Below are 121,896 nucleotides of genomic sequence, written 5' to 3' on the forward strand. Positions count from 1 at the left end.
GCACAAGTAGAACATTGTTTCCTACCAAAACAATTTGAACGCGAAGTGCGCATGCGTCAGAGCTGGCTGGAAATCATTCATACAGGCGGTCTCGTCTGCAAGTGCTCAAAACAGCTCTGACGCATGCGCACTTCTCGCATTCGTATTGTTTTGGCGGGAAAAGAAGTTCTACTTGTTCTACGCACGTCGCGCTGCACTTTTTGGTTGGAAAAAATGTCCACTTTACCTAATTCGACCCTCAAGAATCGATTGGTGTGCTCAGAAACTTCGTCAATGACGGTCTTTGAACCAAGCAAACTTCCTAAAATTTTACTAATTTTTGTGAGTGTCAGAGACGTTTGATTAAAATCTTAACCGGCTATTTATGGGGTCAAAGAGGTTTTTTTATATTTGTGAATCAGATCCAGTTGAATTGTTGCGAGGTGAAATTATGCCAAAGAGAATATCATCAGTCATGTAGAGATTTGGTATGGAAGATATTCTCTCTCTCACACACTCATACACATGACTGCGAACCCTGAAATTAAGTAAGACATCAAGTGTACTGAAGATGAAAGTCGGCATCTGCTTAAAATCCCAATTGCCCCATAATAACTTACACGAGAGACTGTTTTTGAATAAATAGTAATTAATGTTATCTGGAAGTTAGATTGTAAATAACATCATTATGCGCTCGCATGGTCTTAAGCAGCGTTCTCGTCTCGTCAGAGAGGAAAAAATAAATTTATTGCCTCCCTAAATAAACAGCATTAAGGCCGCGCGTCTTTTTGTTTGCAGTCAAGAGGATTTTCGGGCCGGCAAAGAGACGCTTATATCTTCTTCCTTTCCTGCTTACACGTGTTCGGCGTGTATGCTGCGCGAGACAAAGAGCCTTTTCCTCAGACGGGAACTCCTGTTTCCTTCCGGGTTTTGTTTTCCAGCTAATCACACCGCCAGTTCTGCGCCATTAATCAACAACCCTGACTATGATTGCAACAAAGTTTCTCTCGACACAATAATTAGTTCTCTTTCTGTATCGCAATTACTTTAATTATTTGAGCAAATTCAAAGATTGCGTTATATGAAAAAAGGATTAGTGGTGCGCACAACCCTATTGGGAGTTTTGCCAACGAAACATTTTTCTTTCATAAATTTAAAACATAAACAAATTTTCAAATATATATGTTTATAATAATATTTTTAATGCAGGCATCTTATTGTGTTGATAGAGATTTAAAATAAATAATTTTCGCTCTCAATGAAAAATCCTTAACAAAAGGTGAAAAATAATATTTCGCAACCTCTTAATTATAATATTGATACTAGAAAATTCTGGAAAATACTTGTTTCCAATGCATAAACCAATCCATTCGGAATCGTTTAGAGGAAAAATTGACCTAATTAGTAGCGTAAATATTTTAGAAATTTAGCTGCAAAGTTAACATGCTTTTCAAATGGTGAGGAATGTCTCGTTATACTATCCATTTTATTTCACAACAAAGAAATGAATGAATGAATGGTTTAATACGTTGTTGGACAGATCTCGACGAGAGGAATCGAAATCTGCCAAAAAATGTGGTCAAAAGCGCTGGAAATTTAGAGAAAATTTGAATCTTTAGTGTGGCAAGATCCATTTTTGACTTTTGAATTGGAACAAATTGTTTATTGCATCCAAGAAGTCAAAATAATTTATTTTCAGGTCAGACTATGTTTTATCGGCATATTATGCCCTTTCAGCAGTAGAGCTAGATTTTTAATTAATCTTCAGTTGACAGTCCAATTTTCTGTTACGTTCATATTGATTTAAAAATTTCACATCAAAAATGTATCTATTTATTGTAAATTTAGCACATTAAAAAAAATCAAGAGGTTTAAATCAAGAGTATTTACAACCTGTAGTCGAGTGTCTTAAAAAAGAGGGATTAGTTGATTGCCGAATGAGCCAGTTCACATTTGACGAACAACAAGCTGTCGTGTTCGCAGAAATAATCCCGAGCGCACATTGTACGCGATATCTTTCTGCTAAGTATAAGTGCGTAATTACAAAGCGCATTATGGTGCGCACAATAGAGATTATTCCGCGCAGCTGTGCCGTAATTGAATTGTTTATGGGCAATCACGATAAAGGGGTAACAGCGAATATGGTCTCTCTCACAGGAGTGCACAAACAGAAATAAGAAGAAAACCACAGCAGTGAGAGAGCGAGAGCAGAAAAGAGTTGGTTGGTCGCCATACTCACGAGGGAAATAAAAAGCGAGCTAGGAGGAATGAGGCAGATCGAATATCACACGATGCACGCGGGGCCGATTTCCACAATCATTTTGCCGCGAGTTAAATTTATTGTATAATTGGATGATGTTATACAATATGAAATATAATACACGGCTCACAAAGCACACCTTTGCCATATTACTAGCTAAGGGCCGAGACCTTGAATGTGACAAATATTATTCTCTACGCTGGACCACTCCGAGTCGGCAAGGCGGCTGGAGAGCCAGGTAAGCCCGCGCGCCAACCGACTGCTGATTTTCGCCTTTTTCACCCGGAAAATGATTTAAAATTCGGGCGAAGAACGAATTTGGCGAGAGTCGCGGTTGAATATTGAATGTGAAGGCGATGCGCGGTGCCGCTGGCGGTTTTTCTCGCCTGCGCGATCTTTTCGCGCCGTGGAATTCGCGTTATGAATATGACGGCTTGAAAGTCGGGCTAAAAGGCGAGCTTGTCCAGGCGTCGGGAGAGTACGTTTCGTATTTGAATTATACGCTCTTGCACACTCGCGCGCGGGCTAAACCTACGACATTATTGCGTCCTGGCCGGCGCTATATGTTTTATGTCTAGGATACATTTGCGTCTTTTATCTCCTCGCTCGCCTAATGCTGCGGCGAATGTTCGTGCACGAAACAGGAACAACATGAATGAAATTTAGTTATTCAATAGCATCTCTGTCGTAAATTTATACCATGTTAACTTTTAACTTGCATAAACGTATACTTTTTCCTTGATAAAAAAGTGAAGGTATTTTTCTTCTTAATTTCTGTATCGGTTTACTACCATTTTAAATAGAATTTTTCAAAATTAAATTAGATTGACTTAATGTTGATAATTTATTATTAAATATAAATTTGCAAACTTTAAACTAAAACTCATATAACGTCGTTGTAAATGATATAATTCTTTTAAAACTAGCTGATTAAATAACAATTATGATAATATGTCAATGCTAGAATTCACTAATCGTGTGAGAGCCTATAGTGTTCGAAGCCGCCAATAGATGGCACCAGTAGTTTCTTTCGATTTTAATGAACTTGCGCTATGATTTAAGACTAAATCCTGCTACTGTGCATTCTGCTTTTAGAATTATTTCTTTAGACGTGCTGAAAACAAAAATCAGTCCAGCCATTCGCCGTAGAAAAGTTGGGAAATTTTTTTATTTAAAATAATAGTAGTTTTCCCGATTCTACGGCGATTGGCTTAACCAGCACGCCAAATTAAAACATATTTAGTAAAGAATGCACAGTGGCAGATTTCAATGTGAAGTCGCAGCGGAATTGCCTTAAAATTAAATTGATTACGAAATTATACGGTGGTGCCATCTGTTGGCGACTTTGAACACTAACTGGTGTTTGGAACAATAAAATTTTCAATGCTTTGTAAGAAAATCGTAATCCGCAAGAGACCCCAGTATAAAATCCTTTCAAATGTTCCACTTCTACCTTTTCTCCTGGTGGAAACAAATTACAGGTCTTGTTCGTAATAAATTGTTGCACGTTTCAGACAAGACTTTGGTTCAATAATATGTAAGCCGGGGCCGCGCAGATCATTTACCATCCTTTGTCAGTCAGAATGTTCAGGACAGAGGCGAGTTTGCCTCTATTTAGCAGCATCAAAGGCCGCTATTTATAATTCGTGTCGTGGTACTCGAATTTGCATCCGCGCGAGTGAGAGAGAAGGGAGCGCGTGTTTCGCTGTCGGCCTTACTGGGAAAAGATTTGCCACAGCGATACACAAAGTAATCGTGCGCGATCATTGGCCAGATTAAATAAATTTCGTTTTGATCAATCAAACGGCATTTGTATGTTTAATCGCATTTGACAGAATGATCCTGCATTTTGTGACGGCTGTCTGCTTTTTGAAGGTCCGCGCGACTCTCTTTCTCTCTCTTAATATACATACGCGTATAGACAAGCGGACAAACGGACATTCCAGCAGCGGCTTGTTACTCGCGGTCGCCCTGCAGACTTTTTGCCACGTCCTCCTGAAAAGGTGTGTTCTGCAGAATTTATTTATTTCGAGTTTTTTGGTCGCTTACTCGTGAGCTGATGAGGAAAATCGGAGCGGAAACTTAGAGAATTGTCAAACATGCCGAGGTATCTGGCGAATTCATCATCTGTTCGCTGCTTGTGGGTTTCGAATCTTCTAAAACGCCTAATGAATTTTGAGGTGGCGTGACAAGCGAAAAAACCGAGCTCAAAATTCAAACGAGACTGCCGCATATTTTCAATTGCTAATGACATTAGCAAAGGGAAGTGACAAAAGGAGAGAGACACTATTTTATTCTGAAATGAATCACATTTAAAGCTTGTGGATTACGGCTTTATTTCGTAATTATTGATTAAATAATGACATTGTTCATTTGGTATTTCCTTTTGCGGTTATTTTGTGTCACTCCATGTTTTTCCCCGTAAATCCAATTCCGTTCCCTTGGGAACTGAGTTTTTAATTTATTGCCTTGTTGATGCACTTGTCTCTGCCTAACACAAGAGAACAAAAATCAATTTTCCACTGCCCAAGCAAGCATGACTATATAGTATCAGTAGTACATAACAGAAAAGAAGGCCAGAAAGGCAGCAGCGACGAAAGATAATGAAGATAAAAATTAAGGCAGCGGCGTGGAGAGTCCCAAGGGGCTGTCATCGGGCAGCGTTCGTCACTTTGTCATCATCAAGATCACCAGTTTCCCTTTTGTCTTTGCCCCTGCTCGAAGAAACACGCGCGCCCTATCTAATTCAGATCGCGGCCAACTCTTTTTTGAAATTAAGTCGACCAAATGATTAATATCAATGTCGGGCTGACTTTGTCATTTGTGGCTACTGACGGAGCAGCTCATCGTCGCGCTCACTCGGCTTTCCATATTTTTCTGCAGCGCTGATTGAGACTGAAAATTATAGCTCAGGGCTCAGGTGGCTGGCAAAATGAATCAAAACAGAAATAGTAATAGCTCATGATATGAATCTCTAATAGCAGAGGTATCAGTGTAAATTACTTTGTTTTTTAATTATAAACAGCAGTCATAAAATGCAAAATACATTCTTGATAAATAATGCCAATGAAGGCAGAAGCACGCAAGGCTGTCATACACCTCTCAGAAGCGAGTTGTTTTTTCCATATTTCTGCAAGACCTTTCTGTAGAAATATGGAAAAATAAACAGCTCGCTATACACACCAAGAAGAAGCTGCATTTAATTCTTCTGACAATGTTAAAGACCGTCTTTGACGAAGTTTCTGAGCACACCAATCGATTCTTGAGAGTTGAATTAGGTAAAGTGGATATTTTTTCCTACCAAAAAGTCCGGCGCGACGTGCATAGCTCAAATAGAACCTTTTTCCCCGCCAAAACAATTTGAATGCGGGAACTGCGCATGCGTCAGAGCTGGTTTGAGCACTTAAAGAGAGACCACCTATACGAATGACTTCTTTGTCAGATCCAGCTAGCTCTAACGCATGCGCAATTCTCGCATTCATATTGTTTTGGCGGGAAAAAAGTTCGCACCTCGCGCTGGACGTTCTATGGTCGGAAAAAATTTCCGCTTTAACTAATTCGACTCTCAAGAATCGGTTGGTGACCTCAGAAACGGTCTTTAATTGAATGGAAAGTTCAATTCAAATTGCAGTGTTAATTTTAACATTTTATGTCAATAATATTCAACTGGGGATTATTTGTGCGTGTTTCAGATGCGAGTTACAAATGACGTTTAGCCTTGTTGTTTCCCAGCCGCGTCCCACGAGCATTGGAAACAATGCTTCCTCGATCACAATGGTATGGCCGGCAATAAATAATCGGATTCTGACCAATTCACTGCTCTTTCTCTCTCTCTCTCTCTCTCTCTCTCTCTCGAGAGCGCGCCTCTGCGTTAATACGCCCTATATTTTTCTCCTTTTTCGTTCTAACGCCGCTCGCAGCGCTTTTTCTTTTTCGAGAATATCACAAAGTAATTTGAGGAAGGATGTGTGCAACGAGGGCCTCACGGGGGGAGCGGCATTGTCTTAATGCCCGCAATAAATCATTCATCATCGTAATTAAAACGCAGCCGGCTCATGAGATCACTTTTTGCTGCGAATCTATGACAGAGCACTTCATGCGTCTTAAATCAGATGCAAATCAATTTTGAGAAATTTCCCGCCTCGGAGTGTTTCACATTTCATGAAATGTTTATTACGCTGAACGCGGCGGCAAATAAAAATAATAATAATAAGGTTGTCACGAGTGCGCAGCACAATTAATTGCACCGAAGATCTGACAACAGAAATGCATTTTCTCGAGCTGTCGGAGAAGCTGAGACGAAGTGAGAGACACGTTAACGGACTCTTTCAGTTGCCAAGCATCACTCATGGGAAAAATGTGCCCGACGCGCCGGCCGCCGCCGCACTACCAACAAGTTGCATTCGACGAGTGAACCAGTTTGCCAAGAGCTCTATTTGCTTTTTCCCCTCGAGATGTGGGTGTCTGATAAATTGATAGCGCCGCCGCTGCACGGAAAGCCTACGTGGAAATATGAGGCCACAATAAACTCATTTGATTGATAGAAAAATTCCTTGCACTGGGTGTTTGCATTCAAAACATCATATGATTCAATCTGCAATGGATATTTCTCAGCCAGACAATAATTCATTTTATATTTTACTTGTAGAAGGAATTTTTTGAAATGAGCAAACAGTTCACAACTTCTCAAGCAGGAAAAAATATTAATTGTAAAATGCGGCTATAATCTACTTTTTATTTTTCTAGGCTCACCGCATCTTTGATAATACACTTCCTTCTGACATAACAATGCGGAATAACTGTATCAGGAGAGCTCTCAACAAATTACAAACATGGAAAATTAATTTTTTGGAGTCAAGAAGGAAAGTTTTAACTTTAAAAGATTAAATTCTACTTAATTTTTCATTTTGATTTGAGGAACTTCACCTTTCGAAGGCTTCAATAAGAATCAAACCCAATTGTAAATCCTTTTGGTTCGATTAGTGTGCTCAGAAACTTCATCAAAAACGGTCTTTAAAGTATTAATCGAAACTTTTACAACTTGATGAAATTAAAAAAAAATAACAAATTGAAAGGAGCTGAACCTCAATGGACAGATTTTCCCAAATTGATATGCCTACTCATTTACCTAAAGTTAAAATCCTAATTCACGAGCTCTTTATTTCCCGTCTGAAGCTGACAATGAATGCTGATAAAATTATTCAAATGAATAATGCAGTAACTATTAATAAATTTAAAGAGGCTTCGATTGTTGGCAGACAGCAATGTATACGCAAACTTAAAAGTTCATCTTTCAAGTATGCAGCGCATTTCTTATTGTTAGGACAATACACCGACGCGGCCCTTTTGCGGCGGCAAAGAGAGATACTTGTTGCATATTGCGGAGACGCGCGCGCACGGCACATTGATAAATAATGTTGAAAAGCCTCTTTATGCACCGCGGGTAACAATGCTGGATTTATGGGCGTGCATTGTTAGCCCGGCTGTCGTCATCAGAAATATGATTGCTGCTGATGCAGTGCGTGCGCGTCTGTTAAACGGCGGCGTAATTGCGATCTCGGCCTTTTATTTGAGCGCAAGCAAAAGTATTTATAAATACGAGACGCCCACGACCACTTTATGACACTTCCTTACATATTGTTCGAGCACGCCTCTATTTTATTGTGGATTTTCCGCCGACCCAATGATTTATGCGCAACAAATAATTTATATTTAATATTTAGGGAGTGTTTCTTTCGTTCTCTCTCAGTCTGCATCCTTTTAAATTGGATTTTTACTTAGAAAAACGAGGAAATCACTGATCAGGTTCGTTAAGAGAACGACTCGTCTGCAAGGTGACTGAACAAACAGTAAATCAATTGTCTCTGGTGATGATTTTTTGTTATAAAATGCTAAAAATGAAAGCATTGTCTAAAATTTTTATTGAAAATTATGAAATGAAATGACGACGAGTAATATTTGTTGGGTTAACTTATAATTGTTTCCAGAACGCATCTGTTCAAACTTAAACGACGTCTTAGATTAAACATAATTTTTATAGAAAAGCATAACTAATCTGTGCTGTATAGTGGAATTGATTGTTTCACGATAAAAAAATCAAGATCTCTCTACTTTGATTATTGTTATTGTATTAAAGTGGTTTACTCTTATTGTTAGAAACATTAAAGGATATTTGTGCAACAAGTATGCTGATGATGAGATGAACCTTGTCATTCAGGGTTTTTCGAATTTCCCTCCAAACAAGCTGAAATTGTCTCGGTAGGTCAGGAAAAAAAAGAACGGATGGTCGCAGCGGAACTCATTCATTGATTTTAAGTTGACGTCAACAACTATCCGGCCGGAATAGAGCAAATTGTTAAGTTTCAAATAATTTCATAAATGAAAATATAATCACCAGTCGAAGAAGAAGCAACTGTTCCTTCCTCATTCACCTCGATCACTGCCTTTTGAATCACTTTGCTAACAAACAAGTTTTCAGATGCAGAAATGCCTGACAAATCTGGCTTTTCAAAAATATCGGCAAGACCCATCTGCAATAAGAATTATTAATTATAAAATAAAAAAATTAAACTGTACTCCAACCTCACGAAGGTGGGGTTCAAGCTCGATGGTTGATTCGATTTTGAACTTTGGTAAAAACACATCTAGCACACTAGTGGTCATTTTCGACATTATCGACTTCAGATCATCCACCTGGTCGATTTTATCGGTTAGGCTATACAAACCATGTGGTTTGTTGGGCAAAATCACAAGCAAATTCACATCGTCTCCCTGAAAATTGAGTCCTGAATCATGATTGGACTAATCGCGCAGCTTATTTATTTACCTCGTAAGGTATGGCGATGGCCTGGGCGTCGAGATCAGGAAGAAGAGCGTGCCGATATTTGCCCACTTTGTTCATCATGGGCACTTCCATATAGATATCGAAGTTTCCCCAATAATATTGAGTCATTTTCGTATTCTCTGGCTTGAATTGCGATTTCCACTGGCCTTTGAAATACATGGCGTTCAGCAGAACCAACCGGGTGGTAATTTCCAGAGGCTCTGTGCAAATTCAATTCATTAAAATTGTCGAGCGCATTTAAAACTGTGAAACATACCATCAAGCAACTTCTCGATCATTCCTTTGGTCTCGGCATTGACCCAATCGTTAATTTTCGCCGTGGCCACCTCTGGACGTTTGAAATCCGCGTTTTCCGCGGAAGCCAAAAATGACTTTGAAATGAGCGTAATGTAATCAAGTGGAATATTGATGTCCTCTGCCGCAAATGCCTTGTTGGCAATCGAAAATTCGACCCCATTAAATCCCTATATTAATTTAGGAAATTAAAAAAGCTGAAATCCTGGATAAAAACCTTTTTCACCTGTGTTAGGGCAAGTGAAACAGCTTCAAACTTGGCTGCGGTTTCGGTCAAATCCTCGGGAAGCTGCAGTGCTTTGGCCATGATCTTCCGGGTTTGATTATTAGAACCAGCATACAGCATTCCCAATGCGTAAATGCAGCTGACGGGCGATGAAACAACATTCCCTTTAATTTTTCCCACAGCCTAAAGAACTCAAAATTTATCAAAATGTTTATGAACTCTTCATTAACTCTCACCTGGTAAAAGTTTTTGCTAGCAGCGAAGACAGTCGTGTCGAGATCGGCCGCGGACGACATTTTCGCACTACTCTACAAGCTGCTGGAAAGTTCGTTTAAGTAGTTGAGACTGGTTGTACCCCGACCGCAAGGAATTTTATCAACTTTGTTTACTCTTATTTCGGTTTCAAACCAAGGCCATTTCGAGTTAAATTTAATTACCCTTAGGGAAATTTATTTTGTCAGTTTGAAGGATGTGAGGAAACGGAAATTTGGACTGAGGTTAAAAGCGAATTACAAAGAGTTCCGTTTTTTTTATTTTTAACAAAATAAGTAGTGTGTGCTATATATTATGGGAGGAGCAAAATGCATTCCGCGCCGCGCGCCAAATCTATTGCGTCCCAGGATTTTGATCCGAGCGGGTCGAATTTGGTCTTAACACGTTCCCTGATAATTTGCGCATCGATTGAGGTGGCCCCTTTTTTGAATTTTTACCAAGGAGAAAATGGGAAAATTCCCGCGCAAAAAATAATTACTATCCCTACCGCGTTTTTCAACTTTAAAACTTCGAGATCTCGGCTCCTATAGGACGCACACTCAAAAACTGGTGTTGGCCCAACTTCTACGTGTTATAGGCGTTTTTTAACCCCCGACCGCCCCCCGCCACCAACCCCAACCCCCGAAAAAAGCACGCACAAAGGCCAAATTTTGATTTTTTTAAATTTTCCTTTGGGCGGGATCGGGTTCTTCACCACTCGGTACTCCCCCCGCCACCCCCCCCCCCCCATGTCGACCATCCGGGTATGAGCAGAATCCATGCGATTTTGACGATTTTTTTACCTAGAATGATAGGGAAGATAGGGAAAACCCTTGGCACCCTCCCCAACCCCCGTCCCTTGCGGGCTCAAAAGTGTGAACCGATCCTGAATTCTATATGTTGGAGTCATGTTGGATTTTGTTCTATATATACCGTTACAGTTTTACAGTCTGCATAACGCCTCTTGGATTAAATTAAATAAATTTATCACTGAAAGTCAATTACAGTCAGATTAAAAATATCATTAAAAACAAGAACGAAAGACAAATATGACAAGAAAAGAAATTTAACCGACGATGTTGTGTGCCGAATGAATTATTTACATCACACAAAAAATTGCGCTACAAGAACTGCTCGAATAGGGAGAATTTCTAAAACGATAAAACGCTCTATCTAGAATAAAAATTAAAGCATTTTTATTTTATGCTCCTCGCTGATTTTATCTTCAAGTCTAATTAAAAAAGTCTGCTTCTGAGAAAAGTAAAAAAATGGCTGTGAGAGCGAGGATCCGAAGAGAAGGGGGCCATTTTGGCTGCATATCATATGTATATCGCAAACAAACAAAACGTTTTTAAACTTTCGTCGCGTTTGCTGCAATTAGAAGATTCCGTGTTAATTGCCGCAGCGACGCAGCTTGGGAGCGGATAGCAGAGCAATGCGGAGCAGTGGCACCGCGATTACGATCTGGTCCGCCTAAATTGCGCGAGTAATTTGACAAGAGGCTGCTGGGAAGAAATACCGAGAAAAGCGCAGCACGTCAAATATTTCATAAAATTTCCCGTGCGCGCGGCGCGGCCGCCATGTTTCAGTAGCGCTCTTCTCTCTCCTCATTAAATATTTTAGCACAACATAAAAACGGCGCAGGCAGCGAGCGGCGCGGCGAAATATTTCATTTTATTCATTTTCCAGGGAATTTCGTGAAAGAATGACATCTTTGTTGCCCGGGGAAGTTTTTATAGGCACACAGATGTCGGGGGCCCACCATAATGCCTGCCTCTTGCCTCCTGACTTTTAATTAAGTGAACTTGGCCGTTTAAGGTGCGCATTTGGAATCGTTAATATCGCCAGACACTCAAGTGTGTGTACACCTCAAGTACGGCGGCCATTATGACTGAATTTGGTTGCTTAATTTCTGACGCCGACCACTCTCGAATTGCCCTTTTGGAATTTCTCGCATTCCACACTTTGCGCTTCCGCATCGATATGCATGGCATTCTGCATGCGATGTCTGCATGACTGACTGAGGGTAATTATCAGTTTGGTCAGCAGGAGAAAGAGTGAAACTTCTTTAAATATGCTAATTGTCATTACTAGACTGCTTGTTTGCAGACAACATACTAAAAAATCTCGCGGTTGCAAGAGACTTTACCAGTTTAACTTAAAATTATTTTATTACGGAAGAAAAGGGCTTTAAAATCGTTTATTCCAGAATTTTTTTTTAAATAGAATTCACCAGTTGCGTAAGCCTTCTCGAGTTGGGACCAATTCATTATCTGCTAATTTCAACAGAAAATATGTGGCGAGAAATTCAAACTGTTTCTTCATTGCACAAGAAGACCCATTTGAAAATTTCTAGCTGAGAGCTATTAATTAAACTAATTTCGTTTGTCGGTCCTTGAATTCCGGCAGAGTGACATACTATTTACGGCGCAGAGTTACCATCCACATAATTGCTATTGCTATCTCAAAAAATGACGCACTATCTCATTCCTAGAACGTATTTACGCGACATAGACGAAATTGAGTAATTCCAGTCAGTTTTACAGAAAAATCTGCCCGTCTAATTACCTCTGAGAAAAAAACCCAGTTTGGCGAGCCTGGAAATTTCTTGTAACAATTAAAATCCTCTCTTTGCGGTGCTTACGCCAAATAGTAATTTCCGCAAGCCGCGGGTCAGCATCCATCAGGAGTGCCGTGTGTGTAATTCTCGCGCATCCGGCAGCGGGCAATAATTCACGAGAGAATCACACACGCAGCAAAGGTATCTTATTAATCCGCGTCGTGTGGGGTTCGGCGGGACACTTTCGCCGGCGCGATTGGAATTAGAGGACGCGCGGCAATGTGTCAGGCTAACAACATTGGCAATAAGTGAAGGAAAGCAGCAGCGGCAGTGAGAGAAAAGTTTCTTTATATATGCGCATACGTGCAACACGCGAGGACGAATGTGTTTGCATTAACGCGGAGTGCCATAAGTGCGCTTTTTATGGGGCTGAACAAAGGGATTTCGCTGCAGAGCAGCGTGTCTGTCACAGGCCATAAATTATCGAGCCAAACGACAAAACGGCAAACAAGAATTATACACGCCGCGCGCTTTTATTATAATAAGCTCGAGGAATTTGTAAATATAAATATAAAAAAATGGCGTGCAGCATATTACATGACACGGCCAAGCGAGCTGCCTGCCTTTTTACTTTTTCAGTTCCTATGCGACTCTCGGTGTGCGAGTGGAATACACACTCACTGCAATATTTTACATATTCTCTTGCTCGCTCGCGAGATGAGGAAAGTTACAAGGGGGTTCTATGTTATCTGATTTCCCATTTTTCTTCGGTGCCGCCGCCGCTGCCTTGGAATGTCCTTTCGCGATGCATTATCAAAGAAAAAGAGAGAAACGACGTACTTTTAAAGACTCAATTTTGCGCGCTTCGGGCTGCTTTTCTTTTCTTCTTCTTCTCGCGAACGAGCCTTTTATGCAAATTACATCCACGACCGGGCCACTGTGACATTATTTTTCATTTGGATTTATTGCGCTCGTGATTGTGACAAATTCGATTCGACGCTTTGAAACAAAATTGTTATAGAAAGCTAACGCGGCGCACAGAGCGAGCAGCTTCTACAATTCAAATGAGCCACACAATGACTAATGCGCTCATGAATATTATAAAAGCCGGTTGTCTCGAGTTACAAACTCAATTATTGTTGCCTCGAGAATTGAAAATAATAGCGTAAATAAAACGCTTCGGTGCAGCTTAAAATTTTCGCCGTGCAGCCTGCCAGAGCAGCTTGTTGGAGGGGGATTTAAATTCAAAGTGACTTAAACCCGATCTGCAGCAAGCAGGCCAGCAGGAATAAATGGTGTGTGTGCTTTTGCGAGATCAGTGCCTGATGTTGTAAATCATTTGCATGGAAACAATACGCGGAGAAGCAAATGTACACGTATATATCCGTGCGTATACGCCGGGGCTACATAAAGGCATGCAAACACACACGCCACTCGGCATCCGATCCAACATCTTCATTATTTGTCATGAAGGCGAAAACAAATCGCACAATTTTGCATAGAGAGATAACAACAGCATGATGTAAAGCATGTCCAGACTGCGGACTTATTTAAGGCAATCTTAAACGCTCTGATTTCAATTTTTTAATACAAATGTAAATAGAGGTGTCGCATTGGATCGTGTTTAATCTCTGGGAGGGCGATGGAATCCTGGTTTTAGACGTGCAAAATTGGATAAATAGGAATCAACAAAGTAAATGCAACTGGTGAGAATCGAGCAAAGCGAGTTATCATTTCCATTACTCTTTTGCATTTCACTATCTGCCATCTACGAGCACATTTGCAACTCGGCCTCATGCTTATTTTATTCACTTTTATTTATCTCTTCTGTAGTACACCTGTAGTTTTAAATGAAATATTCATTCATTTATCTCTCACTAACTATATCATTGTTCATTCATATTCTACAGGTCATAAAAACGATCCACGTCACATGAAAAATAAATTATCCTATAAGAATTCGAATTTGCCGTTCTTCTCAGCATAATTGCGGGCACAGTTTGAAGCCCAGTTTTATTCATGTTTATTTTTAATTCAAACTTTAGCTTAATTTTTATTAAATCGTGACGTCATCACGGTCATCACTGCTATTGTTACCATGATTAAACGTTGGATTCCTTTGCTGACCCAAACCGTAAGGCGAGGACCAGCAGTCAAAATGCAGCAGAAATTGTTTGTCCCAAGTCTTTAGTACCATCCCGAACACTGCGGTGACATCTCAGTTCCAACGTCCATATGTCAGGACTTTTGTAATTCCTAAAAAGATGTATTTGATGTGAAGACCACATTTTCTTGCCAGATTTCGATTCCTCTCATCGAGATCTGTCCAACAGCGTATTAAACCTTTTAGGGAAACTCTTTGTTGTGAAATAAAATAAGATTTCAAGTATAGAAACATCCCTCACCATTTGCAGTCATTTTTTTCAAAATTTAGGCCAATTTTGGCCTCAACTGAATCCTAAGGGATGAGTTCATGTACTGTCAATAAGCATTTTCCAGGATTTTTCCTCTTTAAATTTTCAAAGACCAGTTACATTAGACATTTCGAAGAAAGGTCTACCCAAGATTTAAAAGAAAAGCCGTTAATTTTTTGACCCTGAAAACCTGCTTCCTGCGTATATAAGAGCAATGCTGTCATTGAAAATCAGAGTCACTTTAAATCAGACTCGCCCTCTTGAGAACATTCTGCGTGGACCAAGAGCAAACATTTTCGAAGGTCGTCTGCCCGCCCGCGAAATGACTCGGGGTGATTTTCTGGAGAACAAGGAGTTGCGCAGAAATTGGCGAGAGAGAGAGAGAGAGAAAGAGCACTTTGAAATATTATAATAATGAGGGTGATGCTTATCCTAAATAAATCTTCTTTATCCACTGCCATTAAAGTGCCTTTTATTGTTAGTTCAGACGTACGTATAATATTTGCAGTGCATGTGTACAACTTGAGAGCGAGTACAATAAAAATCATGGCCCCGAGCACGGCCAGGGCAATCGTTTCGCATTAAAAAGAGCGGCTTCGGGTTCGGGATCGCGCCATAGAAGTGTTCGTCCGATTTGGTCAACTAACTTTATGTACAACCGTAAATAACTTTACTTTAACAATATAATGTGACACGTTGGAAGATTTTATTTTTTTTAAATTCATTGACAGTTAAAAATTATTTTAATAAAATAATAAATTTGTCACAATCTTGAAATTACGAAAAAATCCAATTTTATCATCAATTAACATAGATAGTTAGCCAACAATTTTCGTGTAGTAAATAATGAGCTTTATCTAATAAAGAGATGTGAAATTACAAGGAAGGAAATTCAGGCGACTGTCGACTGTGTAAGCCCTTAGTGTTCGAAGCTGCCAACAGATGGCGCCACCGTATACTTAAGTAATAAATTAAATTATAAGGCATTTCCGCTGCGATTTCAGACTCAATCCTGCCACTGTGCATTCTTCACTTAAAATGTTTTCTTTTGACGTGCTGAAAACCAAAATCGGTTAAGCAAATTGCCGTAGAATCGTGAAAACCACTATTTTTCAACAAAAATATTTTCTGACGTTTCTACGGTGAATGGCTGGACTGATTTTGGTTTTGAACACGTCTAAAGAAATAATTACAGAAGCAGAATGCACAGCAGCAGGATTGAGACTTAAATAATTAAAATTGAAAGAAACCACTGGCGCTATCTATTGGCGGCTTTGAACACTAGGGGATTACACATTTGGTGAAATGATGACGAACCCTGTAATTTTGTCTTGTTGATTAAAAACTAAAAAACATTCCAAGCAAAAAAATCCCCTGGTGCTAGAAATGTTCTCAAAATCAATAATTTTTAAGTATTTATTTTTTTTAAAAAAAAGAAAGGATTTTTCATAACAGGAAATACAGCCTTTTTTGACTTTAGGGTTAAAATTAACGGTATGTGACAGATGATTTCCTTATAAACTGCAATTTAATCGTATTTAAACAAAAAATAACCGGAGAATAAGTTGATCGTTTTGTAATATCGCAGCCGTAAACATAGCTTTGTGTAAGGTAGCAGAAGACGAGATCGGCTTTCAGTCCATGAAGATATTCACTTACCTCGCTTGCACTTTGCGAATATTATATAATATTATGTATAAAACGGATGGCTCCGCGATGCGTCAAGCGAGATCGACAAAAATGAAGCCGAGCTGACTGAATTAAGGCCAGATAGGAATTTTCCCATTAAAAAGAGCTGGTGGCGATTTCTCTCTCTCGAGAGAGAGAGACCTGCATGTCTGTGTAATTTGAAGATTTTATCAGCAATCACTGCATTGCGCTGCTTACAGCAACAGCCAGCCAGCCAGCCAGCCAGCGAGACAGACTCTCGGACAGAGAGTGCAAAGCAGTGAATTACAATTTACAAACTGCACTCGTGTATAAGTACTGGACGCGTCCACGGCGGTGCAGCCAGTTTGAAAATGTGGCGTGTTTTGTCTCAAAAGAACGAAAAGTCTCTCTCGCTCGCCGCTCAAATAACATCTCTATAAATAATAATTTTCATTAATGCGCGCGGCGCTTGCACTTTTATTACTGAATTCTACAGCGGCTGTTGTTCTCTTGCGAAAGCCGCCTCGCTTAATGTATGCGTTTGGGCACATCTCGTGATTTTTATTGCGTGCATCAGCTGCAGCGCGTATGGTGCGATGAGCAACATTAATATGAACACATGCAACGCCAGCTTTTTCATTTTTACAAGCCGAATGTGCATGTCATTATCATTAATTGCACTGCATTAAATCTCTTTATGAGAATTGTTTAGGTGCACGCTAAACAAATAAAATCAAATTTATTTTAGAAGAAAATTTCAAACGTTAAATTAAATTGGTTTGGAAAATTCATCATTAAAATGTGCTTTGAGACTTGATGACCAACTTTAGGCGATTTGGAGAAAACTAAAAATGACATAATTTTAATTTTTACAACAAAAAATAATTTGGTGGTTTTTTACAATGGCTTTTGAGAAATCCGTCGAAGAAACCAAACCCTCTAGAAATGTGTGAAGTTTTCTTTAATTTTATTCTTTGTTTTCTATATCTTAAAAGCTTAGTTTTGTAAGAGATAAAACTCGTCTGACTATGGGTTGAATGAAATGAATGAACGCACATGAAGAACACGAATAAAAACTTTTTCATGTCGTGATTTATTGGCCAGTTGATCAATTGATTTAATACCACCAAAACATTGTAGTTGCCTAATTCGTGACATGACTTGAGCTAAATTGTCCCAACCGCGATTATTTTTAATAAAAAAGGTCTATATTTTAAAAATTTCCAACAACAGGCATTTATGTTCCTCCGATTGATTCCAGCCGTACCTGCACGATTTCAGTGAACCTTGGAAGGTTGAGCAGTGGTGTTTGTCGTCCCGTGCAAAAGTGAAGATGAAGAATGGACGGAGAGAAAGAGTTGAAGAGCGCTCGTCGATCTTTCTTTCTCTCTCTCTCGTTGGTTCGTTCACTTGCTCTCGGGAGCTCGCGAAACCACCAGGTCGTCACTGCTGATCTCGCTTTAATTAATGTCTCAGCGAATGAATTGTGTTCTACGCCGCTCGCGGTGATCAATCAAACTAATTATGGCAACCCATGGGAGTGCTCTCCTCTTATTTAACCTGCCTGGCTCGCTCCGTTTCGGGCACAAAGGCTTATTCAATCATCGCGCAAATCTCTCTCTTCAACGAGCTACAATCTCTCTTTCTCCATTGTTCTCGGTCTACGCGCTGGCATAATTATTTAAGCTCGCGTACAGGGGTTCGAACAAATAAATTACGACGGATGATTCGTCGAGAAAAGTCTTGAATATGTATTCCTCGCCACTCATCACCGCGTTTGCTCTTAATTTTGGCGCAAGCACTTGCTCAAATCCGACGGACAAGACCACACATTTGCGCCTTTACCACGAAGTGTGCGATGACCTCGCAAAGCAATCTGGCCAAATTTGAGCCATAGGGTGGCTGCGATATCCTTAAATACAAACCCGTCGCAGAACGTGAATTATGTCCACGGCCATTAATGGGAATCGCCAAAAGCTGCTAATTGGCACGCGAAACTTTTGCAATCGCAAGAGTTAATTTCCTTTTTTAACAGAACTACGTGGAACATTAACAGAGAAGAAATCAGTTTACGTTATTTCCTTCTTCATACACACACAGGATTGATTTCATATTTTTTCTAATTGTCCCCACGCTTCCCACGCAGTTTTAGATTCAATCCGTGACATTATTATGATAGGTTTTATTTTTATCTTTTCATTACTCTTCCCTTATTTCCATTAAAATTAAATGTGATTGCAAGAATACTGTTTTGCGTGCCATATAAAAATTAAATCTTTCATAAAAAGAACAAATCAGGAAGTAACTAACCAAGATTTTCTGTCATCTGTTTATATAAACTAAAGGAAGTCAAGAAATAACTGAAAAAAATGTGAAAGAAGGGTAAATGGAGGATGTTTTGGCAGAGGCATTGGTTAGCTTTTCCGTCTGAGAGCTCAGTCAGATCTGTCGATGACGTGTCTTGAACTGGCCGTAATGTTAACTAAAAACAGAGTTTTATCAGATACTGCTATTATTTATAAAAATACATTTAAATATTTGAAAAAAAACAGACAAGTATATTCTGTAATGAACATTAGAACAACCTGCATTTTCCGGAAAAACTCTGTGCAATGCAAAAACACTGTTTTTTTCGGGATTTTCTACAATTTTGCGCATTTTTCCGAAACACTGACTAAAACTCTCATGGTAGATGACCAAAAATAGGGATTTATAAAAAACCGCGGGTGTCATCAAAAGACCGACAGTTTTAACAATTCGCCAGTTGCATAAGTCCATAGTGTTTGAAGCCGCTACCAGAGGGCACCAACATATACTTTAGTAATTAATTTAATTTTAAGGCACTTCCGCTGCGATTTCAGACTCAATCCTGCCACTGTGAGTTCTTCACTTAATATGCCTTCTTCTTCTGACGTGCAAAATCAGTCCAGCCATTCGCCGTAGAAACGTTGGAAAAGATTTTACATGTCAAAAGATAGTTTTTAACGATTCTACACGGCGATTGGCTTAACCGATTTTGGTTTTCAGCACTTCAAAAGAAAGCATATTAGTGAAGAATGCACAGTAGCCGAATTGAGCCTGAAATCGCAGCGAAAGTGCCTTAAAATTAAATTTATTACCAAAGTATACGGTGGCGCTATCTTTTGGAAGCTTCAAACACAAAGGGGGGCTATACAACTGGTTTATTCATCGTAATTTTCCAAAATTTCTGACCTTTTTTGGCGCGAAATATGACCTTTTCGGAGTTAAGTTGAGAAAAATGCGGAATAATCAGCTGTTTTATTGCGCAATTAACCAGTGGTTCATTCCCCTCCCTCCTATTGTTTCTTTGAATTTTTTTTAAACAACTATCATTTCAAAAACGATGAAGTATAAATTCTAGTGTCGAAATCAACTAATTGCCATAAAATGTCCTGCGTTCGCAATTAATTGCCTTATGGGTGGGTGAACGGTCGGCTGGATCGCGAGTGAATTTCAAATTGAGTCATACATCTCGGTTTAATCGTCGCCCATATAAGAGCTCGTAAGTGTCAGACCTTTCTTGTACATAAAATGCAGCTGCACTTGAGAATTATATGTCTTTTTTATTCAGCCGTGATGTCCGTCGCAATTAAACATGCGCGAGCACGGCGATGCGAATATATAAAGGTTTGTTTGCTTTGCTTTGCGAGACGACAGAAGCACCAAAGGGTCTTCTCTGTGCGCGCTATGACGTATTGCCGACTATTAAGAGTAATTATGCGAAAGGACAAATTACAAAAAGCAGCCTTCGCTAGATTTCGAGCCCCGATAAAACGAACGGCGCATGCGATTATTTATATTTGCCGCGGAAAATGTAGTGTCCACACACACTCACGGGAGGAGAGTATTGAGCAAGCCGCGCTCCTGCATTAATCGTGCTTTTAATCTGTTTGCTTGATTAGTTGCATAAATCGCGGCTGTGACAAACGCTCGCCGACGAGATTTATTTGTTGCTCCGTTTCCAGCTTTTATTGAGAGTGATATATTCCATTAAACATTGGGAAATGTTGGCACAAAGTCACAAGTGGTGTAGTGCAACACGCTGGCTGGCTGGCATCGAATTGATATTCTGTCATGCATGCGCGACAGCAAAATACACTTGTGAATCATCGCAGATTATTCTATGTCAATAGGATTCATTAAATCGCGGACGAAAACCTGCTTGCAATTTTATTACTATATATAGACGTTGATTTTTCTAAGAAATGATATTATTCATGCACCGTTGGCCTGAACAATTAATTAATTAACAAAGGGGATTTCGTCTCTTGGGCCCTTCGGGCCTCCAGAAGGCGCGTTTCACTGTCAAATCCGCAAAAAAAACAGTCGCTGAAAGGTAAGGGTGAAAAATCATCGCCAAATGTGCTCGAAATTACTGAACACGCATTAAAATCCAGCATTGGAGCGGATCTCAGGTCGTGGTGTACCCTGAAAAAGGTCGTTAAGGTACCGTAGGTAAAGCCCCGTCCAAGACGTGTCCGATGAGGGGTCGTGGTCAAAGATCGGACAAACGGCTGAATTTTAGTAATTGGACCTGCGCATGCGATTGTTTTCAAGTTTTTTTTTTATTAAGAAAATTGCAAATTTTAGATTTTTCATAATTAATAAATAATTTAAAAATTCATAAGTGTTTTTTAATTTTTACTGTATTTTAGAACTTATATAACATCAATTTTATTATTTTAAATTTAATTTTAACTTATATTTTTGTTGTAAATATGATTCAAATGTACCCATTTTATTTATATTAAATAGCACATATTTTTTAAATTTGTATTTAAATATTTTCTCAGATCCGCAGTTCAATGATTGAAAGTTTAAAAACATTTTACCATTGATTGCGTATTGAGGTTCTTAGAATTAGCCTTACAGATACAGATGTTTGAATTAAAATAAAATGAAAGTGTAAATTTTACTAAATTCCAAGGGATAAACCAGTTTATCTACACATTGGCAACAAACAATACCCAATGTCATTTCCCAATCGTCAGCATTTAGTTGAAAGTTGACAATACACTGTATAAGAGAATTAATACTAGAATAGATCAATTAAAAATAGAACTTGAACACGTAACAAAGACAAATAATTAATTTTTGAAATTGCCTGTGATGCTCAATCTTAAATATACAAAAATCTCTAGGTTTTAATAACACCCTTGAATATTGAATTTCATCCTCAAACATTTTAGAGGAGCAGCGAATGTTTGAATGGAGAGATTAATGGAGGAAAGTGCAAAAATCACGTTTTTCAAACGCCAAGATCTATCTAGTCCTAGAATTTTGATCTGTCAAGGCAAATGGGAGATATTTAATTATTATTAATTAATAATTCTTTATTTTATTATTGCAAATGGGAGGCAGTTGAGCCTTTCTGGGACCTTTCACTGGCTGCCCAATGTCAGATATATGGAAAAAGGTGGTAAGTTTAGTAACTTGAAATGCTCAATGGGCTGGTAAGAGGCGCCACTAGCTGGTCTTCGAACCTTTCCGGCGGCTTTAGGGACAAAATATACTGAAACTCGGTTAACTAACGTTTTCGGGAAAACCCGTCAAGGAGTATGAATTATTATTCAATAAGATTTGTCTAAACAAAATTGTAACGTAAACCTTTTTAAAATAATTTTTAACCCCAATCATAAAGGGATTTTTAACAGAATTAAAATATTTGTTTGATTTTCAATTAATTTTATAGCATATGCATGCGTTTTTTAAAGAATCATTCACAAATAATTTTGCAGCGCTGTATGCCCCATCTCAGAATTTGAATTTATAAACTCGAGTGCTTCCACCCAAACAGCATAAACTTGAAATTATTTTAAATAATATTTTTAATCGACTCAAGCAAAATAAAATTGATCTGAACATAGTAACAATATGCCTTAAGTGATTGCGCAATAGAATATTAAAATACCCTCTATCTTCTTTCCAAGCCATTTTTCTAGCCTTTCCGGTCTGTAAACACCAGACTAGTGATCAAGTGAATTAGAACATGATACTTAGCGTGTCTCAAGGTGCAATTTCGTTTTAAAAGGAGACGCGGTCGATTTGGCGCGTCGCCGTCAGACAAGCGCCGCCAATATAAATGCAAATGAATTTTGCTCCCCAACCGGCGCGTAATTAAAAGGTGTTTCCGCCTCTTCGACGGCCGAATCGGCTGAGTTGCGTTTTCAATCAGCCAATAATGGTGGCGTTTCACGCAAAGTTCCCACTCTCTTTCTCTTGGTGCACAAAGAGCTGCCGAATGGCGAGCGAGAGATCGAGCGCTTCCCAGGCATCGCCAATGCATAATTACCGGGGGAGCAGAGTGTAATTGCGCAATAAATTACGGTACCATCAATTACGCGTACACTTCTGCTTGTGTGCGAGGCTACAACTCACTTGTTCTGCTCGCCAGGCCACAAAATAAAATAAAAAACGCGACGTGATGTTGCAAAAGTTCTCCCTGATTGGCTCCGAGTCATCCGCGCGCGGCAACCCGCAATTTTCGAGAAACAACATGGCGCGCGCACTTTGATTTAAGTCGCGACCAAATTGCTCTTGAAAACAAACGCGCGCGCGCGGGGTCGTAAAATTTAAGTGCCGCGCCGCGCTGCGCGCTGGGCCCAATAAGCCACCATGCACTGCCAGAGCAAACAACAATATAATAAAATCGTGTTTGATCGGCCTGAGAACACGTCGATTTTCCACGTGGACACTTTTTCGAGCGCCGAGAGCGGCACGATTTCCCTGACTTATTGGTGATGTCAGGCCGATTCAAGAATTTATATATTTTCTCCGAGCGCAACCGCCACTTATCCGGCGTGCCGTGTGCCTTGTTATAATGTGGCATTTTCAGGCTGCCCACCGGCGCTTTTGTGTGTGTGTAAGCGGATGACTGAAATATTTTGAAAGATTAATAGTGTTCAAATTGTAGGACACGAGCTGCTCCGACCGGCAATTTTATGGCTTTCCGATGAAAAATATTGTTATTGGAAAAGTGCCCCGGCTCTCGTCTCGTGGGCATGTGCTTTGCGAATTTCGGCCCAGCTGCCGTGTGCGCAAAGTTCGCTCCGATCGGCCGCAAATTGCGATAATGGTCCTCTGCATGGCTGCAGGACCAGACACATTTCTTTTGTGATCAACCGCGATTCCTCGTTGATAAGCGATGCCTTTCTTAATCAGTTAAAATTAAGGATCCTCCCCTCTGTAAATAATCCGTTTATTTTTATTTATTTCAACGGGGTTACAGACTTAAGTCACTTCTAATCTCTATCTAATGGTAATTATTGGAATTAAAGTGGATCAATGCAGGGCGATAAACAGTAAAAATTCCAAATTTTCAATTTTTCTCCAAAATTTCCAGCGCTTGACCACATTTTCTTCGCAGATTTCAACTCCTCTCGTCAAGATCTGTCCAAAAACGCATGAAACATTTCAGGGAAGCTCTTTGTTGTGAAATAAAATAGGATTTCAAGTAACGAGACAGTGCTAACTTTGCAGTCACTTTTCTATAAAATTTACAGTGCCACTCAGGTCAATTTTTGCTTCAACTGAATCCTAAGCAGACATTTTCCAGGATTTGCTAGCATCATCGCTCTTTAAGATAGTGCATAATAGTATTTTTCTCCTTCATTAGGGTTTTTTTGGAGAAAATTAGTTTAATTTTAATTTCTAATAATAATTTTACACTAAAAATATTACATTAATAAATTAATGAAAATTTATTAATGTTTATTTATTTATATTTTATTTTTAAATAAAAGATTTTACAATTTTATTTTTTTAAATTATTTAATTAATTTTAACAGATATTTTTGTTTTAATTTAAATGTTTCCATTTTATTTAGAAAGCTCTCTTTATAACTTTTTAATTTGTCTTTAAATATATGCCCAAATGCAAGACAGTGTGACTCATACAATAGTACTTTAAGTGAATCTCTTTTCACTAATTAGGTTTGCATTTATATACTTGAATTAAAGTTGTAGTGAAATTTATAATTTTTAATTACTTTGCCAATTCCATCTGATTAAATGTTTTAAATTTTCCTGTCGCGTCTTATTCGATCAAAATCAGTAACCAGACATAATGACCGGCCATTCGAGATAAATATGTGTGAGTCGGATTGGGTAGGAACAATAGGATCGAAAAGCAGCAGAATGCACGTGTCAAATTTATGCGGCAAGTCAATTTTGGCTTCAACTGAATCCTAAGGGATCATTTCATGCTTTGGCAACAAGCATTTTCCAGGGTTATTACTATCAATCGTCTTAAAGAGGCTGCAAAGTGTTATTATTCACTTAATTCAGGTTTTTATTGCAGAACAGTATTTAAATTACTGTAAAAACACATTTATGAAATAACAAAACTTTAGTAATAATAAAACACATGCATAATTTGAAAATTTATTAGTATTTTAGTTTTTTAGTTTTTTAGAATTTATTTGACAGCAATTTTATTATTTTAAATTTAATTTTATTTTAGCTTTTATTTTTGTTGTATAAATGATTTAAATGTTCCCATTTTATTTATGTAAATCACCACATATCTTTGAAATTTGTCCTTAAATATTTACTCAAATCCATAGTGTTATGGTTATTATGATACCTACCTAAAATCTGTTGTTTAAATTCACTGGATGGCCGTGTTTACATAAAGCCTTAAAGATAAAGAATAAAAGTTAAAAGTGAGACTTCAACTAAATCCTAAGAGATACATTAGTTCATTTACATTTTTGCAACAGGCATTTTTCTAGGATTTTGCCAAAATTGACTATATGAAGAAAATTAATATTAGATCAGTTTACATTATAACTTGTACGCGTAACAAAGATAAATAAATAATTTTTGAAATTACCTGTAATGCTCATTCTAAATTTACGATTTTTTTTTGCAAAATCTATACCCTAGAAAATTTAATTTTATCCTCAAACATTTTTTAGAGGCGAATGTCTGAATGGAGAGATTTCAACGCACGATAGGAACAATAAAATTGAAACCCTTTTCTCTCTGCGTGCCCCTGACGGCACCGCATTTGCTTCTTCAACACACACGAAACGTCTGCTGTGCAGTGCGCGAATTTCAGGCTTGGCAAATTCATAATAGGCGTCCGTTCGCTCGCATTCAAATAAGCTCCGTGCGAAATAAGATTTATACGCGTGACATGACAATTTACTAACTGGAGTTTATCTTACGGACAAAACCGACTTCACATATTGTGTGTGTACGCAGTTCGTGTGTGTGTGTGTGTGTGTGTGTGTGTAACACACATCAAGTTCTGCCCGGTAGGAGGCAAACACCCAAAAAAGTAAATTTATGAAATTTATAAATGGATGTGCGCACTCTAACAAAGTGGACGGCCGGGGCACAGATGCAGATAATAATTTATCCCTGCAAGAGCTCTTTTAATGTGCTGTTCTGCTGAATTATAATTACATTTACACGAGCACTGGGGAAGCTCGTTTCGCGTGTAATGGGATAGCGCGGAACGGTAAAATGATTGTTTGGAAAATTAATTTATTGCATTCTTGCTAAATTTTACATTTACATCGCGCGTACATTGCATTAAAGAAGCAAGTTAGTCGCGAGTGTGCGTGTACGCAAACCAGGGATTAAATAAAACGCATTCCCTGCTCTCTTATTTGGTACGAAATTTCATCTAGAAATAATTCAGATCGAAATTTATGGAGCATCACGTTTCCCTACAGATATAATCTACGGAAATTTCGACGCTTTTATATACACCTGCGCATTATTTTGTGCCGTTCCAGAAACCGGTGCTTAAAAGGAAGCGAAAGAGACTGGGGCCAAAAACACAAAACATTCAATTTAGTCGCATTGAGAGTGGGACCGAACTGACATCATAAATTAGCAGTTACCGGTCGTTTTCGGTGATTTATGTCCCAACATTTTTGTTTGGAAATCTATGAATGGTTCCCATTGTTACGGGGACGACGCATTATCGCCGCGGAAGGGGTCACAAGTCAAGCAGAAAATTAAAGCGTGGGCGTCAACTCTCGTAAGAAGAACAAAAAATTATGCTCAAATTTTATCTAATTCATTCGAGAAATAAATTTCCATCTGTTGAGAGAGAGAGAGGCTTCGTTTCTGAGAGTGACGAGCTGAGGCCATTGAAAGTGAGAAGAGCAAAGGACGCGAATTCAACCTGTGTGGCCAACAACAATCTAACACTCTATCTGGAATCTAGTCCTCTTCAAAGAAGTCGGTTCATTCTTTCGCTTTTTATGCGCCTTTGCTCGGCTGTGCCGCTCGACACACGTCAGGGCGGTACTTGCACGGTTGCATTGCCATGCACGTTTATTCACGGAACTGCACACCACAGCAAAAAACACTATACTTGCACGGAGCTGTGGGAAAAAACGCAAAATTCGATCGTTGATTGAAATCGATTTCTTATCAAGATTGGTTAAGAGTGAAGAAGTAAAGAGAGAGAAAAATTTGGTTTTCTAAAAAATCGTCTTTCAGGGTTTTCCAAGAATTACGGATTTTATGGTGCATAATATGGCCTCAAAGCCTCGAAATTCAATCAGTTCAAAATTATGTTTTTGGATTATCATTGCAAATTTTCGATTCTAAGAAAGGCATTTTTTAATCCTAAATAGCTTTTGGAGTCAGTTGAACTGAAAATATTCTAGCTTATTAACATCTCTCAGGTGCTGTGGAGTTAAAACCAAAAGCGGATACAGTCAGATATATTTTTAAATCCATACAAATTTTAATTTTAAGAAAAAATTTGTGAGAGATAAAAATTAAAACTTTCTACCAAAAAATGGAATATTTTTCACAGTTTTAAGGAAGAAAGATAGCTTGGTTTCAGGTAATTTTAAATGCGAATCACCTGTTGGGTAAGCCCTTAGTGTTTGGAGCCGCCATTAGATGGCGCTAGTGGTTTATTTCGATTTTAATTCACTTCCCGCTGCGTTTAAAGACTCAATCCTGCTGCTGTGCATTCTGCTTCTAGAATTATTTCTTTAGACGTACTGAAAACAAAAATCAGTCCAGCCATTCACCGTAGAAACGTGGAAAAGATTATTTATTTAAAAAATATTGGTTTTCACGATTCTACGGCGATTGGCTAAACCAATTTTGGTATTCAGCACGTCAAAGAAAACATATATTAAGTGAAACAGTGGTAGGATTGTGTCTGAAATAGCATCGAAAAGTGCCTTAAAATCGAAAGTATACGGTGGCTTCTAACACCAACTGATGAATTGTTAATTTCTTTTTAATTGGACATTGCAATAAGTGATGACGCAATCGTTTCCACGGCCGGTGATTAAAAACCTCAGTGTTTCAGGTCAAGTTCTGCTGTTGAAGCCTGAGGAGCTGGAAATGCTGCTTTTAACAAGTACAAAAACCGTGCGAGAATCATAATCTTTTTGTCATCCATCCTACACTCACTGTTTTGTTATTTATAATAATAATTTATTTAATGAATTGAACAGTGAAAAAACGGATCGTTTAGCTAAAATTTCCGCAGCTCACCGTTGGACACTTGTATATAAGCCCGAGATTAATTATTTCTCAATCAAACGCGGCACAATTAAGGCAATCTGGGCGTGTTCGCACACCAGTCAAACGGTAATTAATTCGACGATGATGTATCAGCGGCCGGCGAGAAAAGGCAGCAGCGGCCCCGACGAGTAAAAAACATATCCGCAGAATCCGCGTATTCGATTTGGGCGCGCTAATTTGAAAATGACAGGCTTCGGCGGGCGAAATTAGCATCTCGGCGCGGGCACTCTATTTCTGTTCGCACGCCAAATGATTTAATTAGAAGCAGTAGTAGTTGTGCTACCTGAGCGTCGCGCGGAATCCATCCATCGAGACCCGAGCTTGTATACATATATGTATAAAAAGCGGCGAATTAAGGTATTTTGCCTGCTGATGTTCAACGCAAGCTCGATCAGTCTTTGTCATGCCAGATAAAATGTCAACTGGATATCGTATGAACACGACATTTTTTTTCGTGTGCGCCGAGCGTTTTTATTAATCAGAACACGAGTATATACACACATAAACTCACGCACACGAGTTTATAATAAGAGTATCGCAGAGGACGGATTGGCTGGCTGCTCGGGTGTGTGTACATAAAATATCATATTGATGCATGCTCGGCGGGTTCTCTCCACTCCGACCGACCTCTGATGTGAGCGTCTCGAACGCTAAAAGTAAAAACAAAAAAGCTCACCGTGTACGTAACTTCTTACGTGTGGTTAATGCATGCTGTAATTATGCCGCGAACAAGACCGCCTGCATTTTTATTGCTCCGGTATGTGTGTGTGTGTGTGCCTGGTAAGGTCCCTCGCTCAGCGGCTCGAATGTCGTCTCAATTAATCTCCCTCGATCACCATCAGCTCGTGTGATTAATTAGTCCTCCTTGAGAATTTATTCTGATAATTGGTTACCGACAATGATAAATAACTTTGCATAAATTAAATGGCAATTATTACGGAATTGTGTACTTGACAGCGTAATGTTTGCGCATTGTGTCCTATTTTTACAGTGAATAGGACACTGAATTATGTTACTCATTTATTGCTGTGATATTTTAAATTTCTCGCAGGAAGGTCACTCTTTTTCCATTTAACTACTCTATAAATGATTTAATTAAGAACCGAATTATTTTTTTAATAATTTTAAAATAACTTAAATGGAAAATGGGACAGTAGAATTAAAACAGAAATGAAATCACACTATACACCAAGTTGACTACCGGTTCGTCCGAGGTTCGGTGCGACAGTCTGGCCGCTGAGAAAACACACATAAAAATATTCATAAGGCAATTTGACGTCTTACTCTTTCTCACTGCGCGAAGAACAAATGCGTGAGTGCTCGAGTGAGTGACCAGTGAGCACATGCACTCGTAAATAAACGGCTCGTTTGAATACATTCAAGCCCACATTACCACGCAGTTGATGCTTTACGAGTTGCATTGAAACTCGCGCGTGTTCCACACACACGGCTCGTTTAATGCGTTGGAAATGAGCTCAGTGATGAACGAACATCGCTGGCTTTGCGCTGCGACCGGAGAAATAATTTGTGACTTTTCAACTTCACTCTGCAGGCAAAATGGAGAGAAGGAATTTCCAGCTGCGTTTATTTTGCCTTGAGTCTTTACATCGCGCTGTTTCACTTCAATTTAATTGAGGAAAATACAAAATAAGCGGAGAGTCGTGACAGTGACACATAATAATTTTTTTTTCAAAAATTCTCTTACATTTTGAGGGAAACAAATAATAATAACTTACACCTGTTAGGAAAACTAATTGAATGTAATAAGTATTGAAATTTTTTGGAAATTTGCTTCCCGATAGGTCTAAATTGAAAAAATATAAAATGATAGCTTCTGCCATCATCCTTTATTAGACGCGTAAATTTTAAACTGAATTTCAGTCATATATTGTACTTATTTATTTAGGTATTTTTATATTTTAAAATATAAATTATCCATAGTTTTGAAACAAGTTAAAATGTACCATAACAAACTGCTGCCAGTAAAAAAGTTAATGTTTTAATTTATGTTTAAATTGCTGGATTATTTATAATAATTAAATTTATAATACTAATTATTAATACAAAATTATTTATGAGGGCAAGATAAATGTTTGGGCGGGCGGTGTACGTGTGTATTACAGAGATTTTGGCTGCCTGATAACCGTGGCTCGACAGATAAATAATAATTGTGGGAGTGGCCGGCGTAATTTTGTCACATGAATTAAGAGGTGCTAGCCGCGGCTGGCAGATACAGGTAGGTGGACCCGACCTTCGCGTTACTTTTCGCCGAATCCGCACAAACGCGCGATTTTTATTTTCGGCCGAATGTGAGTGTGCGAATTTATGCGCCGGCGAGACTGTTGGCCAGAACGGAGTGAAAAAAAAACACATCGGAAGGTAAATGAAGCAAAAGTCACGTTTAGACGGCGTTTGCGATGAGTATTTTCGAGCCGTGTCCTGTTTGCTTTGTGACTGTGCACAATTCCGCGCCGAGCTTCTATATTTTTCTACCCGACGTCGGCGCTTGAAACCAAGACAAACAAATGCTAGATTTCTTTGCCACATACTCATTTAAGGCGGTGCAGAACCCATGATGAAAAATGATTTGGCAAGTTAAACGCTTTCGAGTGGTTATCCGCCGCGCGCGCGCATTGAACATTCGATAATCTTGCAGTTTTATTCAAACGATGAAATTTATGAAAATATGTTCTACACTCTGGCTGGTGTCGTTCAAGTCGTGTAGCGCAGGCAAAATTTTGCTTTAGATGTTTATAAAATTTTCAGTTTACGAGCGTATCGACCTACGCAAATTCCTGTTTCTTCGCTCGTAACACTTTTCGAAGAAGCAAGCTCTTGCTAAGCTCTTGAAATATTCTGTTTGACCAGCATAAAAGCTGATATCTAGCGAAATTGATCGCTTGAGACTCTTGACGTTTTCCCAAGCGTAATTTATTTTTTGTATGAAAACCATAAAAATATGTACAGGTATTCCTCATTTTTAAATTATAAATTTTTTTAATTTGTTCAGTCTGCTGTAACAACCTTGCGGAGTTTTAAAAGATTGTTTGAAACTGACAGCAATTGGAGATTGTTTGAACAAGTTTAAAGAGGGTATTTATAAAATGTCCTTTCAATCGCGAAGGATTAAGGATTTGGTTCCGACAATAGGTCCTCAATGTCAGAAGGATTGCTTTTAGGGGAACCACGGATTGTCCGATTCTTATCTCTACAATCCTTTCGTAGAATTTTATTGTGTGCCGAGCGTTGCCATTGAATAAAAGTAGAGCTTTACAGGCCAATAATTAAGAGCACTGCTCACAATAACAAGTACTTTTCTTTGAGTTTGTTTGTGAAATTGATAACAACAGTTTATCTCTAAAATGTACAATAATGATATCAGGACAATGGAACTGTTATTACCAGTTTTTTCCGATTACACTAGTTGTATAAGCCCTTACAATTAGTGTTTCAAGCCGCCAACGTGAAAACCTATTTTGTTTAAATAAACAATATTTTCCGACGTTTTTACGGTGAATGGCCGGACTGATTTTGGTTTCCGGTACGTCTATAGAAAATATATTAAGTGAAGAATGCACAATAGCAGGATTGAGTCTGAAATCGCAGCGGAAAAAGCCTTAAAATTAAATTTTTTACGAAAGTATACGGTTGCGCCATCTGTTGGCGGCTTCGAACACTAAGGGCTTATGCAACTGGTGAATTCCCCGAAAACTCAATGATTATTCGCTTGATTTCGATCCATCCAATGGTATGTGAATTATGAGCTAATTTCCTTTCTGGCGGAATAAATTATGATTTTCCAATAAGGAGACAATTTATGCTCTCCGATTGATTAGCAAACTTTTGAGCCGATGTTTTGACAAATTAAAACAGCATAAACTGGACAATTTTGAGCTTTTTCCTAACTCCATTGAAATTTATCCATATCTATCAAGAGAAACTCCTTAACGAAAAATAGAAATTCGTATAACATTTAAAAAAAAACTCAAAAATGACAATACATTTTTTAAAGTCTCAAGTCAGTATATTATATTATTTTAAATAATAGCATAATAAATAATTAGAATAAAATCTTAAAATCTCGTTTATTTTTTTTTAATCTGACCCTAAACTGTCCAAATACTTTAATAAGGGAGTCGATCCTGACATCAGCCCAAATGTGTATCATTTTATTGAACACACGCGCAGCTATCCGCGTTTCAGGGTGTTTATCCTAGGTGGCCAAGGCGCTGGCACGATTTCCTCCTGCATTTGATGATTCAAAAGAGAGACAGCCCGAAGTGTGTGAGATACCGAAAGTCGATAAACAAAGAAAACATTGTATAAAAGAAGCGCTCGCACCGAGAACAATGTAGATTTAATGGGCCCCTTTGCGCACACGAATTTTTCTTTTCCGAGCAGTCCAGCCAGCCAGCGTCTCTATATTTCCGAGCGTAGCAGTGTAGGAGTGAGTTGGACGGCCGGCCGGCCGGCTGCTCCGTCGGGGCATCGCACACACACATGAGGCGAGCCAGCCAGCGCGAACCACCCCGAGGGCCAACTCTTCTAATAAAAAAATATACATGCATGCAGGCAAACGCGCCTCGATTTAGTCGGGCGGTTCTTGAAAGAACGATGACTTTTATAGATATCATCGACGGGCTGAGAAAGCAGGGAAACTCGGTCTAATTATTTGCTGCTAGCGCGTGTGCACATCCAACTCTGTCGAGAATGTTGCCTCATCGGCCGTGGGAGTCTTAGAATCTCAATTTTTGAATTACAAAAAGCTGCTACACCTAAGCAGAGGAACTTTGCTAACTGCGTGCGATTCTATTTGAGTCGGTGTAAACTAGTGGCAATTGATACAGGGTGTGACGGTTGATTATTATTTGAATTGTAGGATGCAATAAACAATTTGTTTTGCGTACAATTTGCAATAATAAAATTGCTACAGTAAAAATTCATTTTTTTAAGGAGTAAGTTTTTTACAGTGTAGTAAAGTATAAAGATAGGCTTTGGAAGGCTTTACAAGCATCTTAAAATTCATTCGTTCGAGCTAACTTTGTAATTATTGATACCTTCTGTCCGATAATGCACAATTTTTCCAACGATAAATGTTAAAGACAATGGATCTACTCTGCGTGACTTTGAACCAGGATAAACGGCTAAAAGTGAATGTAGTACCTAAAGAGAAAAATAATTTAGCACGTTCTCGTACTGGGAAGCAGCTCTCAGGCCTCATCAGCAGCAATTAGCAAAGAACTCACGAAGGATTCTTCATCACCGGGCACTGAAACCCATATTCAACATGCATTGATTGCGGATTGTGAGCTCAATAAAAGAGAAAAAGTGGAGATATCTTGTGAAACTCACCCTCTAACACAACTTCCTAGACATATCAGACGCGAAATTCTACAACTTCCTTAAAAAAAGTTCCAAAAGGATTGAGATTCTGGTTCTTTTAATCATAAGAAATCTAGAAAGGTAATAAACTTCAATGAAAGGTGGTCGTACTGTCGTATCAAAAAGGATTTTGTGGCCATATTATAAAAACTTTGCGTTGTCAGTACTCTGAAATATCCCAATTCCGTCTCATTTATCCAAGACATTCAATTTTGCGCTGTACTATTATTACACAACTAATTTTTTTAAATCTTATTGCGGCATATGATTCACATGTCAGACCCAAATAGCTGGCATTTTATCGGGAACAAGCGCCACAGTATAATCCTTTCGTTGATTTGCGTTGCCCGACAGGAATTATGTGTGTCAAGCGAAGCATCAAGAACACAATGCGCACATCCAGGTACTTACATCCAAAGTTGAGCTAGGGGTCGCTTTTTTCTTTTCTGTTCGATCTTAATACCCTGCTTTAAAGCGTCAATCACGCGGCCCGTCGAATCTCTCTCCGATTTAATTCCAACAGCATGATTCCGTTCTTTCGGCGGCGGTGCTATCGCGGTCGTGGGTCTGAATTCGAATCGCCGACAGAAAGGCCTAAGTGACGCGGCTGCGGCGGCGGCGGCGGCATAAAATGGGAATCCGTGGTCATTAGCACCGCCATTGTCGTCCAATTACCCAATTGGACGCGTTTTACAGGCTGGAAAATTAGTATTGCTTGTTTTCGCGTCGCTTTACAACCCGAATGGCTTGTTCCAGGCACCGTTAGATTAAAAGTTTACGTTGTTTTATTATCTCGGGCTCATAATCCGGCCGGCGCGTCGTTATATTATTATTATTTGCCTCGCGCGCGCGTTCGGTTCACAGGCGGCCATCGCGCGGTGTTGAAAATATCAAGGCAATTCATCAGAAATAAAAACTTTTCCCACCTCCATCGCTTTAATTGGCATATCTTTTTAGTGGCCCGGCCATAAAGCAAAGTTTTCCGCATTATCTGATGTGCGCATATTGTTTTAGACTTTTTATTGCGCCCATAATATAATTCCTTTTGATCTTTTCCAGCCTCGCGTTCGCAGAAATCGCGTCGGCGAGCGACAAAATGCGCCCGCCGATTCCGAGAGAATCGGGCTCGCCACGTCGGAATGCTGTAATTGCGAATCGGCGAAATTAAAACAAAATTATCTGCGGCCGCGATCTTTGGCATTAGACGACGTGCAGGCTACCGGAAAAACTAGAAGACGGCGGCGGCGGCGGCGGCGGCGGCGGGCCCGCACTATGTATAACAATTTGCATGGGGCCGCGAGCTCACGAAAAAACGACATGAGCGCGCGGTTTATGCGGCGGGAGACTTCTTGTAGAAGAGAATCGCTTGTGAATAGCCACTCATGCAAAAGACTCTCTTCTCCGTTTCATCCGAAGGGCGAGTTGAACATGTTCTTGCTAATCGATGCTTATGTTAGCCACCTGATGCGATTGTGTTTACATTTTGCCAGACATGCCGCTATTTCGGCAAACAAAATGTTCCGTGCGTCTGCTCTGTAAGGGTAGTGTGCACTACACGTTCTCTCATTTAATACGATCACCTCCTTAAACGCAACAAAAAATCTTCTCTTCATTTTAGTTTCTTCAAACAGTTTTAATAGATTTGATATCGATAGAGTGATTTCCTCGTCGAATTTGAAAACCGTCTATGACGAAGTTTCTGATCATTAGGTAAAGTGGATATTTTTCAGACCAAATGTCGCCAAATTCGGTCTTTAAGTTGGTATAGACACTTGGCAGTTTAAATCAAAAATGTAATGTAAATATTCAGAAAAATGTCTAAGTAAGAGGTAGAAATTTTTGTTTGCATTGGTCAGGAAATAAAAGGTATTATAATTAACGCTACACGTCGTAAAATTTAACTGCAAGAAAAGTAGCACAAAAGAATTCACCAACAGATTATTACTTATTTATTTTTTTCTTGAAATAATCACGGCGTTGTATAGAGTTTTTTTTAGCTAGGCTGGTGAATATATTAATTATTTTGAAGTGCAATAAGCGGCAATTTAGTAATTTAACTATCGAAATAATTATAACAAAGTTTGAAATATAATTAATTGGTATGTTGACAGTTTTACGATGAGTCTTTGAGTTCATTAAATTAAAAATTATCTTTAAAAGTAAGAAACAAAAATATACACCCGCCTCTGAGCAATTTTTTCAAATTTTCCCTAAAAACATTTTGCAGCCCTAATATATCGCATTTAAAAGGAAACGGTGTTCCAATTTAAAAACAATATAATAAATCTTTTCAAATGGTACGAGGAAGTGGTATATAGCCACATAAATTAACAAAAAACATCTGAAAGTTAATATTTGCATGGCCTTAAAAATGAAAAATGAAATTGTTAAACTTTTGCAATTTCTAAATAACGTGACTGGAAATTTTCCTTTCAATTTTTCGATTCTATAATTCTTTCTTAGCCGCAAAACGCAAGTAAAACACTAATTTTTTTCCTTCGTAAAAATTGTTAGTGATGTTTTTCATGCCGTTTTTTTCATGAATTTAAAAATTTCATTGAACTTTTTCTAACCAAATTATAATTGTATTTTCCAGTACAGATTTCAGAAGTTTTTTTTTTAATAATCACACTGTAATAAAAATCGGATTGTGGATCGAACAACCAAAGGGTGCAAAAGCAGTTGATCTTTGTTCTATACAATTTGCTTTAGTAAAAATTCAAATTATTCATATTTTCTCCAAAATTTCCAGCTCTGGACCACATTTTCTTGGCAGATTTCGATTCCTCTCGTCGAGATCTGTCCGACAGCGTTTTAAGAGAAACTCTTTTTTAGGAAATAAAATAAGATTTCAAGTAAGGAGACAGTCCTCACCATTTAAAATAAAGCATGGATGCTAACTTTGTATAGTTGAGGTCACCTGGGAGCCAGCCATTTATTTTGCCACGGTATCAATTTAAGGGACCAATCACACGGAGGGGACGATATAATGTGGCACTGCCCCGAAAAGGATCTCACGATCGAAAACGGCAAGTCTGCGCGGCGGCGGCGGCGTCTCCGTTAATTACTCGGCCGGCCTGCGAGCGCGCTCATTGCGGCGTAATTGACATTTTCGAGCGGTGTTGTCTCGCCAGCGAAATTGGCCGGTAATTGATGGACCTGCACACGGAGGCGTCCGAAACGCGCGGCCGCCGACGGACAGACAACAGACAGACGCGCGGAGCCGCGCGTCCAAGCTAATGTGTGTATTATTGTATATCGCTCGCTGCGCCGACCGAGAGGAATGCCGTTTTCCATGCCTCACTCGCAACTCGGCGCGCACGTAAATAATGCAGGATGCCACCAACGGCTCTGGGCCAGCCGGCCGGCAGGCCGGCAGGCGCACCGATGGCTGGCTACACGGACCACCTTGTTTCGCTAAATACTCGTCTTTTGCCATTGTCATGCTCAATGAGTTACAACATCGCTTTCCTTGAGCGCCAAAAAACGCGTGGGCGGTTCACTTTTCAATGTTTGCACGGACACGTCGCTCACTTCAAGAGTAGCACGTTTATTTATTTACTTTGGATCAAACCAAGACAGAGAAAAAGTTTATTGTTACCTAGCCTATAGAGATTTTAGACCAAAAATTAAATGATCGCCTGAAATGCTTCAAATCACAGCTGTCAAAATTTTTGCAGATCAGTGATCACTCATCTTCTTTATTACTGTTATTTTATGGGGTAAAATCCTTTAGAAATCATATCAAATTCAATTTAACGAATTTTTGGCGCCTTTTCTGCGAATGGAATACGTTAAAAGACTAATAAAGATATTATAAACGATAGAAACGGGACGATAGACCGTCTTTGACGAAGTTTCTGAGCATACCAATCGATTCTTGAGGGTCGAATTAGGTAAAGTTGATATTTTTTCTGACCAAAAAGTGGAAAAATCACAGGTAGAACTTTTTTCCCGCAAAAACAATATGAATACGAGAAGTGCGCATGCGTCAGAGCTGGCTGGATCTGACAAAAAGTCATTCGTATAGCTGCTGTCACTCAGCTAGTGCTCAAACCAGCTCTGACGCATGCGCACTTCTCGCATTCATATTGTTTTGGCAGGAAAAAAGTTCTACTTTTGCTACGCACGTCGCTCTCGACCTTTTGGTCGGAAAAAGTGTCCAATTTACCTAATTCGACCCTCTCAAGAATCGATTGGTGAGCTCAGAAACTTGGTCAAAGATTCGACGGTCTTTAATTTTGCAAGAAAAGCTCTAAAGTTGTTCAAGAAACCATGGCTGACTTTTACTTGATGTGCTCATATAGGCCGAGCAGCTTTCACGTGCATGATGTACTCTTAATCTGAGAATTAACTTGACTAAAGAGAACACTCGTGATTGAGAAATGTATAGTAACGGCTGTTAATCATAGTCGGAAAGCAGCCGTGATGGCTGATTTAATAGCGAGTGAAGAATTACAGCGGCGCGCATGTAAATTTTTCGTTTTGGCTGCACACAAACCGTGCCGAGCGCGCACATTATTTCCAAAGATCTTAATCAAGACAACACACAGCGCGCCGCGCGAGTCGCGAGATCTGCATCTCTACACTCTAAAGCCGACTCGCACTTGCTCTCGGTCCGTCTCTCATTAATGGCTAATTAGCCGCTAACATGGAGGCGAACTCACACCTACCACGCAGCCAGGCTCAGGGCCGCGCGCAACCCAGTTTTCAGATTTCAGACTCATGCGATTTCTCAATATAATATGCTGACAGAGGACTTGTTCATAAAAACAATCAAAGCGCTCGTAAAATCGGATCGGCTATGATTTCTCGATTTCGCCTTTTGCGCCGCGCTCGTAAAGTGATGCGATTTCTCTATTAATGAGAATTCCGTCGATGCGGTGTGACACATTGTATGTGCCCTTCGCGATGCCAATAATTAAATTTGCAATTTACGACAGAATCAAACATGTGTATCGAATTGATTTTCTTGGCGAGGTGGAACACTTTGTGAATAACATGTTTTTTATCCTCCACCTGCTAATTAGGACTCGAGAAGAAACCATTTTTATGATTTTCGCGTCAGGAATTATACGGAGCCGCAGAATATGTCAAGGCAGTGAGTTGTTGTCCAGGAGTCGATGGATTTCAGTTGAGAAAACTCCGACTTTCCAATTTTTGCGGGCGTTCAAAGGTCAAAATCTGGGAATTGTGAGTCCTTCGTAACTTTGCTCAGGGTGGCCGTAGAACAAAAATTAAAAAAAACCATTTAACTCGTCTTAACAAGGAAAACAACTTTTATTTTGACCTCAAAGTGGTAGGTCAAAGGTCAAGGTAATAAAAAATTGATTTTATTTTAAACTCAAATTTAAAAATGAGTAAATCGAAATTTTTCAATTTTTTCATAGCCATTTTGTAGAGCAGAAAAAATTAAGTAGGAAAAGTTAAAATTTGGAATGCCGTTTTGCCTCATTTTTTCTGATTAAAAAAGAAAACTTCGAAAACCCTTGTTTTTCGAGGTTGGTAAAAATCGATGATCGACGAAATCTCGACTTCTAATCATCTGATTTTAAAAAATCGCATACCGTTAGACTCCTCTCAACGTCACCAAGTGCACTAAAGGGGTATGAAACTAACTAACCCCTAACCCTCTTTTTAACCCCTTCAATAACGTGAAATTTAGAATTTTTTTCGTCCGTTTCAATACCTTTGCACGACGTTTACGAGTAATTGTGTTCTTAAAACCAATTGAGTTACTTAGTTCACTCAAAGACGAGTCAAACGGTGCGTATTTTTTTGTAAATAGGACCACTGCAACCCGAGGTTTGGGTGGCACAAAGCTTTTTATCGAGACGGATGCAATAAAATGCCCGAATCTCGAATTCTATACTAAAAATCTCGTCGCAATTATAAAATAAATAGCACACCGCTCCACTTACGCAGATTTAAGAGTTCCATCCCATTCAACCCCTATTACACACCTTGCCCCCTTGAGGAAAAGCGTAATTTAACCACATCCGAGACACTGACGACAGAAATGGAGGCCCCAAAAATCTAAATTTGGCTTCTAGTCTCTCAGAACCATCAACCAATTTAACAAACCCTAAAATCCAACTCATTTTTTGCCATGAAGAGTGTTGTCATCAAAATTTCGCAAAAATTCGCTCATCCCCTAATTAAATATGCATTTTTGGACTGTAATTATAGAAAATTAGAATAATTTTTCGGTTTTCTAGAAGAATCTAATTAAGTATTAGAACATTAGAACTGTGAAAATAAGACGGGTTTGTTCGGGAAATATTCGACTATTTTTATACTGTTATTTGGTTCAAAAAACATAAATATGGTTTTAGACGTTTTTTGAGACATAATTTTAGCCCATTTGAACAACGAAAGCTCAGAAATAAATATTAAATCGTCTTAATTTGACAGTCCTTTAATAAGTAAGTAAATAGAAAGCACCTGACGCGTCACCTTGAGCCTCTCCTTGCGCTGCAGACAATCTTTCCTCATAAATCTGCCGAGGAGTTTCTCACCCAAAGCGGCTTGCAGTTCAGAGTGCAATTGTTGTCTCTGATTGTTTTTCAGCGGCGAGCGCGCGGGGCCATCACTAACCTAAGTCAACAAACGCCAATTAAAATTCCACGGCAGGCTGCTGCTGGCGCGGTGCTGCCGGCACAAAAAGCGCGATGATTTATCAGCGCTCATAATGAAGGCGATAATGATTCGAATTAATCCGCCGGCTGCGGGCGCTGACGTCACAAGAGTGCAACTTGCACGAAATTCGTGCACTCGGCGTCGTCGGTAAACAAAAACACACACGTAGCATACACACACACACACGCTCACATCTCGCTCTCGGCCGGCCGGCTCGTTATAGAGAGCAAGGCGCCGCCGCCACCGCCGTTGCTCTCGCTGCTCCCAGGATTTATTTAGATTTAATAGTGCGCGCCCGAGAGTGGCGAGGAATCTGCATGAAGCGTTTGTTATCTTTGTGTAATAAAAAGCATGTCATCTCGTGGTCGCTCCGGCAACGGCCAATTAAATCGGCGCAGGACGCCTTGTCTCCGCGCGCTAAAGAGCTTTTATTACACGGCGCAGCAGCGTATTTTCAGATGAGCGCGAAAAGCGCTGAGAAAAGGTCAGTTTAATGATCTCCCTTCGGAATTTGCTTCACTTTGGCACTTTTCGCTCTTATTTCTTTCCTTGATCCAATTTAACACTATGTGCGCTAATATTTCACCGGTCTCTTATTTTAAAACGCGAAGAATATTATTTAATGCAAAATTTTAATTATTCATCAGGTACCCACGTCCCCAAGTCGAAGGAAATTTAAAAAAATAAAACAATCAATTTGATAGCCATTAAATACATTTTTCGTACTTCTAAAAACAAAAACATTGATTTAAGGAGAAGAAATAATTCCACACACAATTTTTTCTCTCTTAATGTATGCTGTCTTGATCTTAGCTGAAGAAATCGCATGCAACGAAGACGAAAGAGCGTGCGCTTGGTTTTATGGATGGAGATGGATTTCGAGGATACGGACGCGTGAGCATGTTTTGCGCAGGAATCGAGAAACCAATTAGCGTGGGTTTTTTATTGTGCGAGTCAAGAAGAGCGGGTGGAAGAAAGGCAGCCGGCTGGCTGAATATAATTAGTACCAACGGCCGGCACTGGCTTTTAATTCAAACTGCAGTACATTAACTATTTGCAGAGCTTAATAATTAATTGTTTATTGGAATATTGGAAGAACATTTTTTTAAAAAAATTCGATATTTTTGCAACTCCAAATCTCGGGTTCTAATAATCAAAATTGCAAAAACTGAATACCGTTCAAATCGTCTTAACCTACCCTAGAGAGCCAAAATGTTTTTAAGCGGATCAACCCTCATCCCCCTTCAAACCCGTGTATAAAATAACGAGAAAAATAGCGTCGTTTGGCACTTTCAGCAAATTTATTCGCCGCTCAAAACGCTCTTAAATTGAAAAGTTCTACCCCAAATTCTATTGGTTATCTAGAAAAAGTTAATTCAAGTCGAACGGTGAGCAGTTTATACAATTCTGACGATTATAACCCGAGATTTAGCGATTGAAAATTGCAAAATTTCGAAAGATTTATTTTCTGTTAATATTGTCACTGTCAAATCTTTGGTTCTAACCATCAGAATTGCAAAAACTACCCACTGTTGGACTCGTCTCCACCTGCCCTAACGAGCTAAAAGGCTAAGGGGTGCTTACCTTCCACCCCTAAGTTGCTATACTGTACTTTAACCCCCTCAAAAAGAGTAAAACATTTTACAGCTCTGGATTTTTTATTAATTTACATATTAATATTAATTAATTTTCTGTTTCGGGTTGAAAGAAGGGATAGGGTGGTAATTTAGAAGGAGTTTTAGGCAATTTGAAATATTTTGAAGCCAAGAGGATGAATTTTATTTACAAAATTGTAGCAATGGGGATGAAAGGGAATGAGGGTGAGCACCCCTTAAACCCTTTAACTGGTCAGAGGAGGTCAAGACGAGTCTAACGGTGGGTAATTTTTGCAATTTTGATGGTTCAAACCCGAGATTTGGAGGTGCAAAGAACCGAAAATATCAAAAATTTCATATTTTCTTGGAAACTAAAATTCGATCCCCATGATTAAGGTGCAAGCAAATGTTGGAAATTTTCAAATTTGGCACTAGGTTTGAAGGAAAACACTAAATCCCTAATCAAAACATGCAGGTCTTGGGAGAAAGCCTTTTCAAAAAATGGGAACTTTGTGAATTTTAGATAAAAATATTTGAGAAATCAATTCTTTCATGAAAAAATATTCTGAAACGTGGCTTTTGGTTCATTTTCGTGAATATAAAGTAACAATCGGATTAGCCTTGCGAAAGCATGGTATCCCTTTCAAAAAGCGCTTAATACCTTGAAAGTGAACAAATGCGCGATCAACTACATTGTATTATCTATTTTATCGTGACAAAGTGTTGTACAAAAGAACATCAAGGATGCACTCAAGTAGTGATGTTCGAGCAATGACTGTTGCAAAATGTGTGCATGCCGCCGGCGTGCATTCCACAGAGAGTATCTCACGCAGTGTTTCAAACGAGCGAAATGACCGGCATAGAGGCGGATCAGGTTCACAAATTTCATGACATAGCAGCACGCTGACAGAATTCTATTCAATTGCATTCCGTGTTAGAGAAGTCGCACGCCGCCGGAAAAGAACATAATAATGGCGAGCGCTGCGACAATGAAAAATAATTGGCGGTCATTCAAATATGCGCGTTTTAAAAAAGAATTTGCTGATCATGCACCAATATAAATGCTGCGATTTTGGAGGAGGGCCATGGATTTTAATCGGCGGACGTTTTCAAGGAAAATGACGCATATTGCGTTAATTAAAATTACGTCGAACGGTCCAGTGTCTCGGACACACGGGTAAAAAGGAAGAAAATGTTCGGTCGAGACAGTTGGCCGTGCTGAAGCAGTGGTCGCCCGTAATTTGATTAGAATCCCCCGACCCCCGCGACGAAAATGAGCAAAAAGCGCATCGCAGGTAGTTTATCTAAATTTATCAAAGCACTGCTATTGTTCGTTAATCACCAAACAATGGCGGCATTGTTGGCTCGCTTTTCCCTAGTCAGTCGTGACCCCCTGTCTTGTCCATGTGCGAGTCTATTTATTTATTTAGGTACGCGCGCGCATGTATGCAGCATGAAGAAAGCACCGCGCGCGGCGACATCTTGCTGCGATGGACAACCGCAATTTATCATCCTTCGACGCGCCCGCCTGATCACTCTGGGGAACCTCAACATCTTCAATGAAACTTAAGAAAGTAGCTCAAGCCATGGCAAGAAGATAAAGTTAATTTTTTTAATTTTGAAACGGGGAAAAACAAAGCTGTAGTTGAGATAATAATTATTATTTACATTTCATTTTTTAATTTTCTTTCATTTCTTTATTTTTATCAATAAATTTGTTACTTCAGAGTGCAGCCGCGCCATCCGGCAAATTTTGGGTCACGTGGGAAGCTGCCAGCCACCGTGAATGTGGCTAAGCTGCGCCAGCCACGCCAGCTGCCGTTGAAAAAGGGCCAAAAATTAAAAAGTGCAGGAGAAAAAAATGTCTTTCTGCCCTTGGAGCCATCAAGCACTATCAAACTTCGCGTTTAAAATATTGTCAGTCGCACCAGCCGCCAGACACCGCTTTAAATCTTGCAGCTGGGACCTATTTATAAAAGTTGAAGTGGAACAAAATAAATGTATAACCGAAGATGCTCCGATGTGGTAGTTCCCCAGCGCTTGGCTGCGTATTGGAAGCGATGTCGGCCTCTCATTAAATGCACAATGTCATGCTAAAGCCTGGCTAAAACAAATAAATCCGCTCTCATTATTTCAGCCTCCGATATCACGCGTTCAGATCCCTTCGAGTCATGCAAATGATGCGATCCGTAGCAGTTCCCTCTGGAAAAAAAATAAACAGTGAATAAAAGTGCGCGTTGGAATAAACTGATGACTGTATCGCATCGTTGAGTATAAAGCGCCGGAATGTACATCCTCCTTGTTGGAAACTTTCATATCAAATGAATAAAATAAAGTGTCGTGCAGAAAACTGCTCCGAGAGAAGCTTAAAAACTAATAATAATTTTATTATTTTACACCTAAAATGATTTAGTAAAATTTTCTATTGTATACATTTGAGGTAAATAATCGCAAAATTAATCCATCAAGTCTTTGTCCACTCCAAAAAGACGAAGTTGAAGGAAGAAGATGGGGAAGCAGCTCCCTTTGCTAAAATCTGATGTTCGAGGGTATGCCACCCGCACCAAACAACTGTTCAGCGGCACAGTTTGCTTCCTTGTGAAAGGCGTATTGAACGGTGGATGATTATATTTCATTTTTGCTTGAAGGATTGACCAACAGAAACTTTAATTACTCTAATTATAAGGATGCGTAAGAATAAAATAAAAATTTAATATATAACAGGAGTACAGAAGACCCGCTTTTTTATAATAATAAAAAAAACTAATGGACACTTTAATTGTATAGCCTGGGCCAAATTTAATCATTTAAAAATGCAAATAATGAATTACCATATAATATATGTATATTATCTTATCAGAAAAGTCGCATTTAAAAATTAAATTCTTGAAGATTGACGCACTCAATTAGCCAAATAAAAAAAAAATTAAAAAAAAAAATAACGAGCCATCATAATTAACAAAGACAAATTCAACTTTTCTGCATAATTCCCATGAACTTTTATTTATATTTGTCTTTACCTGTAGAAGTGACAAAGACCGCTAGAATTACCGTGATATAAAAGTACTTTACTAATATCATACACGCTTTTTGTGTATTAATTAAGAGACCTAAATTTCAGAAAAACTGAAAGTTAACCTGTGGTTACTCAGAAAATTTTATTTACCGTATATAATCTTTTGTATAATTCTTAAAATCTGCTAAAGCGAAAAATGTAGATATTCATGCACTATATAAAATATAGCAGTTAAAGTTCAATCACGAAATGGAACACTTCTTGCCCTTGCAACGTTTCTTTAAGATATCGTCCATTCTGTTGAAAAAGTCCAACATGAGCCAGTTCCAGTAGAGGCACGGGGCGATATTGTCGGGTTTAGTATCATTGTGCCTCCAACACAAACACTTATAAAATACCCCAATGTGAAATTTCAATGTCATGATCACATCACTACTGCATCCAATATTTGTGGCAAATTCTTCGGTGATCCTCTCAAATTTTTTCTGTATTATTTTTGTTCCTTCTAGTGCAATCGAATCCTTTAGTTCTCCAATTTGGCGAGCGTCCTGTTTGATGTTGTATTCCGAGGACTTTCTTATTCCCTTTTTTTCGTAGGTCGAAATGAGATAGTGTATAAACTTCACGTACTTCGCTTGCGTATTCTTCTTTTTTTTAAACTTTGCTGACGAACAAAGGTCGAGGTAAGATACGACGAAACAAGGAAGCAAGTATTGAACAACATGCCAATCTTTCAAGATAAAATCCTTCTGTTGTGCACAGTTTTCTATGGTATGATGAGAGACGATGGCATCAATGACTATTTTCTTGATTCTCGCCTGTAAGAGAAAGTACAAATATATTTTCATTGCATATTCGAGTTAAAGACCGTCTTTGACGCAGTTTATAAGCACACCAATCGATTCTTGAGGGTCGAATTAGGTAAATTGGATATTTTTTCCGACCAAAAAGTCCAGCGCGACGTGCGAATGCGAACTTTTTTCCCGCCAAAACAATATGAATGTGAGAAGTGCGCATGCGTCAGAGGTGGCTGGATTTGACAAAGAAGTCATTCGTACAAGCGGTCTCTCTGCAAGTGCTCAAACCAGCTCTGACGCGTGCGCACTTCTCGCATTCAAATTGTTTTGGCGGGAAAAAAGTTCGCACGTTGCGCTGGACTTTTAGGTTGGAAAAAAATATCCACTTTACCTCATTCGACCCTCAAGAATCGATTGGTGTGCTCAGAAACTTCGTCAAACACGGTCTTTAAGAGCTTAATAGTAAAAGTTAACCCATCTTGATGATTCCAGTGCATTTAGATCAATTTATAGTTAACAGAAAACATTGAAAATTTAAAGATGTGAGTGATGTCAGCGGGGGCCAGATTCGTGCGGCGCGCAGATATGGCGTCCGGTGGAGTATGGTGCGAAAAAATGGTTACGTAAAACTGCGCGAAAAGAAGCAAGTTTTGTTCAATATTGTGGCATAATTTGCATTATTTGTACTAATTGTGTCTTTTGGATCGTAAAAACAAACTCTTGAAACTCGTACGGCAATCCAAAGAGAGCTTTTTGTTTCCCACATTCAGATGCCATCTTGGATCTGCGCAGTGGGAACCAATTTTATCGCACATCTGGACCCCGCTGAGTGATGTTAAAATGAGATTGACCTCAAAACGCAAAGCAATAGCTTCTCCAGCACCCCGTTTGGCACTGGAACAGTTTTTATTTGGCTCTCCAACTTCCTTCAATAGTGATTCCAGGGTGCTTTGGAAATTCCAATTTGATTCACCCAATTTGAATGAACTCATTTTCTCTTCCAATGTGGGTCTGCTTAAATCGTCTTTCTCCTTGTTCATGCTTGATTCAAAAGGCGACTTCCCAAAAGTGTTGCTTAAGTACTTGATCGCTAAATGTGCTGAGTTGAAGAACTCGACTGCAGCTGCGGAGTGAAGAGTCCTTGTCAGCAGTCCTTGGTCCCTTTTATCAATTTTGGCCAACGATCTCTCCAAAACTAATACAAAATTTGAAAAATAACATTAGACCAAATAAGAGTCTCAATATTTTAAAAGAAACAAATTACTTGAACTCAAGTTGATTTTACGCAGGATTTCTTCAAAGGTGGCGTCTTCTTTCATTACATCCAATAATTCAGTTGATTTAAACTCATCTTTCACAAATAAATCCAAAAACCTTCTTTCGAAATTGTCTTTGTCAATCACTGGAAACACAAGGTTGTCTTCCAATAAGGGCAATGAGTCAGATTCCTTGATTACATCAACATTTGAACTTCCAAAAAGTTCCAAATCTCTTGGCTGAATCCAAAAATTCATATTGTACATAAAACTCCTGTTTTTCAAAGCCATTTTTCCTCTCTTCAAATAAAAGTTCTTCCCGGCATCTGCTGCTGGGTTCCATTTTATCCATACTTCATCAGCCATGAGTCTCACTGTTTCCATTTTGTCCTTGTCCTGCACAAACTTCAGGAAGTCGATGACCTTTGACAAAATCATTGAGAAAACGTGAAGGTTCCCCACGAAAATGTCCATTTCGCTTTCGGTTTGCTTCTGCAAATAGTCAAACAGGAATCCAACGTAACGATGTGCTAATGAGAGCAATCCATGCACTTGAATCACTTGGGATCGGATGTTATCAGGAATGGGATAGACGTAAAATGGGGCCATGAATTTTTGCTCAAATTCATTGATTTGAATCAGCACAGCCGCAAGCCACCGATGAAGCAGGCCCGGTTGAAAAGGCAGCTGGATCAAAACCCAATCCTCGAGGAGGAAAGCGTTAAAGTCTTTGTCAAAATATGTTGATTTGGCTTTATCTATGTCCTGAAATGCAATTAACACGTTGGAAGTTTTATTACTAGTGAGAGGTCTCAGCCGCGAGATTTAAGGCGACGGCTGGCAATTTTGACTGGCGGCTGGTGCAGCTTAGCCAGATTCGCGGCGGCTGGTGGCTGCCCACGTGACCCAGCTGAGACCTCTATTCAAAAGACATTAAAATACCTTGAACATTTTTATCCTCATATCTTTCGAAACACGTGGAAAGCAGATTTTACGATTTTTCGAATTGATTTCCTCTTGTAAAGTTTTCCAAATTTGAAATCCGCGTGCCTTGTTGCCAATCAAGAAGTGAGTTGCACTCGCCCAATAGAGTCCATTGCTACTCTTCAATTCCTTGACAGAAATTTTATGGTGCCTATTGAAACATGTAATAAAAATTGAACTAAATAACCAATTGACAAACTCACGACGTAGGAATGTACAAATCAAACGATTTGTTAGCAAATATAAAGCCTTGCAGTCGCTTCTGCTTCATAACTTCCGAGCCAAAATCTATATTCTTGAAAATCACAGATTCTTCCAACGGAATTGCAGTTTTCTCACTCATTGTGCTGTTGTTATTTCGATAAATTCCCTCGCAATATTGCCACTGTTTCGTAAAAGCTACACAGCTAAATTCGGAGATAAGAAGGAATGCAACATCAATAAAATTACTCGCATATTTCAAATTTTCACATAAGCTATTTTGTATCAGCCTAAAAATACGTGGTACTGTAAACCAAACGTGCACAGAAAGATATTTAAAAAATTCGGATTTTTCTCTTTCTGAAAGACTTTTTACTACATCTCGTTCTTCAAAATAAGCACTTTTTAATCTATTATATTGATTGAATTTTGTAATATTATGTTCGTTAATGGAAATAAAAAAAAACCTTTTTAACTATTATTATATTTTTATTAATATTACATTAGTAAAAATGTCCCAAATCGGAATTTATTTAAAACCAGGATTGTTATGTGGTGGTAAAATGGATTTGAAGCCCTTCATATTTTTTAAATTTTATTTGTGCATACTCCTGACACCCAAGCAGTGAAAAATTAATCTTCAAAGAATACATAATACATACACATTTTGAATGCGATTACTTTTCAATTATCACTAACATTTATAGAAAAATATATTTTCCACTTAAATAACACATTACAAAAGACAGGAAAATTTATTCAAGGCTCATCTGAAGTTGGAACTAAAACTTTTGGAGCTATGTAAAAAAAATAAATAGCTTACAGCACGCTCTTTACAATTAAATATTTACGCGTATTTAAGGTGCTGAATGCGATCTAATTTTAATCAGAAATTCAATTTTACTGAACGAAAAACGAAACAAAAAATATTAATATGCATTAATTTGCAAGGTGAGAGAAACAATCACGTGATGGATGTGTTGGTGGCGAGTGCCGATAAGTGTAACAGCCGCGTTGAAGAGCGTAATGACGTTGACCGTCGGCGACGAGAGCGTCAAAAGGGTTCATCGGCCGTAGGCAGGCGCGCGAGAAACGCTTCACGTCCTCCATTGTCCCGTGAGCGAGCACACCTCACTCTCAGTCAGCGCAGAGACTCGTCCAAAGTAATTCATCAGCTTCATCTCGCATGAAAATCACTCCGAGAGACTGAATCCCTGCGTGTACAATTGCATTTCAAATTTAAATTCTAATGATAGAGCTTTTCCTCTTTATATTTTGATCCAGAAAAATCTCACATTCCGCAAGACCTGCTTCCGATTTTTGGTGGAAGAAAGTATTCATGCAAAAAAGACTCGAAACAATCGTTTTAAGAAACTTTATTGCAGAGGGCGTGGTCTGCTTTTACACAAGTGTGCCGCAAGCCCCTGCATTAAAATAATTTTGGATGAAAGAGAAAAAAAGTACCATAACATTTTTAACTTCCTGGACTTCCCGAATTCGTGCTCAAATCTCAAATCTAAAAAATACAATTAAAATGACTTCATTGAAAGCTTTCCATTTAATAACGGAATATTAATAATCAGCAATAAGGCCTCTCATTAATTCACTTAACTTTGCAATTAATATAATTTGTTTCATTCTTTTGGATAATGCGAAATTTCATTCATCACTCCGATTGATGTATTTCACACTTACACCTTCAGATGGCGATTGACTACAGAATCCAGAAGAGCTTGTTCGAACTTAAATTTGCACTAAAATATCAATTTTTGTATCTTTTATAGAGTTTTAAAATTGTGGGCAGCACTTTTAAAATTCCATTTCACACTGGATATGAAATAAAACCCGGCTTTTTTAGAGTCAAAACCTTCAATTTTGATTTTGAATGTCCCTATCATAACTTTTTACATATTTTAAATTTCAATTCGATTTGCGGGAGTGTGGTGGGGTGGGCCCGATAAAGTGGCCAATTTATCTAATCGCGCTCGAACAAAGGCCGCGTCGCATATAAATAACCAGCGCGAGAGAAAGAAAAAAGACACAAAGGACGAGAGAGGCACTTGTTGCTCGCCGTCGCCGCGTCACTCTCGCTCGCAGTGTCGTCCGAATATTATGTATTCATAATTTAGAATACTAGCGTCAAGTGCTGCGCGACAAGAGGATAATATTTTAAGCGGTGGCCGACCACGACCACGGCTCTAGCATTGTGAGAGAGAAAGAGAGCTCGCCCACCCCTAATCTGGCGTGGCCCACACTTTGAGCAAATAACAGCCGAAATAAAGGGCAGTGACAAATAGCCCGGCCTCGTTGCTCACTTCATTTTTCACCACACAGAATTATAATATTACTACTGTGTATGTGTATTTCTAAAGAAAGGCTGCTGAATGAGAGAATTTTATTTTATCGTCTGGGGAATTTTTAACATATAATTGCACGCCAATGTCGTTGTAGTAGATAAATTTTAAGTTTTTGTTATTCTTATAATTAGATGAAAATTCCACTTTAAATCTTGTTAACGGAAGATAACTACGGATTAAGATGAAGTAAATTATTTCAATATTATGTCTACATATAATTGTTCCTACAGTTTTTATATTAATTTATTTTATAATGTTTTAGTAATTTAAAAATATTGAATTGTTAAAAATCTAAAAAATAAATCTTTTACTTAAATATATATTTTTAAAATAAACTTTTACAATAAACGGCTTGAATGAGTGATTTTATTTAGATCATTCTTATATGGCTTTTTCTTGTTTTTAATTGTTTTTGTTTCAAAAAATAAAATTTTCTGACACTAAAAGCAAAGTCTGCAAAGAGCAATAAAGATAAGGTAGAGTACCATTGGGATTGGATTATTTTGCAATTAATTAAAAAAAATTGAAACACTGAAGAGCTGTTTTGATATTATTTAAAAATAAATCAACCATAAATTCAACTTTTTCAAATAGTGAGGACTTGTCTCCTTACTTGAAATCCTATTTTAATTCACCACAAAGAGTTTTCTTAAAAGTTTTCACTTGTTCTTGGACAGATCTCGCCGAGAGGAATCAAAATCTGTCAACAAAGCGTGGTCAAGCGCTGTAAATTTTGGGGAAAATCTAAAAAATTCGAATTTTAAGAGTAGCAAACTTTACAATTTTTTTTAATGCATCCAACAATTTAAATATTTTTTATTCTTACCCTGTATTGGCCCTCTTAAGTACATATTATTAAATATCCAACCCTGACAGTATGAATGGCAGGAATAGGAATAAAAAATATTCAGAATAAAACGCATTCGTTCGTTTATGTGTAGACAATTTTAACATCATATATTTTGAATGCCGAAAACATTTCCGTGAGCAAATTGGCCTTTAAAAATGTTCCACTTCCCTTATCCTCTCACTTTTCTGGTCATTGAAAAACAAACCGAGGCTGCGAAGAAAAAGATCACAAAAGGCAGCTGCCATTCTGATCGTCAGCCGGAAAATACACTCTATTGCACTGTGGCTGTTGACTCTATTGTAGATGAGCGCAAGACGAGCACCAGGCAGGCAGGCGCGAAGGAATAATATTGACACAGAGGTGTGAGCACCCAGCCGAAGCTGCTTTTTCTTCCATCACTCGCGCGGCGATGAACACTCCGAGACACACTGACAGAGCAATAAATTTTATTATTTTCACATATATATACTGCACGCCCCGCAGCTCGTTCTTCAAGGGCTGCATACTCTCGCGCGTTTTCGAATAGAAATATATATAAATAAATGTAGACATTATTATTGCACGTGAGCACCAGGGCTGTAAAGAGCGCTGTGTGTTCTGTTCGCCACCCACCCACCCGCACAGCACAGCCGAGTAATTACAATTGACACGTCATTCTCGGAATCGTGTAATGGAATGCAAATTGAAAGCCTGCATTTTTATGTGTACACGTCTTGTCAGCTATTGCATCACCCACATAGACGCTTTACACTTCACACGATTGCCGATACTATTTCCCAATAAGACACGTGTTTGTTTTAAATATAAATAAATGAAGTGCTTTATAAAAGGCAAATCAGCAGCCGAGGCATGGATTTCTCAAGCCGTTTTAAGAATTTTGGAATGTTGTGTTTTATTTAATTAATAATTAGGCGAGTGTAAAGTATTTTAAGCTTTATTTCGTTATGGCTTATGACCATCTTATTTGTTCGCGTCCACGTTCAGCTTCAAATTAAAATTTTTGTACGTGTTTTGGTTATATACCATTGAATTAATAACATTAATTATGTGTAAATGCTTTGCTTTCTCAAAAATAAGATGAAAATCCCTCACAACATGCTTTTTATAACGCAAGGAAATAATTTTCAATAATGTAGTTTCTTTACAGGCCAACAATTAAAAACATTTTCACTGTTGAACCTAGCAAGTGGTTCATTGAGTTAATTGTTTGTGAAATTTATAGGTTTTTCGCTTCATTTCGATCCCTTTCGTCGTGATCTGTAAAACGGTGTGCGAGTTTTGAGTAAAAATACCTTGATTTTGAAATAAGTCATGTTGGAAATTAATTCATCACTAGAGGCACGCAAACTTTTGAGCCGATTTTCCCTAAAATTTAATCGGCGCTATCTCGAAATTTTCTTTTCCTCCTAAAATTTATATCATATGATTAAAATAAAGTTAAAAAAGATTTTGCTCAAATTTCGAATGAAATATTTATTAAACACCAAAAGGTGTACAACAGACATAATATACAGAGTAATTAAATCACATATCAATGCTCGTTTTTGCTTTGGCGGCTTGGCACAACGTCAGATTGTTCTTAACACATTCAAAAAAATGGTAAAAGTGAATTTGTTTAATATCACAGAATTTGCACTCGCAGTCCTCACTCGCGCAGGAGTGATAGGTCAATTTATTACAGATCAAATAGTGAAAACCGTGACAAGCGTGTCTCGTGAACATATGTCTGTTAATAAACATGGCTCCCTTCCAATTTTGGTTGACCATGGTGGGGGTGACGAAAAACCCCGGGTCGATTTCGGAGGCCTTAAAATCCTGGTTAGCCATGAACTTTTTAAATGAATCGGTCTCCGGCAGTGAAAATCTCGTTTGCAATTCTTTTACAAGGAAATCAGGAGCTTCAATTTTGTACCGTTGTATGTAAACAAATAAATATAACTAAAAAAAATATGTCAGCCTGGATTTCATTAATTTGGATACGGAAAGAGCTCTTTTTAGAAATCTTGATTTGGAGGATTCTAATTTATTAAAGTCTTTGAGATTTAAAAATGGCCAAATCGCCTCTATTCCGTAACTTGCGATTGGAGCTATTGCAAGATTGAAAAGTTTCAAAGCAGTGCTGACTGATGATCTGGGGAGAGAGTTTAGTTTGGAGGTGGCTAGAATTGAAGCTCTCACTTTTTTCTCAATATGTTTAGAAAAACTCAAATTTCCGGACCACTTTGAAATTTTTGAAAATAAAAAATTTGTCACCCTCATTTTTTGCGAATTTTTACAGTTATAGCCAACTTTTAACTAATCAAATTATTTTTTTGCTCTATTTATCCCTTTCCTCGGAGCGGGAAGGGCGCGCACTGCACTAGCACGAATGCTGAATTCCGAGTGCCAATAACACCGCGAACGGATAACATGGGCGCACCGCAGGCCGCACAGGGACCCAGCCCACTCAAGGGCCACTTGGCATTTAATGACTTGCCTTCTATGAAAGGAAGTTGAAAAATGAGCTCAAAATTTGTCTTACTCTTTTTCATTAGAGGAATTAAGAACTAGAATTAACAGAGGTTCCTAATCAGGAATGCTGGATTAATTTATGTCTTATAAAAATACATATATTGAAAGCCGAAAATGAGTAAACAGAAAAACTAGAGTAGAAACTTAACAACTATAATCTTCAAGAATAGCAATTAGCTCTTCGTCCACAAAAGAGTCAATCAACTCGCTATTGATATTTTGATTTGCAAAAAACCGGGTGATTCCGTTGATTTCGTCATTTGTCGTTTTGCCGTTCGTCAGGGTCCTTGCCAGCGTTGCGTAGCCATTGCGACTTTGATGTAAATCGAACGTAATTACACTAATGGTTGGCACCGACGCCGCAACGCATTTAATGAACGCCGCTATTTCCTTGAAATAATCAGCTTGGAAATGAAGAATTGTATTGAAAAAATTGGCACATTGAAGTGTTTTCAAATTTCTCAGGATTTTCTTCTCTTTGATTAACGTGCACACTCTCCTAAGTTCTTGAAAGTCAATGCAGCTGCCTTCGAAAACTATCTTTTCCAAGTTTGGAGCTCGAAGGATGTCAGTAAGTCGAATTGTGTTTTCGTGTCCATAGGGGCTGTTGGATAGTTATAAATATGAGCTTTTGACTCTCAAACAAATTAAAAAGCTATATATAGTTACCCCCAGAAGTTGATTCTGACTTCCTTGAGATTGCTGAAAAACTTGATCGGCTCCGGATCTACCTTGAAATTTGCCACGAATGCGAGTCTCTCTAGCTTTGGACACAAAGCTAATAGTTGGCCGAGCGAATAGTTTGTTGATTCGTGAAAACGTTGTCCATGTACAACACAAATCGCCCGCAGATTCGGTCCGAATTTGTCCACAAAGAGGTGGACAATGTCATGCGGCACATTTAAGAACTCAATGCTTTCCAGGTGGGTCAGCTGCAGCAATGCGGTCAAATTGTGTTCTTCAGGTTTAGCGTTACGATTCCAAACAATCTGTTGAAAAGTTGTTAAAAGATTTAATTTTAGTAAAAAATTGTCTGTCCAATTCTGGCCGAATTTTTGAAACAATCGAAATTTTAGATGAAAGGAAAAATAATAATAATACTAACCCGGAGATGCGTAACCAAAGGATAAGCCGATGGTAAATGAGTACAATCCTCATCAAAATCATATTTGACCTTCAAGTGCCTGAGGTTTGAGCTTCCCGAGGCGCGAGGTATTTCATTTGATGACTCGTAATCTTCAGAAGAGCTGAATATGCTTGCAAAATTGTGGATGACGCGAAGATTTGGGAGATTGTCAGCCAAGCACCTGATGAGAGCAGTATTATGCTCTTCATCTCTAATGATATTTAGTGCAAACAGAAAAACCTGCAATTTTGGCATTGCACTTTTCATTTTTTCTACAATATTGTCGCTTTTGATGTCAAACTGATCGTGTGTCAAGTCTGATACGGTGAAATGAAGAAATTCCAAGTCGGGAAGATTTTGGCAAAGCTCGATCAAATCAATCAATCGGATCTTGCAAATCTCTTCAATTCTTAGTACTTTAAGGCGTCTTAATTTTCCCAACGACTTCAACAGCTTAGCATTGGCAATGGCAGAAAACGATGAGAAAGGTCCAGTGGCGACCACAGACAGTTCCTCAATGTCAGCAGCCTGTTGAGAAATAAGCGACACCAACTATAAACAAAGGAGAAAATTAAAAATAGTCTTATATCTCTATCATAATTAATTACCAGTCTTAAAACTTGATCTTTTTGTCGCCTTGGAGAGAATGATAGAATAGCCGTCAAATCGACTTTTCTGGGTCCCGTGGCGAGATAGAGGCGAAGGGCGGGCATCAGTAACACATGTATCTCCCATCCATCTCGCGTTAGTCTGGTGCACTTAGTTTCCACCAATTTAACCACAATCTTATTCATCAATTCCTTGGCTGAAAACATCGAAATTTTTTTAGTTAAAATCCAAATAGATTTTATACCTCAGAATGGAACGGGCAGGAATGGGTATAAAAACGGCAAAAATAAACTTTGACAATAAAATACGTACGCAAGCCAGTGAGATGTTCCAGTCCGAAATTGGTTGGGAGCTTCGCACCAAAATTACCAGCAATTTCTCGAATTCGATTCGCTGCTTTTGCTGTATGCTGCATAAGCATCTTCCATTGAATAGTGGAAGCTTCCATGGTGGCCCCGTACTATATAGAAGCTTTTAGATAATATCTCCTTGAAACAAACTTTTCCAAAACCGAAAGGCACGCGGCTAAATTTATGGGAAACTTTGAAGAAGGATATTGCAACGCTAACTTGTTTTTCCTGATGACGCGGTCGTTGAGGAAGATGGAGGAGTGGAAAAATATCTCCCTTCACCCTCAGGTGGCAGCAGCACTCGTAAGGGAGAATTTTAAGTTCCTTTTTCCACCCCCATGTGCTACGCTGCGTGGACTGCGAGCGGCTCAGGCACGCACTTTTTCCTCGTTTTTAAATATTATTTCAAGGAAAGGTTAAAAAAAAGGATTTTTCTAAAAAAAAAAAAAATTAGCACAGCTTTATTTTAAGATTAAGGATTGCGTTTTGTCAAGAATAAATTTTTAGTTAGTCTTCTACTACTGGACTGGAAAACTGTTTGTACTTTTAATGTTAATATATATTAATGGCAATTTTGCAACAGAACATAATATTTTTCAACAAGAGAGTTTTTAACTCTGTGATCAACACCTTCTAAAAAACTGGCCAAACTATACAGGATTTCTTTAAGTATTCTGGCGTGCGCTTTGTTAAATCTGCCTGCGGCCACGGCCGAACCTATCAATTAGTTGTCTCGCGAATTCGTCATCGCTCGTCCTTTTCGCTGTTCTCTATTTTTTTCCTCTGCCGAGAGGGGAGAAGCAGGGTATTCCAGCTGCCCTTTGTTCAAGCGGCTGACCACTTCAAAGCTATTTGAAAAATGTATACATATTTGGCGGCGCTCAACAAACATCAATATGTATTTCCCCTGTCGGATTGACTGTCGCACTGTCCTTGCAATACCGAAATGAACAAAAAAATGGAATCAAATGAAATGCACGTTTGCCAACAACGTTTTTCATTCAAATTGTAATAAGATTTGATACTGCAAATAAAATGCCTAGAAAATGCTTACTGTAGCAAATGTGATCCCTAAGGAAGTTATAGGTACCTAAAAATTCTTTTGAAGCTTTAATTGACCCGTTCCACTTAAACTTTAATTCAATTGTCTGTCTTTGCAAGAATAGTTGAGGCAACTTATTTATTCAAATCAAAATCACTTTAATTACTTTACCTTTGATTTGAGTAAATATTTAAAGACAAATTTAAAAATTATATACAAATCTTTATTAATAAAATGGATACATTTAAATCAATAAAAAAATTTATCATTAAAATTAATCAAAAATAATAAAAATTATTATTAATATTAATGAAGAATTAAATTTTTTTTAAACAAGTGTTAATTTTATTTTTTTGCAATGCGTTATACGCGTTTTATTACTAATTTAAAATTATAAAATGAGTTTCTCCTCTTAATAAAAACGTTAAATAAGGTGAAAAATAATATTTTTCAATCTCTTAAAGTGCATTGATACTGCAAAATCCTGGAAAATGCTTGTTGCCAGAATGAATTCATCCCTTAGAATTAAGTTAAAGCCAAAATCGAGCTAATTAATTGAGCTAAATTAAAAGCACTGTAACTTTTTGAGATTAGTGGCTGCAAAATGGCGAAAACTTTAAAATCAAATTTTATTTCACAGCAAAGAGTTTTTATAATAGGTTTCATACGCTGTTGGACAGATTATGTCGACGAGACTAATCGAAATCTGCCAAGAAAATGAGGTCAAGCGCTGGAAAATTCAAATTTTTACTGTAGTATGTAGCAAAAGGTAATTTTTTACGTAGAACAAATTGTTTATCGATCAATTGCTTATTGCAACCAACAATTTAACTTTCAATATTTCGATTGACTTGAATTTAACATTTTCCTCTGAATCGAAATCAATGTTCAATTAGTATGACTTATTTATTTGAAGCTCAGAGTAAACGACTATCGATTTTTGACAGTGCATTATATCGAAAATTGATGCTCATTTTTGAAGAAATTACCGACTCCGTAGCGCAAACGATTTTTATTGGCTTTGAGTGCGCCGTCGGCGCAAAAAAGGTTCGGATCGCCCTTCTCATGGCTGCGAAGAATTTAAAATCGAAGATTTATTAGCGAAGCGCAGAGAAAAATCGAGTGGAAACTTTTTTCGCGCGAGATGCCCGTATTATCACCACTATTATTTAGTAAAGTACTTGATGGTATGTTTTAGCATCATTTGAATAGAATTTGGCTGCCGGCCATCCAGACTCGAGAGACCGATGCAAAATTACACATTTTCTCTTTTGACATCGTGATCGCGTATATTAACATAATGTATGGTGTCTGCCGCCGTGCCGAGCAATATTATTTGCCACAATAAATATTAGCAGCATCGAACAGAGAGATTAATACACAATTACTCCGCCGACTGCATTCCTGCATCCTCAATATTCACACATAGGGGCTTTTGTGCTCACTCGTCAGTGTGGATAAAAATGATAATACAGCTTCCTGTCTCCGCTTTTGTCGAATTTTTCCATAATTGTTTTTGCGTTTTTTGATCAAATATTTTTGAATTCCTACAGGTCAGACACAAGGTTGGAAAAGGGTTTATCAATTTTTTGATCGATACAGGGTGACAATTAAAAATTATTTGAATTAAAAAAATATTTAGTCCTACAATTCAACAGTAAAAATTCAAATTTTCTCCAAAATTTGAGGTGCTTGATCACATTTTGTTGGCACATTTTGATTCCTCTCGTCGAGATCTGTCCAACAGCGCATGAAACCTTTTAGGGAAACTCTTTGTTGTGAAATAAAATAAAATTTCAAGTAAGGAGACAGTGCTAACTTTGCAGCCACTTTTCTAAAAATTTTACACTGCTACTTAGGTTAATTTTGCCTTCAACTGAATTCTAAGGGATGAGTTAATGCATTGGCAACAAGAATTTTCCAGGATTTCGCACTATTAATCTTTTTTAAATCCAAACACTGTCTAAATTACAGGGTTGGATTATTTTCGAGAAACACCTGTTGCTTCAAATTCGATTATCTTGGCTTCCAAAAGTGCAAATGGAGTAAAACTCAACGCCAGTCGAAAGATAATTGAGTGGGCAATAAATTGGGAAAGGTCACCAAAATTTGGCTGAATTCTTGAAATCGCCGCCTGATATCGAAGGTCAAATCCAAATTTAATACATCATACTATGTCGATAGAAACACTTGTCCTGGCAGAATAGTATGCATTTTTATATCCGTGATATTCACCACGAAAGTAAGAAAGAAGGAAATTATTAGAAGACCAAACAAAATGCTTTGATTGTTCAAAACGCATTCAAGTAACTATTTATAGACAAATTTAAACAGAATGGGGTGATTGCTCTAAATAAAAGTAGTACGTATTTAAATCACATTTATTACACTTAAATGTGTCAATAATGATATTAATAATTAAATTAATTTCCTCCATCAATAAAAGCCTTGAATAAGGTGAATAAAGGTGTAAAATATATTACAAATATAGAGGGTAATTTTAAAATTTGGATTTTTTATTTAAGTTCAACCGCAGCAAATTCTAATTTTGCTTTAAGGATTGTAATTTACTATCCATCCCTCAGTGTATCACCTTTCAAAATTAAATTTTCAAGATTATTCGAAATTTCAGCTAGAAACTGAATCAAATAATTGCATTAATACGGAAATTAATTTTGTTCTCAAGCTCCAAGAGATTTTTGTTCATACAGTCCTGCTTTGAAGTAAAAAATACATTAGCTCCACTAGCAGCGTCTTTCATCTATCTGCTGGAAAGGGAATTATTAAGAAATGAAACCAAGCGAAATTCATCATGTACTGAACTTATCTTTTATCTCAAAAAATGAACTCCCCTCATTTACATAAGTATTTTTCTTCTTACATTTTTACACACTCGCTTTATTTTACAATGGGAGACATTTCATATTTTTTTTACAGATTTAATACTCATTAATAATAAATCACATTAATTAATGATTAATAATTACTTAACAGCACGAATGTGGACTGAAAAGAGGTGGAGTGGCGGGAGCAAGGGAGCATACATGACGCATGTTGTGTCGTTCGAAAATGGTGACTTGAAAAATAAATAAGTAAGGTGTTTTCATTGGACAATGAAAACGTTGTCTTGAAAGTGGCAAAGTAATATATAGGAGTGCAAATTTCACGGAAAACTGCAATACAAGTATAGTGACAAATTAGCATCAGTGTAATAATGATGTTAAGAATGAGCACATTTAGAGAAACAAGGTGATTGATAGGTGAGTGAGTGAGTGAGTGAGAGTGAGAGAGAGAGATAGAGAGATAAACAGGATGAGGCGCGGTGCTAAAATTACAATTATCATGAAGCAAAAATGGTGAAAGCACGTACTCTCTGCTATTTTTCTTCCTGTGTGGATAAACTTATGCAATTGTTTTCAGTGACTAGTATTTCTTCTCTTTCCGTAACTCATAAATACACGTTAAGCGATTTCCCTTGCCGTTTTTCATAAAAAATAAGCGCAGATTGAATTTTTTGTTTTGTTTTGTTTCATCTCGTGTTCAGTTTACAATTATTATCATTATCAGTATTCATTTTAGACCAATACAAAGTTGACAGTTTACATGTGCCTGTTTTGAGTTGTAAAATTACATCATCTTAACCTGCTTTTAAACGTTTACTTTTCACTGCGTTTATTACTTCTTTAAGTATCAAAAACTGCCGTTTCGCAATGTAATCACCATAGAAAAGTTCAGTTTGAGTGACGAGAGAAAATAACTGTTGCATTCACACTCGAAAATAATCATGCATCAGCGCGGCGGCGGCGGCGGCAGGTGTTTAGAATATTATGCGTATATAAGTTGTAAGATTACAATTATTCTTGTGAAAAGCAACCAAGGGATCGGCTTCTTGGTTCTGCTACACGGTAGCACGACACCAGAAAGCACCACAACGAAAAGCAATGCACGATGGCAATTTGGCGTACTTTGGCTTTGCCTCATTCCAGAATACAAAATACAAAAAAAAAAAAAAACAGGAATAAGGTTAGCAAGCATGTTTCACTTGACTCACATTCCGCGTGCAATCACAAGTCAGCCACTTCACGTATTTCATTAATGACTAAATAGTAACTAGGGCCAGCTGGGAACCCGTGTGCCCGACTGCGGCACGAGAAAAAAATTGTTTCATCATTTTGGACACCCGAGAGAGCGACAAGTCGATTCAAAAGTAATCCATGAATTTGAAACCATTCAATTTTATTTGTTGGGTCTGACAAAGAGTGAATCTGCTTCTTGGTGAGTTAGTGAGTGTTTTGCGGCTACACATCCAAAGCTAGCCTGATTAACCGAATCAATTCCTGTTATTCACGTGTTCTTTCCGAAACGCTAATAATGATAATAATTCTCAAAATACTCTCAAACTGCGTCCAGTCCTGTCAGAGCAGAGCTACACACTCGGATTTATTTCTTTTTTCTTTTTTTTTCATTTCTCACGATGAAATGCAGGTGGACTCTGAGCCGAGTCGCCTCAAATACTGTCTCAGGTAGTGGTTCAGGGTGACTGCGGACAACTGTTGCTGCTGCTGCTGTTGGGGCTGCTTCTGACGAGGGGTCGGTGGGGGCGTCGGAGGGACAAGGTGGCCTTTCGCTTGATGCTACGGTCAGAGGTGCGACGAGCTGTTGTTTGTGTTTGACGAGGCCAGCTCGTAGAAAAGAACGTAGGCCTCTGAACTGACTACACTGCGCGCTGACGTGCTCGAAACCCTGCGAAATCGACAAAATCAAGGGTTAATGGATTGCTAGTAATAGTTTACAAACGTTTCATCAGTCATTGCCACAAGGAACACATTCAAGCATATTCTTCTAATTTTTCTCCAAAAATATAAATTAAATTCCGTTTTCTATTGTATCCCCTACAAATTTAATTTAGCAACGGTATAGATATTTGGTGAGTTCAGCAACGCCCTTTGCAGAGCAGTTGACGGCTACCGAGTTGTCCTCTGAGCACAAAAATTTACATATCCCCTGGAATAAACCTGTTCCCTTACTTCCCGTGTACAAAAACCGGTAAAGTTGAGAATTTCGGCGCTAAACACGAGAAATCGACGCGTTTAATCATGAAGGGAAGGCGTATTTTGTGGATATGAGGACTAAGGGTGGATTAAAAAACTTTAAAATAGTTTTTGGAGGAACAAGAACGGCAAAAGAGCCTAAAAAGACGCAGAATTTTAAGGCAAGTGTGATTAATTTTAGTTTTTTACACTACGACCCATAGGAGCCGAGTTGTTAATTTTTAAAGTAAAAAACGCAATTAGTGACACTATCCAGCTTTGGTCTTCGGGACCTAGGTGGGGCCCTATGGACCAATCGATGCCCCTCGGTGGGGCGTGTACGCCTGTGTGCGGTTTGTCCAAATCTGACCATTTTTCAAATTAAAAAAAAATATGCCGAATTTTCAGAAAAGTCGAAATTTGCGTCTCCCGTCTAGAGGCCAGAAGGGCTTACGGGGCGCAAGCCACTAGTAAATATTTATTATAAAGAAATAAAAAAATTCATCAGTACTTTTTGCCTCATTAAAGAGAACAAACCCCATTGGAAACGCTTTGATTTTTAGAGAACTTCAAAAATGCCCCATCCATTGATAAGCTATCTAAAAATAATATGTTAACCAAAATCCCAACAAAATATAAATTTGAATCAAATTTAAATTGCAAATTTTCATGAAGCTGTGCAAAATTACTTAAATTTTAAACACAAACTTTAGATTACAGAAAATATATTGTTACACAATCAGTTTAAAATTAATTAAATTGGAAGAACAAATTTTTGTTTAAACAAATATTAATGAATATATTTTAAAACTGCACGAACAAACGCGCGATTAGAACCAAGCATTGGGATAAAGATATCGTAATTCCAAGGCACTATACTGGCTATACTGATTACAGTCTCACATTTTTAATTTAAAATACATACATGCATGTTAAAAAAACAGTCACTCTCGTGTTTAAAAAGCAGCATAATTAAGTGCAGGCAGAACTAGTGAGACGCCCCAGCAAGAAAGTGACGAGCAATTAGACGGTGGGAAAATTCCTACTTTTTCACACACACACTCTTATTATACTATCACTCATGTCCGCCCCCATATAATTACGGTCGCCATTGCGGCATCGCTCACGCTTATTTTCCGTTTGTGCACTGATGTACTTGACTTTTCAATCAGGTTGGATAGCAAATTGTGTCATGAAAACTATTTCAATGACACAAATACATGAAAAAACCAAACGTCAAGCGAAACGTCATAAATTTGCAAAAAAAAAACTGATAAGTGTTTGAAGCCGCCAGACCCAATACTTTCGATTTAAAGGCACTTCCGTTACAATTTCAGACTCAATCCTGCCACTGTTTCACTTTTGACGGGCTGAAAACCAAAATCGGTTTAGCCAATAGCCGTAGAGTAGAGAAAAACCACTATTTTTTTTTTTTAAAAAAAAATCTTTTCCTTCATTTCTACAGCAAATGGCTGGACTGAATTTTGTTTTCAGCGTGTCTAAAGAAACAATTCTAGAAACAGAATGCACAGCAACACGATTGAGTCTAAAATCACCGCGGAGGATTATTAAAATCGAAAGAAAGCATTTAATTTCTAACATTTTTAAAATCTAATCAAAGAGAATAAAATACCTTGAATCATTGTATTCATGCCAGGTTGAGGAGTAAGGGTGTTTGCAAGCTGCCACATAGTGGCCTGAGTAGGTGGTGCCGGAGTGGTTGGCCACTCCGTAAAGGTTGTACGCGCACGACTGTCCGAGGCTGCTGCCCTTGCTGGCCGAGGCGTACGCGCTCAGGTCCAGACCCTGCAGGGGGAAGTCCACCGTGCAGCTCAGCTTGCCACGGTATCTCTCCAATGGCGAGAACCGCTTCAGGTCTGCAAAGCGCAGGAAAAGGGTTAATTTTAAGAGGTAGAAACTCACGATGCACTTACGGAGCACAAGGATTCTGGGGAACTTGTGGATTGAAAAACTCTTGAGGCATTTCTGTCTTGTCTGGCACCGAGAGCAAGTCTGCAAAAAGAGCAACAAATATAGAGTAGAGTACAAACGGGATTAATGTTTTCCAATCAATTTAAAAAATTAAAATTTCAGATGGTGAGTACTGCCTCCCTAATTGAAATCCTATTTTATTTCCCAACAAAGAGTTTCCCTAATACGCTGTTGGACAGATCTCGACGAGAGGAGTCGAAATCTGACAAGAAAATGTGGTCGAGCGATGGAAATTTTGGGGAAAATTTGAAAATTTTGAATATTCACCATAGAAAATTGTAGAAATAATTGTTTGTCGATCCAACAATTCAAATAATTTTCCATTGTCACCCAACATCAAGGTTTTAAACAGTTTAAAATCAAATTAAATCAAAATTAGAGGTCCAGGTGAAACATACCGGCTTCTCATCGCCGTCGAGGACTTCCTCCTTGGTGAAGAAGTCGAAGCACTGCGCCAGCCGCACCTGACCGTATCTCTCGCTTGGCGGTATGGGCAGAGACAAGTCCCAGAAGGGGTCGAACGTGACCGAGCAGTGTCCGCACACGGTGCACTGCAGCGTCGACTTGAGCTGCCCGACGAAGATGTCGACGATCTTGCTGTCGTCCCTGCGCAGGTAGCGCTTCCACGCCTCCATGGCTTTCTGCGAGTCACTCAGCGAGTCGTCGATCTCGGTCAGGATGGGTTTGGGCCGCGTGGTCACCCGGTTGACGTCCTCGTGGAGGCCCTCGAGCAGGTAGCGCAGGAACTCCTGCGCGTCCTGCTGGGCGTAGCCCATGAATCGCGGCGCGAACCGCTGCACCTGGCTCTTGAAGGAGCTCGTGTTGACCACGCGCTCGTCGCTGTCGCCCTTCCACAGCTCTTGTAGCAAAGAGCCAAATGCTGCAAAGCATTGAAATAAAATGTCAGGAAATTTTTAATAAAGCATTACACAATAAAAATACAAATTCAAGTTTTTTTAAAGACTGTCTTTGACGAAGTTTCTGAGCACACCAATCGATTCTTATGGGTCGAATTAGGTAAAATTGACATTTTTTCCTACCAAAACATCCAGCGCAACTTTTTTTCCCGCCAAAACAATATGAATGCGAGAAGTGCGCATGCGTCAGAACTTGCTGGATCTGTCAAAGAAGTCATTTGTACAGGGTGGTCTCTCTGCAAGTGCTCAAACCAGCTCTGACGCATGCGCACTTCTCGCATTCATATTGTTTTGGCGAGAAAAAAGTTGCGCTGGACGTTTTGGTAGGAAAAAATGTCAATTTTACCTAATTCGACCCTCAAGAATCGATTGGTGTGCCCAGAAACTCCATAAAAGACGGTCTTATAATAAGAAGAAAATAAACATACCTTTGATGAGCGCCCCCTTCATGGATGAAGAGGAGTTATTGATTTCGGAAAGGTATCCCTCTGCTAGAATGTACTCGAGCAAGGGTCGTGTGTTGCTCAGGCATTGTAGCACGGAGTTCATGAAGCACTGCAAAAAATTGGAAAAACAATGCATTAGCTAACAAAATAAAGGTAAAATAGTTTGAAATATGCGTGCAACACTAAATCTATAATTTATAAATTTTTAAATATTTTTTATGCTTCTCTCTAGGTCAGTTTTCTTGCTACACACTTTTGAATATGATATTTTTTCACAAGAAATTACAATTAGGTCCATAATGTGTAGCTACAGAAATACAGAAATTTAATTTCAATTAATTGCAATTATTTTTAAGTTTAACCGCAGTGTCAAAACAGTTTAAAATGTCATAATATATATAAATTTTTTTAAATCGCGATGCAATACAAATAGACAAAAAATAGCAGAAATCTAATGAATAATATTTCCTTCATAACATGTGTTAAAATAATAATAATATGGGAGAAATGTTTGTTGCATGACCAAAACCTCAAAAATATTTTTACTAAGCTTTTTATGATTTTCGTGGAATTTTCCTTGCGAAAGTAATATTTTGAGTACATTATTAATCGCGATATCAATAGCAAAGTACTCAATAAAAATGGTACAATAACCCCAATCTATTTTTATTTTTACTCTAAGGCGATAACAGTAAGCGCCATTGATACGTCAAACAATTTCTCAACTTTTTTTATATATACACAGCAAATTTGCGGCGGATTGTATCCTGCCTGACGCACACACACGAGTAATTCCAAACCACAGAAAGTGTGTTATCGCGGCGCGGAAGCAAAAACACACGCGATTTGACGAGGCGAATGGCGCAACGGCGGTTGCCAAACGGGAAAAACGGACCCCCAACTAGAACAAGGGTTCGCCTTTCTTTCTTTCCGATATCAAGCATAGGCGTGTGTTTGTGCGAATGTGACGACGCCCTTACGATTGATTCGCGCCTCGGCAGCCGAGCGACACTTAAATAGAGCACCGTGATAAGGCTTTGCTAATAGTAGAGACCATTGTAAAAACCTTTTACGGCCATCGTGCCTACGCGACGGGCTATTTTCGATCGCAATAAACACACTTGTTTGCACACAGAAATTGATTCTTAATCGCCTTTGATTTTGAGAGCTTTGTTTCTTTGCTTCTCAAATATCGTAAAAAAATTTGAATCACGAGCAAGTGACAGTTATTGGTTAAAATAAAGCAATATAATACATAAAATAAATTTTTGGTTTAAAAAAACACGGAGGAATATTTGCAAATCATTAAAAAACCCACGCAGTCACATGAATCATCAGAGGTCAGCCGTTGAGGAAGAATTATTCCAAACCTCTTGGGACGCATTCAAGTAAGTAACTAATGGACAAGGTCTTCTTCGTGTTCAAAGTATCTAACGTGCAAGGTCGATATTGAACAAGGTTCTCGGGGAGAAATTACGCAAATGACGAACAAACGACTCTATTTCATTTTTGAATAAACTTACAGTGTTCCCGATGTTCCGCAGACCGACGAGACCTCCTCTCTCATTCTTGCCTCTTCCTAATCTGGGAGATCCTTCCAGGCCAGAGCTTGATCCCTCCTGCAAATGGAGAAAAGAGATCCAATCAATAAGCGGGTCACATGCAAATCGCGTGTTCCGCGAATGAAGACACGAAAAGTTTTACAAGCCCCAGTGATTCATGTCGGGATTATGCTATTGTACAATTTTTATTGTTTTATAGCGCAATTTTCTGGTTTTTTATCTCTCTGCCAAACAATAATCATCATCATAAACGTGCTATTATGTATATTATTGCTGTTACGATTACGATCGGGCAAAAGTCACTGCTGCCTAACGTCAAATTTAGTTAAGAAATTCCCACTCGAGGTGTAGAATGCGCAGTTTAATGCTACAGCATTTAAAAAAAACTGCACTTTTATGTGAATGAGCGGGGAAAGCGCACTGCAACTGCAGGGTTAATGAAAAGATGCAAAGCGAAAAATGTTCTAGTTGTTGTCAGCATGTTAAACATCTAGTTAATAATTGAGGAGTTTAATTTGGAAGCCAAGTCGCACACTGTTTGGCTGCTGGAAATATTTTCCCTCCAGCTTCCTCCTCCAGCGCGAATGTTTAATGAAAGAGTTGGCTGAAACTGGGAAGAGAGAGAATGATTGGTTACATGAGACACGATTATTCTGTACACTCGATTTCACGAAGGATTTTTCCTGATTAAATTTTAGTTTGATGAACATGAGTAGCAAGTGATCGGCGCTCAAGGCAACGGCGCGAAGTGGGCTGCGTTCCAAGAAAACGCAGCGTTCCTCAGGCCATGTGTGTGAAAGAGGCAAGGTGAAATTTCATTGATCGCGCGCGCCGGCCAGCGAGGGCTCAATGTCAACAGCTCCTTCCTTCCTGCATACATATATTATACATATTGTGCCTGCTCCATTTGCCTTCAAACGCGGCAACGGCAACGGCGGCGGCGGCGGCGGCGACGAATATAAATCTTCCTCAGCCCACTACTACCTCTACTTCCTCTAATGGAATTCTTTTCTCACTCTATCGCGCGGCGCGCAGGATTCGGCTTTTAGATGCACGCCAAGGTTATTGCGGATCACTCGGGGCGATGGGCGCAATATAAGCCGTGTCGCGATAAAGTGGCAATTATGTAATCAGCAGGGCGCGCTTGACGCATTTACATTACACCCATTACACCTTCCAATCAAACTGATAGGGAGGGAGCGAGAGAGAGAGAGAGAGAGAGTAAATGGACTTTGTCACATTTCAAAACAGGAATTTTGAGCGCGTGCGTACGTCAATCAATCTGGAAAGTTTACGTCAAGCGGACTCCCGCCGTTCAGCCTGGATGATTGTGGTCGGTCGAGAAAAATAACAACGACAGCACATTTTTCCAACCAACGGACGGTTGCGAAACGAGCGTTTGTGCACGAGGCGCACCGTGCGTGTGAATCCCGTCGTTTCCGCGAGTAAGCGAATCGTCAACACAGGCCATTTATAAAAAAAGAAAAGAACAACATTATGGCAACGGGGCGACAACAACCTCTAGCGTCTGAACGACAATTCTAACATCTCATTGTTTCCGCCGCCGAGCAGAGCAGCGACGGCGAAGGTCAGAGTGGATGTCAAACGCGCTGATTCAATTTGCTAGTCATCACAATGCCCTTTATCAGCGCACTTCATCACAAGGGCGAAATTACGAAATTGCGGAACAAAGCTTCCAGCCTCATTGTTCAGCGGCGCCGACGCCAATTTTCGACTCTTGCGCAACGCACGCTCAAATTATCATACGATTCGTCGCAAGCAAACGCATTGACACCGGCGGCACGAGTGAAAATGCGCTCCCGGGCGCTCGAGAAGGAATGCAGTGGCGGACTCGCGGCTTGGGAAATGTATTGTTATTCATTAATTATCGGCGGCGAAGAGATATTGCCAACTTTCTCTGCATGTGAACCGTTTTCATCAACTGATTGAACAAAATGTCAGTCAAAATTTCTAATTCCCATATAGTTCGCCTAGCTTTAATCTGGATCGACAACAAAGACCGCAGTGAGCGAGCGAGTTCTTATATGTACTTTCGTCATATCACATGCGCAGTGTCGTGCCGGCCAAAATGTAAATTTTTAATGCCGACGAGCCAAACAGCGCGGATTATAAGTAGTGCTACTCCACGTGACGAATAGAAATTGGTCTGTCCCACGTGACAGGGCCAATGGCCAAAGCGATCGCATTTATTTCCCAAGCGGGAGCTGATGTAATTGTTATCACCGATGAATCCCAACTAGGGCGAGACAAATGCAATCGATCGATGGATAAACGACTCAAAGCTGCTGGAGACCGGTAGCCCGATCGTTCAAATAAATACATAGTCATGAATGGAGAGAAGACGGTTTTGGAAATTGATTTAATGCACTGCCGGACGAAAATCGTGGAGGATTGACCTGGAATTTTTAGTGTGCGAATGATTGCGTCTGGTTTGAGCAAGCTAGGCACTTGGCCCGCGGTGAATTCCGATCGGCACTATCACAGCTCTCGCTCGTTGTTTTTATTTGCCCATCGCCTGGCTAAGCACCACGACAGGTGTCCCACTTTTATTGAAACGCACGGTCGCATTCCTCCATAATCTAACTGAAACTCCAGCGGAGCACTGAGAGGCTGTAAAGCAGACGAAACTAATTAAAATGGTGCGCGGCTTCTCGATATATCAGGGCCAATTAGAGAAATTTCCATCTCGCGCGGCTTCCGGTGCGGCAGCTGTAGGTAAATAAACACTCGGCACGCAAAGGAATCTCGTTTGAGAGAAAGAAAATTGGGCCGGTGTTTGGTGTTTTGAGCGGTGTTAGATGTTTTGAGCATCGGCTACCGCAAGAAACAGGCCTTGATACATTCTGGACAAAAGCTATTTACTTTTTCGTGGAGAAACGTAAATTTTGGTGTGCGTGACGACTGTAATCTATTGTGGAGGCCACTGGTCAATATTTGTCGGAGATAAGGGTGCTGCAAGACGGTCATTCGATTCGAGGGGCGGGATGCATACCAGTCGGCGATTTCATCAAACTTGTGTGTTCTTTGAAAATATTTGGAAATTAACAGCACTATTGTGGCCTGCAATTCAGATATCTAAGCTTGATAAAAACACAATTTAGCCTGTATCGATAGAGAAACATTTTTCTGACGTTAAATAATTCCAACTAATTTTCAGAATTACGTAAAAGTTAAAAAAAATATTATCAATTGTTACGTTCACGAGATACAATTATTTTTCCAGGCCGGGTAAAAGCAGTATAAGAAAGGGAATCACGGCATTATTTGTTTTGTTTATTGAACGAAGATGCTGCCTGGCGAGAGTGCAGGGGCTGCTCGACTTTTGACCCACTTTGTCGGTGCTCGAGATGCAACGACACCCTAGAGAGTGCTCTGGCAAGCATCTCCGTTGTCAATTGACTCAGTCGCTTATATTTAATTCAATTAGTAACGAGAAAACTCGCAATCACCGATGAATCACTAAGTTATCGCGGATTGCTCACCTCATAATCATCATCGGCGGTCGAAGATGAGGAGGAGATGGATGAGGCCGAGTCGAGCGACTCCTGCGATTTGAATTTGAACGACTCGATCTGGTCGACGTAATAGGTCTGCTTAGGGGCCATGATCAAGTACTTGAGGTTCTTCATTTTCATCGTGACGATCGCGGTTATGCAAAATCGGACGGGAGAGATCTGCTACTGGTCCAGCAGCCTCATGCACGCGCGAGCACAGTTTGAGATCAGGATGAGGAGCCGGCGGTACCTGTACCGACTCTCAGGCGAACGACACCAAGACTGAGCGCGAGGCTGCCGCGTCCGCCGCCGTAGCAGCGACTCGAGGCGCACCGATCGCTAATTGGTTCGGCCTTAAGCCTTGCCCGCCGCCGCCGCTGCTGCTGCCGCTGCCGCCGCCGCGAATACGGCCCCAACAGCATAGTATTGTCAAATGCTTGCTGACGTCTTTGGCCTCGGCAAACACACACGCGGCCTCGCGGGCGGATAAGAACACCGGCCCCTCGCGAAGATGAGTCCGCGCCGATTGATCGGCGAATAAATGAGCGATTTTCGCGTTATGAAACTCGCGGCGTTGCATAACTCGGCACGTTATGTGTGCTGCCATTAATTATGAGTGCGGTTGAGTAATTTTCACCACGGGATTTAGTTACATAGCCACTTAATCAACACATTTGTTTTGAAACGTTAACGCAAGCGACGCGTAAAAAGCAAAGCCGATTGATGACTGTGACTACACACTACACGCGGCTGCGCGCAGGTCTAACAACGACGAATACAATTTTTCGCAGCAAAATGAATCGCATTCAATCAAGAATAAAATCGCTTCTTCTAGATATCTCCCGAGTTGAAGGCCATTATGGCATCACACGATCTCGTCGCGATGACGCTACATTATTTTCAATTCTACCTGCAGATATCAATTCGAGTTCTATTTTCAGGTTAATTGCATTTTATTAGATTATTCCACTCGGTATGTTGTAAAGAAACGACTTGCACTGCAAGCTCCATTGAGTCGAACGAGGAAAGAGGCGATCGAATATCCCAGCGTCCACGTGGAATTTCCCAAGCGAGAGGAAAGAGCGCGCGCGCCAGGAATCACAATATCCCTCGAGTATTAAGCGCTGCTCTGTGCAAATAATGCAAAGTGACAGTTTCCCAATCGCGATAGAGGCTGGGAAAAAAACGGAATTAATCATAACACCCTGCTGGCACCTCCGACTAGAGATCTCATTTTATTTATCGCACACGCCCATCGAGTGCGAAAACAAAACCAAGGTTTATTTGCAATTTTGCATTCCGCAAATGAGGCGACAACAATGTCTTTGACGTTCTGACGCAAACAAAGTGTTATCGCCTCAAATGTTTTGGGAGAAAAGAGACTAATTTTTTTATTTTTTATTTTTAAATGTGGGCCGTTAAAAATGCAACTCATGAGGGCCATAAAGGCAAAAAGAAAGTTCATCAGACTGAATCTGTGCGAGCACATGCGAGAATATTAATAACTATGCTGTGACGCACATTGAGGAGTGAAAATCGCAAGGATATTTGTTGACTCTGAGGTGTTGATAACAAAGCAATTAGGAGTCAACCAGTGCGAGCCGGTGTCAATTAGGAAAGTGTATCGCAACACCAGCAGATTGGAACAAGAGATCGTTGAACGAACGTTTTAGTTTATAACAACGACGAAGCTCCCAGTCGAAAAAATTCGGAGCGTCGATTTGAAACAGTCTGTTTTGAAGGGACCATCCGGTCCATCGTGGGACCAAACAATTCGCCGGACCATTAGGTCCTTTCGGGGGATAATTAGCTGGTAATAGTAATTGGAAATGGCAAATTTATTGTGCCCAATTCCGTCAAAATCACATATTTTAAAATTAAATGAAAAAATAATTTTTGCAATTTTGAAATTTACACCTAGATCATTTTTGACTTGACTTGATGTTATTTTATTTCATATTAACCTCTAGAAACTGAATAGCACCAACACTGTTCCTAACTGAATCAAGTTGGTGGCGAAAATCATAGCGGAGCTGGCCTCGCAAAGCGGCGTCTCGAGTCCTTTTTTGCGCCCATTGTGAAAAGGACAAAAAGCGGGTGAGTATAGAGTGCACACACAGCGCAAAAACGCGAATGTATCTCGTCAACATCTGGCGCGGATTTATTGTTTCTGAACGTCTGGCTGGAGGAGCAGTCGAGAGTTTTGCGTCACGCCCCGAGTGAGTTGCGCGGGCCATTATGCCGAGCGAGCACCTTATTTGCATTGTCGCTCGCTGTCATACGTGTTTGCTTAACACGAATTCGCCACGCACAAGCGCTGCAGCATTATAGCGAGTGCATTTTATTTGGTGCACGCGCTCAATTTGTCTGCGATCGCGTTGAGCAACACCGCTCTCGGTGGTCCTTGAGACTCGCAAATTGGCTATTTTCAGCAGACCGACACCACTCTTTGCTCGACGTAGATTTGACCTTTTCATTGCGAAAGTCGGCGATAATGATGATTAAGCCGAGTTCTAGTGCGATCGGATCCTCGACGTTGATTGTGCGAACGTGTCAACTTTGCTGCTTGATTGACGGACTAGAAATGTGGCATTTTGAAGGGGATTGATACAGGGCGACAATTGAAAATTATTTGAATTGTTGGAGGCAGTATGGAGTTGATCGATAAATAATTTGTTTTAATCAAAAAGGACCTTGATACAGTACAAATTCTAATTTTCTCAATAATTCAGTGCTAATAAGGTCGAATTTGGCTTCAAACGAATCCTAAGGGATGAGTTTAAGTATTGGCAGGGTTGCAAAATACCCGCATTTAAAAAAATGCAGAGAATTGGTAAAAAGCATTTTTTTTTTCAATTTTTACCAGTTTTACCTCAGTTTTTAATAATTATCTAATGATTTCCTCATGACCTCGACTTGATATAATCATTTACAGCATTGTACCGTTGATTTTTGGTTTATCGGGAGTCTATGCTCAACTTTAATAAATTTATATAAATTAAAAAAAATACTTTTAACTGAGCTGCGTTAAAAAATTCAAGCCCATACCATTAACAGTATTGCTAGCTTATATTTTAAAATAAATACACAAAATTAATATAATTATTTTTGAATTAAAAAGGTTAGTGTAGAAAAACAAATTAAAAAATTGTGGGGGATTGATATTCAATTAGACTTGCCGTGTCGAAATTTAAATTGAATAATAAGTTACTCTTTTATTGCAATCTCTCTGTGTGCAGTCGTAATCAGCGATTCAATAATAATGTATGATAAAAGTCAAGATAATGTAATAACGAAGTACATACCAAGTGCCATTGTCCTCCACAACGCGGAGGTCAAAAATTAAAAACAATTTTCTCTTTACATCCAGTCTGTCTTTCGAATTGTTAACGACAAATACCGTGTAAATATTAATTTTCCAGGTCGAAATCGGAAAGTTGCATCGCGGATGTGCCCTCCATGCGTCGGTCGCATCGATCGGCTTGGAACGCGGGGCACGCGGACAACAAAGATAGAGGTTAAGTAATTGCACTCGAGGAGGCAATGAACGCACGACGAGCTGGAAAGAAAAAGTGGCGGCGCGAGATGCGGAACCGCGGGTGCATTTCCAGCCGGAGTGCATTTCATTCCACTCGCGAGTCCGTTTATTATGCAGAGCGGCAAACGAGTCTCTCAAGGTTCGAGTTGATAATTATTGCGAAGGTAATTCCTGTATGAGTGACCGACGGGCGTTTTCACCATTGTGCCCCGCACACGAGTGCAGCAGGATGGTGGATTTGAAGCCAATAGCAGCCAAATGACAGTGGCGTGCGCGCACAAGTTCAATGTCAGTGTCACCTGACACGCTGATTAAACGCGCGATTGTGCGTTTTTTCCGCGATTGACTTCTCAAGTGGCAAGTGGCGCATGCTGCTCTGCACGTTAAGTCTTTTTAGCATTCAATCGGTTAACGAGGAGTCCTTCTTATCTCTCTTACTACCAGGTGTTTGATTGATTGTTTGTAAATGCAACGTACACAACGAGTTTAGCATATTTCTGAGTAATTACTTCGCTGACAGTTAGCTCCGTGAAATTAGTTTGCAATGCTTCATAAATCTCTCTTGTGCAAAATTAGAATATTTAAAGACCGTGTTTGACGAAGCACAAATCGATTCTTGAGGGACGAATTAGTAAAAATGGATATTTTTCCGACTAAAAAGTCCAGCGCAACTTTTTTTCCGCCAAAACAATATGAATGCGAGCGCATGCGTCAGAGCTGGTTTGACCACTTGCAGACGCAGAGGGACCACCTGTATACGAATGACTTCTTAGTCAAATCCAAAAAGCTCTAACGCATGCGCACTTCTCGCATTCATATTGTTTTGGCGGGAAAAAAGGTTCGCACGTTGCGCCTGACTTTGTGGTTGGGAAAAATATCCACTTTACCTAATTTTACCCTCAAGGATCGATTGATGTGCTCAGAAACTTCATCAAATACAGTTTTTAGGCGTAAAAGAATATGCGAAAATATTATCATTCAAGTGGCTATCAAAATATTTGATTAAAATATGCGACTCTCTTTTTTTAGAAGATGATCCTCAAATGAAAATAAGAGATCTTCACGGAACTAAAAATTCCTCACCAACTTTTTCGTTTGTATTGATAATTGTTTGAGAGGCATCCGTTCGAACACGACCGGACAATTACACACACAGTTGGCTTGAAACGAGAATCCGCTCTCGAGAGCAATAAACGCTTTGAGAATGTGAAGCTGATTACTTTATTGTCAGCAGCGCTATTTGCATTCCAGAGCGAGAACATGAAAATACGGGTTTGGTTTGGAAAACGGAGCATTTTCATATAATTTCACTTTTGGCGACGAGGAAGTAGTACTTGAATTGTTTAGAAACCACCGTCTCGGAAGAGATTCGAATTTCAAATCTAAGAGCGGCAACAAAATCCGCAATTGAATTGCTAAAAGCGTTGAAAAGAACGCCGTGAATTCTTAGCAAATTACCACGGCGCGGTGGGTTATTTTGCCACCCGCAGCGCGCACCAGTCGTCCGTGGAATGGAACGCGTCGGTTTCAGTTTGATTGCGGCACGTTTCGCACTTTTCCAAATGGACTCTCGTTTACACAGCTAAACAAAAACAAGAAAGGCGGTCCCGCGCGCCGCGAGCTCTTTGCCAAATTACAAACTCGGCTCACGCGACCGAATGGGACTGAAAAAGTACACGGCCGCAAACAACGCATGACTTCCCCCCGCATGCGATGCTTTCGGAGCCCAGAAGGCGTATAAATAACGATTGCCGGAAAAGTCGGATTGATCGGGCACGAAAATAACTCTCGGTTGTGAAGCACGGCTTGTCCTTGGATCGCGGCGATCGGTGCATATCCGCGAGTGACGTCACAAGGCTGGATGCACCAGTCACGGTCACTGGAGGTCATGAGCGAGCGCGTTCTATTATGCATACCCCGCGGGGTGCACTGCTCATAAGACAAGCCAAACGCTTGTGTCCTCTGCACTTGAGTCGCGCGGACTAGCGGAACGTCGCGCGTTCGCCCTGCGCAGATCCCTATCTTTTACCATGTTAAAAGAGTTTTCGTTACCGGCTCTGTGTCAAAATTACTGTCTCAATTGGTGTCAAACGACAGCGCTAGAGTTGATCTACAACATAAGTCGAAACCATGACTGCGGGAAATAAAATAATCGAGAAATTCGTGTTTGAAGAAGGCTACAGCTCGAGCAGGCAACAGTAGAGACATCTAGCGAGATCAGAGAAGCACACGCAGTTCGGGTAGTCACGTGATTCAATCCCGCCATCTCATTGGCCAAGATTATTTTTGCTAGCTCCTTTCCATACTCCCTCCTAACATTGCGTGCCTGCTCTTAGCCAATGAAATGGCGGGATTGTGAGTCACGTGACTGCTCGAACTGCGTGTGCTTCTCTGATCTCACTAGATGTCTCTACTGTCGCTGTAGCTTTCTTCCCAGACACTTTTCAAACGCGTATTTCTCGGTTGTTTGATTTCCCGCGGTCATGGTTTCAATTTATGTTGTAGATCAACTCGTTTGACACCAATTGAGACGCGGATGGCTTAAGAAATTAAAACAAGAAAACTCATTAAACATGGAAAAGATAGGGATCCGCGCAGAAAGAATGCGCGTTGGTCCGCTAATCCACGCGACTCTGAAAATAAGGACTACTCTGCACGCGGTTGCCGTGCAAACTGATCTACGTTCGCGGTCGAGTTATTGCGCACGGTAAGTCGACGATGACCGTTGTTTTGTTTGTTTACGAATTCGATAGGGAGGATATTGAAAGCAGAAGGTTTTCGCGGCATTGGCGAATGTGGAACGGCATTGAGTCTAAATTTAATCAGCTAATGAGTATTTTTCAAGTGAAGAAAAACATGTGGAACGAAACATTTCACGCTGGCTTGTTTGATAATCAGAAGACGGTATATCGGTCTTATTTTTCTTTGCATCGCGGGAGGGAGAGGATTGAGTGCAACTGCAGGTGCATGCAACCAGCACGTTTTGAAATCAATTCGAGTCGCATCCTCCCATCACTCATTCCTGCGCATTTGTGGTTGTGTGCATAATAAACGGCATTAAATTTTATAATCTGTCACGCTCAATGAGGGTGATTTGCATCGAAACCGCGCTGCATGCTCATTGTGAAGCAATTCAATTCAACGATGGAGGACTCGTTCCCTTTTCATCGCGCCAACTCGTGATGAATCAAGCCGAGATTTATAGCATTTTAGGACGCATCGGATTCCTCCAGCGCTTATTTACCTTAATGACTGCTCTGCGTTTGTTGTATTTCGCCATAACACACCTGATGCAGCTTGGAGAGTTGCATTGGCCTGCTTCTTCGCAAGTCCGATAAGACATTTTACAATTTTGAAATTAGGTAAAACAATTTTCGGTACTCAGAAATATAATTACACCAACAATTAACCCATTAAAAAGTAACTAAAAAACGATAAGGTCGCAATAATGATCGTCCTCGTTATCATTTGTGCCTCTTGGCGTTCCCATTGTTGCACACCTCGGTAAATCATACATACTTTTTGATCAAGTATGTTTCTCACTACTCTGTTGTATCGCGTCAAAGGCAAATAGTTTGCATAGTTTGCAACAAACAGACATTCATTCATGAACGTATAACTGACGCATATTCAACATACCGCTCTCGTATAATCTTGTAAATTCCGCGAAATTCACGCCTAATAAATTTGATAAGAATCGAAATAAAAAATTATTATCATAGACTCCAAAGTTCAAAGTATATATAGCTTCATTCCGAGCTAATTTCACACTTTGTCAAGCACGGTGGCTTAATATTTATAGCTCTATTACCCTTTGTTGTGTCAACAAACACACTTTTGATAACGAAATTAGCCATGCCACAAATTCACCCAAACGATAAGCACCCTATTTCGCAACTTGAAATTCTTCATTGCAAGCAGAACGCGCGCGGTGGTTTAATTTATTTTTCGCAGTACCTCGCCAAGAGAGATTCGTCGCGTCTCCGCCGAGTAGCAAGTGGTCGCGGCGCCTCCAGAGAGCCTCGCCGCGCCGCCCGTCGCCGCGAGTTGGAATGTCTGCGCCGCCTGGTATTTGGGGCCTCGTTTGGAGCCGCCGCAATAATTGGCGCGCGACGGGCCGCCGCCGCCGCCACCGCGGTAGCCTTCGACCAAGCCCACGATGAAGACCAGCAGCATCAGGGCGAGCACGGAGAACGGCAGCCACGACGAGACAATTTCGACGGCGATGTTCATCGTGCGATTCGCTCACATTACGAAAATTCACTCAAACTGCGTGTTGCGGACACACGGGCTTGTTCTCGGACCGAGCCGCACCGCTCACTAAAGCCGCCGCTCGGATTTTAAATGCACGAAGTGTAAAAATAGGCTTTTCTACGTGCATGCCAAAACACGGCGAGTGGCTAGACTTTGCTTGTCGCTTTTCTTTGGCCACCGTGGTCCACCCCGATCGGTCTTTGTAGCAATGTGATTAGTTTGAATGCTGAGCGAGAGATCGCGGCGCGGTGTCAAGCACCCCGTTTAAAGAGGATTCATATTGAAAAATCCCTGGAAAATGCTTAAGAGAATTCAGTTGAAGCCTAAATTGTCCTTAGTAAAAGTGTCTGCAAATGGCGAGGATTGTCTCCTTACTTGAAATCCTATGTTATTTCACAACAAAGAATTTCCCTAAACAAGCTGTTGGACAGATCTCGACGAGAGGAATCATAAACTACCAAGAAAATTTGGTCAAGCGCTGGAAATTTCGGAGAAAATTAATAAAAACTTGATTTTTACTGCAGCAAAGGTCCGTTTTTTGATAAGAACAATTTTTTATTGATCAACTGCTTATTGCATCCAAAATTTAAATTATTTTAAATTGCCGCCCTGACAGCAGAAAAAAATTCTACACAGTCGACTGTGCCGACCTTCTTTCCAGCCGCCCTTCTTTTGCGCCTCCGAAAGTTATGTTTGAGCCTAGCTTACGGGGTCCCATAAGTAAATCGCTTCCCTATCATAGCCAAAACCAGATGGATCGGCTTGAAACCCGGCCGGTCAAAGCGGGGGTGTGCGAAATGAAGTGCCCGATGGTCAAAATCACCCTCTGTCCCATAGGACAATTGAGAAAAAAAATCAGATGAAAGTGTAACTTTTTGCGTCGATTTTTGGGGGTTTCGGAGGTGGCGATGGGGCCCAACGTACGCAGCCTTTTATGGCAAGAACATCCAAAATTGATTTTCTGCTCTACGACCCATTGGAGCCGAGCTATGAATTTGTAAATGTGCAAAATTTTCGTTTTCGGGGCCTGGCCGGGACCCCGAGGGTCGGCGGGCGGTTATTGTTGCACCAGTCGATGCGCCTCGATGGGGCACGTCCACCCGTGTCTATTTGATCGAACTGGATGAACGGAGCATGATTAATTCCATGATTAACTAAAGTTCCTAATGCGTCACAATTACTAGATGGCGTCTTTGGTCAATGATGGTTGCAATTCAATTTATGTTTCTCATTTGATTTCAATTTTATTGGAATTATTGAAGTTACTAAAAGTGAGTCACAAAAAGAAACACGTGCGTTGGTAATTTCAAAAGGAATGATGCCCCATTTCAGTGCATTATCATCATCATCATCATCATCATCTGCTGTTATTGACGTCAGCGCTGTGTAATAATTGTTGCCTTATGTTGTTTTGTGTTCATTTGAATCAGAGTTTCCCAAATAATCGAGTTTGACGCGTAAAATGTTCATAATAATTACACTTTTGTACAGGGTCCCAAGAGTGAAAAGCGGTACTCACGTCATTGTGATCGGCGGCGGCGCCATCCTCACTGCCCGCAGGGAGGCCAGCGCTGGTGTTCGCCCGCGACCTGCGGGCGGTCGAGCCCTTGGTCTCGGTGGCAGTGGCGGCCGCGGCGGCCTCCTCGGAACTCGACTCCTCCGACTCTTCGCTCTCCTCACTCTCCGAACTTTCATCGTCCGAGTCCTGCTTTGACGGCACTGGCTTCTGCTGCTCTGTGTTGTTGGCGAAGGAGCCGGACACTGCTGCTGCTGCTGCTTTAGAACTGCTCGTTGGCGCCGAAGCGGACACCGAACTGGTCACAGCCTCCTTTGATGCCCGATTAGAGTCAGACGTGGTCAACAAAGGGTCAAATAATCGCCTCATCTCTAAGACCGAGGGTCGGCGGGCCTCGTCTTTGTCGTCAAGGTCGGGATCCTGATCGGTTTAGGGTTGTGAGGGGAACACAAGGAGAGACAAACACAATTTTGTTAGTTTGTTACAGCAGTTCATGCGGGGAGATTATTATATGAGTCTATTAATTTACAAATAATCAACGTAGCGATTGAAGGAATTTTGCCTCGGCGATTAGCTCGACTAATTTCAGCAATGTGTTATAATTACCTGCGTATTTCGAGATCTCAGAGTAGTAGGCCTGGTTGCAGAAACGTCATTCAGGTATGAGCTTTTGTATTTACTTGTTGCCCCAGAGCTGAAATATTAATTTACATTTAGTAAAACCATAATCACGATATCCTTATTTATGTTTGTATGACACTAATTAAATGATCTTACTTTTGTAATATAATCTAGAGTTTTAGGTAGGGTATATGCGATGAATTCACAAAGATGGTGTAATCAATCATTATGCTTCCTATAACCACCAATGTTTGATAAATTAGCCCGCAGCATTTATCAAGAAAGATTATTATTTGCTGATTAATAATGAACTACCTGGGCCAAGCATGTCCCACAAAATTGCTAATAAAACTAAATTAAAAATCCTTTGCTCTCTTAAAGCCTTAAAAAACCTTTAGAATTAATTTGTTTGCAAGCAGGAGCAGCAAAAACAAAACAGGTGCGTGTGAGTCAACAAGTGATAGTAAAATGCCTCGAACAAAAACATTCTGCTGTCCAGAAAAAATGTATCAAATATGTAACAGCGAATTAGAATTGTTGAATTTAATTCTTTCTATTCTTGTTTTATCCAGTTTTTTCCCTTTATTTTTGTTTTAACAATGGTCAAACCGTGATTTTTTTGGTGAATCTAGAGTCCACATTTTAAGAACTCGGGTTAAAATATAATAGTTTTGATCTGTCCGATTTGGTCAGGGTGTCAAAAAACCAGCATTTAAAAAAATACAGTGCAGTGGTAAAAAACGTTTTTTTACCCAGTTTCTCGCAGGCAATGTTTGCACTTGAATTTTCAATAATTTTTTGAGCAATTGAGGCAGAAAATGACAATTTAAAAGAAAAAATCTGCATAATAGAGGAAATTTTGACCAATCCGACAGCAAATTTAAGATTTTCCCAAGGGAAAATGGGAAAAATTCATTTCTTGCGCAAGAAATTGGTAAAATTTGAGTGGTAAAAACAAGTGGTGAAAAAAACAGGTGGTAAGCAAATGCAACCCTGGATTTGGTTGTAAATCTGATTCTACTGGCTGCAGTAAAAAAATCTTAAAATGATTGGGGCTGTTTGACCATTGCAATAATGAATTGTTCTCACTAAAAAGGCTTATCACTCTCTGAACGCAGAATAACATGATCTTAATTATTTAATATAGGTTAAATACAGTTATAGTTAATATTGAATCATGCTGGACAGAAATTAAATTGAGGGAAGAGGTTGAAATTGTACCTAGTGTCTTTAACCGCGGACAGTTTAGATGCAACAGCATCAATGGACTCTTGAAGAGTTGGTCGCTGGATCCTGCCAGCACTCGAGGAGGGAGAAGAGGCGGAAGCTGTCTGCTGGCCTCCGTCCAGTCGCTTACTCGATGCAGAGGAGGAGGAGGAATTGGTGTTGGTGTCAGCGTAGACTCGTGACCTCCAGGATGAAGTGGTGCCATTTTCACGCTCCCTGTATGTGCAAACAATGGTTGAAAGGAGACTGACTCTCAAATGGGGAAACTGAATTAACCTATTGTCAGTGTCATTGGTGGTGGATGAGGTCCGAGAATAGCTTGGGGATGAGTAGCTATTAGCCGCAGACGCACTGCTAGTCGTAGATGACATGCCAGAGTAACGGCTCCTGTACCCACTGCTGCTGCTACTGCCGTTGTTTGGGTACGAACTGGAGGACGAGTTGAGGATGGAGCTCTTGTATTCCGATGAGGGCTTGTATTCGTTTAAACTTGAGGATATTCTAGACGTTCTTGAGGTTAGGTAGGATCCTGTCGCGCTAACTGAACCTGAAAATTAAATGTATATGAGAAAAGAATTGTTCTAACGAGTTTAAATTAAATTCTATGCACCTGATTCAAATTTTAAAAAAATGATCTGACTTTTAAGGCAGAATGAATTGAACAAAATGAAAAAAATCATTACATTGTTGGATTGATGCTAGGCAACAATTTAAAATTAATTATTTTGCATTGACTTCAGTAAACAGAAGAAAAAATGGCACTTTTATCTCTAAAAGAATTTTTTTGAAATTGTATTTTTAACAAAGATTTAGATTATTATTGTTGTTTTATGTTTGCCATAATATGTACTAAGAGCGACTTGAAATTAAATAAAATACGATTTATAGTACATATGGAGACAGTGCACAACAAAACTTTATATGCGTAAATGTGGCCCTTAAACAATATAAATTTATTGTTGTTGTTATTTTTTTTACATTTCGTAGTTTCAAGGGATTTTCTGTGTTTCACAGAAATGCGGTGATGAATTTATGAAAGCGGAGAGTTACATTTTTTATTTGGAGACTGATGAGTCAGTTAAACGTGTCTGCAGTGACTAAACCCGAGTTATCGCTTAGTGCGCAGCGGCCGAGAGGATAAACGCAAATGGCAAATTACTTACTTAGGTAAAGGGGTCGTTCCAACGTTCGATAGTTATAGGAGCCAGATGAGGAGACACCAGAGGTCGAGGAAAATGATCTTCGAGTGGAGGTACCTGAAGATGATGGCACGGGCATTATTCGCGAGGTTCCGCTCGAAGAGGGTAGCACCGTCACGTCGCCCCGAGAGTATGACGATGTTACCGGCATCTCACATCCCCTGCAAAAAAACCAAACACGCTAATAAGTACGCCAGCTTTTCACGTGAGGAAAGGTGAAGGGAAAAATGAATAAAAAAAATTCGCCGTGGGCGAGAGCGTTGGTTGTGTCATGCCGCGACGCACAAACCCATTTTCTCCGAAGAAAGTCTCGAGCCATAAAGGGCCAAAAATTATTTTACCAGTAAAGCAGCGGCCTGTAGGCCCAGTAAGGAGAGGAGGTCGTCATTTCGGCGGCGGACGGAGCCCTGTATGTGGTCGCCGCCGCGGAATGAAAGCGCGCTATGAACTTGCAATAAATAGGCAGTGATGGCTTTGCACTATGTAAGAAAGAGGAACGTGACGATCATGGTAAAGGAGCTTCGCACTTGGCCATAGGCCACCAACGACAACGTGAGAAAATGCAAATGCACGATCAGGCCGACGGCTGTGCAGTGTCATCGCGGCGCGAGAATTTTGATTCGCGCGCGCCGATCGCGAGGTAGAAGGAGGATATATTATACGAGTGAAATTCGCTACTACGCGCTCGGTCGGCCGAGTCTTCGAATTAATTGGTGCCGAAGATAAAGGAGGCAATTAGTGACCGTGAATGAAAAATCGAGATGCATCAAGTTGGCAACTGTTAAGTGAAATGTTGGTCCGCGGCAGCTGTCTTTGTTTCAATCTTCTCTTTAATGTAGGTTTTTGGCTTGGGCTCATATTCAGGCGTGAAAAACAACACAGGCGAAAGCGACTCAACAAAAACAGGAGTAAATTTAAGAGCTTTTTTATTCTTCTAATTAAACCAATGTTAAAAGAAACTTTGCTGAAAACAGCTTAATTCGAAATTTTTAAATTTATAGCTTCTGTGTAGAGGTCTCAGGCGCGAGATTTAAGGCGGCGGCTGGCGCGGCTAGCAATATTTTAAACGTAAAGTTTGATCATGCTGAATTTTTCCTGCACTTTTATTTTTTTTTACCCTTTCCCCACTTCGGCTGGCTGAGAACTCTATTAAATTATTGCTCATGTTAAATATTAACAAGCGACAATTATTTAAACACTAATTAATCAAAATGTTGCTCATTGTACAGAAAACCACCCAGTGCAACGTCCGATAGATACATCTTTTCTAGTAAAAATAAGGTCACGCAATTTGTCATTCCGCGCAGACGACGACAGGCTCGGACTTTAAGGACTCAAAAGATTGAGCAATAAATCACGCGCGGGTGCTGCAGCGTCGTGATCGTAGAGTATGCACGTACACTTTCGGCTTCTGGATGTGATTCAAAATGCAGCGCGGCGGCTCTTGACGAAAAAATGCGTGCGTGGGAGAGTGCTGAATGAATAAAATACGCTCCGCAAGCATGCACGCTGCAGAGAAACGGTTCTTCGTCGCCGCAAACGTGAAAATGAAGAATGACCGTCATCAAGAGGCACGGATTTATATGAGTGTGCTATTTTCAATTCTGTTTGTGGATCATATATATGATCAATTCATATTCAAACAACGTCGTTAAAATATAAAATCTCTCTCTCTCTCTCTTTCTCTTTCTCTCTCTGCAGAAGAGATTTAAGCAATATTTTTTGACACGATTTGGGAACTTGCAAAGCTTTGAAAGTAAATAGATGGACTGGTTGCAAATCAGTAAAAGGGCGATTTATTCATTTCCAAGAAGGGAACAATCAAACTTCTAAAGCATGTACATTTTTATGCCTCACTTCAGTGGCCCTAAGAGGATTGATACTGCAAAATCCAGGAAAATCCTTGTTGACAATGCATGAACTCATCTCTTAGGATTCAGTTCAAGCCAAAAGTGACCTGTTTCACTTTAATTTTAATTTAAGTTGTTGCATCTGTAAATTTAATTGTAATAAACACGGAGGCTGAATTAGAAAAAATTAAAATTGCTTACAACATTTAATAGTGGATTGAGTTACTATTTCAAGATAAAAGTAAAAACTATGTAGTGATGATTATTAATGAAATTGGTACATTTCAATCAAATTAAAAACAAAAATATACGTTAAAATGAATTAAAATTGAAAAAATAAATTTTTAGTATTTAATATTTTAAAAATAAAATTTTTAACTAAAATATAAATAAATTTTATTTATGATTTAAATTAATTAAACATTCCCCCAATAACCTTAAATAAGAGGGGAAAATGTTTTGCAACCTCTAAAAGATACTGCAAAATTCTGAAAAATCCTTGTAGCATTATAAGCATTAAGATTCAACCCTTAGGATTCAGCTGAAGCCAAAATTGAGATAAATAGCAGACTAAATTTTTGCTGCTAAGTAATTGACTGTCTCCTTATTTGAAATTCTATTTTATTTCACAACAAAGAGTTTCCCTAAACACACTGATGGACAGATCTCGACGAGCCAAGAAAATGTGGTCAAGCGCTGTACATTTTAGAGAGCATTTAAAAAATTCGAATTTTTACTCTTAAATTGAAGAAAAAAATTTATTGCATCCAACAATTCAAATAATTTTCAATATATCGCCCTGCATCGATCCACTTTAAACAATTTAAAAAAGCGTGCGGTTGTGCGGTGGAAGGCAAGTTGAGAGAAGTGATCCAAGTATGTTGGCGAATTTCAGGCAGAGAGCGCGCGGTGGCGGGTGCTCGAGCAAGCCCCTCAGTACGCTCGCGGTACATCTGCTGTGGAGAAAATAGGTCAGAGTGTCGGTGGCTCTCTGTTTTTACATCAAACTCGAAAAGCCCATCGCCGATGACAAAAGGCGAGAGTGTACGGTATGGGTACAAGCTAGCTCTCGTCGGAGCCGAGTGCACTTGTCTTGTGCACATGCACGGACCATTTTGCTGGCGTGTGTACTTGTCCATATCCGACATAAAACCAAGTCGAGTGAGGGAGGGCACGTGGGCAGCCCCGCGTCCGAGAGCCATAATTTCAAAACAATAATCTTGCTCTACACGAGGCATAAAATGCAACTCTTGACCCATTTCCTCGTGCAGCGGTGAATCATAATTTGCGCATCGCTGCAGCGCGATTTACGGCCTGCTTTTGCGGGCGAATTAAATCCATTCGTCACCCTGCGTGCTCTTCCTTTCGTTGTTCTTATTACTGTCCGGCGTGTGGCGTGTGTAATTGCTTTTCGCGTGCCCTGCCAAGAAGTGAAAGAACGCGAGTTTTGCCCACAAAGTTTCACTTTTGCGCCTCAGGTATGCCGGGATGATTAGTCAAACCCACGTACTCTTCATTAAGGGTTGGATTTTGGCACACTTTCGACCGACAGCTGCCGGCCGCCAAGATTTTATTTCGTTGGACGTTCCCGGAGTCACGTTTAATTGGCTCAAAAGCGGGGGATCTGAGACTGTCTGGGGATGGATGCCCTTGCACCTAGTAGGTGGACTGCTGTCCGACTTTTTAAAAATAGACGCGCTCTCCGTCGATATTATTTTCTCGTAATAACAGAGATCTAGAGAGAGAGAGAAAGAGAGGAACGGGCTGAAAACATTGGGGTCGAGAAGAGAAGAGGGGATTCCGGAGGGAGCCAACAGAGTTAAAGGGAGACGGCGATTCAAATTGAGTCAAGAACAGAAGATGCGGTTATAGAGCAAAATTCGAAAAATAAACAGTAGTATGAAATTTCATCAGCGAAAGACTCATTAACAATTCAACAGTTAGGGTTCGAAGCCGCCAACAGATGGCGCCATCGCATACTTTCGATTTTATGGCACTTTTGCGCTGCGATTTCAGACTCAATTCTGCTACTGCTTCGGTTAAGCCAATCACCGTAAAATCGTAAAAACCACTTTTTTTAAAATAAAAAAATCTTTTCCAACGTTTCTACGGGGAATGGTTGGACTGATTTTTGTTTTCAGCACGTCTTAAGAAATAATTCTAGAAGCAGAATGCACAGCAGCAGCATTGAGTCTTAAATCACATCGGAGAGTTAATTAAAATCGAAAGAAACCAATGGCACCATCTATTGGTCGATTCGAACACTACGCAACTGATGAATTGAAAATTGAAAATAACACCGCAACCACTAAAAAACACTCATTTCTGAAAATATTCCCTGTAGGCAGAGAGTTTTATGAATATCGATTGCTCAAATTAAATTGATGTTTATCAATTAACTGATACCAATTTCAAATGTTATAAATTGCCTTTAGAGTAAATATTACAATTAATATATCACAAGTTTTGATAAAAAAAACACATTTTGCACAAAGGAGAATTATATCCACAAGCGCCTCCAATCAAAGTGAGGCTCATGCCGCAAAATAATGTGCGCTGAAACTCCATCTCGCTAGTAGCAAATAAGTTTGGAGCATGAAAGCCGCCCTCTGGTGCTCTCGTGCCAGCCCTGCTAATCGATAGCACCTCATCAAACCTTGAACTTGCACGCGGTACACGGTGAGAGGACCTAGTGCAGGCCCGAAATAATTTCATTGCTCTCGCCACTTGGATGACTCATTTTTGCGTAGATATTTTTACAAGACCGGGGTGTGGGTTTCGAGAGGAAAGAGAATTTCTATAGAAATACCCCGGCGATCGGGTTTCTCGCGGATTGCGGTCTATCTGCCTTGACGCCAATGACTTTGTGTCGCGACGCATTAATTAATCCGTCCAGTTGGCGACCATCTATTTGCACACATTTTTCATTCAGCGCCTTGCAAAGAAACGTAAGTCGGCGCTAATAAGGCATGAATGACTCTAGGGTTGCATTATTGAAAAAAATAAACGTATCAACATTTGCAACAAGGTTGTTTCCCACGTAAAGGTGATTTTTGCGCAATACACGCTCGTCATGATTGAGTGTTTATGCACTCTTTTGCTTTATAATATTTATTTGTTGAGTAGAAATTGGTTCTTTTTAATAAATCAACAGAATAAACACAATCGACTCATCAGTCAACAGGCAGGAATGCCTAATCAAGAGTGAGAAACGAAAGCGGCACGATAATTAATGATTAAACTGCGGCCGTGGAGGCCAAAAGTGAAAAGTCGCGGTTTGTTCGTTCGCACATGCTGTTGGTTTGTCCTCGCGGTCAAAAATGGGTTATCAGCTAATTAGCTTCAAAAAAGCGAGAGCCGACTCCGCTCGCATGACCTGTCACAAAAGATAAAAAAATAATTGTGGCGGGGAAATGGGTTCGCCCTGAATAGAGTAAATTCTGCAAGCGACCCATTAAGATGTATAATTAATTGGTGTCGTTTTCCACTATTAATTGAACGCCAGTTGATGGCGTGGATCGGCCACGCGCAGTTAAAATAGAGCAAAGTTTAACGCAGATTTATCTTGTTTACCTTCTCTACTTTAAATCTCTAGTGATGTAGAGCTTGATGAATGCATTTTGTTTCAGGCAGAAAAACTTAAAATTATGCATTTTATGTGCATCACGTTGTTACTTTTTCTTTTCAAAAACCATTTATTTAATTCAATGTTAATCACAAGAAATTATAAAATAACAGATTGAAAAAGGTAATAAAATCTTCGGTTTTAAACCATTTCCATTTTTTTTTATTGTAAAGAAACACAAAAAATGATAAAAAAATTAATTTCTCATTAAAATTACTTTTTATTGGAAATCCCTAAAAAAATGCTGTTTGCCCAGTGCTCAACGGTTTTTCCAACCGATATCGACCGCTAACAAATGTTCTCTCTTCAAAACCAATTGTTTATCGAGTGCTAGCTGGCGTGGCTGCAAAAGCCCTCTAAACTAATAACAAACTATTTGCACGCCACGCATGTATATTTTTATGGCTGCGCTGCACTTTTGCTGTTGATGATAGCCGCGAGAATAAAAGGCGAAATTACAGCAAACGTGCGCGTCAAGGGCTGCCTGGGGCTGACCTGAATTTTTTGTCCACTGCACATTGAAAATTTGCCAAGTGAAAAGTATATCAGAGGAAGCGGAGGAGCACATTCGCAAGCATCGACAAAGGATTTAATCGCCCGTGTCCCTGCGCTCTCTGTGCAAAAAGGCTCGACACGGAGACGGACTGGCACAGCTCGTTATACACAATTAAAATTTATTCACAGCGCATCAATCGAGAGGCACATCACGACGACAAATTGGAAACGGCTAGGCGCGAGACGAGATGCAGATCATGCCTGCAGTCTGCGGGACACGATTCCGCTATAGACAACTGTCAACTCCAGAGAGCGTGACTTTTTCGTAGCAGCAGTTGAATAATTTCTTCAGCGCAGAATCAAATAAATTAATTATAGCATTTTTTTATTTATGCTATTCTCATTGCCTTTAAAGTGGATCGATATAGGGCGAGATTTGAAAATTTGAATTGTTTGATGCAATGAACAATCTGTAATAATAAAATATGACCTTTTCTGTAAAAATTCAAATTTTCTCTAAAATTTCCAGCGCTTGATCACATTTTCTTGGCAGATTTCGATTCCTCTCGTCGAGATCTGCCCAACAGCGTTTTAGGGAAACTCTTTGCTATGAAATAGAATAGGATTTTGAATAAGGAGACAGTCCTAGTAAAAGGAGACAGTGCTAACTTTGCAGCCACTTTTCTCACAAATTTACAGTACTGCTTTGGTCAATTTTGAATCCAATGGGACGATTTCATGCATCGGCAACAAGCATTTTCCAGAATTTATTAGTATCAATCCTCCTTATTAAAAACGCAACCATTTTCGACAGTCCGGTTTTAGTCTATGATAGTTCAAAAAAGAATCATCACAAACTAGTTGTTTTGGATTGAACTTGCGGGTCTTCAGCCTTGTGTAACTGATTGATATTTCACCGCACCGTACACTTTTTCACCTTTAGCCTGGAGGGTTATATAAAAGAGTCAATCTTTGTAAGTTATGTGAACTCGGGTACAAATCTTGTTAACATCACAAAGTCGCAACCATAGCAATAATATCTTGTCTACTTCAAAGAGCTCGGCCAAGCATACCAATTTTTCTTTCAACTATTTCAACATTTCAACGACTTCTAGCACCAACAAACAATGGCCTCAAAATTTTCGAACATTAAAAATTGGAGCTTTGTCTTTCAAATTTCATAATTTACAACGTTGAGAAAGAAGGAATGCCATCTACGTAATACTAAATATTGCGTCTGGAAAATCTCAAACAAACACAAAAGTTGCACACAAAGAGGAGAGATAAGAGCGCCGGCTGCGCGTGTTGTCATGTTTTCGCATTCAATTCTAAAAATACGCCCATTTAGGAGTTGCGCAGCGTCTGCAGTTCAAGTGCTTCTATTAAAAGTGACATTAATTTCGGTGGGCAGTGCCAAATTAGCAATTGAGCCGGCCGGCTCTTCTTTCTCTCGCTTCCGTCTCTGTTTCGAGCGCCGGCCGGCCGGCCGGCAGGCCGGCCATCAGCATCTGCAAGCAGTTTGCTTGCTCTCTTGCGACCGACAAAATAAATAATAAATTATTTTGCGTGCAGACTTTCTTGTGAATATCGACCGCCGGACGGCTTGTTCCAGCAGCCAGCCTCTGCTGTGTAAATGTGTACTCCACTCTCGCTATGTGTGCACGCGCGCGCGGTTCTCTTTAGCAGCCGCCGCGCCGATGTTTGTACGTATACTGCTACGGTAAAAAAAACTCGACTTGCACACACAAAAGTTGGCCGGAAAGGCTCCGTATCATCCTCATTCATACGTGATGTGCGACCCGACTCAGAGCGAGCGAATCGCGAAAATAAAGCTTGGAAAAAACATCCCTGGCTCAGTTGGGAATTCAAATGGAATGTGGGTCAGCGGCAAAATTCGCCCTCGGCGCACTATTCGCTGCTCTGACGCTTCATTTGTTTCCCCAATTTGCGAGATGTTTGAAAAGGGAAGGGAAAAGGGTTTAACGCTTTTTTTTCTGCGCGGGGAGATGATTTTTGTATTCTGCGGAGTGGAGAGAATTTGTAAGCTCAAAGCAGTACAAGAACATCAACTTTCGGATAGATTTTTTAATTGAAGTTTGCTATCAAATACTGAACTGTAAATTTGTGATCGCTAGGGTTGGAAAAAAGCAGCATAAAAAAAGGCCAATCAGGAGACAGTCCTAATAATTTCATTCCCGCGTATTTTATTACATTTCCATTAGTCAATTACCGGGCTTATAAGCGGTTTTTAAAGAAATAACAACAAAAATATTTAATGTGCTGAAGCTATTTCCATGATAAAATTTCCAATCCACGTTTTGTAATTTTTCGCCGTACTCTACCAGACGCCATATCTGCGAGGCGCGTCAATCCGGACCCCGGTGATTTTAAAGAAAAAAAATCTGCACAGTAGAGGACATTTTTCACAGGGGAACAATTGAAAATTTTCATTTCTTGCGCAAGAAATTGGTTAAAATTGAGTGGTGAAAAATAACGGGTGTTAAGTAAATGCAACCCTGTTTGTAATATTTTTTTCCTAATTAAACACACCGCAGTTACAGTTGAAATGTGCATAATATAGCAATGGTAGCAGAAACTAAAAAGTAAAATGTGGTCAAGCTTGATATCCCCATCCCCATGCGGAGTGCTCGGCAATAAGCGTGCTCTCTGCTCTCATTTAAACGGTCGCCACTGGTAACGGCCCTTTGGCTCAAGGTTATGCGCAATATGCCCGGTGTAAGCGCGTTGGTGTGTGCAAATCGACGGGTTGCGGAAGGTCACTGCTACCTATACGCTGTACGCGGCGGCTACGGCTATTATGCATGCATTTACCGATTGTGCCCCGAGAGGAAAAAGTGCATGCTTGGCTTGCCCAACGCCGGCTCCGTTAGGGCGTTCCGACAACGAAATTTGATCGATAAAGTGCCGACCGATTGGTGCGCATCCAGCTGGAAAAATAAACCCTGCGAGAACTGGGGGGTGAGATTCACAAACTGTTAAAGAATAATAGGAAAAATCCAATATGTTGCCAACGAGCACTTCCAGATCTTTCCGTTCGCGGATTTGCGAAACGGCTTTTCTGCTTTTTGATCGAAATGTTTTTATCTCGTTCCTTGTCATCTTTACTTACACGACTATTGCTCATTTTAATGGATCAAGTCACAACATTTACAATATTTCAAAAAGTCTAATAAATAAAACTGTTTTGACAGCAGAGTTGATGATAAAAACAAAGCCTCGATATTTCATAGAGTGGAGGAAGGAAAAAATATATCGATTAAACAGTTGTGTTATTCGCTTTGCGTGCTTGTTGACAAATTGTGAAATATATATATTTGAAAACGCGAGAGCACGCCAGCCTATTTTAACATGCATTCCGCAGTGTAGCAAAAAGGGATATTTCTTAAAACTATTCTGGTAGGCGTGAGCTTGTCCAAACTTCGGCTTCTCTGGTTCTAAAAGGGGCTGCGCCAAAGTTCAAAAGTGTGAACCCAAGCAAGAGCTCAACGCCAACAAGTTTGCGTTCGCCAAATCGGCTCAAAGTGCCGACTGTTTGAAAAACGCAGATTTTGAGGAAGCAGCGCGCGTGACCCACCTGAAGTCGAAGTCAATCATGGTGACGATCCAATTTCGCGTCGAGTGACCCTTCCGCGTGCCCGTTTGTTGCGCCGCGGTGTCTACAAGCGCGCTCCGTCTCCACTTACTTGGCAACTCAACAACAAAAACAGACGACTAGATATTTATGCCGGCATGCACGGTTCATTGGTGCTCGCGCCGTCTTCCCCCACCTTCACCTTATCAAAAGCAGCCCCTAGTGCTCCTCTCAAATAATAGCATTGCACCCCCTGGGGTGGATGGATGACTTAGAAATGCCGGTTGCGTAGGCCAGTCTAACTGTTACAACGCAAACTTGATAAATTTGCGGATGGTGCGCAAGTTAAGTGGATCACTGACTTGCTGGCGTAAGGGGATGCAATAATCGTGCTTGCGCTATATTCTGTAAGGATTGCTTGAACAGGAAATGGGAGGGAAGTTCCGTAATTTCTGCTTGCTTCATTTGTGTTGAGAAAATTTCTAATTAGGTAATTAAATACGAAGGGGAAATGTACTCACATTTTTGGAAATGAGTTTCCAAATGGTTTTGCAGCTGACAATAGATAAAAGATGAAAGGAGTTTAAAAAGCTTTGGTTGTCAACTGCACTCTAAACGGATACGTCTCTGATCAATAACAGCGCACAGTAAATATTTGAGGGAAATAAATGTGCCTCGAGTTTGATCACGCTATCTAGAAAATCTCTATCGGAATTTGAGCAGATATGATTATTTTTCCTATCTCTGGAACGCACTCCAAACGCTATTTTGGAATGCTATTGACTTTTGGAATTCAAGCATCAAAATTTCAAATCACAAAACCAACAAATAACCAGGGCTGCATTTCCTGACCACCCGAATGGTTTTTACCACTCAATTTTTACCGATTTCTTGTGCAAGAATTTAATTTTTCCATTTTTCCTACGAAAAAAATTGCATTTCCATTTTTTTTTCTTTTAAATTCCCATTTTCTGCCTCAATTTCTCCAAAAATTTCTCTGGCAATTTTTTCAAGTCGAGGTCGTGAGCTAGAAAATTATTGATAACTGAGGTGCAAACATTGCCTGCAAGATATAAATTGATAAAATAAAAAAAACGCTTTTACCAATGCACTGCATTTTTTAACTAAAAGAAATGTTAACGAACGCATGGCCGCAATACACAATACAGCAAATAAATAGTTTTTGCAAAGATGTTAGTCTAAATTAAAACGGACATTCTGGCAGATATGAGCGATCACCACTATGCTTCGGACTGACCATTACTTATCGGAGAAGCGACCGAAAATAATAAACGACCAGCAGTACTGGCTTATGGCTTTTGCTACCAAAGTTTTTGGCCGCGGGTTTTATCTGTAGGTGCGCGGCTGCCGCGTGCCCCGAAACTATAATAGTCTGCTGGTTGTGTTTGCCCCCCTGTGGTAGTGAGTGGCGGCTCTGTTCGCACCGAGATGGATTGTTGTTTGACTAATTTATCAGGCCGCTGTCTTGTCTGCGGTTTCATTTGCATACCGACATTCCGAAAATGGCGATGATTTCCATTAATATGCATGAAAAAGAGTCGTAGCCGGGTGCAATGACAACGGATTGGAGACTGGAGAGCGCTACATTATAGCGGATCAATTACGCACTGTCTCTGGCGGTTGTCTTTTTGCACTTAGTTTTAGAAGCCGCCAACAGATGGCGCCACCGTATACTTTCTTAATCAATTTATTTTAAAGGCACTTCCGCTGCGATTTCAGACTCAATCCTGCCACTGTGAGTTCTTCACTTTATATGCTTTCTGTTGACGTGCTGAAAACCCTAATCAGTCCAGCCATTCACCGTAGAAACGCCGCGGAAAAGATTTTATATTTAAAAAAATAGTTTTTCACGATTCTACGGCGATTGGCTTAACCGATTTTGGTTTTCAGCACGTCAAAATAAATCATTATTAAGTAAAGAATGCAAAGTAGCAGGATTAAGTCTGAAATTGCAGCGGAAGTGCATTAAAATTAAATTTATTACCAAAGTATACGGTGGTGCCATCTATTGGGGGCTTCAAACCCTAAAAATTTTTACATCTGGTGTATTCAATCCACCGCAAACACTGGAATTTATGTATTTGATTGGTTCTAAACAAACAGGTTCATTGATAATCAAATTCGCATTTCGCAAAACTCAAAAAATTAAACTCGATGCTATTTTCCAGCAATTTTGCACTCGCTGTTTAAACAGACGAAGCTGTTTGTCTTGCAGGAGTAGTGATTGCTCTTTCTCGAAACGCTGAGCTTCCTAGAATAGAAACGTCGATGGAAAGGCCTGACGAAGAACTACTTCTCCACGCAATCGGAAAATCAATTTCGCGATCGGCATGCCCACGGGCGGATAAATCAATTAAGGTTGCACGACAGATCCATGCACAAACAACAACCGTCCGCGATCTCGGTGGCGGCACCAAAATATTTATATGAAACAAAGCGACGCCCTGCAATTACCGACAGAGCAAACACACTCGGCGGCGACACAATCGAGCCGAAAAATAAATAAATTTGCATGTCAAGGTGAAACAGATGTCACGCGGGATTTGCGCGTTAATGCCTGCTTTAGGCGCGGCTTTCGCATGTAACACAACATGGAAAATATTATAAAAGCTGCATGCAATCACCGTGCTGAGGAGAAATAAGATGTGGGTCGCGAGTTCGCTAGTCAGTGCGAGAACCGCGTAATGTATCGAACGTAGCAAAATTAATTACATCGTGCAGGCGGCAATCAAACGCGCGTCAGTCGGGCGGAGCAATCACCAACGGTTCCCGGCTGGAGAGGATTGTTCATATATGCGAAGGCATGCATCGCCGTCTTGAGAACTTGGGCCGGTGCTTTTACTCATTTTCCCTCACGGCTGGGATCAATACTAGCTCTGTGTTTATGTGTATTGGACGCTGAGGTTGTGCTACTTAAATTCCCGCGTCTTGGGCCGCAGTCTGCTCACCGATTCGCAACAACGGTGCGGTTCGATTACTTCTATGCAGAAATAGTTATTGCGAATTGCGATTGGGAGGCAGCAATGCATTTGTTGCACTCGATCACTGATTTCAAAATTTAACAGATCTAGATAAAAATCATGATTTAAATTAAAATTAGCAAAATCCACAAGCGTTTGCTGTTCTGAAATTATTTTGATGGTTCAAGAGGTGACAAATATTTATTTCCGTAAAAGGTCAAGGAAATAATTGTGTTATTGTGCAATAGACTCGAGACCATTAAAAGTATAATTTCCAATAAATAAAATTTCCTAATCTTTGATTACTTTGGTACCCTTGGTGTAAACATGATTTGCAGTAACTAACAATATGCTTCTAATTACTTTCCCAATTTAAAAAAGACAGGAAGATTAGGAAAACATTGGTATTTTTTAGTAAATGAGATCGTTATTTGTTCAAAGTAAAGAAATGAACAAAGTCTCTATGAAATTTTGAATAGCAATTATTATTTATCCTGAGTTTTGAGCTAAATTTAATAATTAAAAATTTAAAATAAAATAAATAATTGGTATTTTTTCATTTGAGAGGCTCTTACTTTCTACAGCCATAAATTCGTTAAATAAGAATTAATGATTCAGCAAAAATTTTAACTTACCATTAGCGTGTCGGTTTTTTACGTGTCTCAACAGATTTAGACTGGAGAAAACTCATTTTTAAAGAGGTAGAAAAATTGCTTCTAAGCAACCGTGTGCAAAATATGCAAAAATCGCGTTTCGCGAGACCAAAATCGGCGCACGAAGCCTCAAATATAACTTGGCACGGCGTGCGAAGTGCAGGCGAGTCAAAACCAAAAGTACAAAGTGGTCAGCGCAAGCAGGCACAGCGTTGCGTCGCGCCCAACAGCTTTTTTGTTCGGTTTAGTGCCAAGAATAACACCTTCATTAGCCGATAAAGCGAATTAGCTTTGAAAATCACATGGCCATTATGACATCAGAGACGATGATCGCATCGGCCGTCGATTATCGTGTTCCGTAAATAATTCAGGCGGCAGGCGCGCGCGCGCGTTCCATGCACGCTCCATTCATTTGCCTGCCTTATGAATTAGGTGAATTAGCAGCGCGCCGACGAGCCAGATCAAAAGAAAATTTCGCTTCACACGCCGGCCTGCAATTTGCATTTCTATACAACACTCTCGATCGAACTCAATGAAAATTTATTCGCCGCAGAATTAATTGAGTAATTAATTAGCACGCGGGCGCGCGTCTGCCGCGAATGCCCTCGAGGGACCGGGTGGGACCGCCACCCGAGATCAGGCTAAAAATAGGCGGCCGGCGAGTAAATCACCCAACTGGCTAACTGCTGCTTTTATAATACGCATTTTAATTGCGTCACGCTATCAAAATCGGCTCCGATGTGGCCGGGAATTGTAAACAATTAGCAGGGGGATTACGTCCGTCTGACCGAGCAGAAAAGGTGCTCGGATTTATCGTACGTTTGTTTTGCTTTTGACGTCGCTCAGTGGGCTAGGCTGCCGCTCGAACGAGCGGAACGCGCTTTGAGTGCTGTTCCTGGAAGTTAATTTGAAACAGCGCCGAGCTCCATTGCCAGCTTGGAGGTTTCAAAAACGACACTCGGCGAAAAAATGTTTCGAGTTTCACCCCGGTAACACTCCAAGAAAAGCGGATCAAGTTTTGCGTAGCTTTGTGACTCTTAATTACGAGTGGTGAACTAGAATGAGAAAAATTTTAAAGTAGATCAAAACAAGGTGATATTTAAAAATTTTTTGTTCTGTTAGATGCATTAAATAATTTATTCTATAATTTGCAATAGAGTAAAAATGGACCTTGCTCCAGTAGAAAATTTAAATTTTTTGCAAAATTTCCAGCGCTTGACCACATTTTCTTGGCAGATTTCGATTCCTCTCGTCGAGATCTGTCCAACATCGTTTTAAGGGAAGCTCTTTTTTGGGAAATAAAATCAGATTTCAAGTAAGGAGACAGTCCTCACCATTTGAAAAGCATGGATGCTAACTTTGCAGCCACGTTTCTAAAAAAATTTACATTTTTAATTTCTAGGTTAATTTCCGCAGCAAGGATTTTCCACGATTTTACAGTATTTTTAACGCAGTAAAAAATATGGAAGTAGTAGCGTGTCTCTAATGCAGCATTTTTTGTGCATTAAAAAAAATCATAAATTCTGAACTTGAAGTCTGAAAAGGGGTTAACGAGGCAATTTTTGTTTAAAGTCACGCAAGCTGCTTTTAGGATTGTTTAAAAAATCTAACAAATCCAATTCTAGAATAAAGGGGCCAGAGGGCGGACAATAAACAACCTCATCTTGCGTATGGAACTACAAAGGGCGCGGGCCACACAGCTAGGGAAACAAACAAGGTCGCGCGTTCGGCGTGTGGTATTATATTGGAGTATGTTGACCTAGATTGGCACAGGTACAGCGGCGCGGCGCGAGGCAGACCCCTCTTACGCGCGCGAGCGATTGTCACCGCTCATGAGGCTGGTTTCTCGCCTACTTCTTCGCTCTCGCCAGCGCGCGCGAGACTGTTATTGTGGGGTATCTTTCTTTTAAATTTGAGTGACTCACGTTAAATGAGGAACAACAACCCTTAACGCGCGCCACAAATATAGCCGACGAACGAAAACACAGTCAGCGCGCGCTTGATAATAAAAGCAAGCCGCACAGTCGCTGAGAATGTGCACGAACGTCTGGCGAATTCGCGGAAAACAGTAAAATCGGGTGGGTGACTGACAAAGTATCAGAGTTACGCATCTTAGTAGATCACTTTATTGATACAAGTGCTAGCCGTGTACAAAATATTAACTAGTTGCCAGAGATTACAAAAGATTAGCATTTGATTACTTTTGACTTGAGTAAATGAGAACTTTATTATTGCTTACAATAAATTAGCTTGAGATTAGCAATGACCAGATCAATTCTTCTCCTCCCAACCATCTAACGGAGGAGCATTTTCAGACCCATCAACCTTGGCAGCGACCACGGTGTTCTCCTCTGGATCAGGTTCAGTTGCTCCAATGTCGAGCTCAGCAAAAGCTTTGGATTCTTGGTCCACGACGGGTTTCTCCTCATCCTCAACCGGCGTGTTGTCGCCAGTGCCGGAGAGCTTGCTGCTCGAGTTGCTCTGCTGCAGCTCAGACTTTTCAGCTGCGCCTTCCAGCTGGAGACAGACAGGCCTGCAATTTGGAGGAGGCAGTCTCGTGTAGTCCTGCTCCAGACGCACCTTGCGCACGATGGACAGATTCTGGCGCGCGATGTTGTTCCAGTTGGGCAGCGAACCCTGGCTCAGAGGTGACTTGGAGCACTGCAGCAGGAAGTCCCTGCTGTACACGAGCCGAGCGGGCTTCTCAAGCTGACAATGAGTGACTTCGGGAGCAGGCGGGGTGGGAGGGGTGGCGGGCTGAGACTTGTCATCAGAGGGGCTTTGTTCCTGGTCGGACAGGAAGTCGCCCTCATCCCCCGCACGCCGGGACCACCTGTTCTTGGAGAAGTATTCGTCGAGCACCAGTTTGGCCTCGGACACGAGTTTCGGGTCGGCGCCAGTGATCTTGATGGGGTTGGTGCCCACGTTGACGGTGTACTTGTATTCTCCAGCCTGGTGGCTGTTGGGAGGGGCAGGTCTCTTCTCCGTAAGCGAATCTTCAGCAATGGAACTCATGGGGCGGTCAGGACTGGCGTTTCGGCGGATGGTCTCTTCGATCAGCCTTCGGGCGTGCTCGATGTTGTCTTCGTTGGGCCCGGTGATCTGCACCAGACGCTCCTTGGCCCCTGGATTCACCCTTTCAAACGAGATGATGGTCTCGCTGAGCTCTTCTATCATGTGCACTCGGCGGCCTTTAATGCCCATCACCTTGCCAGAGTCCGAGTTGCGAATGACAACTTCGTCCTTGAGGAAGCTCTTTCCGGCCACTTTGGTGGCGCCAGAGTACTTGCCAGAGTTCTTGACTAGTTCCGCCTGCTCGAATGACATAACTGGAGGCTGAGTGGGCGAGATGAGGTGGGCGGACACCGGAGAGGCGAGGATATCACTCGAAGGAATCATGTCTTGTTCGTTTTTGCCGAACTTGTCCTGGGGGAAAAATAAACAAAAGGGCCAACGTAAAAATAAGATCGCAAATAAAAAAACACCGTTGCTTTGGGTGCAAGAAGTATCACCGTCAATCTGAGCGTTTCTAGAAATTTGACATAAAAAATTTCCTCTCACGGGGAGTCAGATTCTCGCGACGCGCAGGTATGGCGTCAAGTGGGTTGCGGTGCAGATAAAAATGTGGTAAAGAAGTGAGTTTTCGACAGAATAACGGTTAAAGACCGTCTTTGAAGAAGTTTCTGAGCACACCAATCGATTCTTGAGGGTCAAATTAGGTAGAATGGATATTTTTCCGACCAAAACGTCCAGCGCGACGTGCGTAGTACAAAAGTATAACTTTTTTCCCACCAAAACAATATGATTGCGAGAAGTGCGCATGCGTCACAGCTGGTTTGAGGACTTGCAGAGAGACCGACTGTACGAACGACTTCTTTGTCAGATCCAGCCAGCTCTCACGCATGCGCACTTATCGCATTCATATTGTTTTGGCGGGAAAAAGTTACACTTATGCTAGGCACGTCGCTCTGGACCTTTTGGTCGGAAAAATATCCATTTTTTCCTGATTCGAACCTCAAGAAGCGATTGGTTTGCCCAGAAACTTCGTCAAAAATGGTCTATGAGAGAGCTTTAAGCTGCCCACATTTCGACGCCATCTTGGATCTGACCGGCGGGAACTGATTTCAATGGGCATCTGGTCCCCGGTGAACGGTATTTCCTCTCACGAAACGTTCACAATGACAGTGTTACCAACCAAAATGGACTCGAGAAAATTTAATAAATAATTGGCCTTGTAAAAATAATAACTAAAAAGGTCCCCAACCTGGTAGTACTCCGTGGTGTCATCGGTGAAGGCCCAGTGCATGGCCCTCAGCTCAATCAGCTCGAGCAGGTGCAGTCTGGTGAGAATGTCCAGCTGATCGTTGTTGGCAAAGTTTCTCAGGGCGATGAAGCTCCTGTCCAGCTGGTCGCCGTAGATGCTCTCGAGGTGCTGGCCGTTGAGCTTGAGGTGCGAGGCCATCTGGGCCACGTCGTGCCTGACGTTCTCCTCCTTGCTGTGCATTCTGTCCAGCACGATGTCGACCAGCTTCATGACGTCGTCGAAACTCTCGCAGGTCGACTTGCGCAGCGACGTCTTCAGGGGTCGCGGCTTCTCAACCTTTTTGGTCGTGCGGGTCGACGGGAGCCTTGCTGCGCCAACCGACGACATGTTTGCAATTTGCTTCGCTTTCTTTTCGATTCTGCAAAGCCGACAATTTGCGAATTAATAAGTGTCTCTTCAACTATGAAAATGGTTGACTTTACATTTTCTAGCAAACTGCGGGCCCCGCGGGTGCAAAGGGCCTCTGGCCGCTCCTCCGTCTCTGCCGTCGAATTCACGGTGAGACCCCAAGCTTGCCACGGGGCCTTGTTTACTCAATTTAGCACTGAATTTAATGTATGTAAAAAGCGTCACCTTTTTATCCTTTTTTTGTTTGTTACACGCTAAGAAGGAAAACGGGGAAAATAAAAAGGTGGCAACCAAATCGAAACTGGAAAGCAACCAAATAAAATAAAAAAGGGACGGGGAGAAAGCAGGAAATGATATCTAATTCAAATGAGAAGAGTATGTAGGATATAACAATTAGTTTGCTGGTTCGATGAACCACTCCATCACAAATATGGCGTGTTCGTTTGAAGTTGTGGCTTGTTGAATTTAAATATGGAACTGTCTACTCGAAGCTTCAAATCACATAAAAATTTTATTGTATGTAGAGCTTCCGTCATGCAGCAAGAAGCCAGAGTTACATACATTACATACATACTCGACTTTTTTATCCTTCACTTCGTTTAACTTGATAAAAAAACAATTTTTTAATAACCCCCTTCGAATTAACGTCCTATAATAATTATCATTTTAGAACTATCTAAATTAAATGCTATCAAAATAACATCAGACACACGGGACTGTTTTGAAAATTTAATGTTTATCGATTGCAGGTCGGCATGCAGTTGTTCGGAATGAACGTTCAAGAGCAGTCTCCCTCGCGCCGCGCCGGTCATCTGTGCCTGCGTCTGTTCTAATTCATTTCTCCATCAGCCTTGCCAAATTAGGTTCGGTTTTCAAAACAATAAGATAACGGCCCAAATAGAACACATTGACCCATGAACTGACGTCACAATTCAGTTATTTCGGGCGGAGTTGTCACAAAAAGTGGGTTTGGCACTCCGCTAAATTTCCATGGCATGGAGCGAGGCATGCGAATTTCGATCAATTTTCGACCCTGACGGCGAGAATTCCGATTCGTAATAATGTCCCTACGGCGAATTTACGAGGTTCAAGTAATGAAAAGAAGCCAAAATAAGGCGTAACATACCTTCGGACGACGAATAATCCGCTAAAACTTAAGAAAAACTGAAGACTGTTCGCACTTCGCCCATTTTACGGGGTCTCACTCTTACGTCACAGTAGTACAAAAGAGGCTCGCTGATTGGTTAGCTGTCCGGCGAGCCGGCTGCAAAATTCAATGATAACCACAAGAGCGAGTCTACAGCCAACTGCAGAGAAGCACGTTTTGGGTTACATGGTCGCCATCTTTGAGTTGTTGTTACGAAATTTTCCCGTGCCTGCCTGCGCATACTCATACCGTAGCGCCGGCGGCTGTCACTTGTACTTTCAGCAGCAAAAGAAAAAGGGGGCTTAACTTTTATTAGTTATTATTATCAACTCTCAACCCACGTTACAAGCATGACGGATTTTGACAGTACTTTTGGTGTTCGCATTGGGAAAAATCCCAGGAAAACCAATGAGTTTCCCACAAAAGAAGTCAGCGAATATGGGGTTAAATTATTAGTGGACGGTGGGTCAATAAATCCGAAGCAATCCGCCTGTCACTATGACTATCAGCTCTCGCTCACCCGGTTTGTCATCCTTTTTCGATATTTTGTGTCATTAAATTTCCAATTTTGGTATTGCGCCTACTTGACTGAAATTTCATGGCAAAAACATGCTCAAAAATATCTTGAACGTATTTTTAAGACTCCAACTGAGAGAGTAAACAAACATAAATTTATGCTGTTATTTGTTAAAAATCATAATTTGTATGTGCTGTATGCTCCACAATATAAATAATGACTCTCTCACTACCCAAGCAAATAAAATAAAATATTTTTAATTGAACTGACATTTTTCAGAGCTCTTGTGGCAACTAGTATCGCTGCTTTTGACAAATCTGGTCTGGAGGAGAGAAAAATGCAATGTCTGGAAGCATTTCCGTCGACAGGAGCGTCTGGACTCTTGTGGGCCAAGCACCTCTCTTCTGAAGTCACCAAATTCCACTTGAACTGCAGCTATGAACCGAGTGTGATGGAGCGGGTTCAAGAAAATATTAAAATCAATGACCTTGGGGACAAGGTGCAAGTGCTCAACTTCGACCCATTCTCCATAAATAATGACCACTCTTTTTTCAACTTTGTGTATGGCTCTCCTAATTTAGAAATGAAATGAATTGATTTAAATTTTTCTATTAGATACCTGGAAGGGTTTGCGAATTCTTCCCAGTATTTGGACAACATCTTCAAGAGAATACCACGGAGAGGAATGGTTGCAATTTCCACGGTGGACGACCCAGCCATATATTGCAAATCACCGGAAGTTGCCCAGAGACACTATGGGGGTCTCATTGGGAAGACGCTTTATTACAAGGAACTGGCTGCAAGACTCATTGTCGCAGCAGCAGCACGGTAATTTTACTGAGATAGATTTATTTGGAGGTCTCAGCCTCTATATTTAAGGCAACATCTTAGTTAGTTGGATTCTTTGTCCTGCGGCGGCTGGCGCGGCTGACAATATTTAAAAAATGAAGTTTGACAGTGTTTAACAGCTCGAAGGGCCGCAAGACATTTTTTCTCCCGCACTTTTTAAATTTTTACCCTTTTTGATCGGTGGCTGGCTGGGACTTTAAGATAATGAGAATCACTTGTCTAAAGATCCAAAATTTTAGATCAGCTGCTCGCTCGAATAGAGGAATTAGAGTGATGTGGGTCTACAACTTCAAGTCGTCCATCTCGATGCTGCTGCAAGTGGACAAAGGACCTGCCAAGGCCAACGAGTCCTTGAAGAACACCCGCAGCTTGATCCACTGCAACATCTGTGAAGAGAGGGCGTTCTACCCTGACACAAATTACGTAATAGGTAAACTTCCAGGAAAAAAATTATTTTAGAACCAAAAAGCCAAAATCATCATAATTTCAGAAAATCCGTATAGCCTTCTAGCATGCTCTTGCAAATCTAAGATGCCTGGGAAAACGGCCATCAATATTGGACCGGTTTGGAGTGGTGAACTCTTTGATGCGAATTTCCTCCAAAAAATGGTGTCTGAGTGCTCTGCATTTCCGTGGAAAAGCGAAGCCGGTGAAATCCTCAGCCAGCTGTTGGAAGAAGCTTTGTGCCCTGAAACAACGCCGTTGACCTGTGCTGTCTCACAATCTGATGGTGATGACCCGCCAAACAAGAGAGTTTGTGTCGAAACTGCCGCCCCTCCATTCTATTACAATTTGCACCACAACCGGCCCAAAGATTCTAAAATGATCAAGGCAGACAAAGTTGTCACGTTCCTCCGCAGCAACGGCTTCCGCGCCAGTCGAACACACTTTGATCGTGAAGCAGTCAAAACCAACGCCTCTGTTGCAGAACTGCTGCAAATCATTCGCTCAGGCGGGCTTAAAGCACAAGAATAAGCAATTGATCAAAATGTTGTAATTTTGTGATGCATAATTCACCAGTTGTATAAACCCTTAGTGTTCGAAGCCGCCAACAGATGGCGCCGCCATATACCACCGTAATAATTTTAATTTTAAGGCACTTCCGCTACGGTTTCAGACTAAATCTTGCTACTGTGCATTCTTAAATTAATATGCTTTCTTTTGACGTGCTGAAAAACCTAAATCGGTTAAGCCAATCGCCGTAGAATCGTAAATAATTTTTACTTTTAAATAAATAATCTTCACTGATGATTTAACGGTGAATGGCTGGACTGATTTTGGTTTTCAGCACGCCAAAAGAAAGCATACAAAATGCAGCAGGATTGAGTCCAAAATCGCAGCGCCTTAAAAATAAATTTAATACAAAAGAATACGGTGGCGCCATATGTTGGCGGCTTCGAACACTAACAATATGTGCTTATACAACTGGTGGGTTGAGAGTCATTTATAAAGAGTACTTTCATTTTTTTACTTCATGAAGGAGGGTTTTGTAATGTCAGGTCTTGTGCTATTGAACAATTAAAAAATTAGGTTTTGCTTGACGCACATACTTTTTATGACTCAAAGTTGATAGCAAGTATAAATAAAAAATTAAGTAAAATGAAATTATTAAGAAATACTTCACGTATTTCGCCTTCACCCATAATCAAGTAAATATTTACAAACCGCAATCATCAAGATAGAGCCAATGATCTTGTGATAAGAAAAAAATTATGTGTTGCAAGGGAATTTTGGAGGTTGATAAATAAAACAGAATTTATTAAAATTCAAATAAAATTGTTTTTTAGCTAACCTTACCTTTGAAGCGAGATATTAACTCAGTCAGGCGTTGAACTAAAATGTGTGAACAAGCGCTAATACTTGACGCAAATGCAGGCAAGAAGTGTCGACAGCGACATGGGCTGAGACGGGAGATATCGCGCTTGATTCTTCCACACAACACATACTTCACTTCTTATCATTTTAATGCCAAATTGACGGCAGCTCATGAGCGCAGTTTTGGAGAAACGCTAGATGAAAATGGATGAGATCCCAGTGAGGTAAGCCATTTATATTTACACAAAAAAATCCGAGTACGTTAATTATAATTAAATTAAATATTTAATAAATTCCAACTAACAAAGAGATAAATATATTGAAACGCAATTTTGCACTGATAATGATTAAAGATATTTAATTGGAGGTGTCAGCCGCCAGATTTAAGGCGCGGCGGCTGGCGGGAATTAAATTATATCGGAAGACATTTTTTCCCCTGCATTTTTTTAATTTTTGGAGGCTGCGCACGTGACCTAAAATTTGCCGGCTGGCTGAGATCTCTCTATATTAATTAAACGAATATCTTTTATTATTTTTATTAGGAGTGGTCCCGAAGAAATGGATCTTTCTTCTGACACTTCAGTGGCTCCACGGCCAGCATTTATCAGCCGAGAAAATAGCAAACGTAGTGTGCACCTGCGAAGTCCTTCGTCGCTGAAGATCCTGACAATGGACACAATTTTGAAAAACTGTGATTACTACGAAAACAAGTTCGCTGGATTCTCTGGTTTCCAATTTTTGAGTAAGTTTTGATACAATTTGTGATTAATACTAACGTTGGCGTGCGTGACAGCTCCACCTGTGCTACAGATTCTAATTGAGTACATTGACGCAAAAACAGATCGTTTTTTAACACCAAATTTTGCCAAAATGCTTTTGAATGAAAATACTCATTTTGCAAACATTGGAAGTGTGGATGAGAAGCACCGACAAGATCTGTACGACTACATGATAACTAACTGCAGCGTGCGATTAAAGATAATCCAAAATCTCTGGCTTGATGCAAATTTGCAAATCGAAGTGTGTGATCTCCTCAAGTTCAAGAACTTGGTGGCCTTGGAGCTCCTCCAGCTAGAGTGTACGGACGAAATTCTCGACCTGATTTGCACCAACTTGCCGGAATTAAGGTGGGGAATAATGCACTCGATTAATGAAAAATCAAACCAAAAATCAATTTTAGGTCGCTGGGAGTGACCTTCATGGAATACGACATCACGGACGAGGGTTTGAGCCTTCTGCCGAATCTGCAGTCCTTGGTGAAAATTTCATTCAGGGCGGACGAAAACGACCACACAGACTACACTCGCATGCTCCAGAGGATAATGGAGGAGTTTGGTGTCAACTGGGAACTCAAGTCGTTTTATGTGCCTGGCCTGAAAAGGTCGCTTTCCGTGGAAGACGAACGCAGCTCGTTCAAAAAACCAGTGGCTGGCAGAATCGGCTCCTACATCAAGAAAAAATTGGTGCGCGCTTTCTCCAAGGAAGGGGGAATGTAAAAGAAAAATCCAGCAGCACTTTTCTGACCACTTATAAGTGTTATTTAATTTGAATTAAAACCTGCTCTTCAACAGAGATTCGGATAGCTCTCATGTACGACTTCCCTACACAATTGTTGCCTTAATTACATTTATTTTTTGTCAAACATTTAAACACCTTGTGCTTTTATAGTCTTGTTTTGTGTGTGTTGTGCATGAACAACTCATATATTCTAACATATACAATAAAGAGATTCCGTAACATTTCATTAAACATCACTTTTTAATATTTTGTTGACAAAACTAAGCTACTTAAGATGGTTAATTACTGCCACAATGCTCTTCAGGGGAACGTTATACTTAGTTTTTTAGGCTGAAGAAGCACATGCATTTTTAACTTTACCTAATATTGTTAGTTACAAACATCAATGATCTGTGTGTATATTCACGATATATTTATTAATAAGTTAAAACGTCAACATGCAATAATTAAATAAAACAAACATTGAAAAACTATTAAGTTTTGAAATCTCAGGTATTTGGGTAACATTAGGTGGAGTACACACAATTTCATTGAACATTGATTATTGATTGACAACAAAAAAAAACAATTATTAGCGAACACACAAAGATAAATTCCTTCTCATAACCAATGTTCTATGAAATAACGTAAAAAACGTAAAAAAGGACTAGAAAAAATAAAGTTGAATAAAGACTAGAGATACAGTTTAAATTCATGCTTTGCAAAATCAGGTGACTAAACCCGAATCCATAGCTCCCGTTCAAGCTGAGCTGAGGTTAGCTGAGTTTCGTGCCCCCATACCTCGACCTAGCGGAGTTAAACAAAGGTTGTGAGAAGGAGAGAGAAAAAAGACAGTCAATCGATTATTAGAGCGTTACTGTGCCTTAATTTCAGTTCTCATCTTAATAAATACTTATTTTTATATATGTAAATACCACACGTGTTTCCGTTTTCCTTTAATCTCATGTGGCAGAGGTTGTTATAAATTTTAGAGTGTAAATTCTTTACAAATATATTTAAGCTGTTGCCAAGGTTTAAGAAAATAGTTAAGCCTAAATGCCAAGTCGGTAAAGTGCCAATGATTGTTCGGTTACGTGAGCATCAACATTGTTCCCAAGAATTCGCGATAATTTATAGATATGATTCTGAGAACTCAAAGTCTGATTGTGAACTACGCGTGTAGCCGGAAATTGGGCCAATAGCAGAATCTGAGTTAGTGGTAAAAGGATCAGGGAGAATCAAACCTGCAGGCTCTGGTTGAGCGCCAGCCGCGTTGCCGTGGTACGTGCGTGCCGGGATCAGGTTGTTGCGAACGCCGCCGGCCCCCAGGCAGATAGGCTCGTTCATCCCTTCAGCGGCGGAAGGAGCAGTGCCGTCAGTGCCAGACGATTTCATCGATTCACGCTCCTGCAGCTTGATTTTCAGAATCCTTATCTTCTCCTCTTTCTGCAAAGGAATTTTAAATCTATTATCAACTGGAACAAGCACTTTGCGCTTGAGGATTGGTGCCAGCGGCTTTGCAAATAAGTGTGATAATGGTCGGCAGCGTTGGAAAAATTGCGAAATTTGATCTGAAAAATGTCGTCAGGGTATTTCAGGTGAAGGTACTCGTCAATACCTTTCATTTAAGACCTAAGACTTAAATCAGGGTTCGCAACAACCCGCATTTTTCTGGAAAATCGCATTGTATTGCGGGTTTTCTCCAATGTTGCGCATTTTCCTGGAATAAATGTGTTTTTAATGAAAATAAAATATTCTCATGATCTATGACCAAAATTAGGGATTTTTATAAATCAGTAAAAATGCCACTGGTTACACCAAGAGACACAAAATTCTAACTCCAATCGTAATTATCCAAAATTTCTAACTTTTTGGCTCAAAATGTGACCTTTTTGGCGCTAAATTAAAAAAATGCGAAAAAAAACCAAAACTGGTTTTTTCCCAGCTGTTTTTTTGCACAAAAAACCAATGATGCATGTTTACGCGTTGCGAAATTGGCGAACCCTGTCTCACCAGCCGACCTCTAGCCAGAATAAAATGAGTTTCAACAGTCTGGACAGTTATCAGGCACAAAAAGAATCTTAAAATCTTACCGCAGAAATTAATTTTTGCAACTCGTCGTTTTCAGCAAGCAAACTGTGGTAGCGGTCTTCATCTTCCTTCGATACGCCAGCATCAGTGTTGTATTTGGCCTCAACTTTGTCCCTTGGATGTTGGATTATCTCTGCGATCTAAAGCGAAGCGTTTAGCACAAAAATTTATGACTGCCGACATTGCTACCTTTGGCACGAACACAAGAGCCATTGAGAGGAAACAGCAGAAAATGATGGCAAGAGCTTCAAATGCAAAGCTGGCGTCCTGCTGCGATGCAATTACCATAATGACGGGCGCAGTGATCAAACACAACACGACGACGTTGTAGATTGCCATTCCGACGTAGCGCGAGTCGTTGATTTGTTTCACCTTAGGCAGAAGATTATAATTATTAATTTAACAGTAAATTTAAAATACTGGAAAGCCAAACCTTGATGCTCCTTGTCTCATAAGCCAGGAAAAGCCCAAAAATCAGAATCAATCCTTTGTAGCCGCACAAAATCCCTGGAATTTTCAAAAAGAAAATAATATAGTAAAAATCAAATAATTTATGCAGTACCAAGCCAAACGTTGTTATGGTGACTTTCACAGTGCTCCAGCTCAGGTCTAATTTTAATGTCGTCATCAGTGGAGGATGGGTCTTCCAGGGGAAAAATCTCAATGCTCCTCTGCAGCGGGTCGATTATTTGCCAGCACAGCATCAAGATTATGTCAACAATTAAAAATCCGCCAACCATCCAGTACAATTTCCATGGCTCAACTTTTTTCTATAATGCAGCATATTAATAAATCCATACTGACACAATTTGATTATATTTAACTACTTTTCCGTCCTGCTTTGACTTGGTGGTCAGTCGATGCACACGCCAAACCTTGGAGAACATGGCTCCATAGCCTAGGGTGAATCCCAGGGTCAAAATCCAAGCTCTGGCTTGGCAAACAGCTGGATAGCTCTCAGATTCAACAAATCTTCCATCAAGGCCTGTAGGGATAAGCAAAAATTACGTGGGTGGTGCTTTAAAATCCAGTGTTCCAAAAATGCCAGCTTTTTAAAAAGATTTTGAGCAAATCAGTCAAATCAATTGGCTAAAATTAGGGAACAAAATTATATAATTCAAGCATAAAACACAGCTCTCCACTTTTGAATATAAAATTTAACAAGACTTTTAAATTTTAAAATTATAAAAGTAGTAAACAACCTATTTTAGCCTTAAATTTGAACCGATTTTTAAAAAATAAAAACAATTTATGCCGGCAAAAATTCATTTTTTAACCACCCTGGCTAAAACCCCAAACATTGTTTAAATCTCTCCTCAGACGCAGAGGTGAAACTCACCAAGCAAGAAGACTGATCCGAGACAGAGGCAAACTCCAACAAGCATAATGGTGTTGCACACAGGATGCGAGGTTTCAATAACTTTTCTGTGGCGGTGCAAGATGTTGAACACGATCAGAGCAATGGCCCAGAGAATGCCAACAACAGAAACTGTGCCCATCGAGATGAACAGTCCCAGTGAAACGGTCCGCAAAACCGTCCTGACGATCGTCCTATCCTGAGGAACCTTCCCTCCTGCAAAATTAGTTAAAGGAAAATGCTCTTTCTGCAAAAGTAAAATTACCAATCCATTTCTCCTTGTTGTTCCAAGTGAGGTTGTCACTTTGGGTGTCGTAATAGCCAAGAAGGACGTATTTCCCATCGATCATCTGCTCTATCTGCGTCAGGGCGATACGATCACCCTGGGAGCTGAAAGCCACATGACCCTACGAAATCTCAATTAGAGGCGAATTTTTTATAATTATTTCGCTTAGGTACAGAAACTCCGAGAAACTGAGTGCTGTTGATGGCTGAGTAGATGTCATCTGCCGTTTCCTTGTCTGTGTAGGTGAAATTTTTCAAACTTTTGCCCACACGGTCCAACTTCTCCATAGTTTTGTTGAACGCTGTTGATAATTTGCATACAGACAAGATGAAAATCAATATTCTATTAATTACCTAATGCAACAGCCCAGACTGCATCATAAGCTAATGGCGCTTCCTGGTAGCCTTCGGGATAGCGCATATTGTCAATGTCGTAATTTTCCTTCTTCAACGCCTCATTCAAGCGGATTCTAAAATCGTCAGAAGTCTGCGAAACAGCAAAAGATAATAATCAAAAAAAATAAAATTCCAGTTAAAAGAAATCAATCTACCATTCCAGACAAAGTCCTCTGGTTATTTTGATTCCACATGAGCGCCTCAGTTGTTAGATGACCTTCAGCTGCGATTCTCATTTGCTCCCTCGTGCAGTTTATTTTCTCTTTTTCCAAATTTTGTTCAAACCAGTCATCCTCGTACCATCCTAAGATTTAAATAAGTGTTGGTTTTTAAATTAAATATCGATATATTTACCTATGAAAAACCAGACATATGATTTGCCGTAGAGTTTGTGCTTATAGACCTCACAGAGCACTCTTCTTGCGGCTACAACGTAAAACAAGCCAACGATCACACGTGCATCTTGGCGCCTGAGGTTCCTCACTGCGTCAGTCGGGTCGGACAAGAAGCTTTGGCGCGTGACAATTTCTATTCCAGCCTCTTTGCACCTCGCTTCTAAATCTTCTACAGTCTAAATTTCCAAAACATTCAGAACATTTTCAAATTTTTCTATAAAAATTTACAGATATAAAAACTTCTTCAGCCTGCTGGAGAATAGCAACCCTGGACCAGCCAAATTTCTCCATCAACTTAATTCTAGTTGGATTGTGCACAGTGGCAGATGGGTGCGTTCGGAAAAGGGTTGGAAAGCGGTTTCTGTCTGACAAGGCAGGCGAGCTGGCACCGTAGCAGAGCTGAAAAAACAATTTTATAAACCTGAAAAAAATAATGTTTATTTCAAAATTTACCACGACTAGATTCCACATTTTGGCCGCTTCTGCTACCGTCGTGCAAACTGTGCTGCAACCTGCCAAAAGCATCAGCTTCTGCGGTTTGTTGTATAAAAGGTTGTACATGACAGATGCACCCAATCCTGGTTCACACTAAAGAATGAATCATGATTATACTGGGGCAGTGGAATTGTACAAACATTCAACCTCGCTATCATTCCAATGCAATTTTAATATAAATCCTGGCAATAAATCAGTCCTATTGTTGACGTCTTCCAGTGCCAATCTTGCTGCCGGCTGGCATGCCTGGTAAAAAATGGATTATAATTTTACAAGAAAATTCGTATGGTTTTAATTTTAACCTGGCCACCCTGCCACCCTCCTTTCCCTCCGATGGGAAAAATGCCAGCGATGTGCAAAACATTATCATCTTTGGTTAACAGCGGATTTGACATATGAGGGGGCCCAAACACAGCCACAGCCAGTCCGACAGCGACGGCTATTGACAGGAACAGCTGCAATCAGGAAAGAAAATTTTGAAGTTGACCAAAAATTTCGATTCCCAAGTGGGGGTGCAGCCCCGGGGAAAATTCCGAGCAGAAATTCAGCACGTACCAAGGCACGGCGGACCTCGAATTTAAGCTCAACACCAAAAGGGAAATGTTATAATACATACCAAGTTTAGTCTCATGCTGTTACGGTGCAAATTTTGAGAAAATTCATCTCAAAATAGAGTATTGATTAAGCAATTTCCAGGCCGCCTCCCATTTTTCATCAATCAAAATTCATAATACGCCTGCGCATGCGTCGCACTCCGGGCTTTGGAGCGCTGCCGCTGCTGGAATCTCTAGATTTCACCCTTTATTTTAGCGCCAAAGATGAAAATATATCAAAATATTGTGGTGTGTAGATGTGTATATAATATATAATCCACGATAAAAATTATGCTCTTTGAGTTATTATGCTAGAAAATTTTCATTCGATCTAAATTATTTAAAAATTAACCATTTTTCAGAAGCTATGCAACCTGTTTGTCAGTAATGCATTGGGGTTGCATAAGGGATTTTTTTTAATTTAGCGGGGGCCATCCTTCAAAACGAATTTATTTTTTGCGTTAGCATAAATATAAATAAAGAGACTCTTGATTTACAGATGTTTATCAAGTTTAATTAAAAAATATAAGTATCATTAAAATTTTATGCAGTTTCTTATTTTCATTAGCCATACGTTAGCCAAAAATGACTTGCATAAATATTTGTAACATGATATTAAATTTATTTAGTCATCAATACATTTTGCAGATTTTGTATTGAAGCTAATGAAAACCTATATGAAGACAAAATAATACGCTTTCCAATGCAGAAAATTGCTTCTCAACCTTTTCCAAATGATAACTAAATAAATGCTCATTAAAGTTGAACTCGGCGCAATTTTGTGCACCTTCTGTTCTATAATATATATTTTGGATAAAATCTTTTTTATACTTATAGATAGGAGTTTCTTTTGATAGCTGAGCAAAGGAGAAGGGAAGTTTCCTAAGACGAGGAGTCTCTTGAGTAAAAATGCATTTTTCTTCAGGTTATCGCGGGGTGTAAAATTTATTTGACTTACATAATGTTACGACGCAGGATAGCAGGAGATACCTTCATTGAGAGTTTAAATGAACCAGCAAATAAGCATTATTTGAAATAAAACTTGATCGCATATTTATTTTTCTGACGAGGCGCAGAATTTTCTGGCCACTGAAAAGTAAATATGAAGAATAAATAAATGCCCACATAATTGACAGGAAAGTACAAAGCTAAAAGTAAGTGTAAGTATTGGAGACTAACTAATAGTAAGTAAAACCGAGTTCAGACTCTAATACAGCAGTGGCAAAAATGATGAGATTTTTGTTATGATTTGTTTGTTCAAGAATTCAACCGATATGTTTGATCATCATAGTAAATCAACTTGCCGTCTCTGCGGCAAACAGGCAGGAAGTGTTCGCAGTTAATGCTCTTAATAACTATTTTCTTCATTATTTAACACACATATTCGAAATAGTAACGCAGCAATACAAAAGATATACCCAAAAAAATAAAATAAAATTTGTTCCAACTCACAATCAGTTTTAACTGGAATTAAAAGAGACCATAACTTGTTCAAAGAGATTTTTAGAAAGCGGAATCATTGAAGAATAAGTGATTTGCTATCTCAGATCGCTTGGAGTTTTACAAAAATTATAATCTAAAATTCTCACTTATCAAAACCGATTTGGATGGATATTGTCCAAGATTATCAAAACATTTCTTTCGAGTTTCACATTGCATAAACGATTAATAACGATTATCCCATTAGTTTGAATAAAATGGACTACCGTCTAACGAAGCCGACGTTCATAATAATTATATACGAGAATATTTTACGCGCCCAATAAATGGTCACTAGTCTATGGACTGAATATTTGGCCTCTGATTTAAAATACATGTTGAAGTGAGCAACGGGCCGATTGATTTGTTGGATTAGTGTGAGTGTGTTGTGTATGTTTGGAGTTTTAGTTAAATATCGTGTTTAAATATATATTACGCACCCAGCAAAGCACTTCTAATTCGACTAGATTTGAAGAGGATGCACCGTGCCTCCAAAATCCCTTCCAACTCCACACAGCGTCTCAAAATCAGGCCCAACATTCAACATACAGTACAAAACTGGACCCAAACTGGTCTCAGTCTCACAGGCAGACTATCTGTCATTGCTTTGTTCGCGAGCCATATAAGGGTTTCATAACACATAGAAATCGGAACTGAAACAACTTCTCACACAGAAATGGGAGTAAACAGGTTCTTCGTGCTTAAATATTTGGCACCAAATTTAGAGGGATTCAGATGTGGGTTTGTCGAGGCTGGTGAAACTTCAGCAGCTCGCTGGTTGTGATGGCAACTCGAACAGTACCTTTCCCTTCCAGCACATCAGCTGAGGAACACATCAATGTCTGCAATAAAAAGAGCGGCTTATTTTCATCTCTTTGGAAATCGTCGGAGCAAGGCTTTGAGGAAATGAATTTGTAGGCGAAAGAAAAGGTTGAGAGTGTATTCATAAGTCTGCGAATATTTATTGATATATCATTAACAGAAACCGAGCGATTTAGCTTACCTTAAACAAATAAATTAAATCTTAAGTATAAATTCGAATTATTCAAATTAAAATTGAGTCAGCTAGCAAAATGCAAACTGGGAGTTTGCTTCCATCAGTTCTGATACAAACAAATCCAAATAATTAAGTCTTTCACATCATTTTTACAGCACAAATTCATTAGTCAGCCGTTTCAAACTTGAGGAGATCAGAGAATTTTGGTCTGTGCTCTAAATGCAAGTGCTGTACAAAATGCAAAATTATAGAACGGAATCGATATATTTTAACCTGATCACCTCTAATTTTTATCTAAAATAGATACACGAAGAAGGCTAAATAATAATCACGTGGATAATAAGTTTAGTTGATTTGTGATACTGTAACCAGGATTTTCAAAGGCATTTAGAATAATATGGCCTCTCTTTGGATGTTCAACCCGATCATCATGTTGGATAGACAAAATGGCCACTAAACTTTCTTTGATTCCTATTTGACCCTTTGGGCGCGACTAGACGAGCAGTATTTTGTGATTGATTAATATACATTAATAATATTATTGGCGTATATCGTGGTATTGATTGATCAACAACCAAACCAGGTGCTGAATAAGCAGAAAAGTTAAGTAACTGGCTACAAAATAATCACCTACCCCATTTTACACGTTGTGTCATTGAAAAATATTATGTTATTTCCAAAGATCGCGTCCAAAATTATTGCCGATCAGTGCTTCAGGCATTTCAAAAATACAGATACAAAATACTTACTACGCAGCTACACAGGTGATTATTCAATGTTACCAAGTTTGAATTTGGTAATTTTTGGCTGTGTATATTATATTTGTTGTTGTTATAAATTATGCACTTGCAGTTAAGGCTTGTTTGTTTCGAGTTTACAGAAGATAAGCGTGTCTTTAACAGTGCTTCTTCACAAGACAGCCTGTCAAACAAGGATTGAAGAAGGAATTTCGCATCAACCAGCCCAGCAGCATTCAACGGGGGATTGAGCAAATTAGTGTATATATCACCTCTCAAAAATTGGAAGTTCGAATTCGAATGCATTTTCACGGAATACTTGTGGAGAAGCTCCTGGGCTCTGAGTGATTGCAAGCAAGGTAGATTGAAAGAAAAAACAGAAGCTGCTTTGCCTGCTTCCAGTGTGTGTTTTAAGTCTTTTGTGGTTCAGACTAGCATATTATAACTGCAAGATCAGGAAAAAGAAACGAGTCCAAAGACAAAAAAACGCGGTCAGAAAAATAGCGATTCTTCTTTGGGCAGAAAATAGGTCAGCACAGCGCCAGCGAGAAAGATGGCTGACAGGATAATGCTCGACGCCCGACTGGAGCAAGCCCTGTCCGCCGCGATCTCGTCTTCCTCCGCGATATCGACATCTTCTCTGTTCGAATCCAGTTTGTCCGGATCAAAATCTTCGGGCTCCTCCTCATAGATGAGGCCGAGACCGTTGCCTCGGTACTTGTTGTTGTGATTCTGGTCGGCCACCTGCAGGAGGTGACGCACCACCTCGGCCAAAAGGGGACAGGTCCGGCAGTCCAGCAGCCACTCTGACTGAGCTAGCGCCTGCGAGAGTTGGTCCACACTCGCCTGCAACAGAGTTACTACAGTCAGACCCGCTTTGCCGGACCTGCCCCCAAATTATCTGCTCTCAAATCAACAACTCCTACACTCCTACTCATTCCATAAAGCCTTGCTCTTTCCTCACACTTTTAGGGTTCTAGTTACTCACCTCAGGAACTCCAATCCGCCGACAAGCCTCCAAGAAGTTTTCTACATTTTTCCTGCATCTCGCCATTGGAAGTTTTGGCTGAAATATAATTTTAAATGATTATAATCTACACAACAATTGTTTTTGGTGTCAAAATAGGTTAACTGTGACCCGTAAAATGTCCAAGTGGAGCTTTGAATTTTCTACTTAAAATTTAGCTGGTGGATCAAACGCTTACCATGCCAGGAGATGGCACGTGCACGCTAGCAACCGATCTAGGCCTCACGTGGTTGGCCAAATGGCAGAGGACAATGCCATCTTGAAGGGCGTCACCAAGTTCCTGCGCTGGCAATGACATCTTCAACCGAGTCTCTAAGTTCTGTAAAAAGAGTATTTAGAGTTTAATCAAAATTTATTTATCTATGGCTTGTTTACTGACCTGCTTTAGTTGGGCGAGCAAAATAGCCTCTTCTTTAGCTTTTTCATTTTCCCTCCTCATTGTGAAACTGAGAGTTCGAGTCGGCGACAACTTTTTCACGTTTTCAGGCTTCTTCCATCGGTGGTTATTATTATCAGCTTGACTGTGACCGTTTGGAATTTGTGACTGCAATGAAAAAGATTCCTTATAGTTTTGCAGACGACGAAAAAGATTCAACTCACCTTAACGTAAGAAATGACAGCCTCCATCTTTGGATCGAGTTTCTTCTCGCCTGTTTCTTTGCTCGCGGCAGTCTTTGGAGATATGCTCTCGGTGGGAGGTGTAGGTGGACTCGCGTCTTGCCCTCTCTTGTACACTTCCTGCGACTGCTTCCTTTGTAAACGCATTTGCTCCTTGTACTCCCTGGATTGCAAAACAAAAATCAGCCAAGCGTAACCGGCAATTAAGAAGCGTGACACGGAGAACACAAGAAAACAAATTTATTTGATGAGTTCAAACAAAAGCCTTCTCAAGTGAGAAAAGACTAAAGATACACACTGAGAAGGCTTTGCGTCATTATTAGTTACACAAGGAAATACACGTCAAGCGAGTTAATTTTAATTTCTGTAATTACAATTGCAAAGCCTTGCCAAACGTTGGGAACGCCAGTTTGAGGTTGATTAAATTGTTAAAATTTCCAGTTCGCGTTGGACATCAACTGGCGAGCCCAAAGTTTGGTCAAAGTAAAAATCCCTAAATGAGAGATGATGTGAACTGGAGGGGTGAAATTGTTATCGTTATAAAGTGCTGAAAGGATTATACAGTGCGTCGAGTTTTACTTGAAACTGGAATGCTGAAAACAAGAATTATAACAAGCCTTAAAAAATGGAATTCATGCAGGTATAAGATTTTTCACACTGGAAATCTGATTTCCTAGACCCGAAGCTTAAAAGTCTTTTTCAGTTAAGTCCCTTAGTTTGCCTTAAGTTCGTTTTAGTTGAGTGAAAATGTCAAAATTTTTAGACATAATAATACATTTAGAAAAACCAGGTATTTGGATGAGGGATTTTGTTACAAACTCATTACTTCCAATGGTTTCTCTCCTAAAGAGCTGATTATTACTCGACACTGCCCAATAAACCATGTTTTGTTGACGCAACTCATGAATTTAAAACCATATCTCTGGTGTTATTCAAGTTTCAAAATTTATTTAATAATCTTCTGAATAAGGCTTAAACCTTTCATGTATTAGATTAGTTAGAAGCAGGCTCAAGGGTTTTTTGAACAATTATTTCCATGTGTTATCGTTTTCTTTCGGCACTGAAATATATTTCTAATAGTTTTCCAGTCATTCCACGCTCCCAATTGATATTGTTCAGACAAAACGATTTTTTCGTATTCCAATTTCAGGTAAAACGCGGCGGGACACCGATTAGATAAGGAAGGATGCATGATTGAGATGAGACTAATGAATGAGTGAGGTGAGGCTGCGGTACCTGTAGGTTTGCATGTGCTCTAAAGGCCCCTTCTTTTCCTCACCGTCCGTCACCACGGATTTGTGGCTGCAAACCAAAATAAACAAAATTGGAGCGAGGCTCAAACAAAAGCAAATCTAAATGGTTGAGTGGGGAGCTAAATGCGAAGCACGGAAAGGGCTACAACAGCACTTACCTGGGAGTGAGGTTGTGTTGGTTGTCCACCAACCCGGCCAGCCTGTCTGGCCTCTTGGCCATCTCCTGACTTGACTGCATCTGGAAAGAGCACAACAATGATCGATTTGGTCATTTCTCACGAACGGCGGCTTACAATGTTCTCGTCAAGGAGGCAACCGCTATCACCAGGAGAAAGAGTTGAAGGTGTGGAATGACCGGAAGATCCGTTTGACAGACCAAGACTGCTCAGAGTGGCGGCCAATAGTGTGCCGTTCGCGGATGAGGAAGTACCGTTATGTCCATAGAAAATTTCTGGCTCTGGCGTTTTTGACACTCTGTTTGTAAAATCAGAATTTCCAAATAATTATTAAAATTTTAACTAAAAAAAAGAGAAAATAACGCACCTTCCAGGAAGGGTTTGTCGTCGTCTAGAAGGCCCGCGACTATCCAGTGTATCGGCATGCCTCCTACGCCCGTCCCCTCTTTGTGAAATCCCCTCCAAGTATTTAAAGATGTGAACCTTTCCTCTAGCGCAGAGCTGTAAAAGCAAACAACTTGGTCAAAACAAACAAACAGAGCGATAATATCTTTTCTTACGCCGCTCGGTGGGGAAACGAGAGGATTGTGATCTAAGCTAAGTTCCACCAGAGAATCCATTACTCTCAGTTCAACTGGAAGCGAGGAAATCTGGTTGGCAGTCAAGTCAAGCTTTTCCAATCGAAGTGCGGCCACTTCTGTTCAAACACGGCACGAAAATGAGCACGACTAAGTAGAAAATTAGCAAACTAACCAGCTGGAAGCTGTGTCAAGTGGTTTCTTCTAGCGTTTAAAAAACGTAGTCGGTGCAGCTTGCCAATGGAGGCTGGCAGCATTGTCAACTGATTGGCCGCGACGTCTAGTTCGGCCAATTCGGACAAGCATCCGAGGTCTGATGGCAATCGTGCCAGCCTGTTGTTGGACAGCAACAGCACTTGCAGGCTGGCCAGCTGACAAATGCCAGGTGGCAACCATTGCAATTGATTTCGGCTAAAAAATTTAAAATACAATTATAAATAAAAAATATAGCAAGGTGATTTACCTGAGGTCGAGATATATGAGTGAGCGCAAAAACTGGATATTGTCTGGAACGGAGCGCAGCACATTGTGATACAAATCAAGTCTTTCGAGGCAACTGAACTGACATATTTCGGCAGGCACTTCGGAAAAACGATTTTTTGACAAGTCTGAAACACAAATAAATTTGATTTATTAAGTACAAACAAATCGAAAGAAATGCAAATTTTATGCGTAAGACGAAACTGCCGGCTGGTACGTTAAAATAATGTAACCCGATAGCACTAGATTGAAAGATAACGACCCCAGAAAATGATTTAGTCTCAAGTGTAAAATTCCAAAAACATAGAATGTTAAGACAAATTTGGGTTTAAGAAAAATTGAAAGGTGAAACACTTAAATTCATCATAACTTTTTATAGCACGCGAAAATTGAACGAGCTTAAAAACATTGGTTTGGAAATGATAATTAAAATATAGTTTATAACAGGTAAAAAAGGGTTGAATGGCTTAAGTGACCAAAGAAATTTAATCAAAGTGGATTTATATAAGGGAAAAGTTGAAAATAATTTGGAAAGTTGGAAAAATTTGTTTAAAATTTTGGCGATCGTAAAAAAGGGCCTTGCGGCAGCAAAAATTCAATTTTTTTCCTAAATTTCCAGCGCTTGACCACATTTTCTTGGCAGATTTCGATTCCTCTCGTCGAGCTCTGTCCAACAGCATATTGAACCTTTTAGGGAAACTCTTTGTTAGGAAATAAAAACAAAAATAGAATTTTAAGAAAGGGAAAAGTCTTCAACTTTTCTCAGAAATGTACACTGCTACTTTAGGTTAATTTTGGCTTCAACTCAATCCTAGGGAAGAGTTCATGCATTGACAACAAGCATTTTCCACGATTTTGCAGTATCAATCCTCTTTAATCTTTAATGGACGTTAAAATCAAAGTCAAATAAATTTCAATTGAAGCCGGATGATCACAACGTCGTAGCAAAGGGTATAATATCTTTAAGTCTTTTTCAAATGAGCCTGTGTGGTGATTCATATCAATCAATTGACTCCAATGCACCATTGTCGAGGTTAGGGGTCAGCCCGCGAACAACTGGCATTGCCTCGCAGGCCTTTCGGCGAAAAGGGGCCACTGACATTTCAAACGAACGGCATACTGTTTGGGCTTGGGGCCATAATGTCTATTCCTACCATTTTCAGCGCTGCGTCACGAGCCTCAGGGGGCCACAAGAGATTAGATAGTTCATTTTTTCGCGACCGCAGGCGGTAATTCCGTTGTGCCGAAGCCAAAAATTTTACACCGGATACGTTCTAGAAGCTCGTGGAGAACAATAATTAATTTGGCGCTTCAAGAGCTGAATTAATTAATTAAAAGCGCAAGGCTATATAGATCTTCTCGATGTAGCCTTGGCATTTTTAAAAGTTGGAAAACGTGCGCTGCTGCTATTGTTTCTTGGACTATTTGCAGGAGCTTCGTGCATGTCCCTTTTGATAATGGAAAAGCGTATGGTAGAAATTGTAAATTAATATTCCAGCCAACACGCAAGCTACTAAATGGCAATTTGCATGCAACATTTTACGGCGCAATCAATGGCGAAATATCAGATCAATATAAATTGCGCACTGAATCAAAGCCTCACGAAAAGCTCGATTTGGGCGTCATGGAAACATCAGTGTATGTACGATAGTTCTTATCTCAATGAACTTCCCTCTATGCTAACAAAAATATTCAACTGATACTGCTGTCGAAAATCCGAAATAATCATCCAGTTACACACACAAAATCACATCAATGCTTGTGATTTAAGAAATAAAAAATATTATAGGGGAATTAATTCTCCTCCAAAATCCTCTCTTCTCATGTGTGTGACAGAGTTCCACAAGTGCATAAATATTCAACAAGGCGACACTAATTAGAATGCGTCTAGACCGAGTCGCCGCTTTCCTGTTTCGAGCACGGTACATAATATGTATCCACACAGGAAGGCTCAACCAGGCCCAACTTCCTGCACCCGCATAACACACTGACGTCGGAGCCGCCCTGTCGTTCTAGGCAAACTTTTCCGGGTCTTTTAATGGATGAAAGAAGATAATAAAAAGGGTTAACTTCGATGCAATCTCATGAGTGCTTGCACACACATGGGTGCGGCGGCGCCGCACGGGTAAATAATATTACCTGCGTTGAGGGTGTCCCCCAGAGCGAACTCTTTGCGGCCGCGAGGGAATTCCTTGAGTCTGCGGCCGCTCAGGTTGAGGTCACCGGTACCCTGGGCCTCGTCCAGGATGCGCTCGACGGGCACATTGATCTTGTTGGAGGCCCAAGTGCGTGGATTGTGCACCATCGCACTGGCCATGTCGCCATTGAAGCGACCAAACGCTCGCACTCGCACACACACTCACTCGAACTCGATGAGTCAGTCAGCCAAATGGCCGTGTCGGGGCGCACTGCCGGCGCAGCAAGGATAACGTGAAATCAACTCGGAACCTCCGACTTTCACTTCATACGATTCATGCGAGCCGAGAGCTGCTGTGCTGCTGATACCCCACAGCTCGTTTGCAACGGCCAATCAGCGTGCACCCTCGAGGTCACGTGGTTGTATAATAGCCAATCAAAAATAATGTATTTAACTCCAGCACTTCAGACTTTTGAATCGTTCGCGCCAAGAGGTGTGTGATGGAGATTATGGAGAATTTATGTTAAATTTTGCTTTTGACAAGGAATGAATCACAAGGAATTTTC

At 40.1% G+C, this 121,896-nt stretch overlaps 6 protein-coding genes across 13 annotated transcripts; 2 read left to right on the top strand and 4 right to left on the bottom strand.

The window, feature by feature from the left end:
- Positions 1-8,137: 8,137 nt before the first annotated feature.
- LOC135944165 (serpin B4-like) lies at positions 8,138-9,948 on the bottom strand. Its single transcript, XM_065490950.1, has 7 exons — positions 9,840-9,948; positions 9,604-9,786; positions 9,340-9,547; positions 9,066-9,283; positions 8,822-9,010; positions 8,634-8,769; positions 8,138-8,568 (listed from the first exon to the last, which is right to left on the bottom strand). The coding sequence occupies exons 1-7, from the start codon at positions 9,897-9,899 to the stop codon at positions 8,453-8,455; spliced, it is 1,110 nt and encodes a 369-aa protein (XP_065347022.1). The 5' UTR covers positions 9,900-9,948; the 3' UTR covers positions 8,138-8,452.
- A 49,584-nt stretch (positions 9,949-59,532) lies between these two features.
- LOC135943520 (ubiquitin carboxyl-terminal hydrolase 2-like) lies at positions 59,533-101,708 on the bottom strand. 5 transcript variants are annotated; one of them, XM_065490086.1, is made up of 12 exons: positions 101,538-101,708; positions 82,508-82,704; positions 81,621-81,891; positions 81,339-81,560; positions 80,103-80,190; positions 79,500-79,916; positions 66,635-66,730; positions 65,094-65,220; positions 64,147-64,628; positions 63,691-63,769; positions 63,390-63,633; positions 59,533-61,469 (listed from the first exon to the last, which is right to left on the bottom strand). In XM_065490086.1, the coding sequence occupies exons 2-12, from the start codon at positions 82,692-82,694 to the stop codon at positions 61,367-61,369; spliced, it is 2,316 nt and encodes a 771-aa protein (XP_065346158.1). In that variant the 5' UTR covers positions 82,695-82,704; positions 101,538-101,708; the 3' UTR covers positions 59,533-61,366. The 5 variants fall into 5 exon arrangements, with proteins under 5 accessions (XP_065346158.1, XP_065346157.1, XP_065346159.1 ...); XM_065490085.1 differs by lacking the exon at positions 101,538-101,708 and adding an exon at positions 92,109-92,232; XM_065490087.1 differs by lacking the exon at positions 101,538-101,708 and adding an exon at positions 82,885-83,071 and having other exon boundaries at positions 79,500-79,808.
- Positions 101,709-101,877: 169 nt separating this feature from the next.
- Positions 101,878-104,700, top strand: LOC135943521 (TRMT1-like protein). The gene is made up of 5 exons (XM_065490089.1): positions 101,878-102,081; positions 102,355-102,636; positions 102,691-102,903; positions 103,164-103,354; positions 103,415-104,700. The coding sequence occupies exons 1-5, from the start codon at positions 101,909-101,911 to the stop codon at positions 103,897-103,899; spliced, it is 1,344 nt and encodes a 447-aa protein (XP_065346161.1). The 5' UTR covers positions 101,878-101,908; the 3' UTR covers positions 103,900-104,700.
- A 110-nt stretch (positions 104,701-104,810) lies between these two features.
- On the top strand, positions 104,811-106,514 carry LOC135943522 (uncharacterized). The gene is made up of 4 exons (XM_065490090.1): positions 104,811-104,963; positions 105,282-105,481; positions 105,533-105,866; positions 105,920-106,514. The coding sequence occupies exons 1-4, from the start codon at positions 104,938-104,940 to the stop codon at positions 106,233-106,235; spliced, it is 876 nt and encodes a 291-aa protein (XP_065346162.1). The 5' UTR covers positions 104,811-104,937; the 3' UTR covers positions 106,236-106,514.
- A 155-nt stretch (positions 106,515-106,669) lies between these two features.
- Positions 106,670-111,996, bottom strand: GABA-B-R1 (gamma-aminobutyric acid type B receptor subunit 1). Of its 2 annotated transcripts, none has more exons than XM_065490082.1 (17): positions 111,872-111,996; positions 111,558-111,710; positions 111,403-111,501; positions 111,214-111,348; positions 110,989-111,159; positions 110,720-110,936; positions 110,521-110,669; positions 110,324-110,456; positions 110,144-110,271; positions 109,950-110,091; positions 109,667-109,900; positions 109,155-109,312; positions 108,890-109,097; positions 108,761-108,834; positions 108,517-108,699; positions 108,330-108,467; positions 106,670-107,682 (listed from the first exon to the last, which is right to left on the bottom strand). In XM_065490082.1, the coding sequence occupies exons 1-17, from the start codon at positions 111,884-111,886 to the stop codon at positions 107,368-107,370; spliced, it is 2,652 nt and encodes an 883-aa protein (XP_065346154.1). In that variant the 5' UTR covers positions 111,887-111,996; the 3' UTR covers positions 106,670-107,367. The 2 variants fall into 2 exon arrangements, with proteins under 2 accessions (XP_065346154.1, XP_065346153.1); XM_065490081.1 differs by having other exon boundaries at positions 109,152-109,312.
- A 766-nt stretch (positions 111,997-112,762) lies between these two features.
- Lrch (Leucine-rich-repeats and calponin homology domain protein) lies at positions 112,763-121,667 on the bottom strand. Of its 3 annotated transcripts, none has more exons than XM_065488185.1 (13): positions 121,333-121,664; positions 119,177-119,321; positions 118,889-119,124; positions 118,696-118,832; positions 118,503-118,636; positions 118,253-118,433; positions 118,118-118,197; positions 117,943-118,008; positions 116,689-116,869; positions 116,468-116,632; positions 116,267-116,407; positions 116,050-116,127; positions 112,763-114,169 (listed from the first exon to the last, which is right to left on the bottom strand). In XM_065488185.1, the coding sequence occupies exons 1-13, from the start codon at positions 121,508-121,510 to the stop codon at positions 114,059-114,061; spliced, it is 1,833 nt and encodes a 610-aa protein (XP_065344257.1). In that variant the 5' UTR covers positions 121,511-121,664; the 3' UTR covers positions 112,763-114,058. The 3 variants fall into 3 exon arrangements, with proteins under 3 accessions (XP_065344257.1, XP_065344255.1, XP_065344256.1); XM_065488183.1 differs by lacking the exon at positions 112,763-114,169 and adding an exon at positions 114,266-115,907 and having other exon boundaries at positions 121,333-121,666; XM_065488184.1 differs by lacking the exons at positions 112,763-114,169; positions 117,943-118,008 and adding an exon at positions 114,266-115,907 and having other exon boundaries at positions 121,333-121,667.
- Positions 121,668-121,896: the final 229 nt, after the last annotated feature.

The sequence above is a fragment of the Cloeon dipterum genome, chromosome 4, assembly GCF_949628265.1.
Source record: "Cloeon dipterum chromosome 4, ieCloDipt1.1, whole genome shotgun sequence".
In the NCBI taxonomy this organism is placed as follows: Eukaryota; Metazoa; Arthropoda; class Insecta; order Ephemeroptera; family Baetidae; genus Cloeon; species Cloeon dipterum.

Bases quoted from the DNA above. Each gene is read 5' to 3' on its own strand.
- LOC135944165 (XM_065490950.1), bottom strand. From the start codon at position 9,899: ATGTCGTCCGCGGCCGATCTCGACACGACTGTCTTCGCTGCTAGCAAA. The intron at 9,787-9,839 runs GTGAGAGTTAAT...TGAGTTCTTTAG, and splicing joins CTAGCAAAAACTTTTACCAG to GCTGTGGGAAAAATTAAAGG. The intron at 8,569-8,633 runs GTGATTATATTT...CCGGCCGGATAG, and splicing joins AGTTGCTTCTTCTTCGACTG to TTGTTGACGTCAACTTAAAA.
- GABA-B-R1 (XM_065490081.1), bottom strand. The intron at 110,670-110,719 runs GTAAATATATCG...TTTAAATCTTAG, and splicing joins ATATGTCTGGTTTTTCATAG to GATGGTACGAGGATGACTGG. The intron at 109,901-109,949 runs GTAATTTTACTT...CTAATTTTGCAG, and splicing joins CAACAAGGAGAAATGGATTG to GAGGGAAGGTTCCTCAGGAT.
- Lrch (XM_065488183.1), bottom strand. From the start codon at position 121,510: ATGGCCAGTGCGATGGTGCACAATCCACGCACTTGGGCCTCCAACAAG. The intron at 118,637-118,695 runs GTAAGAAAAGAT...TTGCTTTTACAG, and splicing joins TCGTTTCCCCACCGAGCGGC to CTCTGCGCTAGAGGAAAGGT. The intron at 118,009-118,117 runs GTAAGTGCTGTT...TTTGGTTTGCAG, and splicing joins CAACACAACCTCACTCCCAG to CCACAAATCCGTGGTGACGG.
- LOC135943521 (XM_065490089.1), top strand. From the start codon at position 101,909: ATGACGGATTTTGACAGTACTTTTGGTGTTCGCATTGGGAAAAATCCC. The intron at 102,637-102,690 runs GTATGGCTCTCC...TTTTTCTATTAG, and splicing joins CACTCTTTTTTCAACTTTGT to ATACCTGGAAGGGTTTGCGA. The intron at 102,904-103,163 runs GTAATTTTACTG...CCAAAATTTTAG, and splicing joins ATTGTCGCAGCAGCAGCACG to ATCAGCTGCTCGCTCGAATA.
- LOC135943522 (XM_065490090.1), top strand. From the start codon at position 104,938: ATGAAAATGGATGAGATCCCAGTGAG. The intron at 104,964-105,281 runs GTAAGCCATTTA...TATTTTTATTAG, and splicing joins ATGGATGAGATCCCAGTGAG to GAGTGGTCCCGAAGAAATGG. The intron at 105,867-105,919 runs GTGGGGAATAAT...AATCAATTTTAG, and splicing joins ACCAACTTGCCGGAATTAAG to GTCGCTGGGAGTGACCTTCA.
- LOC135943520 (XM_065490083.1), bottom strand. From the start codon at position 82,931: ATGACGACCTCCTCTCCTTACTGGGCCTACAGGCCGCTGCTTTACTG. The intron at 81,561-81,620 runs GTTAATTCAGTT...TTGCACATACAG, and splicing joins ACCAATGACACTGACAATAG to GGAGCGTGAAAATGGCACCA. The intron at 80,191-81,338 runs GTACAATTTCAA...TTAATATTTCAG, and splicing joins TCCGCGGTTAAAGACACTAG to CTCTGGGGCAACAAGTAAAT.